We start from the raw sequence: 120,931 nt of genomic DNA on the forward strand, positions 1-120,931 counted from the left end.
TTACAAACCAATAATGTAGATGGCTCAGCGAAATACCTAGTACCAAAACCAATTGCTATACATATAGTCTATATAATCCAGACTAGTAAATTACTGCATCATATTGCTTTACTCCCAAACAATAACAAATTCCTTCTCATCTTTTCTACAGAAAAAAACAAATATTAGCACATTAACAAATCCTTATTGTGCAGGAACAGAACAGATCTCTCTTCCTGCAAGGATATCTCTGCTTCTGGCAGTTTCTCTAACTTATTAACAGGACTATGCACTTTTGCAGTGAGAGATTTAACTTTTACCACTGCAGTCTGACTTTTTCTCAAGCAAATCTGAAGAACACCACAATGATAAACCCTCAGCACGTACGTGAGATTTGCTATCTCATCTCTGATGAAAGACATTTTAATCTGTCAGGCTCACCTACCAGTCTCCTTCTTCTACATTCTATTCTGTAATTTTAAAAAATTGGCAACCTCTGTAGCCTTTTACAAAAAAACATTTTAACCATCCTTCTATATGTCTACTCTCTGAATACACAACTAATCATGCAATTCCCCAAAGAAATCAGAATCAGCGAGAGCTTGTGTATGACTTAGTGCAATACTCATTTCTCCTGGTTCAAACCTTGCTTTATACACATGTAAAAACGTAATGCATTCATGCCCAAAAACTAAAAGCAAACTAGTAGTCCCTAGTCAAGCAAAAACCAATGACCAGAAAATGAAAGGCTGCTAGAATCATGTTTAAGGTTCAGCATACAAAGTAAACATGACTGTGACTGGTACCTCTATATGAGAGTAGCATGAGATACTGCCCAGTCACAGTCAAGTTGCGCCGGCTGAACTTCAGGTCTCGCTAAACTGCAGGTACTGTATACGCTACTGAGATGTCCTAACAAAACTGTGAAGGAAAGAATTTGTAGTCTTCTGCACACTGTGACTGGCTTTATATCCCCCTAATAACTCCTTCTTTTCATGTGGCATTTCAATAAGGCATTATCTTTAAAGGATTTCACAGGAGCATCTGATGCTTTTGGTTTCCTTCTGCCTCTTTTGAAACCGCATTTTGAAATTTTTGTCTTGGTAAAAGACTGAGCTTTTGTTTCCTCCTACAGAAGCATTTAGCACGTCTGCCAGAACTCACTCTTGCAAACTATACTCTAGAAGATGCTGCAAACAAACTGCTTTCCACAGAACTTCAGCTAAATTAGGGGTAAATAGATTCAATGTATGTACTCATACTATTTTTCTCCGACAACAATATTTAGCTGCTTCTGTAGTTTCCAAGAAAGTCCCAAGTCTACAGGCCAATTCTGAATGTTTGACAAGCGCAATTTGAGAAATCCTCCTGGGGAAGCAGTGATTAGAAAAGGCAACTGGCAGCTAGGAGGCCCACACTGTATTCCCTGTTTCATTACTGATTTTTCTGGATGACCTTGTCAAGTCATTTAATGCCTTTCTGCCTGTGTTTCCCTATCCGCAAAACATTCAGATAAACACCTTCCTTTTGAAAGCACTGTAAAATTGTTTATTATGGAGATAGCTCCTCAGATGTTAATCTGGCTCTCGGGGTGTAACATCAGATGAAAAACACAACAGCTACATGACATAAATGTCAATCTAATATTTTCTAACAGATTAAACCATCACAGTTTAAGCAATAGGTTAACCTTGTACCTGAAGGTTTTATTTCTGGTGAGGCAGTAGTTACTCATTCCATTAAAATGGAATAAGGTTAAAACCTTATTCCTATCAGCCAAGCCAGCAACGTAAGTGCAAACCATAACAATAACAAAAAGCACAAAGTTGGCATAAACTTCTTTGTCCTGCTTATTTTAAGACGTGTGACTATTTAGCCAAGCTTCGTATCGATCAAGTATGTGCTGCTGGTGGTAGGCAATGCTCAAAACTGGGATTAAAGCTACTGGCATACTACCCTCAAGCACATAGATGGTTTAACAGTGACTAGTGGTCACTGGCACCCTTAAGCCCATCCAGGTCAGTGGACTCTCAAGCACTGAACGGTACTTCCTGATCGGTACCTGGCTCTTCCATGCCCCGTCAGTGACCTTGGCTGGCTAATGCACATTTTTATTGTTAATGGACCAAGACACATACTATAAATGGAATGCCTAAGTGCAGTCTTATTATGAGTCATTTCACCATCACTCTATTTCTAGAGAAAGTGTAGTATTACATAATTCTAGGAGCAACCAATTAACAGAGAGGAAGCAAAATGGAGAGTAGTGCAATTTCAATATATTAATCTAGCTGTACAAACCTGGGCTGGCTAACAGCACGCAACACTCACTGAAAAGAGAACTGCTTTTTGACATTTAACACAGATCCCACTTCAGGTACCGTAAAAGCACTGCTGGGAGTTCTGTGAAGAGAGCACAGCACCTTGCACCAAGAAATGAAAAGGCAACTTCAAGAGTTTAGGGCAGCTTTTCTACAGGGACTTAGACATATTTCACCTGAGGAAAGATGCATGCTGACATCGTGGCCGGCTTCCACAGGCATTTCACTGAACGCAGCAACAGACCGCAGACGGCCACACCGCTACCTCCTTCGTGCCGCGGAGCGCTCACGACACTCCCTCACACCCCACAAAATGGCGACCGCGCGTGCTCCGGGCTCACGCCTCTCTCCCCGCCACAGCGGCACACCCAGAGGTTGCCCTCTGATTGGTGAACAAGTCCCCCCCACGCGCTCTCTCTTCCCTCCTATTGGCTCCTGCTTCCCGCCCAACTCCTGTTGGCCCGCCGCCGCCAGCGCCACGCTTCTCCCCTCAGTGCAGCGATGGCGATGGTGGGCGGCCGTCGCAGCTCCGAGCCGGGGCAGACCTCTGCGCCGGGTGGCGCCGGCGACACCTCCCTCCTCGGCAGCGCCACGACGTGGCCCTTGAAGCGCTACGGCCGCTTCTTACCCCCGACGGACAGCGACGATGAAGGGCAAAACACCTCCTCTTGGAAGGTGACGGGGGGGGGGGGGGGGGGGGGGGGGCGCGGAGCTGGCTGCTGGGTTTGGCTGTAACTGAGGTCGAGGAGGCGGCTGTGTAGCAAACAGTAATAACTGAGGCCTTTGCAGGTATCTTTTTGCAAGTTGAGAGCTAATGCAGGAATCGGGAGAGATTTTGCTTCATGAATTAATGTAAACACATCAACGATCTGATAGTTAGCGATACTTTTTTTTTATTATTTCTTCATCAGCAGTGACCTGTGGTATTAAAAACTACAGATCAGGTTGGAAGAGTCTAGATGGTTGTTTAAAGTAGTTAAATCTGTATATGGAGTTATAATTAGTAAAAAATTCTTAAGCGTGCCTCCTGTCTTGTGGGAGCGGAGGGCAAGTTGCATTACTGAGAGGTCAATTATACACCTGAAATCTAACACCCACCTTTGAAACCTCTTATTTTGCACTAGAAATGAAAAAATGTAGATTCTGTGCTTACAGGGCTAGATTTTTTTGTCTGTCTTTTTAAAGGTTTTTGAATCAAATGAAGAATCAGGCCATCTTATCCTTACCATTGTTGTATCTGGCCATTTCTTTATTTCCCAAGGGCGAACAGTACTGGTAAGTTTCTCACATATAAAGAATGCTTCTCCTTTCATGTTAGCATCATTATTAACTTTGTTTCCCTTCTCAACTTTGTGTTCTCTCCTATGGAAAGGAAACTGCCAATTTTCTTTTGCTCATGGAAATTCTCATGTCCTGCTTTCTTTCTGTGTTTATCAGAATAATACTAAATGGATTATTTCATACTGGGGAACAATATTTCCTTTGTGGCTCTAAAAATCTAGACTAAGTGTAATACTAAGTGTTGCTGATGTTGAAAGATATGTGGGTATTTTCACAACTCTTCTGCCTAAGAAAACAGACAAAATACACTGTTAAGAAACAGATAAAAATATAATTTCCTATAAGATTTGCTATATGATCTAGCTATTTTCTTGCCAATGACCTGTTAGTATTTTGGTTTTGATAATTTGTTTTATCGAAGGGTATGGTTTTTTTCTATGTTGGGTAATGTGATCTAACATACAACTTAAATTCATGGAGACAAAATAGCAACTTCAGAGTTGTATCAACTGATTTTCCTGTAGCCTGTAGTTAAGCATGACCAGCTACTAAACTGTAAAGACATCACAGTGAAACCAAAAGAGGTTAATGGAAACACTTAATCTAGAAGGAGTTGGTTTGATGCTCATGACAAGAAGGCCTGTGCTGGAAAGTGGAGTCAAGTGTGTTCAGTGGATATTGCTGATACTCAGTGATGATAACCAGTAGGAATTGGCTGATAAATATATTAGAAAGGTATTACAAGCCACTGGAAGATGCTGCAGTATTAAGATAACAAAGACTTTTTTTTTTTAAATACAGAATATATAAGAAAGTATGTTGTAGGTTTAAATATGTATAAGCTATAAGCTTATAAATTAGTTCTTGCTGTGCCTCTTAACAGGTCTTAAACTTACAGAAATTATAGGATGAAAACCAATTGAATTTTTTGGCCTGTGAGCGTGTTAGGAATATTGAATAGATAAAGAATGAGTTAGCAGAGAGCTGTCAGTCTGGATATCCCTCGTACAAACCGTGGTATTTGGCTCGCATATTTTGTGAGGACAAGTTGAATGTTCTTGGACAAGGTAAAAATGGAACATGGAAAGTATTTCAGCAGTTGCGCTGAATAAGAAAAAGGAATGGAGTAATTGAAAGTCCAGATAGGCAAAAGAAATGCAACTGAAATGAGACTTGCTGCCATCTCTGGCCAAATTCTGCTGGGGATGAATCAGTGCAGAATGCACCTCTCCTGGGGCTGGTCCTGTTTTCAGTACCCTGATGAGATGGCTGTAAGTGTTTAGTAGACTCATATTACTTTATACAATGTTCTTCAAGTAACCATATAAAGGCTAACTGAAAGTAAGTTTTAATGACTAAAAAGAGAAAAAAAACCAAGTCACAGACAAACTGTAGCCCTTCAAAGACTGTCTGGCAAAGACTGAATCTGGCAAGTAACAATGGGCAGATAAAGTGTGCTGTCATAAGGGATGAGTGCGGGAAGTATGAGAAAAGCTTTATAAAGACTTGGCTGAGAAAAGCACTTTCTTGCAGCTCTTGGGTTTAGTGGCTAGTGAAGCTTTCAGGCAGCTGCCTTGCTTGAAGTGCCAGATGAGGAATTTCTGAGGTCTGTCAGGTCTGATTCAGCTTTTAAGAGACACTAAGATACTGCAGTAACAATCACAGCCTAATAGTGCAGAATAGAGGTCGAAGAGACATGCTTGGTAAACATGACTGATATCTAATACTGAGAATTTAAAAGGAAAAAAAAAAGTTGCTGTTTTTTTAAAAAACAAAATACATTTATTTTGGCAATGCTTCTATACCAGCCTTAAGGCCAATACCAACATTTTATTAAGTTTTAGAGAAAAGACATACAAAGCTGGTGTCGTGCATTTTAAAACCCGATTGTCAGTTCTTTTGGGTAGACTTCTTTGAGTTCATGTAATTGGGATCATGCTGCAGGTGTGCTCTGTGCATACAGAACTAACCTAGTGTGAAATGTATTGGTACAACGTGCCTTATTATTTATATTTCTCAGAGATTGGAATGGTTGCAGTCCTTCCTCTGTTCCTCTTGAGCATACTTGACTTGCTAAAAAACCTAGCAAATACCCAATCTGCTAGTCCTGAACATGGGCAGGCATCTTCAGAACTACGTTAGATTTCCTGTTTACAAGGGATTTGGTCCAGCGCTTCTGGCTTAGCTTTACTGCATAGGCTTATTCCTTAAGCACACGCCCTCCCAGAAATGCATCCTTTTTCCCAACACTATGCAAGACTGATATGCAGTGATAAAATTCTTCTTCCTGGAACAATCCCAATCTACAGGTATCTTTTCAGTCTTTGGAGAATGGTCTGTGGAATCTGTGTAGTAAAGCAGCCAGTATCATCAAACAGAAAGGTGATGCAGAGAGATTGTGCTGAAAAAGGCAGTGCAGGCAGTGATGCTGTTGGCCAGTAGCTGATAACAGCATTGATATCAAATTAAGTATGACTGTTACTGGATCTCTGAATGGCTTTCTTCAAGTAGCAGCCAGGGATGCTACAAACTCAGTATCATTGTCTAAAGACAGTTTGCACCACCATCTTTGGACAGAAGTCTTCCAAGGCCTGTCGACAACAGGATCTGGACAGCGGGAGCAGCTTACAATGGAGTAGGCTCAAAGCTAGCCAGAACTGCACAGGCCACTGGTGAAATTTTGCAAACTCTTTATCAAGGTGCCATATAACAAAAAAGTTGCAATAGTCTGCAGTCTTACATTATTGCTATAGAAATAATCAGACTGTAGAAGTGGTTAATCTCACTGGTTCTATCTCCCTCTAGTCTCCAGCTCTCAGGAGTTGTCAGAAACCTGTCACAATATTTAAACAGGCTTTGCACCACTAAGTACATATAGTTCTTTCGAATCTGTCACAGACCAAATCCTCTCATTGGGGTTCCATTATAATGGACATTTTGTCACAGAGGATAATGGACAGTTTCTGCTCCAGAGGGAATGCATCAAGTTTGATAAAATGCTGCAATTGTTGGAATAATTCAGTTTGTGTTTTTACTATGTACGGTGATTTCTACTTGCTGGCCTGGGCTACTGAGTATTTCTTTTTTATCGCCAAGGCGTTCAACATGTACATGGCTGCCTTACTTGCATTGAAAATCCCTCTGATGTACTTACAGAACTGTTTGTTGCTACATAGTTGCATCCTTTGAGTTGCTGATGTCTAGTCTTTTGATCTATCTTCTAATCCCTACTTTTCAGACGTTTTGATGTACTACAGGCTCCTGGTTTTGAGGGAACAAGGTAACAATTATCGTAGCTTTGTACCTTGTACCTCTGCATAAGAACATAGTGAGGCATGAGATCTGTGTCGCAGGGACACCATTTCCTTCTCAACTTGAATAACTATATTGTATTTTTATAACATTTCTGTGGATGAATAATAAAGGTATTTTTTTCTACTCTAACAGTAATCCAAGAACAAACTGAACTGCTAACTAAATTCAAGAATTCATTCAGTGGTGAATGTTTTAACTTTTTTTTTTTTTTACTACAGCAGCAATGATAGAGCAGAAATCCTCTGTATTATGCAGATATTACTGTGGGTGGATGCTTTTTTAAACAGTCCACCAAAAAATCAAAGTCACATACTGAAAAGTGTGAACTTCCAGACTTTGTCTGCTTTCTATTTCATGTAGAACTTTTTCTTTGTTCGTTCTTCAGCAGTGAATGGTGGTGTGAACTGAACTAACGCTTGCCTGAACTCAGTGCTGATCAGCTTTATAGTTTTCTGCTAAACTTACCTTGGTTGGCCAATGTGGTAGTGGTAGCTCCCAATGTTTGCTCGCTTAGTGAGCATGGGTCCAACAAATACCTTTTTTGGGATGAAGGCATATTCTGTTGCATTGCTTAGTGATTCTTTCATCAAACTTTTTTTCACGTCAAGTGATGATTTATGAAATACTAAAATACATAAACTATTTTCTGTAACACTCTCCTGTCAGTGAGAAAACAAGAGGAGATAGCTTTTGTGCGAGTTATTTACTTGGTGAATCCTGTTCTTTGGTGTCTACCTTTCATCTATGTATAACATTCACTGCAGCTCCATTTACACAGAACTGAGGTGAAAAGAGCTGTATAGAAATGGAAATCATAATTTCATCGATGGTTGGATTAACGTGATCCACTCTAGGAAGAATATTCAAGTGTTCCTGACTTGATATAAAAATATTTTCTCTCTATGATGGACGTATTTATGTATTCTCTTATTCTTTTTTTATTTTCTTAAAGCAGGAGTGTTAAGAAACCTTTTATTTTCCTTAAAGAATGCTAGCTATTTAGAGCCAAGTGAGACTATGACTCTTCTGTGGTCTGTTTCTAAGAACAACATTTATATAAATAGCAGTAAAATATTTACATATCCTAACAACTAATATTTTTTAATACATACAAAAGACTACAGAACTACTTTTATGAGCAATAAAATAGTAGACTATTTAATGAATTCCCTTCTAGCGGTCTTTTCACTAATGGAAGTTGAAATACCATTTTCTTCCCCAAAAGGAATGCTACAATTGATGCACCGAGCTAAACCATGTAAACCTTCACACCTCAGCACACCTAAACTTTCTAAAAGGCAAATTAGTGAATAACTTGTGCTTTGGAGACTGCTATGTGGTGAGGTGCGATAGGTTTGGAACAATTGCTTACAGTATCTGAGAATGCTCCAGAACCAGTCATTAAAGTACTTCCATGCTACTACAACAAATCATTGTTGACTTGTTCAGTGTTTCCATCCATTGCTCAAAGAAAACAAATTCTTTATTTTAATGGGTAAACTTTTGGGGAATGGGTAGGTGTTCAAGATCACTTTAAACATTCTTTAATGACACTGCCAGATACATACTTGAAACTATCTTAAGAAGGAGCCAACTGCTTTCCTTTTAAAATACAATCTCCTTCTTGTGATCAGCCAAATGGAATGGAGAGGAGGTAAATGGAACTTCAGAGCATGGAACGTAAAAATCCCTAATGTGTAATGCAAATCAAAGGGTGTTTTGGTTTGGTTTTTTTTTGTTTTAAACAAAGTTCGTCATTTGGAATTGAATTACATATTTTTAGGACCTGTTTTTGTGCAGTGTTGCCTAACAGACTGCATATTTTACAGTAGAAAAATCTCATTATTGTATACTGTAGATAATGGAATTTTAACAGGAACATCTCAACAGCATCTCTGTCAATTTCTGGCCATACTCTCAAGATACACCATGTTCTGTTTACCACAACTCTTATTTCCTCTGCCTCCTTCAAATCAGCACATCATGAAAATTACATTTTGGTGTTTTATTCAGTGCGATTAATTCCAGTAGTAGAATTCTTAATATCCTACAAATTAAACAAATTGAAATTGTGAAGAGGACTTATTTAATAGGATAAAATTAATCCAGAGTAATTGATTTGTGACCTGATCTTTCAAAGTGTAGACTAAATGTCCTTAGTGCCCTCCTGGTCCCCTCATGACTTCTAATAAGCTAACAGTGCTTAGGATACAGTAGATTCTAACTCATTAATTAGGCGAGCATTCAGCAGACGTTCTGATGTTCTTGATGCTCTCTTTGCAGTGCCTGAAACTTATGCACCAAATTGTTGAGATGATATTCACAACAGTGCCTTGGGTAGACCAAGGTCCCTGTGCAATAAATGAGGACATTTGACAGAAACCTAGGGAAGTGAGCAGGTTGCTAATGCTGCTTCGTGGTAGTACATTGCAAAGCTAGGGGAAGGGTGGCTTTTTTATCAAAGGTTCTACAATTGCTATTTGAAAGAGTAGAAGGAATCTCAGTTTTATTGACATATTCAGCACCACAACTGTAGTTCAAAAATGTCAATTTTAGTTTGTTTATTTCAATATCTGCAGTTGACATGATAGTTTTGGACAAGCTGAATACCTTTCTGCATTAGCTTCCCCATTTATGTTTGATATAATGATACGTTCCTGTTGTATAATGATTATGTATTGGTGATTGGCAGCAGTAAAGAGTTTTAAGGGGTTCTGTTCTTTACTTTTCTCTTGCCTCAATTCTTCTAAACCCAACTATTAGAAAAGTTTTTAAAGAGCAGTGATTAATGAAATGTATTTACCCTAAAGTCAGAGTTTAATGTATGGTATTGATCTAGGGAAGTACGTATTTTGTATCAGGAATTAAAGACTAAATTACTTAACTTGACTTATTAATGGGATGCCCTGAAGAGCTTTAGCCAGCTAAACTCATGAGGATCCAGCTCACCTCTCTAGGTCCCTGGTCAAGTGTCGCTGTTTTAAAATGTAGGTTAGGAAAAAAAAATAAATTTCAGGTTCTCACTGTGAGATATCAAGGTTTGTCCAGAGTTAGGGGCTTATCTTTGCTATTCACTCCTGCAAGGGGCAGCAATTTGTACCCATCTGGGGGAACTCGTTCTAGAGAGCTGATACCTGGTAGCACGGGCTCCTGCACCCAATACTTTGCAGTTTGGCAGAAGATACTCATCGGTTGCTGAGTCCTTTGGGTATGGTGGCTGCGCATGTCCTGTATTTGCTACTTCATTTAGCTTTCCTGCCTCTGTAGAGACAGAGCACTCTGTTTAATGAGTTCAGCCCTGATGTGTTCTTTTCCACAAACAAACAAGCTTAATAGCAAGATTTAAGATCTGGCTTCTAAGAGATTGGGGGTTAAAAAAATTGCATGCAAAAAGATAATGTGGAGCTTAACATCCTTTTATTCCTTATTCCAGTTAGCTTGCTGTCTGTCTGCCTTGGATATTTTTTTTTTTTTTTTGGCCTTTCACCTCTTTCCACTTCCTATTGTATATTCTGCAGATCTGTTTGTGATGGGTAATGCTTACACTAAGATCTAGTTATATACAGCACATGGTTTCTGCTGTGCTCTTATCTTCCCAATGATGCTATACATGACATGTTCGGATACTGGCACGTAGGTTGGGAATTTTTGCAGGGACAACTTTCTGCTTTCCCCACTCTACAAGTTGTCATGCTTGGGGATTATAATTTTTTGTCACAGTGACACTCCTACTCTCGACTCAGTTTTCAAGACAGCTCATATTGCAGGAATAAAAACTAATGTATTTAGCCTTATTAAGATCTTGAAGAAAGATACAAGTAAGGAAAATTTCTACTTCTAGGTGCGTTTCAAGGTAATAATGAAGACTTGATTTGAATTATATTCAAAGTTTAATTTTCATAGCTTCTAACTTTAAGCTGGAATTACATTTTTATTCTACAGCAGTTAATGAAGACTTTCAATTTTTTATAGAATCAGCAGTTTTCTAATTTAAAAAGTAAATTCTCTTTTGGAAAGGCAATTAATTAAAAATTGGTATTTTTCAGATATACGCAAGCATTTATTTATAATCTATATGTCAAGTTTCAAGCAAATGCTTGTGAACATGTTTTCAGATTTTACTTAGCATCTCAGTTTTGCCTCTGCTTTAGTGTTCAGTGTAATACTTGAATATAATTTACAAGCTTTTTCAGACTGCTCTCACATCCTTATTTTCACTGTCTCTTGAGATAATGCTTAATAACAGTCTTCTCAACTACAGTGTTTTTATTCTGTTGCAGACTTTTACTGAAGGTATTAACCGTGTTGTGTAGATACGTGGAAATAATACTACCACTTCTTTGTTGCCAAATTAGTCACTTTTAAGAATAAGCAAGCTGTTACTCGGTATAAATCTTAAGTAATAATAGTGCCTAGTATATTAGATGTCAAAACCCTTGGTATTTGTAACTTAACAAATCACACTTAAAATTTAAATAGTGAATATTATTTCTGAAAAGATTTCTTACTGTACCTTACGTCCTCATTGTGATGCGTAGACCCCTGGAGTGGAGTTCTGGATAGGATGACACAGTAACAGGACAGTGCCTCTCTCCATCTGGGGAAAACAGCAGGATGTTGAAGCCATCCCTGCTGGTTTTGTGCAGTGTTGCACGAGCTTGCAGGTGGGGTGCTCAGAGCAGTGGAGCATCTTACTGTTCCCCAGAAGAGTGCTTTCCCAAATCTCTTCTTTTGCCCTCCAAAGGCATCATGTGCTTGTTTTGCTCCCCAATTGTGTCTTGGTAGTTTACTTTGGGAAATGATTGGATTAAGGAACTGTCACAGGTGCCTCCCTGGGAACTGAGCATGGCCTTTGCAAGTAGAAGATGGCTCTGTGCTGCACAGCCTGAATCAGAACGGAGCAAGTGGGACGTTGTCTGAGGCCTTTAGCTTTTCTCTTCTGCCATCTTGCTTCAGTTATCAGACAGGACCACTCTGGCAGCTATGCACTGGGATATTAATTAATACAATAAGATTCCTTTGATCTCATGCTGAACTCATAATTTCTTGCAAATGCACATTCCCAGTCTGTGGGATACCCAGCTGACTCCTTAATCCATTACATTACGCAATGCATACATTCATTCTGAACTATGAACTCTGAGCACAAACTGTTTTATTTGCATTTCATGAGTATTTGCATAAGTGGCAGCCAAAACTGGAGAATGTGTGTCTTTGTGTGTGGCATTCTGGGTTTTTGTTTTGTTTTGTTTTTTAATATTGGTTGTAATTTAAGGGCAGAGTATATATTGTTTGTTGCAAAAAGAAAGTTTTTCTTCCTAAGCTATTGCTTATACATAGTTCGGTTTCATTTGAAAACATCTGTCCCATGAATGAGTGAATCCAAACTAATTGATGCAAGCCAGCATAGCAGAACTGTTACACAAATAACACTTCTTAAATATATACTAATTTTTAGTTAAGATAGGGTTGCCTAAAGGCCTTGCAATCTAACATTAAATGAATAATCTGTTCCTGTGTTCCTATGTTGCTTAGCACCACGGAGTTTCTAGACAAAACAATAATAAATATACTCATAAATAACATGCAATACCTTCCAACATAGATCACATGCCTCATTATCCAGCAGCTTTTTGAATGCTGAAATGTAAAATCAGAACAAAAGTATTTCCAATTAATGACAGACTAGATGGCTGTAAGGCTGGACCAGCATTGGCCTTGTGGCCTTATATAAGGTATGGTTGCATCTTGCCTGCTTCCAAAATATTTGGGAAATGTCTTGCTTTTCCTCCTTCAGCTTAATTCCTTTCAAGGTCCTCCCTCTGAGAAACTTAGATTTTTTTCAGAGGTGTATGAAACTGTTTTCCTTTAATACAGTGTTCTTATAAGTATGATCCTGGAGAATAACATAAGGAGTATATGCATGATTGAACGTTAACAATCAAACTTAAAAAAGCGCTGCCATTTATCTCTTCAGATTGTAAACATTTGAGGCCTTATGTTCCTGCCCAGTTCTAGGTTGCCTTTTTGTCTATATTCCTGATAGTATTCTACTGCCATCTGTCTCTGCTCATGCCTGATATTACTCTGCAGCGCCCAACTCTGAACGTAAAGCACCTATGGATGGTGCCTGCTCAAGGGGAACACTGACCACAGCTGCTTTGTTCTCTGTATTTCTGTCAGCATGGTGGCAGCAGTAATCTGCAGGGACTACTATTTTCTTTGTCAGTGCATAGGTTCAGAGCAGATTTTGAGTCAATTCATTATGTCTAGAAAGGCACAAATAGATTACAATCTCAATACAGGATCTACCCCACGCATAGCTCCTGGATGTTGGCAGAGATCCTCTTGGCTTGAAGCAATGGAACAAGGGATAGATTTATTGCGGTCTTCCTTCTTGTTGCTCTGAATTCATTTACCTATCTTCATATGCAGATTCATAACTATTTCATTGTTGAACTTAATAGAGAATTGTTACTGTTAAGAAGAATCTTTTTTTTGTCTTATCAGCCTGTGCTGACTGACGTAACATAAAAAAAGCCACGAGGAACAGAGTAGAGCTCAACATGGTGCAAAATCGGGCTTATTTACTGCTTAGAACTGAGGAAAATGTAGAGGATCCTGACTGTAATGATAATTATGGATGTAAACCATTTAACGATGGAGTTCTGCAGACCTGAGTTTGTCTAAAACTTTCCCTTTCCTTTTTCAGGTAGCTTGCTTGTGCCAAATCAGGTCTATTTTGTACTGCTCAAATTCTGCACTGAGTTTTTCTGTTTGGTTTAGCTATTCTTAGTTATTTGTTTCTGCTTGGCAATATACAATCAACCAAAGGTGCAAGAGGAAAGGAAATACTTTCTGCGTTGTTCTTCAGCTAATTAAACTTGAAATAAATTACATTTCATTTAATCAGATTTTGGGGTTGGAATTGAATAATTAGGAGTACATAAATAAAAATTCTAAATGCTGTTCTTTTCCACCTTGCTTTACCTCAGAACTAGGACATATAAAAGGATGACAACCTGGGAAATGTCAATAAAATAGTTGGTAGGAAAGTTAAATATTGGCTGCCTTTTATGATTTCTTTGAAACTAGCTATTATTTTAAGGAGACAACATTTGTTCAACTTACATCTTACAGTGAAAGGAAAACCACTATAAAAATAGACTTAATATGGGAACATCTAGATTTAAATAAACACAGTTGGTGTGTATTAAAAACAGTAACTGTTTGGAATTAACAGAGTAAGCAGAGGTGGCCACAAGTTAAAGTGGCCTCATGAAAGCAGGAGATGCTAGATTTGCTTCACTAACAGCATTTTGGTAGTGGAATCAGAGGAACACTAAATAGCAGTGGAGAAATTCCCTCTGGGAGGAAGCACTATGCATGTAAGCATAGGCAGCTGTCATATTACAACACAAATTATGTCCTGGTTGTCCAGGACTGACCCTGGCTGCTTATCCAGAATGAGCATTCTGAACTGGCCTGTGTGTTTTGAGAAGGTATGGATATTCCCCTCAATGTAAGTTCATTAAAAGTTGTTCATCTTTAAATAAGAGAAATAAGTCTTTGTGCTGAGATGAAATCCACCTTAAGTTTGTGGTTATTTCACAAAAATAAATATAAATGCACTTGGTGTACTGCATTCCAAACAGTGAGAACATTTACTTTCAGATTATTTGTAGGAACATCAAGAATATACCCTTTCTGGAAGGGACAGTTTAAAATACTTTTTTCTGCTTTATATATTCCAGTTCTACATACCCCATCTTTCTCTCTGTTCTGACTTGAGAGCCTGTCCCCTGCCCCATTCAAACTCTTCTGCACTATGTATGTTTTCTGCAACCAGCTGTTTCCCTTCTTGAATGCAGTTGGCAGTGCCTTACTCCTCTAACTTCAGTTCTGTTTTCTTTGCTTACTTCCTCAGTGGATCCCTTCTAGCAACTGTGGCAGCACAAACTGAAAAGCATCATGGATGGATGTCACTCCATGTCTCCTCTAAAGTACTCCTTGTGTATACAAAACAAATCTGCATTTGTGTATTTTGTACAGCCATGTACTAAGACCTCTTTGCAACGCGCATACACAATTAATGCTGATTTTTTTGCTGTTGCAGATGCTGCTCGCCATTTCCACGACATTGACATGACGGAAATTTCTTGGTTTCTGACATAACTTCCTGCTGCACACAGTCACTAGCTTAATTTGCTGATGCTTTTTCATTTTCAGCATTAAACAGTATTTTGGGGCCAAAATCTGCACAGCTATGGATGTCTGTAGCCAAATTTCAAAGTAATATATTCTACCATGCAATTGAAAATATGGCATGTGAAGTGCTATTCATTATTCTAGAAACTTCCCAACAGTGCTCGTTCTCGTTCTTTTCTTCACAGTATCACAGTATGCTAGGGATTGGAAGGGACCTCAAAAGATCATCTAGTCCAATCCCCCTGTCGGAGCAGGAACACCTAGACGAGGTTGCACAGGAAGGTGTCCAGGCGAGTTTTGAATGTCTCCAGAGAAGGAGACTCCACAACCTCCCTGGGCAGCCTGTTCCAGTGCTCTGTCACCCTCACTGAGAAGAAGTTTCTTCTCAAATTTAAGTGGAACCTCTTGTGTTCCAGCTTGAATCCATTACCCCTTGTCCTATCACTGGTCGCCACTGAGAAGAGCCTGGCTCCATCCTCATGACATTCCCCCTTTATATATTTATAAACGCTAATAAGATCACCCCTCAGTCTCCTCTTCTCCAAACTCAAGAGACCCAGCTCCCTCAGTCTTTCCTCATAAGGGAGATGCTCCACTCCCTTAATCATCTTAGTTGCCCTAAGTCTTCACCTTAGGGCAACCTTAAGTTGCCCCTTAGTCTTCACCTACTAATCTCATCTCATTCCTCAAGCATTCTGCTTAGTATCTTCTCTCCCCGACCTTTATCCCCCCCTCCCCCCCACTTTAATGTCCACATACCAAACTTTTAGCCTCTTTTGATACACAAGACAAAACTGCACCCCCCAAAGCCAGGGGTGCCAAAATGCCAGGTGTAGAGGAGTAAAGGGTATTTCACAGGCTTCCTTTACTGTGTGAGTCGTGAATTCAGACTACGTGACAAACTGACCTTCTTCAGAGACTTCCTGCTATGTGACATCCAAGAGCAGTTTGTCTGGATGTGTGCTGGACACAGCCTCCTGCTCCGCTGCTTCAGCAGGCTAATTGCATTGTGTTGTATGGCTGGAGCACGCTGACTTGCCAAGAAAGATACTGTTTTCTGTTGCAAGGTCTATCATTTGCAGTTTGTCCCTTTTAGGATGTAGATTCCTGTGGGAGTAGAGGATAGCTTGGTACTTCCCATCAGGCACAAAGTGAGGACTTCCTATTCTCGAGGCCTTTCACACCCTAGCAAGTCCTACCTTGAGACATTTTGAGCGCAGACAGACGTGCTGCAAGTGACTGGCCTGTCTTACCTGTTGTCAGCACCTATTTCTACAGTGCAGAGGGAAATTATTTTCTCCCTCTGACCCCAGACCTTTTGGGAATGATACTTGCATGCCATCTTACACTCTGGAGTCTGTCATAGCAGGCGTCTGATCAGCTGTGTGTGTGTGACCCAGTTTGCCTTTGGTTCAACCCTTCAATGCTTCCGAGACATTCCCTCTCGTGAAAGTTCAGTTAAAAATCTACATGCAATTGCTGTATGAGACTATAAAGCCAGTGCCAGCACACTAAGAGGGCAGTGTCTTACCGACGTGGCTTCTTGTATCAAAATAGAATGGCAGATGGTTTCCCAGCCTGGACCTGCGTAAGATGGATAGTAACTGGCAAAAAAAACACTGCTGGTGGTCCAGGATGGACATGACTTGTGGTTCTTGGCCCTTTGGAGGCCTATAAAAAGCAGCCTATGCAAAAAGCCATGGTCATTAAAAGCATTATGAGTTAAGATAAAACAGGTTGGTAATTTCTTTCCTGCCCTTAAATTTGTGTTCCCCCCTACCCCTGACTTGGTCATTAGACTAAATAATGACTATGTAGCAGTCTGTGGGAGGTACCTCGGGAGAAACAGTCCACTGCCTTGTAATTTTTGTATGATGTTTTCAGTTTTCAGGGGCATTTTCACAGAATTCTGAGCAGTCTGTCTTGTTTGAAGAGACTGACAGTTAACAGAACTGGAGTATAAAAACATCTTTATCAAGTTATTGAAGCGGCTGCTTGTTTACCTCAATTCCATCTGGAGAAAATGCCTCTCTGGGCCTTCAATAAACCAACTGCTGTCCCATTCTTCAGGTTTGCCTGCCCTCTGCTGCCCTCTCGGGCAACTTCATGGGATGCGGAAGAATTTAAAGTGCTCTGATGCAGCTGGTTTGTTATGCATTTCATGGAGACTTTCCTAACGTGCGCCAATATAGATGGAAAACATATATGGAAGTTAGACTGTACTTTGCCATAGTGTTGTTACTGGAGCTACAGATTCACATTTAATTCCTAGTGTGGTAAAAATTACATATAAGCAATTGTTCGACAGATACAGAAGTTGCACATATGCAGATAACAAATCTTCATTGGGGATTAAAATATATAACTTAAGTGTGCACTTCTGAGTGTTGCGTATTTGCTGTGCAAGTGTTTTGTGTTCTGCTTTATTTCAGGAAGGCTTTTCATTAATTGATTCCCAGAAGTGGTTAAAGATAGTAAGAAGAGCAGACTGCCTGCTGCTTCGTGCACAGTCAAAGGTAAGTTGAGTTGCTTTTAATATTTCTAATAGCTAACACACTTCTGTATAAGATTTCTTAATATTGGATAAATTAAATCAGAAGTTCTGAGATACTGTAAATTGCCTACATAAATTAAAAGGGGTTGTTTTTCACTCTGCATATTAAACAATGGATTGAATCACCTCAGTGTCTTTTGTAATATTCAAGTCTAATATTCAAGTCTTTTAGACTGCTATCTGAGCGTTAGCTACTAAAACAGCTAGACTGATGTTTATTTTCAAATCCATCTGCCATGGCTAACAATTAAAAAGATGAAGCGATTCTCTTACATGTACAGAAGCATGCTACCTATGAGTCATACTTCACTTTGGCAAGCAAATATCTAAGCAAACAATTATTTGGCCATTTTGTGGCCCCTGACACCTGGCAGAGTAGTGGCAGGCTGGTGATTCAGGCATTTGGTATTCAAGACAATGAAAGGGACCCAGGTTTCTCATCTTCTCCTCAGATCTCATGAAAAATGGTTGGTTAGCCTTTAAATAATTAAATGGCACTTGCTTGTTACCAACTTAAGTATAAATCTCAGGGTTTTGGTTCTTAGATGAACCCCGAAAAGTTTCTTGCTCATCTATGCTGAGCACTCACCTGTTTTTTCAGGAACAAAGCCTGTTTTGAAATAAGACCTCTCCCTTCTCCCCTGATACTTTCTAGGCTTTGTTGTTTCAGCAGAAACAGCTGCCTCTAGTTTAACTATCTCTGCTTGACAAGAGAATTCATCTCTAAAGTAGAAACAGAAATTCTGGAAAAAGAGGATGAGCCCCTTGTTTTAACTCTTGGTGCAGTTCACAAAACTAGTAAGGCATAAAAACATCTCAAGTATCCTGAGATGTTCTGGCGTTCTCCCCTGACAGGAACTCTGGTACAGACTGGGTTATTATGATTGCAGATAATAGTAATTAATATCCAGAGTAGCTGAAAACTGTAAAAAATCCTCTTTAGTTGTATTTTGGTCTTTCATCTGATTTCTTTTATGAAAGACGACGCATAGATATTTCTTTACAGGATGTTACAAACCAAAGAATATGGTTTGCAGAGGAGAGAATGCCTTGCTAATTCCAGGATGAAAGCAGATGTGAGGCATAATAAGCATTGTTTAAGTAGAAGGACTCATCTTGTTTCAGAATAAGCCTAGTCTAATGGTGGCACTAGGAACCGTGTAAGCAAGTATCTTGAACTGTTTTAAATTCATGGGTTATGCTTGCCTGAAACCAAAACACCTTTGCTCTCTGATTTTTGTCAGATTCTTACAAAACGTGGCATATCACTGAAGCAGGCTATCGAGCTGTTGCAGTAATTAGTTCTGATGAATCAGTAGATCATCAGTTTCCTTTACAGTTAACAGAACCTGTTGCCCAGCACAGCACTATGCGATTCTGCTGCATCTCACAAGAAACAATAAAATCAACATCACAATCGCTTTGAGGCTTGAATAAAAGCTCTGAGGGACAGTTCAGAAGAATAGGAATATTAACGTAGTCTTAAATGAATTTGGTGCATCTAAATGTTTACTTACCATAAATTACTTAAACTGGATTTAGTGGCACTGCAGTGGTCCTATCATACAGTTTCTCCACTTTATATGCTAAATTGTAGCTGAAGTGATCCTTTAAATGCTGTCAGTGTATATAGCTTCCGTGCTAATCTTCAAAAATATTTTAAAACATTCAGAAAGCCAGCCACACCGTGTAAGGGGTTATGTCTCAACCCTGGTAGACCTAAGTAAGAAAAGAGTCAAGGAGAAGCCATTTAAGCAGAGGAAAGTGAGCTAGGTTTTCAAAACCCAGTTCCTATGTCTGAGTGCACAGGGCAACTAAGGGGCACGCACAATTAAATATTATGCTATCGTTTCTGATTTACCTTGTGCTCTTATTTCGTTTCCTTGCTTTACTGATTTCAGTTATTTTATTTCTTTCCTATGCTTGCTCTTTTTGCTGGATGTTACCTTCTTTGCAACTATAGAATAATCCATGTTAAAGAAACATGGAAGTTAATCACTGGGATCATGTACTTCAGAAGAAACTGACTGAATGTTAACTGATGTCATTAATATTGCATTTATAGCAAAACTTACTAATTTACTTATAAATATTACTTTAACAGGGCATTGCGGATTTTCAGCTAGCAGAATGAGTTTCTAAACTATATTTTGAGAAGCTTAGTGTTAATATACTTAAAGGAAAAAGGTACCTGTCACAGATCACTATTGAAACTCAGCTGTACTAGTGGCAATTTTATTCAGTGAAGTACACGAGTGTCTAATTCTGAAGCCATACCTGTCCGATGCATGCTTGTGTCTTACACTTCTCTGAAAGAACCAGCTGCTTTGCTGTCACTGCCCTTTATACGGCTCCATCTCTAGTAATCACTTATCTCACATTAGTCTTTGATGTGCCTCTGTGTATAAAAACTTTGTTATATGAAACAATCTGTAAGCAGTAGCAAGACAAACGTTCTTAATATTCTTGTAGTATGTGATTTCCCTTCATACTGTTTTCATTGAGCCCAGCCCCGGCACGGGAAGAGGTGCAAATCTGATGATCCAAGTGACCTCAAGGTTCTTTGATATTTCAGCTTTGTATGGTTCGGGTGCTACTGCCCAGTACTCAGTTTATGCTAAAACTCGACATCTTAGCTGAATTTGAGTGCCCTCTCTCTTTCCATACAGGACAAATGTTTAATTTACAAAGTCTATTGTTGCTTATAAACTGCAGTCCTAATTATTTAACATTCCTTATGAAAAAGCAGAGGGCAATACAGATAGCTCAGACTGAAAATGGATAGAGGGATTGTAGGGGTAACTAAAACAAGTGTTCTTTGAAAGTCTCCAAAAGGATTTCAAATTAAGATGCGAGTTACCTTTCTGTCATTTTAATGAGAACTCACCTGTCTGGCATATCCACGAATCAGTTCTCAGTTATGTGAAGCTGACCCAGTTAAGTTGACATCTTAGTTAATTAGAGGAAACGTAACTGGGCACTGGTAAAATGAGAGCTACAGTTTGAATTATTTTGACATTACTTCCTTATAAAAGGCACCGAGACAAGCTTTTATGCTTACAATGTCCTAAAAATCATTTTATGCAATAGAAATGTCTTAAAATAAGATGCATGTAAACATACAGGCTGTCATGAAGAGCTGGCTCATCTTTGAGACAAAAATCTTTAAAGTGAAAGATGTCCTTGTATTTGTGTAATCAGCACTCTAGCAGCGTGCCTAGTCATTAAAAAAATGGTTTTGACATTGAAATCTCAGAAAGATGAAGACTCAAATAAGCTACGTCGGTCCAAGGAAAACTTGCTTCTTTTCTAATAATTTAACTGTGCTTTATATTTGAAATTCCAAGTTCAAACTGAAAGTCCCCTTAATTCATTCCCTAAACAAGAGGATTCAGTACGTACCTGCCTTCCATCAACCGAACGTGCTTCGGACAAGCTTATCATGCACAACAGACTCTCCAGCCCTCCATTTTCAGGGCAGTTTGCTGGACCTCATGTACTTAAAAAATACCTATTATGGTACAGCCCAACCTATACTGGGGGTCAGTTCTAGCCAGTTTGGGTTTTTTTTTTGTTTGTTTGTTTTTGTTTGTTTTGTTTTGTTTTTTTAAGTATTATTTCACTGACTTAATGCATTTGAGTTTCTTGCACTCCTAATCAATTGTGTTAGCACCTATTCAAGGAGCAGCAGCATTCAGTTGGAGTGCCAAACTGAATTTGTATATTCAGCTATGCACAGGCAGACCAGGTAGGTACGTAAGGCTGGGTCTGATGCAGACAGTAACATAAATCCTAAACGGAATGTACACTTCCCAGAACTTTTAGTTTAGAGTCCAAAGTTGACTTACGCTTACTTTAGTGTCATTTCATTTTTGGTCACAAATAACTATTCAGAGTTGGCATATCCTTATAGATAAGAACTGAATTTCCCTGCTATACTTGTAAGAAACGCTGCTGTTGGGGCAAGTTTTGTTCACTTGGCTGGACCTTTAATTTGTTCACAAGTGGCCCTGTTCACTTACCATTTCCTTGGGCTTTTTAACTGGATTTCAAACTGGGAATCACACTCCTGTGGTTTAGCTGATGGGATAAATGACGATACAGCAGGGAAAACTTGTTTGGTTGGTGCAGTGATCCAAAAATTAATCACCTTCTTCCTAACTATAACAAATAGGAATTTAATTAAATCAAAATAGTTTGAGGGGATTCACAATTAATTTTGTTTCTCTTTGTTTTCTGAGCAGAATGAATGCCGCATGTTTCGTGTTCAGTTTGGTGGAGATTCAAAAGAACAGATGCTGGAACACTGCTGCAGTTGCGTTCATAAAATTGCGGAGTACATACCGGTTGAAGTAACTGATGAAGAAAGCCAGAAGCTCTACCACAGTCTCGATCAGCTGGCTACCGGTGAACACGAAGTGGAGGACACTGAACAAAATGCATCGGTACTGCATACAGTAAGTAAGCAAGAACATACCACCAGAAAATTAATCAACTATTAGTGTTGTAAATGACAAGTTTTACTTCTGAAGAAAGTTTCTTGCAACTGTGAGACCATCTATACAAAAGAGAATTTGGGAAACCCAAAATTCAGTTTACATAAAGGGAAACCTAGTTATTGAACAGGGCTAGAGTTATTTGGGAAGTCAGCCGCTGAAGCTGCCTGTCATCTTCCCATTCTCTTAGTGTGCCTCAAAAAAAGTTAACAGAACAGAACAATGCTCAAAAATGTGGTTCTGGCTCCTCAACCTTATAGTAACATACCTCAGAGCCATCAGATGCCTTTGTTGAGGCCACTAATAACCAAAATTAATATACACATTTCATGTGATCATATTAGCAGTTGTTTCATGGAATGAGATTTATAGGTGGAGGAAAAAAAAAGCTTTGCTCTGGGGGTTGAACTCTTCCTTAGCTAGGGAGCCTGGAAATGACGAGAACAATTGATGCAGGGCTCAGGCAAACGTAGGCAGTCACTGACTGTTAAAAGAAACGGCTGCGAATGCTACAGCCAAGGGTCGTTTACCAGTTCCCAATCAGACAGTGGTATGGTTTGCTGGAAGACTTGGATGCTTTCTGCTGAGGTTAATAAACAAGAGCAGTGGCAGAAGATGAGAGCTCAATAGTTTTCAAAAAAAACATGTCTACAATTTCATCGGTGTGGATTTCAGCTAAGACTGCTGGGAACCACCTGGCAGACTTTCAAATAAATTACACAGGGTAAGAAAAATGATAGAATGTCTTTTAAATAACCAGGAATTGTATTCTCCTTTTTGCGTTTACTACCTACTTGTTTTGCAGTGTTAGTAATTGTAAATATGCAATTGTATCTATTTGAGCTTAACCTGACACATGTAAAAGCAATTTTGGGGGGTGGCACAGAATGTTTCCCCTCTCCAAGACAAAGACCTAAGGTAAATGGAGAAGGTGCAAAGGCAGATAGTGTTTCTGAGGGTGACTAATTAAATATACGCTCTCTTGGTTATCCAGAGGATCACATTTACCACCTCTAAAAAACACCCTCGCAGCTAGTTTAGCCAGGATAGCTCTTGGGTAATGTGATAAAAGTATCGGGACCAAGACTGAGGCCTGAAAAAGGAACGTCAAAGTTTTCAGCTGCATCATTTCCATGATAGGACTAGGAAAGTCCTACTCTGCTGGACAGTGGAATCACGTTTGGTAGAGAAAGTGCAGGGGGGAAATAAAATATCACTAATTGGACTTACACCATTTCCATGAAGGCATATAGGAGTCCTTCAACAGCTGATACTCAAGATTTGTTTGTTCTTTTAAGCAGATTACCTATACTTTGGGCTTTGCTCATTTCCCGATAATGTTGGTGTTAATAATGGTCTTGCTCCAAAAGTTAAGACTGAAAACCTTGCTCAGAAAATAGAATTGACAATTTTAAGCCATCTTTCCAGTGATGTGACCCACGGGAAGGAAAACCGAGTGCTCCTGGTGAGCGTTCACACACAGCATTTTTTAAAGTTACTTTTAAACTACTTACTGGAAGTCATCTTAGTTTAGACGTGACAGTTTAACTACAGGCCCGTTATTTCATGACTTTCATTTTTAAAGACTTGCGCAGATGTGCATTCAGGTTCCATAAAAAGATGCCTTTTTACCGCATAAGGTAGCTAAGCACATTCCCTTCCCCATATCTCTAAAAACGGAACAACTTCCCTTCTTGCACATTACCCACACTCTGCTTGGTAACAAGCCCTTATTTGCATTTGATATTTTCTAGCCAGATGAGCCTCTCCCAGATTCCCGCACAAGCCTTGGAGAAAGAAGATCTGTAACCCAGCTAGCACAGGTACAAAAAAAAAAAAAGAAAAAATCTAATATTTAGATCCTGTAACTGAATCTGTCACGCATGGAGAGAGAGCAAGCTATCTCCTATGCTGTAAACGCCTGGTTAACGTCTTCTCTGAACATCAGGATGCCATCATCTCTACCAACAAAACCACAGGATCTTGTGTAATGATCTGGAGCTAGGAAGTAAGCTCAAAACCAGGTATTTAATTACTCCATTTGCATAAGAATGAAGCACAAACCGCCAGCTAACAAATACCCGGAGGTCTCATCCAAATAAACGGTGTTGGCACTCTGCAGAAATGACTCCTGCAGTCATTGCTTAAGTCTGAAAATACCAATCACCTTTGACCCACAGCAAAAGATCCCATCATTCAATTGACAGTTTTAACTCCGAAGTCCAGGGGAAAGCTGTGTTTAAAAGTAACTGGTAGTTTGTTGCTGGTTTACTGTGAGTTTGGGACTGTACAGAACCAGATGATGGGGGAGAAAACTCTCCTCTTTCCAACCTCTTGGGTTTGTGCAGTTGCTTCTCTGGGTTCCCAGTGGGTCTGTCTTACCCATCTCTCTAGTGACAGGATGATGAAGGTGGTGTTTCTTCCCATCAGTGGTACAGGGGACAATTCCTACGCTCCCAATTACAGATCTGTCATCCAAAAGCCCGTTAAACACCTCTGTTTTCAGAAAGCAGAGTTCCCTGTACCCTCCTCTCAGGGGGGAGCGCTGTGTTACACTCCCTGCTGTTTCCTTCCCAGCGCTTTTGTTACTGTCCTTGTACAACACAGCCAGAGTGCATCAACAAGCAGAAGTGATCAAACAAGGCAGTTTGCCTTCAGCAGCTGTATTTTTCGTGACCAGTCTCTGCTTTATGAGGCAATACTAGGAAATGTAAATTAATAGCAACACGATAAGAGAACTTAGCTTCTAAAACCTGCTATTTTTTTGGTCCCTGTATAAGGCAAGGGCATGGTACCTGCTTCTGAACAAAGCCTCCTGCTGGCGAGGCCTGTATTTGGTCTACCCATTGATCCATCTCTCACTTGAATTACAAACCAGCTCCCTGGCAGAGACACTCCTTGGTGTTGCAGTTTCCTACCTCCTCCTCTACTTCTTCCTCAGCTTAAACCCAACTGCTCTGAGCTGGGGTCTCCGGTGCCCTGGCCCTGAGGCTTGCTGTACAAAGGTGGCTCAGGCCTGAACTTCCTTTTCCCCACTTGTGCTTCAGAAACAAACCCTTTGCAGCTGCTGCTCTGCGATTCTCCATTTCCAGCCCTTCAGGAAGCTAGCAGAAGCACTGGTTGCAAGCATTTTCTTGCAGGTTTTTGTTTTGTTTGGGGTTTTTTTTGTTGGTTTTTTTTTTTTTTTTTTTAAAGATATTCCACAGTCTTCAGTTTGTATTTAAAGATATTTTTCTCCAGTCAAGACTGCGGCATGACCCAGGAAAAGAGCAACACTGCCATGTGAACCAACAGTAAGATTAGCAAAAATATTAAGGGTGGGTTTGTTTTCTTCTCTCTCCTCACAAGTGAAGCACAGCTGTGCCCCAGCTTTCAGCAAGTCCAGTCCATCTGCCAGTTGTCTTACACCCTTTCAGGTTCAAGCAGAAGCTCAGGCCTGACGGAGCTCAACAACAATCCTGCCTTGCCCAGATGGAGGGGCCTTCTTTAACCTGTGCCTTTCACATCAGTGCATCAAAAAAAAGAGGCCAAACCAGGCATTTGAAGGTTTTTTCTAAAGCCAGATCCAGCCTAACTAGCAATGACACCATTCACCTTGGATCGCCTCTGGACATCATACCTACCTCACTCATCACGAAAGCGGTGCTGCAGTGATCTTCTTTGCTTCTGCTCTCCCCCTGCAAAGTATCCAAAAAGCATCCGTAACACATGCTGCTTTAATGACAGACGGGTAAAGAAAGTTAAAGGCTGAGCGGGCAGTGAGGTCTATAGAACATTTGCAGCCCAAACAATGGGAAAAAAAATGGTACAAATACTCAAGTAATTAACACATAGCATCATAACGGGGTTCACAGTGAGCAGCAGCCCTGGCTGCAGCAGGGCCTCTGAACTGTGAAGTTCCCATTTCTTTTAATGCAGCCGACGTCCAGCAGGAAAGTGGGCAGACCGCCACTATAGTTTTAATCGAGCCACTACAGCGTGTTGTCACAGGAAGAGCAGCACGGAAAGCATTTGGGAGCTGCCCAGTAACCTACCAGTCTGCGAAACCCCTGCGTTTCTCCAGGACACCTAATGGATGAGAGCGGCATTGCCTACGGGTGCTGGGGAGGGGAGAGGGGTCAGGGCTGTCATAGGACCTCGCACATCTTCCATTCTGCTGCCACACTGAAAAGGGATGTGATGCACATAGTTTGCCCACCACCAAGGGAACAAGCTGGGGGAAGGGGTTAAATGGGCATGAAAAGGCTGTTTTAACTCTTAAAAAGCCCCATAATTTACTTCTAAAAGACCTCCTGCTAAATTAAGAGCTTCAAACTGCATTCTTGGCTATCCTTACACAGTTCAGGTGGCAGTATGGAGGCTTCATACAGGATCCTTTCTCCTAGGCAGAATGGACCTTCACCAGAAAGCCATGTTAGCCAGGAAACAGGCATTTCTGCTTGAGAGAACTGCAGAGGAATTCACAGTTGCATGAAAGCTGTATTGCCAGTGAAGGTAGCCATCAGACAAAAAATTACATACTGAAATCATATGTGGTAGAAAGCATTCAATCAGCATTAGTAACACCACAGATGTGTCTTTATTAAATGCTGAAAGCTCCAACGTAGCTGTGTGGTTACAAAACCCAACCCGTGGAACGTTACCTTTTATGTCCAAGATTGATGCAACACCTTGATTTTTTTCTTTTTTACTTTGGCAGTCTGTGCTGAAAAAGACGTTTGAGCTCCCCCTTGCGTACCGGCATTCAGCGTGGCGCGCGCAGGAGCTGGGGCCCTTCATTCGCTTGTGCCTTATGGATCAGAATTTCCCAGCTTTTGTGGAAGATGTGGAGAAGGAATTGAAAAAACTCACAGACGGCTGAGAAATAGCAGCGAATTCCCACTGCAATGCATGCTCCGGGACACCCAGCATGCGGGATGCACAGGCTTAAGTGTGATTAAAGGTTTGAGAAAACTCTTCACACGTTTGTGGGTTTGGTTTTTTTTTTGTCAGTGTTTTATTTTTAAAAACAGGTGAATCCACTTTTTTTTTTTTTATACATCATTGCACTTCAACAAATACACAGAACACAAGTTCATGCATCTACAGTTACGCACATCATGAGAACCCTGTTAGGTCTATTTCTACAATCTTTAAATCATGAGAAATTACAGTGTCAAACTAAAGAGTATAACTAGTTGCATAGAATATCACCATGCTGTAACATTTCATTATTTAAACAAAAAAAAGAAACTTATAAAAGTTTGCCTGAATCGAATGTACAAGAATATGTTGAACACATCAGTGCAAAAGGATCTGAGAATTTACATGAGTTAACAAAAAAAAACCAAAACAAAAAAATCACTTAAAAAGCAATCATATATATATATTTATAAACTGAAGTTTTGTTTCTGTTTTCAACTGCATTCCACCACCATGTCGAACCATTCCAGCTTTTGAAGTCTGATTATAGGACACCCGAGTCTCTCTCTATAGGTTAAGCCCTTAAGATAATTTCAATTTATATTACTTCTCTTAAGTACCAGAACAGTATAATTCTCTCATCTTTCAGACATACAGTAAGGAATGAACATCAGCAGCTTCAAAATGAAACACAATTACTGTATTTTGGTTTTCCCCCTCCCCCAAAATATAAATATATACTGTATATATTTTTTAAGTTTTGCTGTACTTTACAAAAAGTATCACTAGATGGCAGCGGTGCGTTTTAGAGCTTTGCCAAATTTTTAACAGCTACAGGAAGTAAAAAATGGCGCATGCGTGAACAGACTTACTACTTCTAATGTTTTAAATAGATTAAGGAAAATTTAAAAAATAAAATAAAAGAAAAGCAACATTCACAGCACATCAAGCCCAAAATAGTTTACACCTTCTACACTGAAGCATTATTAAAATTTATCTGGCTAGGTCATCCTTACAGGAGAGGCTAAATAAGGCATGCTTTAGACAGTCATATTGTTGCTCACTTGAAAAGGAAGAGAAAAAAAAAAAAAAAAGAAAAAGAAAAAGAAATCAGACAGAACTGGAGTTCTAGAACCAAGAGTTCCAACCCTTAAATTTAGCAGGTCATATTGCCATCAGTCTCTCAGAAACTTAAAGCTCTAAAAAAGAAACGAGAAAAGGTGCTAGTCAATGCCCGGCAGCGTTTCCAACATCCCGTGCCGTTAACAGCGTGCAATCAAAGCGCTTAACGTCCCTTTCCGTCTAAAACGAAGAGGGAGGCTCCCCAACCAAGGTTAGCTTCTGGATTTTACCATTGAATAAGGAAGGGTTTGGGGTTTCTTGTTGTTTTGTTTGGTTTTTTTTTTTTTTTTAATTAGCAATAGTAGTGATTACGTAGAGTTCAACAGATCGTTAAACTATCATTAAACTACCTGCATATTTTACGAAAGAAATCTTTTGCTACCCCCAGCGCTCCCTGCGGTGGGGCAGGATGGCTCACGCCATCCCCCATGGAACGGGTTATGTGTTTCTGCACCCCAACCACTACAGAAACAGGAGGACTTCACCCTGACAAGCGAGTCATACTTACATGATCAGCATTTTTAATTTGTGTTTCTCTGGCGTAAGTTTTTATCTTTATGATTGTTTGTAGAATTGGTTTTCCTGTAGAAAGTAAAAAAAAAAAAAAAAAAAAAAGCATCAAAATAATTGCAAGCATAGGAAAAAAGCCTTTATACCTAATAAGTTAAACAGCATTTCATTCTTCCTCAAGTGGCTGAAGACAACACAACTTCTCAACTACGTATCTTCATAGAATGACAGAATGGTTTCGGTTGGAAGGGACCTTGAAGATCATCTCATTCCACCCCATGCCCTGGGCAGGGACACTTCCCACCAGCCCAGGTTGCTCCAAGCCCCGTCCAACCTGGCCTCAAACACCTCCAGGGATGGGGCAGCCACAGCTTCTCTGGGCAACTTGCGCCAGGGGCTCACCACCCTCAAAGTGAAAAATTTCATCCCAATATCTAATCTCAATCCCCTCTTTCAGTTTAAAGCCATCACCCCTCATCCTATCACTACACGCCCTTGTAAAAAGTCCTTCCCCAGCTCTCCTGTAGCCCCGTTAGGTACTGGAGAGACCTTACAGAGCCTTCTCTTCTCCAGGCTGAACAGCCCCAAGTCTCTCAGCCTGTCCCCATAGCAGAGGAGCTCCAGCCCTCCCAGCATCTTTGTGGCCCTCACCTTGCCACTGTCTTGCCCAGTGCAATTCCCCTCCTATACCCATCATTCTGCTTACTAGTTTTCCTGCTTCCTTTTTACAACTGCAGCAGCTTTTTGTTTGTTTGTTTGTTTGTTTTCTGGTATTTGTAAAAAGTCTATCAAGTGGGCTGCACCAGGCAGTCAGGGAGACCACCTATGGCTTCAGCACAAACGTTTCTTTTATCTCCTATAGCAATATTTATTTTTCTAGCCAGATATACCTTCCCCATATCACTTTCCTTTACTCCAGTGCTAACCGACAACCACAGGGCCCCTCACCATCACTGATGTCACGCAGAACATCAATCCTACCTACCGTAAACTCCCACAAACTCTCAGATTAAGCCAAATACTGCTTTTTTCTTTTTGTTTTTGTTTTCTTGAAAGGCACTTACATTGGCCCAGCTGGTTCATCATCTGCAGCAAGAATTCCGATGCAGTCCAGGGAAAGCCAAGGAAAGGAAAGAAAAAGAGAGTCAGTGTTTGCACCGGAGCCCAGCTGAACTGCAAACAGCAAACCGATCTATCTACAGCATTAAAGGCCATTCCGCTTGGTAGTGCAAAGATTCATGGAGTTATTTTTCTGGATTCGGGTTTTAATGGCAGGTATGTTGCTTCGATGGTTTTTAGTTAACACTTGGAATGCTTGTCATGAAGGACTGCAACTGGAGCGGACAGATTGTTGCAATATGGTCAGATTCATCTTGTCCCCAAGTTCCAGTGGTTCAATCTCATAAAAAATAGATGAGAAGACAAACCAACGTTTCAGTTGTAAAATCCTGCTGGTTGTTTTCTTGCATTGATTTTTTTTTTTTTTTAATTTTTTTAAAGCCATTCTTTGACTACTGATGGGCAATTACTGGTATATACATAGCAGCATATACACCATATGCTCATCTTCCCCCCTGGACAATACAAGCTCTACATATTCCATTTTTCTCTGCGTTTGATTAGAACGGACCAGTTAGGAAGAGGCTGAAGGTGCAATACTCAATTCAAGTATCCAAACGTAGTCCTTGGATAGCAGCAGGCATTGTGCGTGCGTCCGATGGAGCACAGGGCTCAACACACCAGGAGAAATGAGGGGGGTTGTTAACGTCTCCGGACACAGACTTCAGCTACAGAAGACTGACAGCATTGTTCTGCCTGTGTCTCTGGGCCAAAATATTCTCATTTAAGAATTGGAAAGCGATCTGCCAATGAGGAATGTTTCACATTAGCTCTTTCATGACCAATTGAACAATTTTTTGAATTAAAAAACACCTTAATTTGCTCCCGAGCTGCACTACAGAAGGCAGAAGTGCATTTAAACAGCAGTACAAAAATAAATCCAGAAAGTTAATGCTCCTGTAGAAGTATTTTTTGGGGGGTAGGGGGTGCGTGCGTGTGTGACACCAATTCAGGACCTGCTGGTTTTGGCACTCAACAGTTGCCAGAGGGGTTTTTCCCTGAAGCCTTTAAGAAACTCTCAGCAGGATTCCACAAGGGTGCTTAGTGCACATGAAGCAGTTATGGAAATTACAGTCTTAACAGTGTAGGCATCCGCATGAGCACACGCTAGGAGTAATGTCAGTCAAAGGGGACATTACTCCACCTGTACCTTCAAGGCAACGGATAGGCAAAGCCACCGCTAGCACAGACAGTGACCGGAACAAAAAGAAATATTTCAAAAAAATAAAGAACTAACCACAAACCAAGAGCTTTACAGCCAAAATAACAGACTAGCGACACACCAGTGTCCACAGTAAGTCCATTCCCAGCAACAGTACACTATTGGACACGATACAGAGAGAACTAGGACTAGTCAGGACAACCAGACATCAATGTGCTGTTGTATATACAGTGGAGATATACAGAGACACATCAGGTACTGAGACACAAAGCACGGTAAGTCTAGAACTTCCCTCTGCAAACATCTTTTGATTCACAAAAGATCGTTAAAGCAGGCTGCGCTAACGCGCGCCGGCTGGGAAGAGCCCGCAGCCCCCCGCCCCCAGCCCAGCCCTGCTACCGGTGATCTCGGCTTTCTAACAAGCATCATCAACATCTTTGAGAGTTTGTTTGGCTGGACTTCAGAAATACCAAACTGCACCATTAAGATAACCCTACTAACCCTAACCGTTTTTCCTTCTCTGTTAAAATATTTAGATGCCTATTTCAGATAAACAGTTCTGTGCTTTTTTTAAATAATAAAAAAAAAAGCTTCACATTTATAAAGGCTGCCATCGAGCATTTTCCTAACAGATCCAACAAAAATGCCTATTATAATACTTAAGATTATATGGTGGATTCCCACCACTCATCCCTTTCCCATTGATAACCTAAAATAAGACCGAGGAGAATTTCTCTGGGTGTTACTATCCTGGTAGCCACTGAACTACTGGAAAAGCATCCCCAGTACGGTACAGACAAAGACCGAAACCTTAGCGAAATCAGGGGGTAACAGAACAACAGAAAAAGAAGTACAAAATTAGACTAAATAAAGATTAAAAACAGCAAACTGAAATCCAAATTAGTCGTGAACGTGAATGAAGAAGTTTTAAGAAAAAGTGTTAACATTATGACTTGTGCATTGTATAGACTGAAGCGGAGATTAAACAAACTCCAAAGCATGCAGATCTCTCACTTACCACCATTTTTTTAAGGGTATGATGCAATTGAAGGGGGGGAAAAAAAAAAAAAAAAAAGAAGTCATAGTAACCGACAAATATCAATATTAACTCCAAACCTTTATGCCAGAAGCCCTGCTCTAGTAACTGATTGGCTCTAACAGCACGTCAAACCGGTGGCCATAGAGAACATCCTCCCAGTACGCTGCTTCGTTCCATTCTGCTCCCGAAAAGCTGCCAGGTGAGCTGTAATTTCATAATGGACCACACTAAACCCCTCCTTTTGCAGGAATTTGGTTTTGAATTTGCAGGGGATCTGCAGACTCCCGGAACCCCCTTGTTTTATATAAATACAAGATTTTTTTAAAAAAAAAAACCCAACCAGCCAAGCCTTTCTTGCCGGCATCGTTATTTTCTGCTTAGTGTCGCCCTGAAATGGGACAATTGTGAACCGAAAGGTTAGAATCGCCGCTGCCTGCAACGCATTGTGTAACACGTGTAATCAATCCTTCCAAGCAAAAATATCTGGACATTAAAATTGTAAGATGATGACAAATAATTTGCTCTCCTCCACTTGTATTAATGGTCTGGGAGTGCAATTCACTCTTGGGCAGTCTGAGAAGGGGGCTGTGTTTTATGCCCCCACCTTTACTTTTAGCCTTAATTTAGAAGGCATTGTAGATGTTACTCTGCTGCTTTTACCTCCTTTGGAAAGCTACACTATTTATTTTTAATATCAAATTAATCTCGTGTAGCCTGTTACGAGTGGTGGAAGTTAAAAATGAAACACTAACGGGTACTTCCAGCACTAAAGTTCACATTTTTGCATCCAAAGGGACTCCACGCTTCTGCTCGTGCTTTAAAACTTGCAAAGAAACATGCAGAGCGAAGAGCGGAGAGCAGCAGCTTCAGCGATGGTTCTTACACCGGCACGTGGCAGCCCTCAGACCTGCCTCTGCAGACCAGTAGTGAACTGGAGCGTTAAAAGTGAAATTTGTCTTCAGGTTCTGTTCAAATGCTCAAGAGGAAAAACCGGCGTCGGTGGCAGCTTCAGGGTTTTGTGTTACAACGCAGCTTCTACGGGCTGCAAAGGAATTTGTTACAACTGTTACAGAGACCGCTGAGGGGTCTTTAGAATTAAAAACTCACTTGAGGTTTTGCTTTGGGGGGGGGGGGGGGGGGGGGGGGGGCAGGGATGACAAAAATTGACTTGAAAACTTTGGAGAAGAACACTTAGAAGAATTTAGATGTGTTTGCCCAAGTTGGAAAAATTAAAATTCTTTTTATACATTTTTCAGTTGTTAACTCGTAAAACATTGGGAAGGCTCCACGTCGAGCACTCAAAGCAGTCCCCAGCCACACAGGACCGTGATGCTTTCACACCAGGTGGCTGTTCGCAGGGACATTTCGGGCTTTGGTTGCCCGCAAAGATTCCAAGGCAGCATTTACCACGACGACGCATGTGGGGTTGGGAGCAATGCTGTGCTCTTCAGCTTCATTACCAGGAATATTTTGGAGGGAGGGAGAAAGGATGGGTGAGTGGAGACGCTCATCTTGGCTCCACAAAGCAAACCAATAAAAAGGAAGCAGTTGCTCTGAAATGGAATGAAGGCACAAAGCGTATCGGCAACGGAGACTCTCTGGCCAAGATTACTTATATTAGACTGGAGGAATTCTGATCCTGTAATAGCATCTAACAAATTAGTATATAAAAGCCCAGAAGAGCCTGGCTATTCGATTACCACTGCGATATAACGACGCTTGCTGTTGGGTGTAGTTGATAGCTACAGCCTCGCATATGCCTGTCTGATAATTTTCTCCCCTTGTTGAATTTTAAGCGTGGGAGAGAAAGGTGCGGGTTGTAGGGAAAAAAAAAAAAAAAAAAAAATATCCAACCACGAAAATTAACTCGTTACAAGATAAACCGTTTCAGTTGAAAACATTTTGTTCTTTAAATTACTTACAGTAATAGCAGGAACAGGGAAAGTCAAGAAAAAAAAAAATAAATGAGTATTAGAAAGAATGTGGGGATACGGATGGAGCTTCTGCAGAGCCGGAGCAGAAAAACATTTATGTAAGTCTTTGTATTAAGCTGAGAAATGAGAAGGGAAGAATGAAAAAGGACATGTTATAACCCAGTGACCTCATGGCTTTGAGCTAAAGAGCATGTAGAATATGGATTTTAAAGTAAAAACTGTTTACATTCCTATGGGGGAATGTATCCAAGAAGTTTTTACTTTCTACTTACCCCAGAACACACCCTTTAAAACAGCGTCTTTGCTAATTTTAGGCTATGTGATCCAACAACAACAGAGAAAAACACTTTCTTTAGGAATCTTTGATGTACTACATTCAGGTCACAATGGCTGATCGCTACGTCTATCACAAATAAGCAGCTTAAGCTATACCACAGAGGAATAAAGAGCTATTTGCTTCCTTTTATTATCAAGGGAAGCCCAAGCAGCAATTGCATCCGCAGTCCCCTGCTGAAACCCTTTCCCATCGTACATGCAGTGACGTGCCAGCGTCCCTGGCCTCGACATGCCCCATTCATGCAGCTTTCATCACCAAAAGCCACTGGAAGCTGCACGTTGTTCACCCAACCTCGATTTTACAGAACCTAGCCGCAATCTGGAGAAGGTATGTGATCCATGTATTGTTTTACCACGCGTAAAGCAAGTCAAAACTCTCATTTGGAAAGGATGCAGAACTTCCAAGCGCAATCTGCCCTCCCTTCCTCCTTCCAACACATAATTGGGATGCAAGGGGGCTCACGCACCTGCAGGCAGGTTACCGGAGGGACTCGCTGCCATCACCTCCCTGCCCAGGAGGATGAGAATGCCCCTAATCCACAGGCACAACAGCAAGAACCTGCACTGGGCACCCGCAAATGCACCATTGCTGGTGGAAATACAGGTTTCACGAATGCGAAGTTCCTTTTTCTGCTATAGAGAAGCAGGAGGCGGGGGAAAAAAAGCCCCAAAACCTCACAAATCTGAATTATGTGAAGGAGGAAATAGTAACAAAGGAGCTATGGAGCAGCCCTGTTCTGTGGCATAAAAAGCAAATAAACTAAAAACAAAAAGCAACTTCCATGCAAAAAAAAAAAAAACGCCATCAGGAAATGCCAAAGTTAAAGGAGTGTCCTCGCCCTTGCAGCACGGCAGCGCTTCTAGACGGAGGTAACACCTTCCGTAAGGCCAGCGGATACACTGGGAAAGCGTCTTGTAACACACAGCCCTTTATCCCCCAAACTCTGGAACTGGAATGGCCTCACTCCGCGGCTAAACAGTAAATTGAGGAGAACTACGCCAAATTTAACCAGGTTATCTGTCACTCTACCCATCCGCCAAGAGATGAGGTAGTTGGCATGCTGAGACAGGGAATTTTTAGCCTGCAGAACATGGAGATGAGAGAAAGGGAATTAATTCGGTTGGCTTTATTTTGGCTGGCCAGGTAGAGTTCCCAAGCGCTCTGGAAAGCATCCCAGACACCTTCCAGGATAGAGAGAATGTTTCTCTCCAAACACTCACGTTCCCCACTAGCAATTGGGTGCTCCTGTTCAGCAGCAGTTATCAAAAGTTTTTTTTGGCACTTCTTTATTTAGACTCGCCAAAAAGGTAGAACCCCTCAAACCTTGCTTATTAATTTTTTTTTTTTCCAGGCTGACGCAGCTGTAAGACCACTTGCTTTTCTATGAAGTTCTTATAAATATCCTCTTGTGCGTATGTAAGTGCACTGCGAATGCACACACTGAAATTACTGTTCTGGTTTGTCAAAGGGTTATATACTTCTGAGGTTTGCCTGAGAAACACCATATTCCTCTAAAAACAGAAAACGGGTCTTTGTTAGTCAGGGTGGACCGGGAGGACCCTCAGGATTTGCTGTCTCCCTACCTTACGCCACACTGAATTGGAGGATTCTTTGAAGATGTGGCAATGCTAAATAATTCAATGCAGTTCTCAAGAGGGGGAAAAAAAAAAAAAAAAAAAAAAAAAAAAAAAGGCAAGAGGAGCAGTTTCTGGAAGGTGGCACCTCAGTGAAGGCAGGCTAGAAAGCTGAGAAAGGTAAAAAGGACTGGGGTTAAGCATGTCTGTTATTAGTGGAGTCTGGAGCAATCCTGCTCCAGCTTTCGGCTTGGGTTGGTTTTGTCCGAGGGGTTGAACACAGCTGACCCCAAAGAGGTGCCTGTAACTTCTACAGGTGTTATGGAGCCAGCCCTAGAAACAACGTCACCTGGGTACCGCAGGAGGGGAGAGCTCTGAGTGGGCACCAGCATCTCCCAGCCAGACCCCAGACAAATGCAGCTCAACTGCATTTCATCCTACGGGCTGTAGGCATACTTCTAAACTGTTGATTTAACAGTTCCTTCAGCTTCAGAAAGGCTTTGGTTTTCTGTACGCAGGGAAAGTTACCAAGTTTAGCATCACTGTTTTTCTCTAAAACTTTGTAAGGAATCCTTAAAGCGTCCTGAATAAGTCATCTTTGCGCTAGGTCTGTGCAGAAATCCTCACTGCCGAGACACCCTCACAAGGACAGAGGTCAAGGGGAAGAAAAAACCTCAGTGAACATGGGAGATACCTCACCCTAAAGTGGGATCTACAGCACCCCACGTGCCACCCCGAAGCACTGCAGAGGGGAGAAGCAACAGGTACAAGGCTTGCACCTCAACATTTGGGCAGTTTACTGGTAGCAGCCACCTTATCTACAGGAGCAGCCAGCCTGCAGCAGAAGGACATGCCAAGCCGAATGATAATGATCCATGGGCAGCCGTCCAAAGAAAGATGCAAAATGGCCATCCATCCTCAAACGTGGCTGCGTTTTCTTTTTGGCTGCTTCTACCTGCTGTTCCAGAGCAAAGGGAGAACAGCAGAAGTCTAGTGACTAAGGAAGGTCCAGAGTTATTCTGCCATGGGAAGAAGGGGACAGGTGTGACAGTGAGGACTAGGAACGAATCCCAGTCTAAGGAAAAATTTGGAGTGGTCCAAGGACAAAATTCACATCCCAGCAAGAAGGGCCAGCAGTGAGGTTACTCCGCTGATGAGGTGTCCTGGTTTGAGGCTACCGTTTTTTTTCCCCTGTTAGCAAAGAGGAACAGCTTTATCTCTTTCTGGGAATAGGTATACATTCCCTATGCATTCCCTTGCTTTTTCCAAGTAGGAACAGCCATAGGAAGAGCAATTGCTTCAAATTCCCGAAAAAATAACACATACTCAAACTTACTTCTCCCCTTTTGAGAACATCCCTCGGGCTGTGTTGGAATTAGTCACTATTGCACGGTGATGGAATTTTTGTACTACCTATTGCTGCAGCAGCTTCATATGAAGATCTGGCACAACCGCAACCCTCGTCCTTAAAGCTTAACACATCAAAACCAATATTAAAAAAAATAAAAAAATAAAATTGGAAAGCTAGGTGATAGTTGGAAGAGATTACAGCTGTTGCCAAATAATATTTATATTAAGTAATGTGGTGTTTAGACTAACGTCTGCATGGTTCAGCTATAGGCTCAGTGATGTTACCCGCTACAGCTCACTGCAGCGTGCGGAGGCGGATGTATGATTTTGGGAGCAGAGAGTTTAAATTCCAAATGATAAGCACGCCATTGCATTAAAACATTAACTTTGGCATTTCGTAACTGCATTTAAAATAATAAAATTAAGAATAACCTTAAGTAAAACATCCAAGTGTGGAAATCAGCAGACTATCCACGATTTCTCACATATGCATTTGTAAAATGCCCCTGCATATAGGGTGTTTCCCACCCCGGTATCACAGAAAGCTTTAAACGCCATTACAGAAAATGCAAGAGTATCCAAGGGAATGTAGGACTCAAGTCGGCCTTTAGTTGAGAAGATGTTATGCCGATTGTGTCTCTTCATCCAGGCAAACCTAATACGCCGCTATTGACTGCGATATGGATTTTGTCCTCCAAGAAAGCAGATGGAGAAAACATTTGTCCACCACAGAGGTGCACAGCTCTCCAGGACTCAAGCTTAGCTGCCTTTAAAATAATAGCAGACCGAGCAAGCAAACTTAGTAACCTCAGTTACTTGGCTCATCATCTTGGACACCTCCATCGGAGATGATGAGCCCGGATCCCTCAGGCATCTGAAGAGCGGCCAGACCAGCCAAGAAAACTTCAGCCTCCGAAACAAACAGGTAGCGAACTCTTCACCTCTAATGTGCGCTTAATCGCACTAACACGGTTGGTGGCACTGCCATCTGGTCAAGTCAAACCCCATTTCTTTTGGATTTAATCCATTTGAGGCTGCTCGCCATGAAGATTTACATATCAAATTACAACCTGATATCTTGTTTGGGTCCTCGTGAAATTTCATCGAAATACAGTCTGAAATGCAGGGAACTACGAACAGCCATCAACATAGAGGTGAGGTTCTCTCCGGCCATCCCAACATCAAAGTTAGGCCAACGTGGCGCAGCAATATGGGAGAAGCACAACAGAACATTCAAATTGTCTTTTTAAAAGTTTTCTGGGCTGGTTGAGAGCCACTTTGAGTACAAACTGCTGGCAGTATAAACCCTTAGCAACAGTGAAGCTGTTAGTTATGCAGAGGAACATGCACTACTCGGTCCAAATGTTGTTGGACACGCACCTAGACCGGTCTCAATGCATGCTCTATAAGCAGTTAGTAAATGTTACTCAAGTGGTTAACATCAAAAGCTAGTTTCCTCTAGGTATGCACGACTTAAGACAGTTTTCATCTACTAGGGAAGTGATCCAAACCTCAGCCATTCTCAAAGTATGAACATTTATTATCTGTTTTGCAAGATTAATTTTTTTTTTTTTTTTCATTCTCTGAAACATAGCTCAGGAACCGTGAAGTTGTTTTTGCCCAAACTTCATAAGCAGATTGGCACCTATACTTTCATCCCAAAAGGCAAACGTCTTGCTGCATTGTTATCGATCTCTTGTGCAGCTGAACAACTAGTCGTTGCTGCACAAGCTGCAACACAGCTGCCTCAGGAAGTTATCTACCACGCTAGAGGGCTCGTCCAACCCGGAGAGACACCAACGATTCAGGGCTTCCCGGACTGATTCAGCATGTTTCCCTCCACATGCTCTAGAGCACCTGCTCCATTACTTGGGCGCATCATGTTCCTAGAGCACGATGGCACACCAGCCGCTTCTCACAAGGACTCTTTGGAGAGGTTTTCTTGCTAAACACTGTAGGAAGCGACTAGGTGTCATGTTAAAGCCTGTTTCTCGATGTGATTTTTTTCAAATACTCATTTTAGCCCCCAAATTGCCTTTTCCCCCATCTTTAAAAGAGGAAGGTATGCAGAAGCAGCTCCAAGATGAAACAGTTACTACTTTTTTGTGTACCAAACACAGGTTAACTAGTTAGCACTACCATCAAATCTGATAATAAATACCTAATCTTTAGAAAAATATGTAACTCAGTGGCTATTGCAATTAGATTATCATTTCCAGAGCATTCCTTAAATACAAATTCAGTTACATCCAAAATAAGAGTCCTTTTAACACTGAAAACATGATTTGTTTCTGAAGCATCTGTGGTCCCAATCCCTTTAAGTGTAACGTTTCCTTACAGAACCTGCCAGGTGTCCATTCCAGATGCCACATGGAAGAGGGAGTGCCATCAGGGACGAGAGTGTCTCCAGCTCTCCCCCTGTGCGGCCCCTACGCTCCTCAGGGCTGATGTGCGGGATTTCTCGGGGTTACTACAGCAGGAAAGAGACGGGAACGCTAGACCCACCTCATGTAACAAAAAGCTTTAAAGATATTGCAATAACGGCCCTCCCACCCCACAGTCTGAGATCGGGGAATTCAGCATTAGCACTTCACACAGCACTTGGACCCTCTGTGCTTGCTGGGCTTAATGTTTGGAGAGTGAACAGATGAGAGAGCAGAGAGCTCAGAGCTGAACGAACTGTGCTGTTGATCCTTCCTGACACAAAGCCCCACTCCGTTCTGCTTCCACAAGTTTGCTTTGCCTTATTTATTTTTTTTTATTTCTTTTTCTCTCTCCTTACAGGCGGCTTTGAGCACACTTACCGTCTGGGACTTCATCCGGCCGCTTCCTTTTCTCATAAACAACTATGATGACAACGAGGATAACAATTTCTGCCAAGATCCCCAAAAAGGGCCAGAGGGGAGCCAAGTGACTGCGGACACGCAGGATGGTTGTGACCGAGACAGAGCCGACCTGGTTGGTTGCATTGCACTGGTACTCGCCAGGATCCTCGTTTATCTGTAGGTTTGTGATGCTGAGCTCAGTGTAGTTGTCTTTATTTGAAATAAAGAATCTTCCGGAGGAGTTGTTGATGTCCTGATAAAAGGAGAAAGGTGGAAGAGGAAAAGAGCAAGAGCTTTAGTAAGAAGCGACAAGGCACGAGGACTATGTCGTGGAAACGAGAAAAGATTTGAGGGATTCTTACAAAGAGGCTGGTTCCAGAACACAACAGCAAAGCCCACTACTACTGTTTATTCTGTATCTCTCACCAAGTGAGATTTTGAGCACTAAAAAGTGCTTCAAAACAACACCAAAAAATTACCAGCGTAACCGACAAACTGTATTTTCATCCTACTTTAACAGTATCAGCCACAAAATGCCAGTGGTTGCGATCATGCTTGAAGAGAAACTGTTACACTCCACTCACCAGTTTACAGCAGTTAAGATGAAACAGATGAGACAAGTAACAGGGGAGAGCATACAGTCCCTAGCAGGGGACAAAACAATTTCAATGTATAGGGGCAAAAAAAAGAAAAACTAGCACTAGTTAAGATTATTCTACACTGCATTAGATAGCATTTTCTAACTATTTAAGGTATGAGTGCCCCAAGAAAATTTTGCCTTTGCTATGTTTTTAAAAGAAATGTGCACGGCTCACAGATTTGTGGTCAGGGCCGCCTAAGCCACTGACTTCAGGCACCGTATTCTTTCTATGTTTGAAAAAGAGAATTCCACAGGTGCTTACGTTTAAAGAATTAAAAAGGGGCAAAACTTTCACAAAGTATGGATGTTTGGTCTTCCTGAAAGTTAATCTTGGATGAATTTATCAAATCCCATCACGCTGTCTTTCCGGTGAAGTTAAATCTGCGCACCACCACACAGGACTCTGGTGACTGCCAGCACCTGGTAAGTCACTCATATAGCACTGTCCCATAAAAATTTAAGCTCACATTAACAGTGAACAATGACCCCATACTGTTATTTGCTTAACGTTTTTTTTTCTTCATCTAGCAATTAAATTGCTCCATCCCTGGCAAATCAGGCAGCAATGTAAAAATAGGTGTGCTGAGGATTTAGCAACCTCCAGCTTCTCTTCTGTGACTCCAATTGCTGGTGAAATTGTTTTGCTCACTAGATCAGTTGCCACACAGAAAAAATATGATCACTTAAACACTAATAGATATCACTGCTACATCCTCATATTAAGCCTCATGAGCTCAACTAGTAAAACTGGAAGAGTTTGAGAAATTTATAACCAATTGCATTTCATAACTTGCATCTTGCAATTTATGGCAGATAGGATATTCAAGGTATCTTCCTGTACAGCTCATAACTTTGCCCAGCAGTAACGCCATGAGCAACTCTGTTCACACAGCAACAACATAAGCATCCATTTAATACTCACTGCTGCTGAACTGAACTTTACTCCATTACTTCTCAGCTTTACTCACTAATGTATCAGACTTTTGAGGAACTGCACTTCGAGAAGGTTTAAGGCACCCTAAAATAATACATCCCTAAAGCCAAGGTGCTCCTTTCCTTCCTTACTGGGGGTTTTGGCAGGTTAATACGTGCCTGACACCCCAAGTTTTCTTACCTCAAATACTCCATTGACCTTCTTGCGCCACACCCACTCGGGATGTGGGAAGCCCACAGACTTGCAGTACATGAGTGCCTCCTGCCCCTCGTTTTTATTTTCACTTCGCTTGTGGCCAGTGATGTCGGGAGTAGCTATGAAACAAAACAAAAATACACCTCTGTTTATAAGTTGCTCATTATAGTGAGAGTTCTTTCAAGCTCTGAGAATCTGAACAGAAAGTAAGTGGCAAGCTCCCTGGAAGCTGTTCCTTTCCCACACTGAGCCCATCTCACAGAAGAAAAATTGCGATTCCCATGTCTCTCCAAACAGCACCTCAACTGAAGATCTGCAAGAACGTCCTTCAGGCTTGGTTTGCCAGACAAATTGAGGGACAAGGCAGAAATCTCAACAGCAAACTCGAGTTATCTACCACAAACCTACAAAACTACAACGGCCCAGCCGTTCCCCAGTGTAGGAAGCTGCAAAACATCCACGTCTCTCTTCCCACCGCTCAGGAGGTCCCTATGGCTCTGCAGTACCTTCAGCTTTGGAAGAGAGCTGTCTGAGCGCCTGGTTACAACTTGCCTATCGCGTCAGCACTCTGAACTGATACTGTCCTAACATGAATTTCTGAAAGCTGAATCAAGGTATTCTTCCTTACAGCAAGATTTTTAGATTTGGTCCACAAACATGCTGTGACTTGTTACACTTAACGCTCGTTATACCTTACAGCGACGCTACTCCCGGGTACCGCTGGGTATCTGTAACGCAGCAGAAGTCAAAATCCCTCCAATAAAAACTGTTTTGTTCAGCCTACCCACAAACACATATATTCTATGGAGGGTTGCACGTGAAGCTGAGCGACAGCAAGAAAAAACACAGCCCTGAATATCAACAGAGGGTCTTCTGAATTAATTTATCTATAAATAACGTCACTGCCGTTTGTCACAGCAGCCCCTTGCAGCCTAATACCTCACGAGAGATTACGATGGATCAATGGACTGCCTGAGCTGAACCTTCGCTTAAGCAGATGGCTTTGGTGCTGTAGTGACCACCTTTAAAGCCCATTCGCTTTCTAGCTTGCTAATTATGTCACACGTGGCCTGCTGTGTGATCGCAGCACACTGATCTGTTAATCCAGTCAAAGTCCAGTCTGAGTGCTCCAGGAAAAGACCCCCGGGCACTGGAATTTATTAGCAGGGTCTATTCAAGGAGAGTTCCCTTTACCACTAGCAACTCCTACAGAGAGGTACAGAGAGGGAACAGAGATTTGTGACAGCTAATCTGCAGCTGCAAGCTAAAAGAATTAAGCAAATTTCACAGTTGTCATCAGTCGCAGCAAACAAAAATAAGCAAAACATCTCGTGCAAGAGGACAACATCAGCTGAACCTGCTCTTCCCCGAAATTACATCAAGACTCTTTGGGAAAATGTTCGGCAAGTTTAAGTGCTAAAGGAATTATCATATTTCAAAGGCAAGGGCTTTTCAAATGCAGAATGCATCCCACGCCTTACTCCTGCAAGATTCTTTTCAGACAGTAATGCAGCTGATGGATAATGTCATTAGAGGCAGAATTAATATAAGCTTCTGAACAACAGAAAAATCATGGTTGTAAGAACACATAAGCTACAAGTGTTCCTTAGTACATGTGTATTCGCCTGAAAAGACGCCACCAGGAAAGTCTGATCAACCCAGGCTTTTCTCAAAATGCCTGTGTAAATTCAAACAGGATTTCCAACACACGCCTGAGTTTTGCAGAAGTTCTGACCGTTTGCCATGTAAAGAAACACGCCCCTGCTGCTTACGGAGTTATTAACTCTTAGCTGTATTTTCTAACCCATTATTTGCCCCAACTCAGCAATAGCCAGAGCTGTCAATATGGACTGACAAGCCGAACAGATCCTCTGCACTGGATGCCGCTGCAGAGGATGCAGAAATGTTGGCCACCAGAAAGCAAAACTAACTCCGTGTAGAACCCCTTAAGAAAGTAATGCCATTTAAAAATAATTTAATATGTTAAGCATGTTCTTTTAAAAAAAAAAAAAAAAATTAAGTGAACATTTTTTCATCAGGGAGCTGAAAAAGAGCTCATTATGTAAGAAAAATACTATGATTGTGTCATCCCATAAGGAAGAAGGTGAAGAAAGTACTTGGTTAAAGCCTGGAAATACCCACACAGGCAAATAATGGCTTTGCTAACAATATTCATGACCGTATAGCAAGACCAATGCATGAAGCTTAGACAAATGCTGACTAATTGCAAGATGATGCTAACCATAACCACGATACATACGAACAAGGCGCTAGGGGTTTTATTTAAGAAAACCAACACCTAAAACGTATCTTTACACATCAACTGTGAAATTGAGAGACAAAAACCACAAACTGAATGAAGACACCAGATCATAAGAATTCTCTGGTCTCATGCAAAAAGAAGCTGCCAGGTATAGAAATGAAGCAAGCTGGAAAGGAAAGAACATCACATACTACCTGTGCCTATAAGGGGCAATAATACTTGGACGAAATCAAGTTTTCAAGCTGAAGGTCTCCAAGCAGAAAATAAATCAGCATTAAGGTAGAATGCGGACTGCATTACATCTTCAAGATACTAAGCACAAACATGCACCTGCAATGTCCTTTCAAACCACTCTCCACAGCCTCAATGAGGAATATAACATTTATTCCAAAAGGTGGTGGTTCAACAAGAAGTGAGTTTCATCTCGTGATCTACTGAAAGGTGTCATCTCTTCCTTGCTAGGCTTGGCAAGTTCTCTGTTAGGCAGCAGCTAGGTAAGCCCAGCGACTTCCCTGTGACTTTTGCTTACTTGAGGACGATAGGCAGAGATCGCATCCAACCTAAGGAAAATGAAAGGCCAGCAGAAGCAGAGCACAAGGGACAGACTTTTAAGGTGGCAATGCAACGGTCCCAAACCTGGCCCTGACGGGCTCTCAAAAGCGATCGCAAATTACCCCCATTAGGGAAAGAAGAAATAGGATTCATCAGCTTCAAGCTGAAGCCCCGCACAGTCTCCATCTGTCAGCGCTTCATTTTTTCACTGCCATCTACCAGCAGCCAGGGAGCAAAAGCTGAACTTTGCAGGGGAAGAGGGCACAGCCAGTCGGCACGCTGCAGCTGGCCCACTTTTTCTGTAAGGTTGCTGACAGACAGGGAGAGAAAGAAAGAAATAAAGAGGGAAAGCTTTCTAGGACACCTTAACTTCTACTGCAGGGTGACCTAGTGTTCTCCCACAGCCAAGAGATAATTATATTTCTTTAAGAAGAGGACATCTTTGCCAGGTCATCCCAATGAGAGCAGAAGTGACAAGAATACATTCTGCTCTTTCCTTGCTGGGCACGGTTATGCAGCAGCCATTTCCAGCTCTACTAGGACAGGGACTATTTTTGTACGCAGTCTGAGGGGACCGCTACATGGAGTATTAATATTTTAGGGCATCTGATGCTAGCCAGTTTCAAGCTACGGCTGAGATACTAATCCAGTACTTATTCTACCAAACTTTTTGGCTAATTGTGTTCTGCTGTATAAGCTACAATTAAAATATTGTTGCAACTGACCTCAGTCGCAGATTTAGCAACAGAGCAGCATTTTCCTGTGAAGCTTTTCAAGTCAAGGATTTTTCTTACAGCATTCTGCTCCAGTGCCAGTAACTGATAAAGCACAGAACGAAGCAGGTTTTGTTCAGAAAGGATTTCTACTTCACTTCAGCTTTTAAGCAGCAGAAGCCACATCTCTGTTCAGACACAGTTGGCTGTAGAGACGTGGGCACAACGTGCTATGTCAGCTCCTACATCAACGAAACCAAGATAATGCTCCGGATAAAAGCAAGCAACGTTTTTATCCTTATATTGTGCAGCAGGAAAACGAAATACTGAAAGTTCGTTTGAAACAGCATATGAAAGAGCAAAAAGAAACAAGGTTAGTCTAAATTAATTGCTATTAAAAAAATAATGTAAATACAGGTTTATTCATACACAAGAGTAAACTGCTGATAAGCATCATGCTTTTGATATTTTTAAACTGAATCGCAACAGAAAGGGGGTTTGTGCCAGAGTAAGCATTGTGCCTTTATGCTTGGAGTACCCAACAGGCACAAGATGCACTGCGCAGCAAGTGCTTTGTGAAGGGTATGCTGTGAATACAGCCCTGAAAAGAGGGGGGGGGTTTCCTTGTTACAGGGCACGCAATGCCATTTCTTGATATATAGGAGGTATTCAGCCTTTAATATCCAGGTATTTTCAAGACGTTTTACTAGCGTTACTAAAAAGGAGAGAACTAATACGCATAAACACCTCCAAACCACGTCCCAGTTCGCAAAACCTCAAGCTTTCCCATTAAAAGACAAAATTAAAGCAAGGGCAGAAGGACCTAAAAATATTCTTGCATGTAAAAACTACTATGTCTTACGGGTGACCTAGTAAAAGGGCTCAAAGATTTATTTTTCTGCATTATAATTCTAATCCATGTCTACCTTTATAGCCTGGGTGGAGAGCTAGGACACCAAAGGTACTGCAAGAAGGGAGAACGTGACATGCATTTTCGGTGTAATGCTTAAGACCGCTCTAAGATGCAGTTGGGCTAAGAGAATGCTTGATTGCTTAATTAATTTCTGGTACAGCGTTGTGAAATTGCAGCCAGGAGTCAAGAAACCAAGGTCTTCCAAAGCTGCTGAAATAACCACTTGTTTTCCAGCACACTGCTTGGGCTGGAGCCAGAGCGAAAGTGGAAGAGTAACATTCTGAGTGCAGGTATCGCATGTGAAACAGGAGCCTCTGGCTCAGCTGAAGTTCAGGGGTGTAATAAGCATTTTTCAGAAGTGCTAAGTTTTATGTCTCTCAGAAGCAGCGAACGGGACTGGTCTGAGCACTTGCTATAGGGAAATCAACAGCAACTGGGGAAGACAGAAGAGAAAGGTGCAAAATGAGTGAGGGACGAGGAGGGAAGTCAGAAGAATCACAGAATGGTCAGGGTTGGAAGGGACCTCTGGAGATCTTTTAGTCCAACCCCCCTGCCAAAACAGGTTCACCTACAGCAGGTTGGACAGGAACGCAGCCAGGCAGGTTTTGAGTATCTCCAGAGTAGGAGACCACCACCTCTCTGGGCAGCCTGTGGCAGTGCCCTGGCATGCTAAAACCCCCTTGAATCCCCTCAATGAGATAACGGCAGAAAAACCTTATAGGAAGGGGCAGAAAAAGCTCTACCCATCCAGGTGCACAGAAATAAGGAAGCCTTTGATGGGAACAGATACCCTCCATCAGTCATGCTACATACATCAACATCTTTCTCCATGCTTGCGCTACTTTGGGGCAGCCAGAGGGAACCCAAAGCATGTTCTTTCCCATCTGGATCTCACTGCTCCTGCTCTGCACCGGACAATGGTTAGTGGACTATCAGAAGACAAAAAGAAATTGGTTTCTTCCTCCTCCTCCCGAGATCTTGATAGGAGCAGAAAGATTGCACAAGCAAAGTTCTTCAGGGTTGCATTTTCTTTTTCTTATAATCTTCAAGTTTTCAGAGCTCCAGCATCACAGCACCACAGCAAAAGCACTGCAGGTATTTCCACCGCGTGGCAAAGGAGCAATTAAAAAAGCCTACTTCCAGATGGGGAGTAGACGGGCACACTGCATCTTGGCTAGTGCCCGGCAGGATCATCATCACTGTTCTTGCTGAAAATAACCACATCATACACCACGGCCTGGTTACCTGCAATGCTCTCAGCCGGCCGACTTCACTGCGCAAGCAAAGGGTGGGAGAAGATCCCTATGTCAAGGTGGAATCTTCCTAATATCAGTGTTTGCTCAGCCGGTTGTTTCAGGCCTAAAGCTGCACTCAACACGATGCCCCTAACAGCTCTGAGAATTGGAGAAAAAACAGTCAAAGCCTCCACCAGACACTTTATCCAAAAGCCAACTGTATGAGGGAAGCCAGACTTATGCCATGCCTGGGAATTCCGAGAGACTGACATTAAAACCCAGTATTCACAACTGCTTTTATACTAGTGCTGCCCTAGTAATTTTTTTACCAAGAAAATCTGTTTTAAATCTGCAAGCACACCTAGCGATTCTAAAAGCGATGCTCGCGTTTCTGCATTTTTATCTTCTTACATAGCACACGCAGAGATTCAGGAAGAAAATAGGCAACATTACATAAAAAGCAAATGGCACTGGTATATCCTGCATTACATCTGCTGCAAAGCATTTGTTAAAGTTGTTCACAAGTTGTCAGAAAGTCACTATTTTGGTCCACAAGCACTTTCGTATTCAGAACCATCTTTTCTATGTGCATCAGCAGTTAAAAATTGCAATGTAATTACAATTAGCAATTAAGCAATTAAATTTGTATACAGTTGCTTAACCACAAATACTGTGACAGACCATACATGCAGGTAAGCATTAAATGATGGCATCCGCATGGTCAAACAAGATTCGTGCATCACTGATCCACCACGTATGCCTTGATTAACAACTAAGTAACATCTCCGCACATGAAGTAGTATCAAAAATCTGTTTGCTTTGAGAACCAGGACTGCTTTGGCAGAACATGTAGAATATTTACACCAAACTAAAGGAATTGCAGAGAATGCCTTCCTTTGCAAAGTCAAAAATAATAATAATAAAAAAAAAGTCTGTGCATTCTTTGCACCTAGCATGGATATTATTTACATTTACATCCAAGAAGGTATGTGCGATACCATACAAGTTTAGCTGTATGGCTCTTCCAGGAGCAGTAACGCAAAGGAGTACTCTCTGATCAGAATGAATTTATGTACAGCACTAAGACTGCAAGGAGACCGCAAAGTTCTCTAACTTGTGCTTTAAATGCAGTCCGAATTTATTACCGCAGAAGTTTCCAAGTAACAGGAGTTAGATAGGAAAGCGTCTTTTCAGTTTAAAAGTATTTGCACGTTCCTATTTGCAATTCACTTTGCAGAAGACTTGTCAAGGTACTTCTTACTCTAGACGACCCCTGGTACTTCTGCCTGCTAAGGAGGAATTCGAGGCCCACCAGCCACTCTTGGGATGCTGTCAGGAGGAGCTGGAGAACTGGAGCTGGGTTATCAATCCTGGAATTGAGACTGCTGAGCAAGCTGCAGGTGCGATAGCTCCCAAGAGTTGCACTGGAGTCATTAACTTTTAACTGATGACTAATCATTTGTATTTATGTATAAATTAACCATGAAAATTTGTTAGTAGAATTAGTTATTCTTCTCCCTGTGCCCTTTGTGCCAGTACTTCAATCAGACATATTGGCTTTTCTTTCTACGATGTTAAATCCTATGTCCCTGTAAAGCTCTCTGCCAAGTTCTCTCTGTGTCCCCACCTGCCACTGAACAGCAGAGAAGCCCTAAGCCAAACGGTTCTAAAAAGTCTTCTGAAAGATTATACAAAGCTGAAAAAGGTCTTAATCTATTACCAAAATTAAATTTCCTGTCTCCGGGAGTGGACTGTCACCCAAAGCAGCCTAGAGAAGGCAGAAAGGACTTGAGATCTTAAGATAATATTCGAAGATTTAGCAATTAGAACGTAAGAGTAGAACGCAAAAAAAAAAAATCCCCCAAAAGAAAGAGGAAAAAAAACAACCTACACCTACATACCTTGAACACCCAGAAGACAAGAAGTACAACGCAAGTTTGAATTCAATTTGCTGTAAGCAAGGCAAAAATTATTTTTAGAGGTGCAGTCAGATTTTTCTTAATCCTAGGCCAACAGGAACTTGTGGTGCATTCACATGAGCATGTACTTTAGATTTCCTTTTGCCTTGCGGAGATAGCTTCTGCACCAGATTTGGTTCAACACTGAGTATATTTTGATAGGTCGTTTTATGCAAGATCATTGCAAAAAAACCTTTTAAAATCGACACAGGAAATCGTCAAGCTTTTCTTGGTACAGTATCAGTCAGAATGCTTATTTATACGGCAATATTTCTCTTCCCCAGGAAACTGTTTGTATGGTTCAGAAGATGCTGTCCTCTAGAGAGGAAAGACAGCACTGAGAATGATACTGCGCATCTGTCATTTCACCCAGACTGCTGAATTACTCCCGCTTCCTCGCTTCAGATTTGGGAACCTGACCACACAGTATCTAGTGAGGCACCAGAAATTCCCAGGAAAGAGGTCAGCTTTCAGCTTTTGCTACAGATCTGTGGTACCTAATTTAAACAGCAATGATCACAATATAAATCAGGATAGGCTGCGTCACTGGTGCAGGGATGCTAAGAAATAGTGTGAAGCATCCTCCTTCCCATTTGCTATTTTCAAACAGCAGCAGAGGAAGCTCTACGTTTAAGCTGGGGATGTAAGGAAGACGGTAAGTAATACTAACTTAAATTTCAAACAAGTTTACTGTACACCTTCGTAAAACAAGCATCAGTATAGTCCCAGACCCACATAGGCTGGCTGCAAGACATTTTTAACACGTTTTTGCCTGATCTCATCTGTCTTTGACTAACAAAGCTGCCACAGTGCATTGATTCCATCTTACTGCAGCACAGAAGAGGCAAACCACGGCTACTGCAGAGCAGTGGGTCAGTTAATTTCCACAGTTATTCAACAAACAACTGTATTGTGGCAGCAGTTTAATACTGCATAAACACTGTCAGCTCTGTGTATGTCTAAACAACGTTCTTTTGTTCAGTAACTACAGGAAAACAGTGCAAACAGCACTTCTCTTTCAGGCTACTTTCACATTTTGCATTCTCTGCCTATGATTTTCGGGTCCCAAAAGTGTTAGAAGAGCACCAACATGCACAAGAGGGGAAGGAAAAAAAAAAAAAAAAAACCACAACAAACCCAAAAAAGCATGAAAGTAGAAAACCCCGATCTGGCACAGGGCATCTGTGCACACCAGAACCTAGCCACTGAAATAGTCTCTGCAGACAAAAACCTACAAGTACACCAGTTCAGAGCTGCCACACGAGATGCTGGTTTTTAGTTTTTTCATATTCAGAACTGACAAATTCAAAGTACATCGAATACATTCAGATGGCCTCATTTACTGTGAAACCAGGAGGAAACCACAGCTGTCTTTGCATGAGCACAGACATATTCTACAGCAATCTTTATCCTGCTAGACAGCCAGATTTACCAAAAGAATGCAGAAGCTTGTGCTAGAAGGTATTTTCATACCCTCTGTGCAGACCACAAGTGCAATGGTCGTATTCCCATATCGGCAAGATCTTTCCCCTAGGACTGTGTGCAAGAATTCCCCTGAAGTTATAACCAAGGACTGGACACAGGTTTGATTTCACGCAGAAAGACCGCTTGAGTTAGCTCTCTTGTACAGACAGTGAGCGAGATGGCAGAGGCAGTGAAAGCACTTCACTTGCAAGGAGAGGAAATAAAACAAAACAAAACAGAGTACCTCTCACTTCTATAGTGGCGTTGGCTATAGGAGAGTTTGAAAACACAAACACGCACAAGTATTCCCCTGACTCTTCTGCTCTGGGCTTCAAAATCCTGCAGACAGGGAGAGAACACATGAGCCGTGTTAAGTACTGTGTTAGCAACCAAAAATGAGCAGGCTAGGAATTTATTTTCCCCCCCAATACTTTAGTCTTTTAACTGAATTTCACAGCTATTACTTGTTAATTCAAGGTTATGTTGTGCAGAGGTACCTACTTGAAAGAAAGGATGTTGTTTGCCTAGAAAAGGGGTGAGCTCTAGTCAGGAAAGTCAGTACCAATTTAGCTGGAGAAGCTGCATTTAGTTTAAAAGCAAAAGAGCCTGACACCTTTTAATTATGCACTACAGGCAGTTTGATGCAAGTCATCCTGAAGTCACTAGCCTATTAGTCAGATACCACCGCCCATTGAGGGAGAAACACAATTTGTATGTACTTTCTGCATTGAAAAAAAATCATATGTGGCCAATTGGAAAGCGACAGGCTACAAATACAATCGAGGCTGATGCTGTCATCTCATAAGCTGTTTTCTTTTTTTCCATAGCAGACACGAGACCGGTCCATTAATAGTTTTCTCTGATTCAAACTGCATGTGGAAAAACTGCAAAAGCTGGTCAACTTGTGAAGGAAGACACCACACAGGAATCTGCTGCCACTTAAAATTAGAAAGACTAATGCAATAACAACTGGTAGAGGGAAAAACAGATGCAAGTCAGCTAGAAAAAAAAAAAAAAAAAAAAATCAGAGCTGCAACAGATGGAAAAAAAACCACACCCAACCCAAAACACCACCAAAAAACCCCTCAAGATGAATCTACGCTCGAGATGGTGCTAACTTCAAGTCCACCAGCTTTTGCCGTCCTTCGAAAAGCTTTTGGATACAAATGACTTAAACTCTACATGTACATTCTTCAGATATTTACCTATAAAAGACATCTTAGGCTAGAGCAACATAATGACGATGTGGGGCAGAGTTTACCTTTCCGCGCAGCACAGAACAGCATTCTCCCCATCCCTCCCCTCCCTTTACTGAAAGGCTTCTTGGCTTTCTTTTCTTTATTATTAATTTTTTTAAAAAACACAAGTAAATAGCATGCAGCGGAACAGAAACCCTGCAGAAGAGCACTGTAATAAAATAATTTAATTACACATGGAAACTGCTTAGACACATAGAAAAAGCTGCTCAGTTTAACACAATACTTTTGCTCAATCCTTCACAGTGTTTACAGCACTTACTTTCCAGAGTCACCGGTGAAAGTCTAAAGTTAATACGTCTTTCAGATAAGCAATAACATACCCACTTTTCACAGAGTTAAAATTAAAGAGTATCTTAATGACAGAAAGAACGATCATTTAGTATCATCAAACATCAAAGCATTAATTGTCGTTTAAAGTGTAGGCAGGTAAAGTATCCTTAGGAATTGCGCAGCAGCCCTGGACGTTAGCGCCTGACGTTAGATGCAGCTGGCAAAGACGCACACCTCGCCTACCTGACACGGGACAACCCCACCCAACTCTTTCCATGACTAAACCAGCCTGAGACTCTGCAACAGCGAGGGAAGGCTTTCCCTAATTGTGTTTAGGACCTTAATAGTTAAATAATCATACTCTGACCACTGCTTTTTAGCCACTATTGTCAATGCTTAAGAGAAGGGAGGGGGAAGACACTGTATTCTTTCAGTTCTACATAAGCTTATTTTTAAAGTGTGAAACTACAGTAGCCTCCACTAGGGTATTATTACCATAAATCATTAAAGCAAGTGTAAGTTGATACGGCTGCAAAGTTTTACAGACAAACAAGCACCTGTAACAAGTTTGCTTAGCCGACAACTTCCCTCAATCCTGAGGTTTTAGGAAGAGTCCGGCTTTTCGTAGATGTGGACTTTTCCGCAGATGCAAAAACACTGTCCTGGTTTCAGCTGGTTGGGGTTAAACCATGACAAAACACCCAAAAAATCATTTTCTTTGCTTTAGCTCAGTAACCTGCTACCGAACTCTGAATTAATTGATGAGGAATTCTGAAAGAAATCACTACTTTTCTCCTCCAAACTATGAATTGCAGACTAGGGGACAGGTCTCCAGAACAAAAAGCACAGGATGGCCAGAACCACTTCCAGGCACTTCCTGCCTGTAAAGGAACATGCTACAAATAATTCTTGCCCATTCTTAATTAAAAATGGTGAACTAAAAAGCTATACTTAACTCTGAGCTTTGTCAGTATAGCTGCCTTCCAGCTTTCCAAACTTTATTCAAGTTTGAATAAAGAATTAGGAACGATGTGCTCAATTTCTAATGTTGTATGAAGCAGGATTTTTAAAGTACATAGTTTAACTTGCAAATTCTGAAGCTTTCTGAATGGTAAACAACACTGAACTTCAATGAACTAACTACATTTCATAGCAAAACAACACAACTTAATGGCTGAAACACCAAGAACGCGAAACATTTTTTTTATTTATTTTTTAAGGAAAAAAAAAAAGTAGAACGTAAAAAAAAAATGTTGAAGTTGATTAACCTCTTTTAACTACAACTACGTTGACATTGCTTGCATGAATTTGGTGTTTCTGGATCTAAACAAACACCAAGTAACCAAATCAAACTAGAAGTTATGAACAGATCAAATGCAGTGTGACCACATGCAATGAAGAAATGCCACAGAGTGTCTGAAACCACAATATACAGCAAAGCAGCTTATAAGTGAGCAGGAATTTGAGGTTTACATTGCAAATGCAGATTTTCCCGAATTCTCAAGCTCTCCTGTGATTGGAGCATGCTCTACCAATCCTTCATTCACTGGGGGGAAAAAAAGCGACTGTCTTACAGTCTGCCCACCTTACTTCTTTCTTCTCCAGGAAGTTAAAAGTGAAGCCAAGTAGAATTCTTCTTTTACTGAGGAATTTGGAAGGAAAAATTCTCCCTAGCTTGGAACAGATTATAGAGCAGTCAGCCTTGATACTTAGTTTCCTGAATAATAATGTGTGATTTTTAGTAACCTTGATGCAACATGCCTTTTGTACCACTCAAGCTAGTGCTTTTGGACAAGACTGCTCATCAAGTTAATTCCTAGATAAGAAAGCAGAGCCTTTAAAACTCAGAACCAGTGTTAAACGTTGTACTGAGAAAATAACAGGATGTAATTACAGAACTACACAAGACTATTTTTTTTTATAACTGCAAAACTGAACAGATAATGCAAAGTGAGCTATAGTGGAAAACAAGGAAAAACCTGAACGCATCTTTATTGGAATCAAACACAGCTTCCATCATCCAGTGGATGAAAGGATGCTTTGCTAATGCAATGAAAACCTTGAGTGTTTCTTAATCGTGTGCAACATTAGTGTTATAAAGAGCCCACAGTACTCTGCTGGAGACAGAGAAAAGCCAGTTGAGCGTGCAGGCATGTTTCCTTGCTTTAGTGCACAGACAAGGTACAGTAAACCAGATGTGCTATAGTATCGCGGGCCTTGGCCAGACATAAGCTCCTCTTTCTGGCGTTAACAGCTGAATAGAAGGTCAAAAGTGGTCTAATGTCTCCAACGAGTAAGTTACCACCAGTGGTTAAGACATGCCTTAAGTGCTCTTCATCTTAGCTTAACACTGAACAGAAAGTTGTATTTGCTATCCAGGCTGGCATCAAGTGAAGAAAATGGAATGGCAAACAAAAAAAAAGGCAAGAAAATCACACATACAAAAGATCTCTGATGGCATCACTGAGCAAGCTTCATATGCTCTCATCAACTCCATGGCAAGAGAGCCCCATTTCAGGAATACAGAAGCCCTTAAAGGATTTCTCCTCAATGCAAGCTATGGTGAAATGAAAGAGGTGGCTGTACACGTTCTGTTCTCCTTCACACCCTTAGATAGAAGGTAGAAACAAAGCCAGAGCATGCGCACGTGGAACAGGTTAATGCTGCAAATGTGGATGTGCTGACAAATAAGAAGCACAAGTGATACAGCTGTACTGGTTTAATCAAGATTTGGTATCATTTCATAGTAGTGGTCTGATGACTCATCAGTTACAACTCAGACAACGCCATCTTTCATCTCCCAAGGCCAGAAAATGACTAAACCAGCTGATTTCAGCAGTGATTTATGTGCTGCATTTCCCTGCACGATCAAAATGCACAGCTGCAGATCCACCTTTACGTAGGCATAAGCAAGACAGAGACTGCACAATACAATCAGAGGAAAAGAAAACTAGGCTGTGTGTCCGTGCCTACGTCCACGCATCACGTATACTCTACGTGAGAGAAGAATTAAATGAGTTCAGATTGAAAAGAGAAGCTTACAGTATGTTTTTGGTGACATTATGTTTACATGAGCTGGTTAGGACAGCTATAGGCAGGAATCTTTCCAGAATCGTTCTCCTAATGCTATTCGCAGACGTACATTTTGTGGACCCTCGAATGCAGATCAACTCAATTTGTCTGACCACTAAGAAGGTAAATCAGGGACTCTGGAGTCCCAACATCCCATCGTCTATTCCAAAGCCATATGTCTACCAGGTTTGTCATTCTCCAGTGTTACATGAAGATTACTCCAAAGAGACTTACTTGTATTCTGTAGTGTTTGAAGATTTTCTAGTGCCAGGGATCTCCTCTCCGTTCTTCACCCAGTAACTGGCAGAAAGGGGGCTGGGACTTGTGGTGAGGTTACACTGCAATGTGACAGCCGGACCATACGGATGAATGATTACATCCTCGCTGGCATTGATCCTGGGTTCTGAAACAAAGGACACATGAAATAGCAACAAATCTTCACTTTCAATTGTGCCACACTAGTCTAAAATTCAAAAGGGGAATCGGGAAGGGAAAAAGACTACACAAGGAATGTCACTGCACTAGTTCGGGAGACATAAAGAAAGTCACAATAGAATAGCTGATCACTAGTGAAGGCGACAACTTACAGCACCCCTATATGGAAAAAAGAGAATTCTTTATTTTAGATTATTTTAAACATTTAACATCACTACGGATTTCTATGTAACACCATTAATTATATATATATATATATATATTTTTTTTTTTTTAAACACACTACTGACCATAGCATGAGGAAACCCACGTCCTGTGACTATACGCCTGCCCTTCAGAAGCAACTTCTTTCTGGCTATTACTTGGTCCTCTACTTACTGTGAGGTTTAAAACAAACCCATTTTCTCCACAGAATAGTTCTCAAAGTTAATCAGTCTTCTGAATATTTCTGGACTTGCCCCTGCAAAAAGGGCTAACACCTACCTACAGAAAAGATCCTGTGCACACAAGATATTTCAAATAGCACAACTCTTCTGATGTCTGAAATTCGAGCAAATACCCAGTGTGAATAAGGCACAAGTCCAATGAAGAATGGCTGCAAGCAGCCCTTAATGCTTAACAATAAAAAGTAAAAATACACACCACGTTAAATTTAGAGTCAGGAACTATGTGGTTTCTAAAGTAACCTTAAACACAAACATTTCTGAAGAAAAAAAAAAAAAAAAATGTGAACCTCATTGCATAAACAGTCCATAAGAGTTACATACTTTGCTGGTTGCATTAGGAACCGAACCCAGGATGTTTCACATTACAATCTTACCTGGTAACACCAAATTCACATTTTTTTAGGTGAAAGTCTTTTAGAAGTGCTAGGATTAGTATGAGGGCACTGTCCTTACATTTGATAACCATGTTTTCTTAAGATCATGCAGATCGTTATTATTCTCCACTAAGGATGATGAATTTTTAGAATAGACAAAGACAAGTTTCTTCCCAAACTTGGAAAAAAAGACCTTTCTATTGATGGCTCACAGCTGGTTTCAAGTATTCAGTAACAAAACTTGAACACAGGATGACAGAGCTTAAAGGGAATTGAGGGATTCTTGCTGTTAGTCTTCCAAAAATACCTAGATTTAGCATTGGCTATAGTTTCAGCTTAAACTAAAGGCCACTGCCGTAGCAGTCTCCGCCATGTAAATGCTGTGGTATCCTCTGCCTTTGATGTATTTCCTCACTTTAAAGGGTGAAATGAATTCCAAAGAGGTAGCTGTTGCCAGCTGCTCATTTCACAACCCCGCTCCTGCGGCACCCACCTCTCACAGTACCTCCTTTGCATTCTGGTCGGCAGCAAAGTGCAAGAGGGTGAGGAAGCCGGTCAGTAATGAGTATCTTCATGATTTTTGCAAGTCAGGAAAGGATTTTTAATCCTGTAAATTATTACACCTTGTGGTGACATATTTGGAATACAAATTGAGTCATACTCATGCAGTCTTTTGGTTATTCATCTGCAAAGCACTTGGAATACAAATTATTAAATAGAATGAGGGGAAGTGGAAAATAGCAGTACCGTCAGAAACATTGCATTTTTCATCACATAAAACATTCATCTATCCAATAGTACAGTACTTAAGATTATTGCCCAGAGAGGCGGAGAGAAAAAACACATCTACCTACTAATAACCCAGCAAAGCCATTTGAGTCCTGTATATCCTTTCCCCTTTTCTTCAGCAGGGCACCTACATAGCTTCTTTTCACAGCTATTTAAAACTAGGACTATCACTTCACTGCAGAAAAACTGGTGGGTACTGTAGTAACGGAGGTTTTTTGACACTTCTCATCAATACTTTGCTAATGTCACACATTTTCAACTGTGTTTCTACCTTGTTGATACCATGCTGGGAATTCGATCCATGCAAGGATCTGTTTGGGTCCTACGGGGTACAGTAATGGTATGGCTATAATAAAACAATTTTGGACTGCCCTGTAAGCTTTTCCATTCCCCACAAAACTTGTGTGCATTCTCAGAAAAATACTAAGAGAGATCTGGAAATGATTTTAGTAATGTGTTTTAATTTGGTGTCAGAACACTTTTTTAGAGAAACAACTTTTGCTAGAATTCACTGATCATACTAAGTTTCGTTTTAAACATTTTTCTTTGATGATGAAAGCAGTGTCGTCAAGTCTGCTGCCTGCAAAATAAATGCAGTGTTTTTCTTTTAGGAGGACGCTGGCAAGACAGGCTTAAAGGCCACTGTGACAGAGCCGACGACACATCTAGCGAGCGCCGCGAGCGCCGTTATGACAGATGCTGATGCTGTCTGTGCTGTGCTGAGACACAGCCTAAAGTGGCAATCAGCCTGCAGCCATCCTGGAAATGGAAAGCACACATGCTGCCATCAGAAAGCATTACACAAATGCCAGCAACAGGAGAAAGCCACCAAAAAAAATCATAATATATCTGAACCTAGTCCCTACAGAAACCGGAAAGTTAAAGACTTAATCCAGAAGGGTTTTGGCAGTGGTAATCTTCTGGCTTTCATGTTCTGTTGATAATGGACTCTTCAGCTTCTAACACTGATGAAGCAGAACACAAAGATAAAACCTGCCTGGAGCGCCAATGACAACTACTGCAAATTCGCACCTACTCTTACTGACGTCTCTGCTAAGCTGCAGTGTCCAGAAAATATTTACAGCTGTCTCAAGCTTGCTTTGCTGGGGCCTTTTGTGTCCGACTTGCAACTTCTTATGTTTTAGGTTAAAAAAAAAAAATTAAAGGCGAGTGCAGTCTCATTTACATCTTTTACCCACATTTATGTTACTTTGTTTATTTAAAAAACAAAAAAGCTATCAGGCAGTACTAGCCTGATTTAATTCTAGAAGATAAACTGCAAATTGAATACTGCTGGGACAGCAACATCCAAAGAAGGATGCCCACTTTAAAGAGCAAGATGCTGAAGAGTCTCTTTCTATACATCACTTAAAACTGCCCATTTTATGTAGGAGCAGTTTTTTAAATAAAAAAAATACATCCATAATTGAAGTTTTTTATCCAAACTAGGAATGAGATAGAAGCTAGACGCTAGTTCTTGGCTGCTAACTTAAAAATCAAGTCGCACCTGACCTCTTCGCGTTCAAGTTTTGGTATTTGAGACAAGCTGTGATTTACAGGACAGTGAAAAGAGGTTGTGCTCTTTTGATACATTTGATGTTCCGTTTCAGTGATGCTGATGCCAAATACACCATCAGTTGTAAACTCTTAACACTGTTTGGTCAGAAAACTCCCATTTCAAAGACAAATTGTGTTTGCACACACAATACAGCAGCTGAAACATTTTGGGCAGATTCAGGTAAGATGGTCTCCACCTTCCAGGGATGGCTTGGAAACCTCCTTCCCCCCCTTTATCTCCATTTCCAGCATGGCCACACAGCAGTTTGATGTCCAAGTGGTCTGTTTCCCAAGCAGCAGCTGGTCATATCTCTTAACATACATAATGTTACAGAGTAAAAGCATTAAAAGTATTCTGTTTACCCCCCCCATGAATAAAACACAACAGCAGAAAAATTGTCCCAGGCAGAAGGCACTTAGCAATGAAGTCACGATACACACTCCAGAATTAGTAGCACCAGATGCAACAAGACTGTGTTAACTGAGGAGGAAGACAAAAGGTTAAACTTGAATGCCCGGAGCAGATTAGTATTAGTATCAATGGCCTGAGAGAGGAAAAACCCGCTTTCCATATGTGGACATCTTCATAGTAATTCATTCCCAAACGGTGACTTTTCATATGAAAAGGATTTTCTCCCTCAGTAGGTTACTAAAACTGACTAGACATGAAGAGAGGAGCACAGGACCACCACAGACTTGCCACACTCAAGAAAAACTAGAGGTCTTAACAGGAGCAGTGGGGATTTCCAGGAGACGTTACTTCTTACAAGACAAATATTTTAGCTTTGTCATAAGGTAGTATTACTTCCTGAAGTTACATGGCTCTTGCTGTTGTAGGTCATGCAAGCAATCTACCCATCCGAGTCCTTTGGGACCTCAAAGGACAATGGAGGGATTGGGCATTAGGACTGAAAGCTGAGCAGGTCTGAGCCGAACAACCCAATGCCACTTAAAATTTTCAAGTCAATCCATGTCATTGGGTTCACTGTCTATTTTTCCACATATATCAGTGTTGTTTCCATTTTCCAGAGGCAAGGTTTCTGATCCAGCAGTGCCGACTGCACCACACTTCAGGGAAACTTTTGGTTGGTTGGTTTGGGTTTGTTTGTGTTTGGGTTTTTTGTTTGTTTATTTTTAAGGTATCCAAAAACACAATGGAGACATAATTACAGAGTTTAACCTTTCTGTACCCAGACAAAACTCAGAGTGGTACATAAAAGGTTTATTTATGCACAGAGCACAATAGCAAGATGACACCTATGCTCTCTACTCCTTGCCACCTTAGGACATTGAGAAATTGCCGAGAAAGCAAGTTCTCCTGTACCTCCATGCAGCAGGCTCACAGTGCAGATTTAATTTGCTCTACCTATAACTCATTAGCCATTTCCTTCATCTTGTTAGCAAACGCAAGAGCTTTGCATCTTACACAAAACAAAATGAGGTTCTTCTCTACTGACTCTTATGATATAAATTTCCAACCTCTTCTGGGACTGCTTTAAAAGTGAGCTGAACACAGAAAAGTCTTGTAACAATAGAGAACAAAAAGCAATTCTAGGTCAACCATATTGTCTGCTTTTGAAAGTATTTCCGCTGCCAAAAGTTGCATTCTCAGATGAAATTCATTTGGCTAAAGTTATTAGTTCAACACTGGGGGAAGATATCCCCCCCTGCCCTTCATAGGCTGGATTACGAATAGCTGCATCAGTTCAGTGCTGCTGCATCAGAGAACTCATTAGGAACACACTGCTGTCCAGAAAGGAAGAGAAACACCACGACTTCATGGAAAAATCTAAACATTAAAGGTCACATGTAACTGAAAGGGAAGGATTTGTGCAGAAGCATATATGCAACCAAAACCAAGTGAGAAAGCATTCAGAGAAGTTCCAAGAAAACACAAGAAATGAAAATAAAACAGTTAAACCTGGGAAGAACACAGAAATCAAATATAAAGGCACTCACGGAGAAGCCAGCATTAGCATGGCTGGAAACCTACTACAAAACTAAAGGGGGTAGGGGAGAAACACAAATTCAACACCGGGCCTGTTTTCACACAGAAGCTATAATGCATCCACAGATTTTCCCAAGTCCTTTGATCCTGAGGAGAGACAGAGATGGCAGACAACATCAGCACTACAGGCGGAGGAACAGTCTCGGGTTCAAAACACCAGGACAAGGTAGCAGAGGGTTTTTTCGGGGTAACGGGAGGGTAAGGGTCACTAGACTGCCTCTAGATACTACAGTACTACTACTGTAGGGTGCCGGACTCACTCTGAAGGACGCTTATAGTAGCCTGGGCTCGAATCCACGTTATGGAGGGATTTTGCCTCAAGTCATTCCTCCTGGGATCGTTGCTGGCCCTGCACTCGTAAGTCCCAGAGTCTTCCAAGGTAAGGCGGGTTATTCTCAGCACACTCACCCCATTCGCCCCGTAGGCAGTGTTAATGGTGACACGGCGCTTCCGAGCGCCATCCCACAGCTGTTTGAAAGACTCAGCCCGGTTGACTTCAGCATACCACCACTGGATCTCTGGAGTGGGGTTCCCAACCACATCACAGTACAGTTCAAAGGCGTCCCCCGTGAGTTTAGTTTCTGACATGGGCGACTTGACAAACCCAGCTAGAGGGAGGGGCAGCAGAAACGCAGTGACAGAGTGGCAGAAAACAAAAGATCTTATAAAGAACATAGCAATGAGGTGCAGAAAACAGAGAGATAAGACATTAGCATCTACAATAACACAACTTTCATAGAAAAAGCACAACATGGAGCACTTGCAGACAGAGGTCGATAGTTTGAGAGCAGCGTGCTCCCACTCGGAGTATCCACGGGAGGCATGGCTTCACAGCACCAAGTGCTTATCCTGGCCACTCTGGGGGATCCATCCATGGCAGCTCTGCTTGGGAAGCCACAGGCTGCAACACACACCAGCTAGGAGGTACCTCCAAGCCATAGAGCAGACTGATGGGTTTTCAAGCCTTTTACAAGGCCTATGCAACTGGAATCGGCAAGTGTTAAGTGTTCATGGCCACGTGTCTTTTCTCTGAAGAGTCTTCTTGCTTTTTATGACCTATCTACAAGGGCAAAAAGGGTAAAACCCGAACCTTCTGCCCTATGCAGTTCACCATTATCAGCTCTGCTTTGACCTTTTCTTCCATCTATTTTGGACTTCTGAGGCAGGGAATTCCCCAAGATACAAGTGACCTACTTGCCTGAAGTAGCTGGATCACCAGAGCTCCAGGAATCTCACAACCTTCTAAGGTAAAGGGAATTTCAGTGGTATATACACACACAGGCCAAAAGACTGTGTCGTTAGTTAGGAAACAGACAGCATCAAAGGTGCTTCAACAGATCACACGATGAGATGCCGTGCTGACATTTGTGACCAGGCCAAAATATCCTTATTACGGCTTGAAATCCTTCAATACTTACCAGCTTCAGAGCTGTGTTAAGAGCACAGACATAATAAGTTGTCCTTCAATCCTATTTTCAAAGGTATCTATTGAAAAAAGCGTTGCCTTAAAGCTAGTCTCTTCCCCCGACAGTCGCCCCCCCCCCCCCCCCAAAAAAAAACTAAGAGATTAGAATACAGCTGGCCAGACAGATTATGCAGCAAAACCCGCTATATTGCTGTGTTCCCTGGGCAGCAGGACTTCTCATCAGCAGGCAGAGTGCCACACAGCTGATAAAACTCAAGACTTTTTCATCCCTCTCCTCAAATTCACAGCTTATTTTCAGGAAGAGGACTGAAAGACAATTCAACCGATTTTAGAAAACAGAAAGGTGGACTTAAAGCCCTGGTAAAATTTCTGATGCACACTCATTAAATAGCGTCCCCTTCCACATCATTTGACCGCACTCACGAATCGGTGAAACACATAGTTATACATTGACAGACAATAACATGGGAAGCTTGCGCTACACATGCATCTCTAAAGAATCATTTGGGTGAGAAAGCAAGACCAAGAGTCTCTAGAGCACAAGCTGGAACTGCCCTTTGCTGGCACAGTCCTTGCGCAGGAGCTGCAACTAACAGCTACAAGAACAAACACTGAAAACCAAAAACATATTAACCCCAGAAATCATTTCAATTACCAACTAATTTGACAAAGCCTTGTGCTCCAGCACTAAAGGAGGTGAGCTCTATGCTTAGTAGAAATACCACAGCAAATAATCCATTGCTGCAGGGAGAGAGAGGAAAAGCTACCGCACTAGAAGTGCCCCAATTACTAGCAGTTACTGTTTCTTGAGGTTAAAAAGGATCACACTGTTTTCACACCACTGCTTGAGGTAGCACAGGAGACGGGGTTATGATCTTGCTCTGCTGGATGGTCCACATTTCAAGGGATGCTGAATGAGGAAGACTTTGTATTTCCAGAGGCATAAATCAAACAGCGAGACCGGCACCTATCTCAACATGGTTCACGAGGTGCAAGAGGCTAAAGCTGTAGCATATGGCATAGGCTTGCTTCTTTCCAAATCTTAGTGGTTCTCTCCTATACTATAGCCTTTTTTTTGTACCTTCCACCATAATATTGGGATGTCACTCACAGCTGAAGAAATGATGGTAGCTCAGAACGCGATCCCCCTTCTACAGGTTCCCGGTTTCCACTAAACGCTGATGCACAAAGACAGTGAACTCCCCCAGCAGGAAATGCAGCCCTGAAGTCAAAGGCCAAGAGACCCAAAACCCTACGCAATTCAATCCCAGTTCTCCAGCTGTTCCAGCTACTAAGCAACCATTTCTGCAAGAAAGGCTTCTTAACTACCCTTTGTGTCAGGGATGAAGGGGTGTAATTGTATATTTTAAAACAACTGTTAGCTGCACTGCTGCTAAGGCTACAAAATAGACATACATGGTATGAAAGAGTACTGTAAATCCTCTTAAAAGTAGTATCAATAATTTGACTAAAACAAGCTGTCAAAAGCTTTCGGTTTTCAATCTGGTTCTGCATTCGCTAAGCTGTTAAAAGTATTATAACTTTTGCACACAGCCTAAAAATAATTTAAAAAGATTAAACTGCACAACTGCATCAAAGGCCTCTTTGGTAAATATTCTCTGGGTTTAAGTTTTAAACCCTAAGTTTCCATCAGTTTCAAATCCTCTTGAAAAACAATGTCTCAGATTATGATAAATTTCGATGCAACACTACCTTCATCTCAGTAACCACATCATCAGCACAGATAACTTCATAATGGTGGCAAACAAAAAAACCCCACAAACTAGATTTGGTGGCCCTCCACCAAAAGAAAAACAACCCTAAAAAAAAAAAAAAAAACTCTTAAAAAAGGTATAGAATAAAATCCTGGAAGGACAAATGGGAATGAAGGAGGTAGAAGCCTCCATATGCAAATTAATAAAAACTTAGCATTACAAAGGACTAGCAGTGCTATTAAAAACTCTACACAAGAGTCTTGGGTTAATTTTGCATTTTCAGTCATTCAGAAACAGCAAAGGCAAGACATCAAACAGCATCAGTAAGTTGCGGCGATGCTTCCAGCTACGGTACATCTGCCAGAGGGCCATTTCCAATTAAGATATCTAGCCAGAAGCTGCAAAAAGAGCTGAAATCTGCCAGTACTAAGCAGACATGTTAAAAAAAAAAAAAAAGAAACGAAACGAAACGCTAAATATTACGGAGAACGCCCCCTGTACTGCAACAGGAGTCTGGAAACCAAAGTACTCCTGTTTTTTGGCAACTGGCAGCGATTTCCATAATTGTTTAAAACCAAACAGAAAATGACACTATACAGATTTCGTTGCTTACATAAGAGGCTTTTGGAGCCCAACAGTTTCCTTACTTGGTCTTCTCCAAGCACAGTACTCCCTGCTTTATTACCACGTTCTGCACAATTCTAGAGACAGGAGCACCCAAAAGAACAAAGACATATCAAAATACAAACAGATCACACCAAGAGGTCAAGGTCTTCTTAAAGTGACTATACCATATCTGTTTAAAACTGAAAACCCGCCCTTAAGTTGTAATTTATAGCTGTCTTATTCCCACAGTGTAAACTGTAGGAAGCACTGGTTGCAAGAACGATTTTCAGCTTCAGCTTGCAAGTGTCAGCCCCGTACGGAATAGCAGAGCAAAACTGCGGCCAACATTCAAAAGCTTGCAAAGGTCAGGGCTCTTGGGAAGGTGGAGGAAGGAGGCAATAATCCATAGATCATACCTTAAGATCATATAGACCCACGGGAAGTAGCAGAATAGCCCAAATCTTAAGTGAATCCTTAATGTCAAATACAGCAGGAATAAGCACCTTCGAGTGCTTACAAGAAAATACTCTTATGAAGTTTTGATACTGTAAATTTTAATTATATTGACAGCTGTATTTCATTATAGTCATAAATGAATTATTCTCTTACACAGCAAGTTTTCCACATTAAAAGAAAAAGGTGTTTGAGGGGGAGGGCTGTTCGGTTTTTGGCTATTTTTAAAGCTAATTGCTATCGTGCATAAAAGAACAAGGGGGGGGGGGGGGAATCTATTGTTAAATATCCCTCACAAGGTATTTGAAAATCTTCATGATACACCAGAATGCAAGAAAAATAACGCACGATGGTCCAGAAGGTGTAGCTCTTCAAGTATGCTATTATGTTTCCAACCAATTTCTTTTTTTTTGTTATTCATTTATGGTTATCCGCCTGAAGGAGAGAATGAAGGACAAATGGCAATAACATTAAATCACTTCTGAAGCGATGCTTGTTTATTGAAGATTTGATCTCATCCACCAATTGTGAAGATAAAGGTGAGGAAAGCAATGGACTAACCCTCTAAATCTAGAGAAACAAATTAGTCTCCACATACAATTCTGCCACAGACGAATGAAATCCACCGTGCAGCAGAGCTCTTTGCACCTGCAAACTCTTTATATTAAAATTTGTATTGTAGTGAAGAAGCACTAAATCCAAATTAACAAAAAAAATATGCATTTTGAAAGACAGGTGCACTTGAACTCAGAGTGGGGGAGAAGCTAAGAGCTACTCAAAAGGGCAGCCAAAAATTTCCATATGCAGCAAGAGAAACTCGTACAGCAGACTCCCTGAGCCAGAAAGCTGGAAAAGCTCCATCTTAAACAAATCTGGAGTTCAAAAGAGGAGAGTGGACAAGAAGCCTAAAGACGGCGAGTTTAAATGACTGTAGAAGCTTAGCTTTACCGCTCGGGAGCAAACTGGTTTTATTAATGAGGTGTTATCAATGAAAGACACCTTTTCAGATTAATTTTTCGTCTGCCAATATTTATGAGCTACCTGTTGGCCAAAAGCAAGCGAGGCCAAGCCAAGCTACATTCCAGCTTTGGCATATAAATGAATCGCAGCTTTACATACTAGCAATATTCCAACTTCGCCCGGCAGCAGTACCGTTTCCAACGGCAGCTATTCCCCTCACTGACAGAAGCCAGAGAAGAGTCAGTAACAGAGTACCTTTGGAAAAGGTGCGGGTGGGAGAAGGAACAAGGCTTATCCTCTTGCTGACGTGATCATGGAACTGTCAGATTAAATATAGCGTACAGCTAGAAAATTATACATACTGGAAACGCATGGAAATATTTAACTGTAATTTTGACCAGCTTCTGAAGCCTGTAGAGCAGCTTGTGTCCTGCCTTGGCTGGAGCCCAAAGGAAAAAGCGACACAAAAGCCGATTCTCAAATAGCTTAAAACCAGTGTCACAATGACCAAACAGCGTCCAACCTTCCTCACCTGCTGGAACGAACATGCAAAAATGGATCTTTGTACAGATAACAATTAGCATAAAATATCCTAGCAGCTAGCTACCAGTCTAAGATTATACAGAAAGCAGTACCTGACAAAAAACATCCTTGTGTTGCAGAAATGATCGCGCTATTGATTTAAATATCCTTTTGTTACTGAAACTTACCACAAGATGCACTAGGTTGCAAAAGAATCAATGCCAAAGGCACTGGAGAAGCAAAGCAGAGGGAATAATGATCTTCCCAAGTTAAAGTCTGGTCTAACGAAAGAAAAGAGAAAAAGGAAAAAGAAAGCTAGGTTTTGCTTTAAGAAAACGTAGATAAGTGCTAGCTGAGGAAATGTTAAACCAGTCCCAGCAGAAAGACGGAAAGAAGCCCTAACGCCACTGAAAAGAGTAATTTCTTTAGGTTTTCTGTCTATCAAGCATGAAGATTAAAGCTGAAAACAAGTGCAAGCCCATCAACATCAAATAGCAAGAGGAGCCCATCTTGAAAACGGAATCCACCAAGATCGAGAAACAAGAAACTACAAAGCCCACAAGCACAAGGGGCTGTTCGGAGAGGTTCAAAGCAGGACACGCGCACAGGAACATACAAAGGTGACCCAAATGAAGGAAGTGCAATGTCTTTCCAAGGACGTTTTCAATCACAAGGAATATAGCTGTAACAAAGCAATTTTACAGTCCGGGCAAAGTAGTGCGTATCTCTGTGAAGCCAGATAAAGCTCCTGTCCTGCCCTGATCTCATCTTTATCTTGTGGTGAATTCCACTTACACAAAGAAAGAAAACACAGTTCAAAGCTCAAAAAAGAGAGTTTGCAAAGCCAGTGCAAAAATAAACCTGATTTTCAGTATGAACCCACAATGCACACATAAAATGCAGACTGCTTAGGGATTGAATGCTTTAGAGGTTGTCTATATTTACAATAAAACCCATCATGTAAACAGCAAGAGGCTGATGTTTCCTATTTGTCCCATCGGCCCACCATATGTCTGTATTTCCCTGCTTCTCCACTGCTCTCGGGCCTTTAGCACAGTTCTGGAGATTTTACTTCTGTGTCTTGGTTGAGAGCTTTGCCTGCAATACCACTTATTTATGGACTGAATAAAGTAGAGCTAAGCTAGCGCTTTTGTTTGTTTGTTTGTTTCCCTTTGCTTCTTAAAACCCATTAAAAAACTTCCTTTTTAACGTACTGCAATTCATTTTTGTAAATACAGACCTTCTGGAATGCCTTTCCTGAATGGAATAGCAAAAAGCCACATACCTTTGCCAAAGTGAAGTTTTGTATGTTCTATAGACCAGTGTTATCCAAAATGCTCCAGATGAGATGTTGATATGGTAGCATAGCAAATGCCATCACCCTTGGTATGAAAGTTCTGCCACCAAAACTAGGCATTAGGGTTGAAGCTTCATTAAACTGTTTTCAGACCTTTTTTCCTAATTGGTATTCTGCAGTCTGATTTTTTTATTTATTTATTTTAATTCTTCCAGCTTTTCCAAGACCCCCAATCCCTGCACAGGTAAAACGAAGCAAAGCTTTACCCCCACTGGTACATGCTTCAGCACGACTACACAAATCACTTGATCTTTTCTAGTGCAATTAAGAAAGAACTGCAGTTATGAGGATTCAAAAGGGAAGAATATGATATAACCAGATGCAAACACTTCATGTGCACGTTGAAATGCTGCATTTGCACTGTCTCAGAGACCACCACCTTCTTCCCAAGGACGACTGGTGGTGACACCAGGACTCGGGGGTACGAGGTGTGGCTGGAGCTCCAGGGAATGATCAGGCAGATTGAAGTTTCAGGAAAGGGGATGAAACTAAGTGCTAGCTGTAAAGACTATAACATAAAGTATGAATGAACAGATGATCCCGGGCAGTTCACAAAGCACTTCTCAGCCTGCTTTGCTCTGCCCTCTCTTTATTTCCACCAGTATTACATGGCAACAGTCTCTCTCATAACTTGCATCAGAATATCAAAGAGAACTACAATAAGAAGCTGCCCTCCTCCTCTCCATTTTCCCACTGCACCCATCATCCGGGCTTTGAAAACCTGAGCACCAAGTGTCTGCTATTTAAACTGGTACTCTGTCTAATTAACACCTTTTTCTTCACTGAAGGGTGTTAATTAAGTGATAAAATTTTTGAGGGTGGAAAAAACCCACCATCACTTTGACAGAGTATTGCATTTTCACTTCATATAGATAGAAAAAATGCAGCCTAATTAATGTTTAGTTTCCTTCCAAGGCTAACCTTTACTAAACCAAAGTATTTGAAATTAGTCAAATCTACAAAAAAGTGACAGTCAGCACACCAGCTGGAGGAGAAGGGTGAAGACACCTCAATCCTACGGAAAGCACTAAAGCATCCTGCCTGTTTTCACCCCGTTCTTTTATCACTAGAGAGCATGGGTTTTAATCATATCACTGATAAGAAATGGGTTTGGTTTTAATCACTTCACTGATAAGCGATGGGTTTAAGTTTTACAAGTGCACTCCGTGTCCTCTTTGCTGAGCTGACTCACCAGTTTCCCTAGCACCTGTAACCAACCCTTTGACTATTGTCTCCGAATTGCACCACACCAGTTCCATAAATTAAAAAAAAAAAAAAGGCATTAATTTTCTTGCTCTGCTTTGCCCTAGCCAACTACAGAAGCAGCTTTAAAAACAGCACTGACATTCGTATCAGATACCCAGATGAGCCTATACTGCCTATAAGCATACTGAGAACTGGAGCAATACATGAAATTAATTCCTGCAATCTCATCTTGCAGCTTTATATAGCTGAAGGTAGGTTATGACTTGCTACAGAGGAAAACATTACCCAGAGAGCATCATATAAAATGCATGAGCCCATGATGTAGCATTAGATTCATTTCACAGAGAGGGAAACCTGAGGATTACTTTCTCCAGGTCCAGAGACATGAGGATTAACATTTTCTGGATTCAGACCAACATTCCTCATTTCTCTATGCATTAGAAAACCTTGCTTAGTTTGACATGCAAAAAGATTTATGGACAAACTAATTTCATTTGTTTGCTGAAGCAAAACTCAGAGAGTCCTTAAGTAAATGGTTTCAGAGCCTTCGCTGTTGCAAGACCATCCTGGGAATATGCCCCGAGTAGCCAAGAGATGCTTCTCTGCACAGATGGATGGAGAAGGGGCACAGTGATCAGCTTCTGGGTTATAAATCTGAGCACTCTGACTGGAAAGGATTTCTGAAGGTCCTCTGGTCCAATTGCCTTCCCCAAACATAAAATAAAACCCTTAGATTAGGCTGAGGCCATCGAGCTGCCCATTTATCTTCTCCCACATACATTCGCACTGTAGATGCTTTTATTCTAGAATTTCCTCAGAATAAAAAAGCAATGCTTAACTTCACACCACAATGACTTTCAAGTGCCACTACTATTTTATGGTCACTTTTATTGTGCAAAAACTCACCTCGGTAACCATAACTCACTGAAAAAACACATCAAAGCACAGTTCATAGAAACACAACTGGGTAGAAAAGAAACTGGTGTGTCCTGGCAATTACAGCTACGCACTTCCAATTTCAGGAAATTACTTTCACCCTAAATACAGTCTCATATATAAACTGCTTGGGTTCAGAAAGCTTCTCTGGACATCCCTCATATTCACACACAATTCCATGAGTTGCGGACAGCATTTAAAATTCTTCTGCTTTTCAACAACCCCATACCTGTATGCTTGATACCATAAGGTAGAAGACGTGAAAATAGATTCAAGCCTGGAATATCCATCAAGAGAAGAATAGTCAGAACAGGAAATTAATATCTACTCCCTCATTCTAGCTCCATGTTGATGTCAGCCTGCTGGCTATAGTCACATTTTGAAGTGTAGGAGTTCGCAGATCTTTTTACCTAGTTCTTTAGCTGGAAAGAACAAAGTTCTTCTAGTTGGCTGGCATTATAAAAAAAGCATAGTCTGAAGAAGACCCAGGTCTTTTACAAACAACTGGGAAACTTGGTATTTCACTTAGTTACTGGAAAAACAATGGAACAAAACTGAAATAAGTTCCACTTCAAAACACTAAGTGAAGCTTGTCAACATTTAATTGCTCTCTTTGGTGAGTTAGAGATCCTTAACAATTCCTGTATTTTTCTGCAAAGTACTTAAAAGCAATGATAACTAAAGCAGTGCTTTACATGTATTAACTATTCAGATGACACATGAGGAGCCAACATGGGGTAAAAAGATGCTATTTTTGCACAAGCTTGTCCTTAAAGTGTGTTCTGCAATCCCTATCATAGCTCATTTTCCACTAAGTACAAGCTTTATTTTCAATTTATAGCTTCTTCCTTACCAAAGTCTGCTTTTTGTTTTACACCCATCTGCTTAGAGGCGTTGAAGGAGTATAAACTAGAAAGCTCCAAGCCCCTCTGCCCTGGGAGTTTATGTATTAAAGTGACTCTCTGCTCCAGACATCCTGATTGGACAGAATTTTTAAATATCACTGCAGACACGATACTAAAATTCACTTCTATGGGAAGTACAAAAAAATCTCTCATTTTCTTATAACGCTCCAACCATTGCTCTCCAAATAAACAATAGATTGACAGAGACATTATGAAGCCAGCTCTGATCAATCTGAAGCACGCGTTAACTTGCCTGAGAAACAGTTAATGGTATCTGGATCAACTGCAAGTCCATGCATTTGTTCCCTGCCTTAAAAAGCACATTTCTTCATATTGCAAAGAAAATATTAAAGGACATCAGTCAAGACTTACTCTTAGCCATCTCTGAAGCAGCTCACATACACTGCAAGTAGCACAGAAGACAACATCCTAAACAGAATTATATTTAGCTCTGTGGCATTTCAATCACGTGCTTTAAAAAACGCAAGCCTGGGTAACTTCATTTGGCAGTGCATGGAGACCAATAACTTACATAACACCAATTAAACAAACGTGGATGACTGAGCCATTTGAGCGATTCTAGGAAAGTTGTTCCTCACAGAGGACACACAATTCAGGGTAACACCAGTAGAACACAAGCCAGTCTTCATATTAAAATATCTTTGAATCCCAGAGAGGCTTGTCATCATCACCTTCCCAAATGCTCCATGCATGACAAGAAAACGTTCCCCTGGGCTGACTACAGACTGAAGGGCTCAGCGTTGGAGGACTGACGCAATAGTCAAGTGACTTCAGACAGTTTTGGTTCTCTAGTCAACTGATGAGGTATTCAAAGCAGACATAAAAGCGGTAATCGGGTTCACTAAGCATCCACACTCTCCCTCTAGGAAGACCTTGAGCTATAAACTATTCTAATGTGAAGGCAAAAAAATCCCCTGATCTACAGACACTACAGAACAAACATTTAAACTGGCTGTTGGAATCAGGCACCCAACCTAATCACCTGAAGGAGCTGGGAGTGTGGCTTGCCTGATGCTGGCAGAGCACGGGGATGCTACGCCAAGCCTTTTTTAAAACTATTTAATTGTGTAGCAAATGCTGCTTTTGCATGCCTGGCTGTTCAAAAGAGCACACGCTGTCAGGAAGCTGGTTTGAACACATCAAGAAGCATTTATCGCAAGAGATTTTCTTCCATAGAGAATTTGTAGACTCGTTTCTCAAAGGTTTTTCTAAAGATTAAGCTTGCATCATCCTCAGAAAAGGCAGGCATTTTTCTCCTGTTCTTTCCGTTTATGCTTCTCCCTGGCACAACTTAGGGACAAAAAGACTTACAATCATCCATGCGGGGCAAAAAAAAATTAAATAAGCCAGCATTTATTAGTTTTAATTCCCTTTTTTAAGTCGCTACAGATATATTATTGTTGCAGCTAAGGAATACACAAGAATCTCTCTAAAACAGAAAGATGTAGGAGCAGAAAAGCTCCTGTATGCTGCCAAAAAATAATAATTAACAAGTAGGAACCCACTCCTTGGAAATAAGCAGGAAGAAATTCAGCTTCACAACACAGAAAAGCTGACTTACAGTAGACAGCAATTTAAATTTGTCCAGTGATCACAGCAACAGAAGCCTGCATGCTAAAGATCTCAAAAAAAAAAAAAATTTAAGACTACTACATCTGCACCATAGAGATATCGAAAACACTATAAAATGCTGGTGAGGATAACAAAAAATATCTTGTGTTCAGACTAGTTATTTAAAATCCTCAGACTACGCCATTAGAGGGCTAAAGGTTTTGCTTTGACCTTTCCAGATCCAACAAACCTGTGTTTGAAAAGAGACTGATTACATTTCTCTTGAGCTTGAAGGAATCACATACTGAATGGCAAACGTCTTTTTTCCCTTTTATGCATTCTGCGGAAGTACAAGCTGCTCCATGTCATCTGTGATGAAGAAGCTGGACATTTTAATACACCGACCTTTTAAAAGAAATGCCCTTTACAGAATTGTTGGATTATGTAAGAGGTCACACAATCCCAGGCAGGGCTGAGAACAAGTCATTCAGAAAAAAAAAAAAAATCCCTCTATATGCACAAGAAATGCTATTAGCAGAAAGTACAAGACATTTTAGGTACAATACATTTTTAAATCAGAGTTCAACTTTTAACAGAGCAAGATCTGCCTAATAACATGTAAAATACCAGCCCCGCTGCAGGAGATGGAGCTAGAGGAGGGATGCTTATGTACTTCACCAGTTTGTGCGCTCTTATGGAGAGAATTACCGCCTACTAATTGCTGACTTCAGAGTAAACACATCTCTAGCAGGTCAGGTCTTCATCTCCCCAGTCAGACAAGCTATGCGGTGTATACAAGCGGCAGGAGACAGCCCACAGACAGGCTATTCTCCAGGCGAACACCATATTATATTCCAGTTAGAGGGAAGAGGAAGGCAGGAAGGAAATGTGGCATCTCTGCTACTTTCTAATACAATTTGTTTGCCAGATATACGCTCCTTTGCAATTGAGATGCTCATTCCAAGTTGCATTTCTGAATAATATTTCTACAGCGCAGTTCAGCGTCTCCCTGACACGTCTATTACTCTAAAAACCTGCCTTTGACCACAGGAAGGCTTTGCTAACTCAAACATCCACATCAAGCTGTCCACCAACACTTATCGCTCGTATATAGGACATGCCAATAGAAATGGCCTTGCCCTTTCCCACCGCTTTGTGCCAGTACACACAGCTGCATCAGGGTTACGTCATAAATCGGATCCTTCTTTGGACTAAGGGTTTGATCTCACATGGCCTACTGACACCACTCAGATTATTAGGACAAAAATAAACTTCTGAGGACAGCTCCTCTACAGCATCAAATATTGCTATTTATGAGATGAAATTCAAGTTCAGTATCAGCCAAGACTAATGCAAGCCTAACTGGTGACTACCCACGCAGCGCATCCTAATCCACACGCAGAAACCACCTCCTCGCGGCCAAAGGCTCCTCCTCATCACCTGGAGCTGAGCCACTGAGATCTCCTGACTTGGTTCTCATACAAATTACGTGCTGAAGGACCACAAATGCCCCCCCCCCCCTCGAAATAGCAGTCATGGCTAAAGAGGTCCATTTTTGAGCTTCTGGGTTTTCTAGCACAGAAAGTCAGTCTTACCGCTTTAAATGCAACTTGGAGCCCTCTGTTGATTGCCCAAAGGCTCCCCTACTTTTATTTCTTCTGCAGCAAAAGCAGCAATCCAATTAAGGGCCAAGCACATTTGGACTCTTCAAGGAGGCAGCATAAAAGGGAGATGACATAGAATACTGACAAAAACCTGTCCCTTTGTTCAATATAAAGAAGAAAATCTACAAAACACCACCACCCTGTTACCGATATTAATTATAGAGGGCAGGAACCCAAAAGCTCTATCTGCTATAAGGTTTCTGCAAGAATGAAAGTGAAACAGCAAACTTTAAACAATAATTCGCAAATTCTTCTGAATTTTTGAACTGGACAACAGTACGCATCACCAATATATTACACAGCTAGCTTGATGGGAGTAAAAACTACAAGGTTGAAAAGCAAAGGTTTGAGATGACTTCACATTAAAACCGGTACCATTAGAACTCAAGTCCAGCCTATTTAAGACACACAGGGATCCAGTCCCCCAGCTGAGACATATTTAAATGACTACTTAACTACATTTTAGAGGTTTTTTTGGTGTTTGAGAAAAATATAACCGGTGACCCAAACAATTTGGTTAAAAATCTAATTTGAATCGTCTCCCTAAACTCTCGTAAAAAAAGGTAATATCTACTTTATATCACAGCACTGTTAAAGAGCTGTCATACTTACCACCATGATGACACAAACAAGTCTTTCACATGCTCTTGAACCAAAGACCACATGCAATTGTGCAGTCACTTTACAAAACCATTAAAAGGTGTCTTTTAAATACTTTACCAGAGACCAGGCGAAAGCACTGAAAATAATTTATCTTTAACAGTGGTGGTCACGGCAAGAATGTAAGAACAGGGCAAACGTAGTGATCTGCCAACCTTCAAGAGTTTGCTGCCAAGGGTTTTCCTAAACCAGAGGTGATGTTTTCATTGCCATCTCAGAGCAAGTTTATATTTCCACAAAGAAACTGAAAAGCTTTATTTAGTAATTTTCCATCTTTGAGAAGCAACAGTTCTGGTTCAGTTTGCAAAAAGAGGACAACAGTGTAATATTTGGAAAACCCTTTGGGAACTATAAATCCACTGCTTTTTGTCACACTGAGGCTCCAAAGCAGGAGAGCAACAATGCAGGACAAGACATGCTCTTACTGGTACTAACTGGGCAGCCAATGCCAGGCTAACATTTGGTAGGTGCTGTTAAAAGGATAAATCATCTCTGCAGTTAATTTGCTGCCTAGAAGAGGCATAAATAAAGGGATGACAAAAAGAATGTGACAATGCTTTGCTGAAAAATCTGAATTAGGCCACTGACAAACTATAACCTGGACACTTACTAAAAAGCCACATACCTTATTGTATTTACTTACAGCAAGACTTGAGAAACTGCAGATGGAGGTGTACAGGAAAAGAGAATACTCTAAGCAGTACCTTATTCATCCATGGCCTTTTACAGTTCCAGCCTTGGCCATTATTTATAGCTCCCTTAAAGATATTTCTCTTTGCCCTGTCATTTTTGCTCCATTCTCCCAACTAGTTCCCCTCCCAGAAACAAAAAATCAACTTTTTTTTTTTTCCTTACTCCATATGGCTTAAGATTGAGGTCACTAAATTGATCCTTGTCTTGCTAAAAATAGGAGCTTCGAGAGTCTGAGACCCAAAACGCACAGCTTTGCCTAAATCTATCTTGTACCCTTAAGTGAGACCATACGTTGCTACTGAGCACTACAGAACTTGCAGCGAAGTGCTGAAAAACCTGTCAGTTAAAAATTTAACAAATTAAATCTGAAAGCAAACAATCGATACTGTGTATCTTAGTCTCATATTAGATTCAGTACCCTCAAAATTGGGAAGATATGTGAACTGCCCCATCTACTCCAAGAAACTTGTTCCTGGAAGGAAACAGCCAGGAAGGGAACGCTGCATTACCCCATGCTGCCCTCTCTGTCAAAGTTACAGAGGAAAAAAAGGGAAGAGCTGCACCGTAACCAATCTAAACACGAATAATACAATAGAAGGAAAGGAAAAAACACCCCAAACAGTTATACTACCATCCCATTTGACAACAAGCAGAAAAACAGTACCAAATGGTTACAGGCAGGTACTCACATGTCATTCCCCACCATTTTGCCTAAAGAATTGCCACAAATAGGATAAAGCTCAAATACTTTAAAAATACAAGGGTTGGGGTGATAGCACTTACAATGGAAGAGGAAATCCAAAGGTGAATATGATCTAAAGCATTATACGATGGCTGCCAGTGATCAGCAGAAAGACAAGCTCAAATACAGCAGAAGCGAAAGACGACAGTTTTGTGAACTGCAACTTTTTTTTTTTTGCAAATTATGAAAACTCTGGTGTCAGACCAGAGACTGATGGTCATCCCTGGGCCTGCGCAAAGCGCGGAAGCTTGTAAGAGCAAAAGGGCAAGTACCCTGAATGAAATAAGGTAGACAGAAAAGACAGAAATAACTGGCAGTGTTAGTTTCTAGATTATGGGGACCAAACAGGGACCAAATATACCACTTCTTAAAGCAAAATTAAGCACAATAGGAGCAGCAATCTGAATGTATTTCCCTCTTAGTGCAGATTCAGAGCAATTGTACAAAAGAAAAGCTCATCAAGTATAACCAAAACATCTATTTGTTCAAACAGCTGTCAAAGACAACCCTTGCACCTGCAGTTTGGAAGTATCTGCACCGAGTCCTCCAGTCAGCCTGAGACACGCAGATTTTACCATTAGGTTAAATAAAACCCACTTGTTTCTAATGGGATAGGTCATACACAGCGTAGCACCAATAACAGCTCTGCTCGCTTTGTCAGACTTTTTTCTTCCTCAGCATGAAAAAGCAGTGGGGGGGGGGAAGCCAGAGCAGCCAACATACGTAAATACAGAAGAGGAATCTAGAGCAGGCTTCCAAAGACCAGGTGCAGACTGGCTCTGAGTCACAAAACCTCGATGTTCAGCTGCTTCAGGATTCTGAAAACACTTCCTCAAGGCAAGTCTCTTCCAGTGAAGTGGTAAGCCTCAACAGCAACTAACTGCTGAACTCGCTGTTTATGTAGCCTGGCAGTCATAGCAAGAGGCAGAAGTTCGCTGCAGAACTTGTTTTACCATATGCAAACACAGAGTAAAGTGGTATCTCCAAATTCTGAGCTTCCTATTTATTTCCTAGAGTCATTAAGGTGATCTATCACAAGTGTAAACTATGCTGCCTGATAGAGCCTACACTGCAAGCCTTCAGCTACAAACTCGAGAGACAGGATAATGCTTCACACAGAATAAAAGTTCGCTTATCTGGAGACTACCTGGCTTAAAATGGCAATTTGTACATCCCACATTTCTTACTATACTAAATCCAGCAAAGTTGCTTTATATATATAATTTTTTTTTCTTTCCTCCACATCATTTATTCTTGGCTTTGTTTGATCTCAACCTCTTAACTCTCTCCTCAAACCTCACTGGAATAGTTTTCAATCTTTTTCTGCTATACCCTCCCCTTTCTAAATAAAGATTACACAGGACTGCACAGAGTAAGAATCCGTGCAGAACTAAGAAACATTTCAAGTTACATGTTGCAATATAAGTTTTTCCCATTTCAAACTAGACCCCAAGATGTGAATTAATGTCATCACACCGCTATAAAAATCAAAGAGATATGTAATGGTATACAACGCAAGAGTGGGAGTCAGCTGCTTGCAACCTTGGATGCTTAAAGCAAAGGAGAGGGGACAAAATGGTATTAAGTTCGCTGCAAAAGGCTGATTTAGGTAAATTATGCCTACGTAAAAGTTAGAAGAGCTCAAGCAAAAATTAACAACCCAAATAGAGCAAACAGAAATTTGCTGCCCTTGCTTGAAGATATATAGAAGACAAGATCAACAATATACTGCAAAACAGTATGCTACAGGTCTTCTAACCTTTGCTCCGTCAGCCTGCATCACCTCCTGGTAACAATGATTTTAACCTGCTCAAACAGGGAATTAAAACCAGTACCACTATGGATTTTTACCACCAGGCTACCCTCACGAATAATTCCAGGGAAAAGATAGTTCTTGCATGCAGAGTAACCAATCTTGCATCCAAGACAAGAGACCAGCTTTTGTGGTGCCATGGAAAGCTACACACCACAGATCAAAGTAATCCCCACTTAGTGTTTATTTTGCCCTTCTCAACTACAGTTCTATTAATTATCCTTCACTGTACTGAGAATTAAAAAACAAAACCTCCCAAAAATCCCAAACCGGAAAACAAACCTACCCATACCCAATTCTCATGACGTCTTTCACAATCTCAGATCCTGCATCAAGGCACTCTCCTTCCCTTTCCGAGCCAAGCAACTCTAACTCACACAAACATCTCTGGAGCGACCATCATTCTCTTTTAAGTTCTGGACTGTAATATTAATTGCAGATTTTCCTCAAGCAAGAAGGTATCATGTATTATTTTGAACAGTTATGTCAGTCATTACATATGATGTTTAGCACCACAGAAAGACAAGAGCTCCTTAACGTTAACGTTACAATACTTGCATGAATTTAACAAGACTAACAGAAACAGTGCAGCTGAACTCCAACTTATAACTGCATTTAAATCAGTTTAGCATCACTTCATTATTAGGAGTTTCGAATGAAAATGATAGGAATTAAAATACTTCAGCATTTACAACTCGAACCTGCTTAGGCAGATTATCCTAGTTAACTATCACAAAGCTTTTCTAACAAACTAGGCAATAAACCCCAACCAAACTCAAACCAAGAGTGATCAGTCAATATGTTATCTACTTGGTTTTTGAAAATGCACTGAAGCATCTGTTTTTTTCAAACTCCTGCTGTACGCCTTCACTGAATTATTTCGGTCTGCCTCTGGTCTGCCATGATGTCTGTTGGGAGCCTACAGCCTTGCCAAAATCCTTGTCAAGCTCTTTTCTAGGCTTTTAAGTTCCATTTTCTTTCTTTTTCCTTTTTTTTTTTTTTTTTTTTAATTTAAAATATATTCTTTGTCAGTTTTATCAACTTCCCAGAACTAAATCCCTTTTCCACCCATTTTTACTGCGGAAGTTTTGGACTGATTGCATCTTTTCACACCTTCCCTTTTCTAGTCCATTATATTCCCCTTCCTCTTGTTTGCTCACGTCTTCAACATGCCTGCTAGAAAATGCATTTAGTTCAGGTTTCCAAACAAACACACACGCTCTAGGGAGAGCCACTGTGATCCCGATCTGCACTCAAAGCTACCAATAATTCACAAAACGTGGGAAGTAGTAAGTAGCTACACTACTTAGCTACACTAAGTACCACTTTGGCTCAATAGATTCATTAACGTGGCATTTTAAAACATGTAATGTAAAACAAGCCTATATGAATTAGAGCAATCCAAGACTTTTTTTTTTTCCTTTATTCAAACCAGAACAGGACATTGTGATCTAATTTTCCTCTACAAAAAGGTCTCACAATGCAAATCCATTTAGCTAGTCACCTACTGTCTTGGGCACTTTCCTCCTCCTCCTCATCTGGAAAATTTGTTCTTTCAGAATGTCCCTGCCCCTGCTTTTTCTTTGATATATCAAAAGGCTTCCAACCTGATATCAGAAACTAACACAGTTGAAATAAACATTGTCTCCCTGAGGCTCCATCTTACATACTGAAGTTCCAACTACACCTCCGAAGAGCGGAAGACGGACACGATGCCTCTTCCTCCTGCCTTCAAAAGCAGCTGCCAAGCAGAGATCTCTGCCATCCTACCCCATTTCAACATCAAAGCCATTAAGAAAAGGATAAAGGCTCTCCTATCCTACAGCTCCTTCAATAGTGTGCCATTTGGGGTCATATTTATTTAACATCTGCTTCCCAGGATCAGAGCCCGCTGTTCACACTTCCCCCTACGCATACACACCTTTCAGCCGCCAAAATACTACGCTGACACGATGGTGCTGTTTTCCACTGCATTCTGAACAGGAATAAAAAAAACAAACCCATTTTGCTCTCAAAAACTTTCCCATTCTAAATTATAGCAGAGATCTACAGCTTCTGACGCCACATGACGAAGAAGCCTCCACAGCTTCAAAAGTTATTGTCTTTTTTTCTTGAATGAGTTTGCGTCAGTGCGTAAGAGGTGACTTCAACCACACAGATGACCCAATTAAGCTTCAAGCTTATCAACAGGGCATGAATTTTTAAAAGTCTACAGTAGTTATCTTACTAGGGGATAAATACTTTCAAGTTTTGACACAGATACAGACATTCAATCCCAGTTAGAAATTATATTTAGTTTAGACTCAATCTCCTTCAACACCAAAAAGACTACCATGCGGTACAAGACATAAAAAAAGTGTTTAACTTGCAGAGCAAAAATAAATTGAACATATAAAGTAAGATTTTTAAAGGCACGCAAATAATGTTTCAGATAATTATCATGATTTGAACAACTGGATATTATATTTGACATGGAACTTTAATAACTCCTGAGTTACGTTTTCACAGCCATTCTCCCTCCTCCAACTTTTATATAAGCGCCAGATTTCATATTCTAGAATTAACTGGCAAAACCAAGCCACTACAATCATGAAATACTGATAAGCAGCTTGTTTTTAAGAACAGAACACATAAAGGCTGTCCTCAAGCACCTTAATGGACTGTGCACAGGATCAGATACTAAATCTGCACATTCAGCCCCTGGCTTGGGTAGCAGGAGCAGCACCTTAACCACTGGTGGGTTTCTGTAAACAACCTCAGCACAATTCCGACATGGGCAGAAAGCTGAAGCGCACAGAGAGACTGGAAGGATATCCTGCCATCACATACGCCACTCAGAAAGTATGATCACAGCAATAAACAGTCTCAGGGAAGAGCTCTAAAACTGGATTACAGGCTGCTTTGGAAAGTTTGGGGGTGTCAAGCTGCTGGGTTTAATTCAACTCTTTCTGCAGTACTTGTGGAAGACGGGTGAACAGAAAAGGGCAGACAGTACCCACCTTTAAAATATTAAAATGGAAAAACCATGGAACTGCAGACCAGTCAATCTAATTTCAGTCTCCAGACAGAACAGTAAAAATCTGCTTGACAGTGCCCAAAAACAGGGAAGGGCTTGGGGGAGGGAAATCCCAGCTGTATGGCCTACCTGTGGTTTGATACAGCTTGCCCATGACAATCTGACCTCCCACTATAAAGTTAATAAAAACCAAAGGTGACCCTAGAGGAGAAAGAACAGACGCAGTTTTCCTAAATTTAGTAAAGCTTTTAATACTGCCCTATACAAGAGCCTCATAACCAAAAATAAAATCTCATTAATGTAGCTTGGTGTACCATGTGTGTTTTTGTTTGGTTTTTTTGGGGGTTTTTTTTTGGGTTTTTTTTTTTTTTTTTTTTGTGAGATACAGCACAAGTAGATGGAAAACAGAATGAAAGAAGCCCAGATGATGGGCTAGAGGGTCTCTTAAGCTGATAAAACCAAAGCAAGCTAAAGCGGGGGTTCATGCCCATAAAATAGAACTTTTGACAACTGGGGGAAGACATCAGAAGTAGGTGGGATGCCACTCAAGAACATCTAAGAACTACTTGGTTTAGGCAGTAAAGGAATGCTAAGTAGCAGTCCTGCAATGTACGATCTGGCCACCATTTAAAGGAACCCACTGGACACGAGTCAAAAAATGTTTTACTGTAAGAAACCATTTGTCTTGTGATGCAAATGGGAATGCCATATGCAAGACACATTGAGTGATCCTTCCACTTCGCTGAATCTTGGTCTGGTCCCAACTGGAAGTGTGTCCAGTTTTACCCATCACACTCCATAAAACGTGACTGAAGAAAATCCACAGAAAAGCACCAGGAACAGTCAGGAAAATACAACTTACCGAGAACGACCACGACAATTAACCTGGAGAAGTACAGAAAGCAATTGCTGATGAGAAGGTAACACCCTTCTCCCACTCTAAATTGCATGGATAAAAAGAATTAAAAGCCTAAAACGACAGGAAAACAGGTTTAGGTTAGATTTACAGAAGAACTTTCCAGCTAATAGATAAGCAGAAAAAGTTTATCGAACTTTCAATCTTAACAGCGGGAGCTGCAGCACCTCCAGCACTTGAAGGTAAGAAGAGTTTTAATGCTCTGGCTTTACAACCCAAGGATGAATCACAGGCTAGCATTGTCCTTTACAATGCAAGTTTTTACAATTGCCTCCTCTAAAGTAGTACTTAGAGCAAAAGAAACGGTTCATTGTGAAGGAGATAATGCACCTCATTCATGAATTTAACAAGAAGTAGTCTTGATACAGTAGTATGTTGTAAGGACAGTAAACACTCCCAGTGTATTTCATCATTGAAAAGTAGTTCTACTGAGTCCCTCGCTTGGAACTGTTTCTCTGACAGAATTAAAACCATTGTTTGAAATGTCAGTACTAGCAGTTATCACATCTCTTTACCTGTTAACTGAGATCTGTCAGAATACGGTGCAATTTTCCAGTGTATACACGTTAGTCATATTGCTTGTATTTAAGATTCCCATGCGGGAGTTGTAGGAGGACGGAGAATAGCAATGGTGGGAAAGAGAACAGAACTTTGAACATTTTCCTTGATGCTCAGCCCACACTCACGCTCCATAAATGCTGTATGGAACTGTTTCTTAGTTTTATCTGGGGACCATTAAAATCATGTCAGAATACAATCAGTGCAAAATGGATGAGAATCAGCAGTCAGAAACAGCAAGGTTTTTCACTTGCTCTTTTAAGAAGAAACTAATTTTAAGAAGTGCCTCTTTCCCGATTTTATGGTCATTTCTATACTGGTCTCTGCCAACAGAAAAACCACGTTCTATATTTAGCCAGCTAGTTAGTTCCTCCTCATTCGTCCAAGAAGATGGAGAGAGCAGAGCTGAACAAGTACCACCAATTTTAATTTGCTTTTATCTCCACTTATATCTAGCTTTGAATAACCCAAGCAATTAATATTATTAAGTCAGCTTTCAGTTTTCAAAATGTGATGATGATTAAGAATTCCCTCCTCTACACAACACATGATAAAGTCCGGTTTTAAGCGTACTTTGCCAGACCAAAGGTCTGAAAAGAGAAGAGCTTGAAAAACTGCTAACAATTCAACTCACATGCTGGCGTGCTGAAGAAACACTGCGGGTTTCATTGGGGCTGTCCAAGCATCTATTTTAGACAACAGTAAAAATACAGCCATGCTCCTTTAAATGCAAACACTCTAAGGTGAAAGTATTAGTACCCTGAAGTCTTCATTTTTAAACAAGCAGCTGGAGAAACAGAGATACTGCAAAGGTTAAAACACAGCAACTGGAAAAGGCATGCTATTAATCACCAAGCAGCAAGTCAAGCACCATTCCATAAGGAAGTTGCTGTCTGTTTTGAAGCACTAAAGTGATTTTCCAACAAATACCAGTTGGAAACTGCAGGTTTACCACAGATCTTAACAGACTGGCTTTTTCCAGCTGTTCCTCCTCATGCTTCCTCGTCTCTCTTCTAACCCTCCTTTCCATCACTTCATCTAATCTATGCTCTGGATACAACTGACGAGCTAGTGTGCATCAGAAACACAGCCTCGAAGAACCTGACAAGTTTCTCAGAAGAATATTCAGGAAAAGTTAAATTTCCGACATGCAATTTTATTTCTGTGATCTTTAGGTGTTTATGCAAGATCTTTAAAAATAATCCATGCGAGTGTCAAAAACCTACTTCCGTTTTAGTAAGCTTAAATCTATAGGCGAGTGATTAAAAATATTCTGAATTACATTAATTCTGGAGAAATCACTGGCAATTCAACAGTGATCTCCTGTCAGAAGCAGAAAAAAGGCTGCTTCCCACAGACACTCAGGATTCCAATGGGCATTTGCTGTGCCAGGCGAGCGGTGACCTGCCCTGCAGTTTCAACAAGTACATTACCATTCCTCTGTCATCCCAAACTCACGTGGTGTTACTGTACATTCAACAGCACTTGGACTATCACCTTTCGCTACACTGATGGTTTCGCATCAATAATAGATAATGCCATTCTTGCATTGGGATCCTTCCACCTACCTTCAAAGCACACACCTGCGTGTTGCATGTGGGGTTTTTTTTAAAGGACTTGTCACTGACATACTTGCACATACCTGTTTAAACCACAACATCATTTTTCTAATGACTTACAAGGAGTATGCACAATTCAGGAAACAGCTGTACCTATTCTTCATGCCAAAGCAAAAGAGGAATTGTTCTGTTTCATGAAGCATCTCATTGGCCATTATTTGCTGAAAGAAAACAGTTCCTCTGCAGCAAGGTCTACAAGCTTCAAATTTATTTCCCTCCATTACAACAGCATTCAAATTGGGAGTAAAAAAAAAAATATAACAGCAGCAATGAACCTTATTCAGAAGGATCTCCACCTTTCACTTGGCTTGAAAGTGAAATAAAAATTAATGAGCTTTCAGGCTACATGTGGGGTCTGCAGTCTTACCTCATGCCAAGATCTGCTACTTCTTGGTTAGCTTCATGTCAGGAATGGAAGTCATGATTAAGACACAGAGAGGCTGAAGCCTTCCATCTATCCCAAAAATTTATTTCATTGTTGACCTCTGGACATATAACTACTGTCAAACACCAAACATTTGCACTGCCTACCAGCTATTTGGAATTGTTATACCAGCTGCCAGCATTTGACACCTTGCCTGCTAACTCTGCCCAGGAACAGCTTCAGGCACACGACCCATTTAACTTGCATGTCAGAAGACCTGGCTTCACCCAAACAGGAGGGGAAACAGCAGGGGCAGATTAACCCTGCCATGGTGATGCTCAGGTGGCGCAGCTATCACAGGAAGCAGTGGGCATCTCTGCAACACAGAACCAGACTTTATCCACAACTCAGCCCAACTACCACGTTCCTGGGAGCGCACAAAAGTCAGGTCCCTAATTCCCACTGAACTCCAGTGGAATTTGCCCAGACTTTTTCAGGCTCCACAAGAAGTCCCTCACATTGCAGAAGGCCTACAGTTTTCATACTTCTAGTGTGGATGCCAAAGCTCCTCCTGTTTGGTTAACAGACATGAGGCTCAGTTCTGGTTTCAGACTGCAAAATGTGCACATACTAAAGCAAAAATTCTGATCTGGGATCTTCGAGACAGTATCTCTTTCACCTACATCTCTCCTATCATAGTCAAATACGCTGAAAGCCTCGACGTTTCTCCTAGAGCAAACAGCCAACGAAGCTGAAGCAAGGCAAAATTCACCTCAACGGAAGGAAAATGCTAGGATTGAGCAATATCTGCAGAGCAGAAAGGATGAAACGACGAAACCATGCGTGGGATTGCTGTGTCAGTAAGGTATCCCTTCCTTTCAGGTAAATCGTCCCAAGGCACATAGACCGGGGTCTTCTTCTGAGCCAAGATCCCTGCCCTTCACACCACTTACAGGCCACAGCATCCCTGACACTCGCTTCACCGCGATGCTCCGTTAAGAAGCCCTTCCTCAAAGACTGTGCCAGGGTGGACAAAACCTGCCTCGGCGGCTCGCTCCGGCCCTTCGGGCTGCCACCACAGGACGGGCATTTTGATGAGCGCTGCAGGACCTTCCTTCAAGCCGGAGGCCCCGCGTCGTGCTGCCACTAATTGCCACGCACTTGGCTGCAAACTCATCGGGGAGGAGGCAAGCTAGATTTAGCTCATGCTATCCTACAAGGAAGAGAAGAAGGGGTTTGGGTTTTTGGTGTGGGGTTTGCTTTTGTGGTTTTTTTTGGGGTGGTTTTTTTTTTTTTTCCCCCTTCTTCTTCTTCTTTTCCGCTCCTATCAGAGGACCTCTTTAGTTGCTAAGGAACTACGGGGTTTTATTGCATTATAAATGATTTAAGGCAGATGCAGGTTTAGTAGGCGGGAGGCGATGTTCCATTTTACCGGCAGCACGAGACGCCTCAGGAGAAGGGGGGGGGGGGGCGCACAGAAACCGCCGCGGCGCGGCCCTGGCCCCCCCCCCCTTTTCCTGAGGGATCCGAAAACACGGGGGGGGGGGGTGTCCCCCAAACCCCCCTCACCGGGCTCAGGGGGCGGCCGCGGAGCCCCCTCGGTTTGACCCTCGTCCCCCGCCGTAGCCGCCCCCCTACCCCCACCCCCCCATAGCAACCAACCGCCCCCTTAGCAACGCGCCCCCCCCGCCGCCGCCCTCACCGTTCTGCGCCGCGGCGGGTCCCGGCAGGAGCGCGGCCGTCGCCAGCAGCAGCGAGAGGGCGGCGGGGAGCGGCCCGGAGCGCGGCATCCTCCTCTCCGCGGCCGGGGAAGGAGCAGGAGGAGGAGGAGGTGGAAAGGGGGCGGCGGGGAGGGGAAGGGAGGGGGGTGAGGCGGGCGGGCGGCGGCGGGAGCGAGGCGGCTCCGGCTCCGTCCTTCTCCGCCGACCTCCTACCGCAGCGCAGCGCACACTCTCGCGACGCCGCTGCCAGCTCTCGCGAGATTTCACGGGGGCGGAGGGAGGGAGGGAGGGAGCGAGCAGGGCGGGGGGCGACGCGCGCGCGGCGCCGGGTGTTAGGGGGGGTGTCACGTGTCACGCCCCCCCCGTCCGTCCCCCCCTCATCTTTCAGCCGCCATGTTGTCGCTGTTGTTTCCCCACCACCACCGCCGCGGCCGGCGCTCCTGAAGCGCCGAGCTCCCGGGCCGGCGGCGGGTTGCCCCGGCGCTGAGGGCCCTGCCTAGGACCCTGGTCATCGCAGGGATACTGTGGGCGGGATGGGGGTCCCACCTGAGGACCTGGTCCCCTCAGGGACCCTGTGGGCAGGATGGGGGTCCCTCCTGAGGCCCTGGTCCCCTCAGGGACTGCGGGTGGGGTGGTATCCCCGCCTGAGGCCGTGGTCCCCTCAAAGACCCTGCAGGCCGGATGGGGAACCCACTTGAGGCCCCAGTCCCCTCAGGGACCCTGTGAGAGTCCCTCCTGCTGTCTAGAGAGCTGCAGTGTGAGGAACAGCCACGCGCCTCCTCACTTTTGTTCCCCGTGGGTTTAAAATACCATTACATGGAGGGAAAGGCAGGCCAAGAGCTGGTAGTTTTGCTACTGTCTTACAAGGGTAATTCAGGATGTGCCATTCTGCAGGAGCTGGGGGGTGTAGAACGAACACAAAATCCATCCCAAAGTGCTCAGCTTTAGGTCCGTGTGCCATGAAAGATCAAAATGATTATAAACACCATTTTACCAATCACCACTACTCCCTTACATAAAAAAAAATAAAATGGCTAATGTGTTGTTTTTCAAGGGCTCTGTCCTTTTTGCGCGAGTAGGAAACCAAGGCCGCAAGAAGCAAAGGTGTTTGCCCCGCGTTAGTGCTGGAGTTGGGGGCAGAAAGCACAAAAGCTCACTCCCGGTTCGCCTGAGCTGCCAAACCTCCTGAAAAATGGCCAGTGATGAACTTTGGGCAGCTTTTCTCTTTATTTCCCTGTCTGTAAAACACAGATGTCGGGTCAGGCGTACCCTTTAAACTCTGGTTGATGGTGCATTACTGTGGTGGTTACTGTGCTGGTGACCCTGGCTGATGGTAAGCCTCATATAGATATTTAAGCCAGATTTCCGACTGCTCTCCCTCGTAGGATGACACAAACGGCTGGAGCCCGTTGCTGAGTATGTGTAAGGTTGTCGTTCTAACACACGCCCAAAGTGTGGAGATACAAGAGCTGCAGGAGACCGTGGGACAGCCCAGCAGAGGAGGATGCTGGAAGAAAAAAAAAAGAAAAGGCAGAAAATCTCTCAAAGCCAGATGTTCTGCTTTCTGCCAAGTCTTCTGCAGGCATCGGTGAACCCACAACGCAATGGACTGGGGGAGTGGGTGCAGCGCCTGCTCACCTCATGGTGGTCACTTCCAAACTAGTCGTGATTCCTCGCACCGCTCTACCGTGGCAGCGGGAGCTTTTTTGACCAGGGCGCAGCTTGCAGCAGCTGCACAGATTGCACCCTCGCTCCCCCTCTTCCCTCAAAGCAGCCGCTTGACTTCGCATCCCTCATCCTCTACCCTGGCCTGGTTATTCTCAGCTGATCATGAGCAAACAGAGTCAGAGTGCTCTTATTGTTGGTGTGACTCAAAAGACTGAAAAGGAGGATCGGCCACACCTTTTTCATTAAAAACCTGCTGCTCGCTTGAAGCCAGTGAAATCACTGCTGGAGCACCTCAAGACTTTGACGATGATCATCATGGGCTTCATCAATGATCAACTGGAGCTTCACAGGGCTGAGGTCACAGGTGAGAAACATTTGGGCATGTGCTAGTGCTGTACGTAATCCTGGCTGCCCCTGGCTCTCCGAGGATGCCATGGTACTGGATTTGATGTGCATCAGATATTCCACCATGCCTTGCATCCTGCGCTGGAGAATTTCCATGGTGCATTTCCATGACTCACTATTCATGCCAGCTGAATCATCCGTGACACTACTATTTGTTTTCTCGCCATGGTGCAGAAACATCCTCTTTTCCCCCATCTCTGTGGAACAATTCTGACAGTAGCACTTGCAGACCACAAGGAACAGGCGAAAAGATCCAGAAATCAAGGTTTCACGCGGCGGTCTCCTCCTTTCTGCTGTTTGCATGCTGTTTCGCCTGCTGAATATCAGCTCCAGAGGATTTTGCTGTAACTCTCCTTTTTGCAAACACCCACTCGGTATTAGGCCTTACCTACACTCAACTGTTTTCCAAGTTTGGAACTAGTTAGTGATGTACTTGCCTCTGAGCATGGTTTGTATCTGCACAGGAATACTTGTTTCGTAACCATGGCAGCTCACAGTGACTCATGCTGCCAGAGGCCTGGGCCGAAGTTAGCAGAAGGCTTTTCTTTTTCATCTTTTTTTTTTTTTTTTTCCTATTCCTATGTAACCAGCTCAGCACACTGTTGTTTTGCTGGATCTTTTCCCTACAATTGCATAACTCGCCCGTCACGTTTGCATTCCTCTGGCTCTGTCCTGGGGACAATCCCGGGACACGCTGCCCTGCTCACCGCTGGTTCCACCCCGATGCGCCAGCTCGCCCGGGAGCTTTGCTCCGCCGGAGCACGGAGCTGTGGCTGCTGAGGTTTCCCTCGAAGGCTCTTATCGGAGATGGTTACGCAGAGCGGTTAATGAAGGCGCCACGCAGACCGAACTGGCCTGTGGGTTTGTGCTTGATGCAGAGGTGCTATGAACTTAGAACATAAGAAAAGCAGAAGATCGCCATGGCCAGTGCTGGTCCTGTGCTGACGGACCTGATCTGAAGCTTGCTATTGCCTTCAAGAGTCTTTTGGGGGACATAAACAGGGTTCCTACAGATGCCTAATATATATATAGCAGGATCTATTCTTGCCATACTCATGTATCCAGCCATGACTAGTATAGGGTAAAAACCTGCTCTACCATGCAGGAGTATAACCTCTTACAACTGCTCTTACAGTGGAGTTGTGGAGAAAAATAGGATTCATCAGCACCAGATTCAACACGGTGGCTTGATAGTGAGGAAAGAGGTTTCTTACAAAGGCAGATTGAGTCTTTTGTAGGGTGCTTGTGGGGGTCTGGTAATTCCTGACCTCGTAAGTGGCGGCAGGAACTCAGTCATAGCAAAGTTTCCAAATACAGTAACTCAAATGCCCTGCATTTTCCCTTCAATCAAGACCTGACTTCTTTTCACCTGGGGTGTCTCAATTTTGATTATTCTCTGATTATTCACTGGGACTTCAGCAAAAGCAGGACAGAAAACCTTGGATTTGAAACCAGAAAAGGGAAATTAAAAAAAAAAACTGGCAGCAGGAGCAGCAAATTCAGGAAAGAATTTCATTTTTTCTCACATCACAGAACAGCAGAGGCATCATCCGTTCTTTTTTTTTTTTTCTGTCTAAGCTTTGAGCCGGTCTTCTTGCAACTGGAAGTATTTAAGAGTTCCTGTTATTTCGATGTATTTATTGATACACTTTGGCACTTGAAGAAGGCTTTGCCTCTAGAAGCCTTCGTTGCAGTTGCCTTCTCTTGAATCTATTATTGGCAAGTTGAAAATGTAGGGTAGAGCATGAAGCGCTCGCTGACGTCTAGCAGTGAAACTTGGCTATTGCAGCAGTTCTCAGGGCTGAGAAACGCTGAATAACATCGGTTAATACTTCTAGGGCGACATGCGAGGGAAAACACAGATCTGTATCCAACAGGCTCAAATCAGCTTGTAGACAGACACACGCACACGGTGTACTTGCAAACCAGAATACCTTGGCGCTCTCCGACTGCATTGTTGAGGGCACAATCAAGATAACGCTCTGTGTTTTGTTTGTGCATGTGTGTGTGTGTGTGGGGGGGAGCTGAATGAGCAAACACAATGCAATACATGCGTACATGTAATGTATACATTATATAAGGCCCGCCAGACTCAAACTCTGGCTGCTGGCCCTCGGCGGTCGTTGCCTGCCTTGCAGTGGTACTGCTGGAGGTAAAGCATCCCAAGAGGCAGCTCTGGCCTTTGGGTTATACATATGATTAATGTCTATTAATCTCCCCAGAGGCACAATGGCAGGTGGGGAACACCATTAACCTAATGAGATAACAGAAGGGAGCCACCAGAGGGAGGTGACACCCATCCCAGTGAGTCACCAGAAAGGCTCTTTGGCTCTTCTCGCAGACAGGGGTGTGCTGCACAGGCAACTCCTTACAAGCTTTCATCCTAAATAGTCAGGGGAAGATTGACCTGAAAAAGTAGTGCTCTGAGAAGCAAAAGAAAAGCTTCTAAAATCACAGAGAAATGGGCTTTCTGGAAGGAAAAAAAAAAAAAAAAAAGAGGAAAGACCCCGGGGTGGTAATGAGAAGAGAATATAGATGTGCTTTCTTATTTTGCAGAAAGCTGGCTTTCCACAGCTCAACCCCACTGGGTAATGGCAGTTTGGATATTTCGAGCAATCTCCCATCCTCCTACGTGTTCAAATGTTCCTGTCAGAACTGGTCAAAATGTTTTAACTGATTTTTTTTTTTTCTTCTGAGAAAAAATGTCTTTTCACGCAAAACAAACATTGTGACAGCAAGGGTAATTTTGGTCAGAGTGATTTGCAATGTAAACAAAGAGTCCAACGAGAAATATCAGCATATTTGATTTCATCTTTGTTATGACAAAAATCTGAAATTTGTCTAACCTTATTTTCTGCAGACAAGGAGCAAGAAGGACAAAAAGAAAGTGGTTTTTTCCCCCTCCCTCTCTGACCCAACCCCAAAGTTATTTCTCTCAATGGCAGATTTTTTCATCCAGCTCAGCCATGCAGTAATGTTTTTCTCCACCCAATTTTTTTAGGGGACCGGGTCCAATAGCTTAGTTTCCAGTTGCAGATACACAAGAGCTACTCCCTGACCTCATTATCCTGAGGAAAGGGATCACGTTATCCTGCTGTTGTCATTGGGAGCAGCTCCAACCAGCCACAGGCAGGATGCACGGGACAGCCACGCTGTCACCCCAGCTTGCTCTTGCAGGCTGTGGGTCCCAGCGAGAGCCCTCCGAGAAGGCACAGGGGGAGGAAAAGCAGAACATCTGGAGCAATTTGCATGATGCAAAGGTGAAGTAGTGGATGATGCCATCAGAAGTAGACGGCAGGTGGCACCCATGGATTAGCACAGGGTTTGCTCCGGGTGAGCACAAGCCAGGCTGGGCGATGCCTGCAGCAAGGGTTTAGCTTCATCTCTGTGAAGAGGTGGAAGAGCAGGGAAACAGGCTCTTCTGATTGTGTGCAGGGACATCTCTGTGTCCTGAGCGGGGTGGCCTGGGGCACTTTACCACTCAGGCTATTCCCATCACATTTTGTTAGCCTGAGGAGCAGGCTTGGCTTTGGTCAAAGGGTGCTCACAGTGAGTAGGGGCGTTGTACCAGAGAGCAGCAAGAGCACCACTCCCTAAGGGAGGGGGAAGCAAGGGAGACACCATGGCTGGCAGGGAAAGACCAAGCCCCAAGGTACCTGAGTGAAGAAAGCAGGAGGCAGCCAGGGTCAGCCAAGAGTCCCAGTCATCAAGCACATTCACAGCAATAAGGTAGACTTGAGATCAAGCTGAAAACAGTCCACAGGCCAGGATCAATCCTGGTGAGGGCAACCAGGGTCAGACACAGGCAGGCGATCCCTAGGCAGGTCCAAGGTGACAAAATAGACCTGAGTTCAAGGTAGAACATCAGTCTGGATCAGGATTCAGATCAACAGAGCCCATAATTAGGTACAAGTATAGCTAGGGCTAAGCTAGAGACCAGCATCCCAGGGACACAACTCAACCAAGGACTGAGGGCCCTGGGCTGAGCTTAAATGGGCTCCCAAGCCCATGGGCAGGTGTGGGTGGGAGTCCCAGGTGGGGTTGCTCAGGGCTGTTAGTGCTCCCAGGATTTGTCACCCAGCCTACAGGCTCCAGAAGTAGAAGAGGTTGTGCCATACCTTATGTGTTGCATGCTGGTTTTTGCATCAAAGGACACCTCAGTGACCTCCTCGTAAGGCTGTATTTTGCTGTGCTACCCTGGCTCTCTGCTCTTCTCTCCTAGGCTGATGGTTCTCGGTCCCAGCTCCCCCATGACACGCGTCTCTTCCGAAAGTAGCATCCACATACAGGTGTCACTGTGGGGATGCTCAAGCCTTCTTTCGGGGGGCTGGAGGCAGCCCAGTGACCCAAGCGTCAATGACAGCTGTGCTATCATGGCTTCGCATCGACCGCAGTCCTCTCGCTGCCTCCCCCTGGGTCCTGGCCACACGCAGCCAACCAGGCAGAAACGCCAATACATTTGACTAAACGCCGATGATTAAAATGAAACGAAGACAATCAGGCTTGGATCACTGGGGGGATGACAGAGGGAACAGCCCAGCAAGAAGTTCATTACAGAGCGGACAAACAACAGCCTGTGGCAGCACGGATTGCTCATGATGGTGGGCAGTGGGAGACCACACGTGTTGCGTGTGCTTGTTATCATATCGTACACGATGTTTATTTTCAGCATCCCCTACAGGTCAGCCTTTACCAGCTAAATCAAAATGCAAGGTATTAGATAGCCTTTACAGTATGGTAAATGATACAATTAGCTCAGCTCAACCTATTTTCCTAATCCCGTATGATGCAGGTCAGATTAGACGCGTGGGTTTTTCTGGCCTTAATGGCTTTGTCCGGTCAGGCTTCCTGAGATGGGGCTGTCTGTGTTGGCCTGGGGCACATTTATTTTAGCCAATGATGTAATAGCTTAATAAAAGTGATTTGATGAAACCTGAGGCTCTCTTCTCCCTTGAGAGTATGACACCTAAAATAAATGCCAGTCACGAGAAAGAATTTGGTCCAGTCATGTGGGCACTAATAGGCTTTAATGGCCTTGAGCAGCTTCACCTGGGACCCCCACCCACACACCCTCTGCCCCTTGCTCCATATAAGCTCAGAGCCAGGTAGTTGCTCTTGGTCTGAGTTGGAGTGTGGATGAGTCTGTCCTAGCTGGGGCTCCTAGGCTGGTCCTTCTGGGGTGGGCTCTTGATGCTGTTTTCTGTCTTGTTGGTCCTGGATGGACCCCTAACTTAGACATCTTCCCTGGGGTAGCTTGGGTCCTGCAGGATGCTCTCTGTTGGTGAGGCCCCTACTTGTGCTGTGGTCACCTTTGTCTCTTGGTTCATTCCTGTTCCTAACTGGCACTTGAGAAAGGCAGTGCATCTGTCGTCATTCAAAGGCCAACTCTTCTGTAGGGGCTGCTTCTTGGTGTGGGGGTCTTGGGGGCTGTCAGTAACTTCCACCCTTATGAAACAGAAGCTATTCCTTGAACTTAACTCTTTGCTGGGGGAACGTGCTGGTAGCTGAAATAGGGGTTTACATGTCCTCTCCTAGTAGGTGGGGCCTGCTTAGCATCATACCTTGGGGCAGTGCCAGGTCTGTCTCTTGGTCTACAAGCTGTGCCCCCCAACACAGCTGCAAGGGGCCCGTTGGGTGCCTTCCCCTGGAGGTGGGAGCTCAGGCTCCCCATCACAGCAAGCATGGGTTCACCCAGTGAGCCTCCAAGGCATTCTCAGGGCAATGATAAAGGCTTCTTTCATCATGCATTTGGCTGCCCCTCATTAGGAGCTGGAAGAGGAGTGATGGAGCATGGGGCAGCTGAAAACCTTCCAGAAACTCGGGTATGATCATAGAATGGTTAAAGTTGGAAGGGACCTTGAAGATCATCTCATTCCAACCCCCCTTCCATGGGCAGGGACACCTCCCATTAGACCAGGTTGCTCCAAGCCCTGTCCAGCCTGGCCTTGAACACCTCCAGGGATGGGGTAGCCACAGCTTCCCTGTTGCTGTGTCTCACCACCCTCAGAGTGAAGAGTTTCTTGATATCTAATCTAAATTGCCCCTCTTTCAGTTTAAAATTGTTATCCCTTGTCCTATCTCTCCCCTCCCTGATCAAGAGTCCCTCATCTATCCTGTAGCCCCTTTTAGGTCCTGGAAGGGGCTCTAGGGTCTCCCTGAAGCTTTTTCTTCTCCAGACTGAACAACCCCAATTCTCTCAGCCTGTCCTTCCAGCAGAGGGGCTCCAGCCCTTGGAGCATCTTTGTGGCTTCCTCTGGACCTGCTCCAACAGGTCCATGTCCTCCTTATGTTGGGATCCCCCGAGCTGGAGGCAGCACTGCAGGGGGGTCTCCCCAGAGTGGAGTAGAGAGGCAGAATGCCCTTCCTCGCCCTGCTGGCCACACTGCTTTTGATGCACTATCCAGATCCAGGAACCTTCTCCCAGGTGACTGGGGGTAGCCAAAGTCCCTGAATCACCTAGAGTAGCCAAAAAGTACTTTTATAAGCCCCAAGAACTGAATTTAGGGCTGGGACTGTGTTGGTCAGTGCCATGTGTTGCTAATGCCTAGAAATGAGCTAAATTTGGAGAATTAGGGGTTTCTCATGGAGGCTTTAGGCTGTGTGTGTGTTGGGGGTAATGTTCGGGCTTCAGACTCTTTTGCCCCTTTGAGAGAAAAACACTACTGAGGAAGCTGCAGTGGAGAGGTCTTGGGGAAAGCTGCTGGATGCAAATGCAGAAAAGAAAAGCAATTTCTGAGCAGAAGAACTTTTTATCAATAGGAGAAAATGAACAATGGGTGATTGCAGTGAGTGACCACCGGCTCAGCTGAGTATCTTCAGGATCTCACCTACAGAAGCTCTGAGGAGTGTCAATAGGGGAGGTTTAATTGATGGTAACGTTATGGCTGGTACAGGATTAGAGACGCTCCAGACTGAGCAGGGAGGACTTTTATAGCAGTGAACAGATGAGCATTGTGAAAGATGACTATGATTCTTTGGGCATTTCTGGGTTAGATGGCAGTAAAATTGCAGCAAAAAGCAATTTTGCTTTAATCAACTATATAACAAAGCCCCAACATAGTAAAGAGCAGAAGGCATCAGAAGATAGGAAATTGTCAGCATTGCTGGAGCTGAAAGATAAGATTGTACTCCCTACAGCTACACTAAAAGAAGATAAATTATCCTTAGGGGCAATTCAGAAAGAAAATAATGTACAATTAAAGTTGTTTGAATTACAGTTCTAGGGAAGCACGGGTGGTGGAAAAAGCCAGTTTCAGTGGAAAGTCTGAAACCTCCTTCCCACATGCTTTTAGAAAGCAGAACTAGTTTTGGAAAAAAAGATGATAAACTGGGCAGGGCAACCCCTAAAGAAGAGCAAAGGATGTGTGAAAAGGGACCCTATAGAGAGGCGCTGAGCCTGAGGGATGTATGCATGGAAAGGGAACCAGCTCTGAGCTTGCCAGGACCAAGTGGTGAGTCTGAGGAAGGCTGGAAATCTCCTCTTCGGAGCTCCTTGCCAGCAATCCTGCCTGGTTTGCCTCTCAAAACTTGTGGTTGGGTGGGTGGTGGAGGATGGCTGTGCTCCAGCAAGGCTGGGGTGCGAGGAGCAGAGGTGGGTGCTTGTGCAGCTGCGATCAGGAGCATCTCTTCACCCTCCGTCCCCTCCCCAGGGTCACCAGGCTCCAGCACGTGGCACTGTACCCCATGATGCTGGTGGGCTTTGGGAATGGTTTCCAAACTTCAGAGAAACCTCAGTTCTGAGGCCACGTGGCCTCCAGAAAAAGCAGATGAGTAGGGTGCAGAGGTATGTGGTTATTCCAGGTTTCTGCTGACATCTGCCCTTCTTCGGGCTCCATTTGAGCACAGCGCAAACAAACTGCAGGCTAAAGGTTAAAAAAACAAAAAGCTGCTAGAGGAGTGCGTTTGCATGAGCTCCAACAACTGTCCTGAAGCTGCCTGTATTCCCAATGGGGCTTTGCTTGGATTGAGCAGGCCAGGTAGGACCTGTGGCTTCACCCCCCAGGTGGGTCCTGCTGCGGGGCAAGGTGGTCCATGCTGCAAACCTCCCCCAAGGCTCATCGAGCTGCTGTGAAAACGTGGGGGAACGAACAGCTGATCTTCAGTTTGTCGTGACAACATCTTTGCCTGGCTTCGTGAGTGGGAATCTCCTTGTGGGACTGTTCCTGAGCAGGCGGTAGGATATTTGGGAGAAAGTCGGTGTATCCCGTGCTGCAAGATCCCCTAAAAAGCTGACGGTTCCTCTTGCCGTCCCACCAACCACCTGTCGAGGGGGCCCAGTTCCAAACAGATGGCGATGGGGAGGACTGTGATGGGGATAATGGTGCGAACATGGCATCTTGTGCGTGACACATTTGATACCTTGCCATGGGACAGCTGCAATTTATAAGTCTAAAGCATCAGCCGCCGACAAGCTTCATGGTGACTTCTGCAGTTGCCGTATTCCCTTCCTTGCTGGCAGCTGCCTCGGAGGAAGAGGAGAATGAGGAGGAGGAGGAGGATGCTGGTGCTGAGATGGAGGAGCTGCTTTGGGAAGGGCTTTTCTTGGAAAAAAAGCTCTGCTCTGTGCAGCACAGGGTGGGCTCCAAAAATGTGTGGGTGAGTTTGGAAATGTGGTGCACTCGCGCTCGGCTTCTTGCAATCAGCTGCTCCAGGAGCAGCAGCGTGGGGGTTATGCCCTCTCAAGGCTTCATTTTCCTTTGACTCGTCCCTTTCCCACCACTGTAGTCGGTCCTTCTCCCCCGTGACCTCTCGGGGACAGCTATGGCACAAATTATGGTTAGGATGGAGCAGCTGATGGACAGCCGGGACATGTGCTGCAATACCAGCTGGCTGCCACCCTGGGCTGCATGTGTTGCTCTGACTCCTTCTGCTGAACTTCTACCTAAGCTGGTAGGAACCAAACCAGCCCTTAGGCTTCGACCTCGGTTCAGGCTTAAGTAAAGTTTGCTACCGCTTTCCTGGGGAGAAGAGGGACAGCCAGCAGTGTGCTCAGCACTTAGTTTCCCTAGGAAACGGGCTTAAAAGGGATATTTGGTGTGTCGAACAGCGGGGACACTAATGGCATGGTGGTCCCTTTACTTTAGAGATGCTGCTGTGCTGGGGAGGTTTTTGCTGGCGCGGTGGGGGTGCCGCACAGGAGAGGTCGGGGCTGCGTGTCCGTCTGCAGGCTGACAGCAGGCTCTGCCTTAGGAGCTCACACAGCAGATGGTGAGCGATGACCAGGTGGTGGAGGCTGCCAAGCGAGACCTGCTGCCCACCGCACAGTCTCTGGTGGGCATCTCCCAGACAGGAGCCGAGGTCCAAAAAGTATTAGGATGTAACGCAGACCTCAGACTCCCCACATTTTTCACATCGAGTCAGCCACGTGGCTGATTAAGGTTATATTTGGTGGGGAAATAGCATAAAGCTTTGCATTAGCTCAGTCGCACCCTGCTATAAGATTTGGCCAACTTTACATACCTTTGAAATTGTAAAGTGTTGAGTCAACCCTTAGGAGTTTGCCTTAAGAGTCTGCGCAGCTTTTGGACAAACCCGGTATTTGTGTGCGCACAAATTGCGAGCGGCACCTATCCCTTGCAGCTTATCTCCCGTGTAAACAGGTTGAGTAGCTAATGGCCCGGGCATGGTTTGTTCTTCACTGGTGCAAGATCTTTTGAAGTTCTGCACGGCTGAACGGTGGTGTCACTGCTTTCCTTAGGACGCGCCGATCCCATCCCGCGGTGCTGTGGCTCCACTTCGGCGCTGCCCAGGTGTTTATTCCGCTTGATTTCCCTCGTGTGTGCGCTTGAGGCTGGCTGTGCTGGTGCTGCTGCGCTGCCTACGTGGGGTTTGCTTATTGTTGCAATGTTGGGCTTTGAGTTTATTGAAGAAAACACCTTAAGGAAAGGCTTTAGAGATAAAGCTTTTTTTTTTTTTTTTTTTGAAATCATGAATTGATGAAAGCCATAGTGAAAGTAATCTTGCAGAGGTGTTACCAGGGAAAAGAAAAGCCCTGTGACTTCTCTCTGATAAGAAAATACCTTACTAATATTTACAGATAGCTAGGCTGCTCTGAACTGAATTAATTTTCCTGGGAGATCAAAATGCAGCACCTGCTTTGTAACTGAACCAGAAAACCCCGTGCTCCTGCCTGTGTTTCTCTCAACGGGCAATTTGGCTGGTGCGGTTGGGAGACCGAGCCCACGACGCAGTGATGACAGGTAGGGGGACACCAGTTAAATGTGCTTGCTAGGGATGATGGCAGGCAGGTGGGAGGTGGCCACGTGGCAGTGTTTGGAAAGCTGCATCTGGTTGCTGTCATCGGAAAGCAATGAAGGCTGTAGGGGTTAATGGGAGTATCCATCAGGGAAGAGGAAAATGTGTGGATGTGACCTTTGAGACATCCCTGCTGTGAAATTCCTCCTGCCTCTGACATGTGAAATTCGGGAGGGAGCTGCCAGCGCTGTGGGACCTTCACCCCATGTCAGGGCAGACTCTGCAGCCCCCATTTCTGCCCCCACCTCCGGCTCAGTCTACATTAAAGAGCACATGTGGCGGGACCAGAGCTGGGGGTCTGGTAGTCCCAGTCATGTGCAGGACAGGGAGATGTGTTTAGCAAAGCTGTCGGTGCTGCACTTGGGGCACTTCTTTGACCCCATGTTTTGCAGGTGCAGTGCTCCTGCTTGGTCCCTTCCAGGCTGGCACTCAAAGTCCGGCTGGAGGGTGATGATGGGGGGACAGGCCTTGGCTGTCCCACCATAAGGATGGCTCTGGGACAGCAGAGGATGCTGCGGGGACAGATGAAGGCTCTGGCGGTGCGTGGAGCTGAGCACAGAGGGATGATGGCTTTGGAGGAGCAGTTCATATATTTCTCAGATTTGAAGAAACAGACTTTTTTCCCCTCCTTCATGCTGTCCTTACTGGCTGTTTGGTGACGATGAGTCCCAGCATCCCTTTGCACTCACAGTCCAGTGGGGTTACTGGAGAGCAGAGGTGGTGGCTGCAGGCTTCATGCTGTAGAAGCTGATGGCAGCAAGGCTGGGTGCTGCCTGGGAGGGATGCAGAAACCAAGGGGGAGGAAAAGAGGAGGGGAAAAAAAGCCTCATTTTCCATGTCTGGGGAGGGGAAGTCCTCTCCTGGTGCACAGCTCAGCCTAAGAACTTGCTCCTTTGAGCCTCAAAGGCAATACAGCGGAAACAAAAAGGGTCCTTGTCATCCTGCAGCATCTGGTCTGAGGCAGGCAGCAGAAAAGCCTCTGCGATCAGGAGAACTTCACCCCCCCTGCTACTGAGAGCCCCTGGGTGAACATAGTTGCCCTCGGCACACATGTGTCGGCAGGGCTCTGCTGACATGGGCTTTTATAAGCTTTTTCCAAGGGGTGGCAGACCCCCATGTGACGGGGTAACCCTCTGCTCGCCCTCCCTCATTACCCCTTGCAGACCCCTCAGGGCTATTTCACAAGAGTTTGGGGAAAACTAAGTGGAGGTTGTGGCAGTGCTGGCCCTTGCCCACCCTCCCAGTGTGTGTTCCCACCCCTGCCCTTGCAATGGGGCTCCTCAGGGTGAATCTGGGGTGTCGGTCCCACTAAATCCTTAACTTTTCCAATAAAAGTCAGCAAGGTTTGTTCATCTGCAGTTGTGGGAGCACCAGGACTGGCAAGCCAGACCTCTAGCACCTTTGGCTATTGCCATCCTGAGTCCCATCTGGAGTTTAGGATGGATAAAGCCCTACTGAATTTAGGGGGGAACCATTTGCGGGAGCTGGTCTGAACTGCAGGACAGACCTAGGCTCAAAGGCTTGGGGCAGAGTGGCTGGAAAGCTGCCTGGTGGAGAAGGACCTGGGAGTGTTGGTCAACAGCGGCTGAATATGAGCCAGCAGTGGGCCCAGGTGGCCAAGAAGGCCAACAGCATCCTGGCCTGTATCAGGAATAGTGTGGTAAGCAGGACTAGGGAAGCGATGGTCCCACTGTACTCGGCACTGGTGAGACCCCACCTTGAATACCATGTTCAGTTTTGGGCCCCTCATGACAAGAAAAACGTTGAGGTGTTGGAGTGTGTCCAGAGAAGGGCAACGGAGCTGGTGAGGGGTCTGGAGAACTTATGAGCAGCAGCTGAGGTTGTTCAGCCTGGAGAAAAGGAGGCTGAGGGGAGACCTTATAGCTCTCTACAACCCGAAAGGAGAGTGTAGAGAGGTGGGGGTCAGTCTCTACTCCCAAGTAACAAGTGATAGGACGAGAGGAAATGGCCTCAAGTTGTGCCAGGGGAAGTTTAGGATGGATATTCGGAAAAATTTCTTCACTGAAAGGGTTATCAACCATTGGAACAGCCTGCCCATGGAAATGGTGGAGTTGCCATCCCTGGAGGTGTTTAAAATATGGGTAGATGTGGTGCTGAGGGACGTGATTTAGTGGTGGTTTTGGCAGTGCTGGGTTAACGGTTGGACTCGACGATCTTAAAGGTACCTTCCAACCTAGACAATTCTAATTTGAGCATCTCCTGGTGGTGGGGACCTGCTTGGGAAGGAGAGGGCGAAGGGCTGGTGCGTACCTGGGTGCCACCCAGGTGCAGGATCAGAGCTTGGTCAGGCATGCACCCACAGCTGGGAACTCATCCCAGTTTCACTAGCATCCCACTGGGGTGGTTCTGCATCTGGAGTCCATTGCTGGGCACTCTGCTTATGAATGACCCTTGTGTGCTGCAAAAATGCTGAGCTCTCTCCAAAGCAGCCTCCTGCCACACGCACAGACCGAAAACATCTGCGCTCGGCTGGTGGCGAGTGACTCACCATCCCCAGCCCTGACCCTGTGTCTCAGGATGGCCACATCCAAAGTGTTTCAGCTGTCCTCCTCCTGAGCAAGCAGGATTGAGGTTATCCAGACGCAGCCTCATCAAAAAAAAAAAGGCTCTGGAGCTCCATGTTAACATCGTGGTGCGTGTCTGCTCCTGTGACTGGCTCGCTCGTGGTTCAAATCAGCCTCAAAACCTCACTCCTGCTCCTCCACATCCTTTGCGTTTTCCCACCGTGATGTTCCTTGGTTGAGGCTGCAGCGAGAGGAACCAGAGCCATTTCCCATATGTCCAAGGATCCTGCAGTGGAGTAGCTGCGGCTGTTCGCCCATAGAGATAACGCAGTTACTGCCGTGTGGATCCAGCTGATGTTTGCTTCCTTGGGGCTCCGAAACGGATTATCTGGACAGCTTTTGGGGGCTGGAAATCTGCACGTAGCCAAGGTGGGATTTACCCTCCGTTCCCCTGCCTTGTACTGAATAGATGATGAAGATGATGTGTGCCAGATGCCCCGTGCTGGAAGGAAATACAGGAGATCCTCCTGGGCATCACATATTTGATTTCTACCTCACTAGCAGCTGGGAACTCCTGGTGCTGTGCGGTATTCCTGTGCTGTTGATGGGAAGGAGAAACAGCCATGCAAGTTCCCCTGGGATGCACGGAGCTGACCCGCATGCTGCTGTGGACACCCTGTTGAGAGGCTCCGGATTTGCCCCGGCACCTCCATCCATCCTCTCTGGCTATCCCTCCTCCCCTTGATCAAATTCTGGCTGAGCATGAAATTAAACTTGCAAATCACAGCCCTTTTCTTTCCCTTTCTGTATTTTTTTTTTTTTTTGGTCAGCTTCATTACTATGCACATTTCTTATACACATATCTTGGGTACTGCAGGTTTTGAGGAAGGAAAATTATCCAAAATAATAATTTGGGATGGAGAACATCTACTATTTAAATTCCTCCCTGGAAGCCCTTTCATTGTTAATTATGAGCAGACTTGCAAGCAGCAGGGATTTTAATTTTTAGCTAGTTTTGATGTTGAAAAGTCTGCCTTTGTTTCCAAGCTTCTTAGTTTTTACTTTTTTGTGTGTGTGTCTGTGTTTGTGTTTAGCACTAAGAAAGCTCCTGGTGCTCAGATGCTCACTTTGTATCTTCAAAGTCTATCAGGAGCGGAGTTGCGCTGGCAGTTAAGATATCAAAGCCGTGATGCTGCTTTTATCATGTGAACTGTTGGGAGAAGGGACGAAGTGATGAAGCTATGATGGTATGAAGCCCTGCCCTGGGCAGTGGAGGGAGTTTGTGTCGTCTTTGGGGGGAGGGGGGAGTCTTTGCAAAAACCTTGGGCTCCACCTGTGTTTTTTGGGCGTTGCTGAGCTTTGATGCTGGAGATGCCCATGGACTCATCGGTGATGTGGCTTGGGAGGGGGAATCAGCTCATGCAGATGGTCATAGAATGCTTTAGGTTGGAAGGGACCTTGAAGATCATCTAGTTCCAACCTGCTGCCCTGGGCAGGGCCACCTCCCACCAGCCCAGGTTGCTCCAAGCCCCATCCAACCTGGCCTTGAACACCTCCAGGGATGGGGCAGCCACAGCTTCTCTGGGCAACCCGCGCCAGGGGCTCACCACCCTCAAAGTGAAAAATTTCTTCCTGGTATCTCATCTAAATCTTCCCCTCTTCCAGTTTGAAGCCATTCCTCCTCGTCCTATCACTCCATGCCCTTGTAAAAAGTCCCTCCCCAGCGCTCCTGGAGCCCCTTTAGGGACTGGAAGGCCTCAATAAGGTCTCCCTGGAGCCTTCTCTTCTCCAGGCTGAACAACCCCAACTCTCTCAGCCTGTCCTCATAGGAGAGGTGCTCCAGCCCTGGGATCATCTTTGTGGCCCTCCTCTGGACCTGCTCCAACAGGTCCATGTCTTTCCTATGGTGGGGGCTCCAGAGCTGGACACAGTACTCCAGGTGGGGTCTCACCAGAGCAGAGGGGCACAATCCCATCCCTTGACCTGTTGGCCACACTTCTGATGCAGCCCAGGATACGGTTGGCCTTCTGGGCTGCAGTCACAGTCCTTGTTCCCTCCTGCAGCATCGGGAGCTGATGGTTGGGTCTTCCCCACCAGCCTCCAAAATAGGATGGGGACAATGTACCAATAGGGTTGACATGGCTCATGTTGGGTCTACAGGAACTCATCATCTGGAGCCAGAGTGAACTGGGATGGCACAGCTGCTGTGCTCATCCAGCACGACCCACACCAGGCTGGGCAGGGAGAGAGGTGTCCTCTTGATTTGCAGGACACATCTGCAGATTGAGCGCAGGGCTCCCGATTTAGTCGCAGGCTTTTGAAGTATATTGCCTTCATCCTTTCTCGTTCTGGCTGCTGTCACCTGTGGTGCCTGGGTCAAGACACGTGGCTTTATTACCAGGTCTACTCGCTGCAAAATCCTTCCTTGTCTGCAAGGGAAAAGAAAAAAAAAAAAAAGCTTTTAAATATAGTGGTTTTGGGGTTATTTTTATTTGTCTTTTAATTTTAAGCTGTCCTGGTTTGGTTGTTTCAGCTTTCCTCTGTAATCAAAAGGGTGAGGAGCTTCCTTTGCTCTGGAGCAGTGAGAGACCCAAACCTCCCACACGGGCCAGATCCGGGGCACCGACCGCAGCCACCGGAGCCTCGGGGACACGGCAGGAGCTGCTGATATCGAGGGGCCCTCTGCGGAAAAACAGGTTAAAAACAAGAAGCTGCTTCCTTTGGGGAAACATCTGTTGTGTGCGCGGCTGAAAAATCGCCCTTGCAAAAAGCCCGGCTCCCTCCCCATGCCTTGTTCTTCTTCCTCCTCCTCTTCCTCCTTTCCTGCCATGTTCCCTTTCCCAGTCTCAATTCCGATGTATCGGGGAGCAGCACTGGGTGCCGGCCTGCCCGAGGCTGTGTAAAAGGAGACATTGTGTGTGGGAGCGTGGGAGGAAGCACAGCGTCATGGCCCTGCCCTGGCCAAAAGCAACCCCCATGGGCTGTGGGGGCAATGGTGGTGTTCCCCCCAGATCCCAACCAGCCTGCACCCCCAGAAAAGCAAACTCCAAACGGCAGCGATGTGGGTTTTCCAAGGGGAAAAAAGCCATCCCTTTGGGTGGGTGATGCAGGAGAAATGCTGCCCCGATGCGTCGTGTGTCTGAGGTCTTGCTCTTCTAAGTGGGGGACCCTCATAGGGGTCCCCTTCCAGCACTGCGGCTCCCAACTATTTGGGGGTCATCCCCCTCTAGCCCCCAGCAGCATCTCCCACCGAGCATGGCATGGTGCCTCCAGGCAGCTGGTGCGGGTAAATTATTAGCCAGAAGCCGCCTGCGTCCGCAAGGGAAACTCCAGCCGCCTTTTGTTCTCGCTGGAGGAGACGGCTCTGCCCTCCTGCCTCACCACAGCCCCGCTCTGTGCACCCCAGTCCCCCCAACTTTGAGGGCTCCAAAGCCCCGGCTCTGTGCACTCCAAGGCCCCCCAGGTATGAGTGCTCCAATCCCCTGGCTCTGCGCACCCCGCTCTGTGTGTCTGTGCCTCCCAGCTTTGAGGGCTTCACACCCTGCCTTTGTATGCCTGAGCCCCCCTCCCCCCCCGGCTCCGTGCACCCCAGCATCCCCTGGCTGGGTGCACCCTGGTCCCCTAGCTCCGTGTACCCCAATGCCCTGGGTCAGTGTGTACCCCAGTTCCATGTGCCCCAATGCCCAGGCTGTGTGCACCCCAATCCCCTGGCTCCATATGTTCTGGTTCCCCAGCTCTCTGCATCCCAATGCCCAGGTCCGGTGTGTAACCCCAATCCCCCGGCTCCATGCACCCCAGTCCCCTGGCTCCATGAATGCTGATCCCAGGCTCAGCGTGTACCCCAATCCCCCCGCCTCGGTGCTCCCCAACCCCTTACTCTGTGCACTCTAATCCTCTGGTTCCATGCACCCCAGTTCCTGGCTCCATTCACCCTAATTCCTCAGCTCCATGCACCCCAACTCCCCAGCCCCATCGACCCCAGTCCCCCAGCTCTGTGCTCCCCAGTCCTGTCTCGGTGCTCCCTAACTCCCCAGTTCCCTGCACCCCAATCCCAAGACCCTGAGCTCCCCATTCCCTCAGCTCCCCGCACCCCAATACCTTTGGCTCGTTGTACCCCAACATCCCTGGCTTGGTGCTCTTCCCTCCCCCCCACCCTCCCCAGCTCTGTGCACCCCAATCCCCCTGGCTCAGTGCTCCCCAACTCCCCAGCCTGGTGCACCCCAATGCCCTAGCTCCGTGCACCCTAAGCCACTGTTTCAGTGCCTCTGTGCACCCCAATGCCCCAGCCTCATGCACCCCAACTCCCCAGGCTCTGTGCTCCCCAGTCCCCTGGCTCCGTGCACCCCAATTCCCCCATCCCTATGTACCCCAACACCCCTGTCTTGGTGCTTCCCAATCCCCCAGCCCCATACACCCCAGTCCCCCAGCCCGGCGCTCCCCTGGCTCCGTGCTCCCCACTTCCCTGGCTCTGTGCACCCCAACATCCCCAGCCTGGTGCTCCCCAAACCCATCCCCATGCACCCCAATATCCCTGGCTCAGTGCTCTCCAGCCCCCCCATCCCTATGCACCCTAGGCCTGATGCTCCCCAGCCCCTCCATCCATGTGCACCCCAATATGCCTGGCCCAGTGCTCCCCAGCCCTGTGCACCCCAATATTCCCCATCCCGGTGCTCCCCAGTCCCAGTGCGCCCCATCCCCATGCACCTCAGTATTCCCCATCCCGGTGCTCCCCAGTCCCCCAATCCCCGTGCACCCCAGTATTCCCCATCCCGGTGCTCTTCATCCCTGTGCACCCCAATAGTCCCCATCCCAGTGCTCCACAGTCCCCCTGTTCCAGTTCTCCCCATCCCCGTGCACCCCAATATTCCCCATCCCGGTGCTCCCCAGTCCCCCATCCCAGTACTCCCATCCTCGTGCACCCCAATGTTCCCCATCCTGGTGCTCCCCAGTCCCCCATCCCTGTGCACCCCAATATTCCCCATTCCGGTGCTCCCCAGTCCCCCTGTCCCAGTTCTCCCCAGTCCCCCAATCCCTGTGCACCCCAATACTCCCCATCCCAGTGCTCCACAGTCCCCCGGTCCCGGTGCTCCCCAACCCCCCCCATCCCCGGACACCCCATTATCCCCAGCCCGTTGCTCCCCGTCCGGGCCGCCCCCTCCGTGGCCCCTCCTTCCCCCCCCGCCCTCCCCTCCCCGCCGGCGGGACCCCGACCGGAAGCGGCCTCAGCCAATCAGAACCGGCGCCGCCGCCCCGGCCCCGGCCCGCCCCGCCCGCGGCGGAGCGCGCGCTCCCGCCCGTCCCCCCGCCGCCTGCCCGGTAAGTGCCCGGCCCGGCCGGGGGGCGGCAATGGGGACGTGGCGGGGACCCGGTGGGGGGGTGGGGGGTGTCGGGTGAAGCGCTCTGTTACCCGTTACCGTTTCCCCCCCGGCGGGACCGGGGCGTTGTTGCGGGTGGGCGAAATGAATGAGGGTACGGGGGAGCCCCGGTGGGTGTTTTGCGGGGGTGAGGGGGTGTCCGGGGGTACGCGGTGTCACCGCCGTTTCTCGTGGGAAGGCGCCCCCCCCCCCCCCCCCCCCCCGCCCCGGACGCTCCCGCGTGGGCTTCCCCGAGGGGAAGGGATCGTGCCCCGTTTTTCCCCGGGGGTGAAGCAAAAGGAGAAGCCGTTCCTCCCTCTCTACATCCCCCCCCTTGGGATTTTGGGGGGTGAACCCCCATCTTCCCCCCCCCCCCCCTTTGCCGGGTCCTCCCACGTCCCCGCAGGGTCCCACATTTGCGAGTGGGGACCTTCTGCTGCGCCCCGAGGAGTTAAGAGGGGACTAAAGATAATCTTAGAGTAGAACTGGGACGAACGCTGGGCAGGAGAGGGGCAAATTGGGGAGGGTGCTCAGCCCAGACACCCCAAAAAGCCGGGACTGACCCGCAGCGGTGGGTGAGGACTTCTCCTCCCTGGACCAGCAGATGTTTTCTTTACATCTCTGCCCTTCTCGGGGTGGGGATGGGATGGGATGGGATGGGATGGGATGGGATGGGATGGGATGATTTATGGCAGTTGAGAATCTGATTGTTATTAAAAAAAAAAAAAAAAGCAGCATTTTGGCTGCGTGATAGTAAATATTGAGTGGGAAACGGGTGATGGGTGGTTCCAGGGGTCCTGCTGCAACGGATGAGGGTGTCCCCCTTCAAGGGACACGTTCTTGGGGTTTGTTATGTCCCAACTTGCGATGAAAGCTCAGGTGTGGGGTTGAGGCCATCCTTTGGCTCACCGCAGGTGGGGAAACTGAGTCACGGAAAGGCGAGAGACCCACCGAAAGACTGCAGGGGACTGTTGGGGACACAGGTGTCCCTGTGACACCTCTGGGATGGCCCCGCAGGGCTTGTAGGGCACAAAACCTATAAAAAAATAGATCTTTTTTTTTAGCATCACCAGGAAAAGGAAAGAGCTCCAAGGGTGAGCGTGAGGGAGATGAGTCACGGTTTCCCTTCCCCCCGCCTGGGGCAGCTGAGCGATGTCCCCGTCACCCCTCTCCCACCACTGCTCCCTCCCTTCCCGGCTGCCTGGGGTTTGAAACGGGGTTGGCTCTGGGCTCATCCGCTTGGGAAAAGGCAAGACTCGGGGATACAGTGAAAGAAAAAAAAAAAGCTGGATAATTTTTTTTCCCTAAAAGGAGCCTCGTGCCTGGGAGGGAAGGAGAGGAGATGCTCTCACAGAGCTCTTGGGGCAGAGCCGTGCCTCGGTTTCCCCCTCCCTGTGCCTCAGTTTCCCCCTCCCCGTGCCTCAGTGTCCCCCATAGATGCTGAGCTAAGCAGAGCTTTGGGGCTGCCATCTTCCCGATTGAAGGGGGTTTTAAGGAGGAAGGTGCCGACGGCTGAAGTTGTTCCCGCTGCACCCCCGGAAATGGGCTCCGCGACACTGATTTCTTGCAAATACGGCTATTGCTCCAAAAAAATGTCGGTGCTAAAGGCTCCGGGCGGAGCAGCGGGGCTCTGGGATGTGCTGGGACGCGGCCGCGGCGCCGCTGGCTGTGATATCTGGGGCTCGTTTATGCTGCGAGGGAGGAACGTGGGTCACGAGGGGCCTGGCGAGCTCTTGGCAGGGCCGAGGAGGGATGCTCGGGAAGTGAGCCACGGTAGCCAGCGGTGCTGGGCAGCTTGCCCTCGCCTCTCCCCGTATCCAGCTCCGAGATGTTCTGGTTTTATTCCCTAATTTTTGGGGCGACCTCATGCTGGAGACTTTCCTGCTGCGAGCAGGGGTGAACCTTGCAGCCCTCGAGCCACCGGCGGAGCCAGGAAGCTGCAAACCTCTTATATTTGGTTTTTAGCCATTTTGGATGCTGGGAGCGAGTTGACTCTTCTTGGAGGACAGGGATGTAAGAGCCCAGCGCTGCGGGGAAAAAGCTGGGAAAGAGAGAAACAAAAGGGGAGGAGAAGCAGCGAGGAGGGGAAGAGGCTCACGTGGTTTCCCGGGGCACCGGCCAAGCGCCTCCGGCACGAGAACAGCCTCCGGGTCCGTCACGTCCCCCCACGCAGGCGATACACCGGTCCCTCGGCCGGTGCCAGGCAGGAATCAAACCCCCTTCCTGCCTTTTCCGACAGAGTGGGCGCTCCGGTTGCCGCGTGGCAGCCGGAGAGACCGGCCAGAATGGGATCCCTTGCCCGATGCCGGTCTCCTCCCCTCCCCTGCTCTCTTGCCTCTGGTCGCCAGCACCATCTTAGCGTTTTCTTCTCTTTTCCTCCAGCTCAGGGTGTTCGTCGCGAGAGAGAAGATTCCCCGTGAGGAGGACACCTGGGGGCTGTGCTCGCTTCTGCTCTCATACCCGGGTTTTTCTCGCTCCGAGGATGCTCTGCCCGCTGCTCGCCCTGGGAGCGCTGGTTCTCAGCCTGGCAGGTGAGCGGAGCTGGGAGGGGGTTTGGGGTCGGCATGGTCTGCGTGTCACCACCCCAAAGGGGATGTCCTGAGTGCCACCTTCATCCCGACAAAGCTGCCTTTGAGCTGTGGTTCCCGGAGGGAGCGCCCACAAGGTGTTTCTCCTGGTTTCGTGGTCCTCCAGCACGCTGGGCGTGATGGCTTCTGGCTCACGTGGGCCACCACCTCCCGCGTGCAAAGCCAAGGGAGGACCAAAATCCTGAAGGTTTCTGACTTACCTGGGTCTGTCCCCATGCGCTGCGGCTCCTGATCCCCTCCCCCCCCCCCGAAATTGCAGCACCTCAACCTGGGAGAGATGTCGGGAGTGAATCCTTACGGGATACTCAGCAGCCATTCCGGCCAGGCTGGGTCACGTTCCTAAATCCCGCTGGCATTTATTATTAGCCGGAGGGAGACGTGACGCTCTGGAGTCTGCCAAGAGCCAGGCAGGCTGCCCGAGCGCCCTTCTCCTGCCTGTCTGCCCGTCTGCGGCCGCTGGCAGGTCTCCTCCAGCCTGGCTCCTTCCCGCAGCTCCTCATCCTCCCCAGTCGGGCTCTTGCTTCAAATTTAAGGTCTCGTTGCTGCCCTCGTCCCCAGGGAGGGATCTGCTGCGGGTCACGGCTTTGCTGCGTTCTGCAGTGGTGCTGAGGTTGGAATATAACGCAAATCCGTGGTCCAAGACGAGACTTTTTCCCCTTTTCCTCCACGTTTTGAGGTTGGGAGGAATCTGCTTTGGGGGATGGCGCTGCTCTCTGCCAATGGGCACTCCAGGACTAGTGCCGAGCGGTGGCGGCTCCGGCAGCCCCGGCACGGTTGGCGTTGCTCCCTGACGCAGTGGCAGGGTTGGCGGTGTGCCGTGGCTTGGGGACGTGGTTGGCATCTTGCCATGGACGCTGGGGCAGGGTTGGCATCGCACCGCGGCGTGCCGGTTGGCATCGTGCTGGAGCACTGGTGCCATCTAGTGCTTGCCAGCCTGGCCACCCAGCGCTGCCCCGGAGCTGGTTTGTCCTGGGGACATGGGACTGTGGCCCCGCTGCTGTCACCCACGCCCCGTGGGGAGAAACCGGGCTGTGTGTCCCCAGGGGGGTGCAGGTTTGGGTGCCCGTAGCCACAGCTAAAGGCAGCGATGTCCCAGGTTTGGTGCTGGATGTGGGGCTGTCTTCTTGCTGGCTGGGCCGGGGGAAAGTGATGGGGACAGTCCTGAGATGGCACCTGCCCACACGTCCTTCCCATGGACATCCCTTGATTTGCTTAGATGTTACCCGGATAGAGAATTAAGGAGACCCTTCTGCAGGGTCTCACCGCCGCATGCTTTTGTCCTCGCCACCCTCCCACAGGTGCCATGGAGATCCAGGTTCCAGATGAGCCTGTGGTGGCTCTTTTTGGCCGAGACGCCACCCTGCACTGCTCCTTCTCCCCGGAGGCCAACTTCAGCCTCGATGACCTGAGCCTCATCTGGCAGCTGACGGACACCAAGCGCTTGGTCCACAGATTCTCCGGTGGCCAGGACCAGCTGGCGGACCAGGTTGGGAGCTACGCCAACCGTACAGCCCTCTTCTACGACCAGCTGGCCCAGGGCAATGTCTCACTGCTCCTCCGCCGCGTGGAGATCTCGGATGAGGGCAGCTTCACCTGCTTCGTCCGGGTCCGAGACTACAGCAGGGCAGCTGTGACATTGCAGGTGGCAGGTGAGAGATGGGGAGTTGGGGTGTCCCTACATGTTGCCCCAAAGAGAAGGGTTTTCCATTGTGCTTTGTTCCTCTGTGGAGCCTCTTTCTCTCTCCACCCTTGCCATGATCTCCCCATGAAATCAGGTCTCTGTTAGAGACCAACCAGCTGCATCTCCCCAAAATAGTGCTGGTGGGGTGCGCAGTCCCTTTCCTGCCATGATGGAGAGGCTCTCAGTTGAGAGGCCACCTGGAAGCATGGCCATATATGAACCAAAGCTGGGGAGGCTTCAGCTGGTTGGTCTTCTCAGCTGGAAGAATCTGTCCTGGGGCTTGCCCAACCTCATTGGGTTGCTTCAGATCCTCATCCTTTGGTCTTCTCCATCGCCTCATGCCAACTGTCCTCTCCCTTGCAGCTCCGTACTCCAAGCCCAATATGAACCTGGAGCCCAACAAGGACTTGAAGCCAGGAGATCTGGCGGCCGTCAGTTGCCACGCTTCCCGTGGTTACCCCGAGGCCAGCGTCCTCTGGCAGGACAGTCGGGGCAGCAACATCACGGAAAACGTTACCACGTCCCAGGTGGCCAATGAGGAAGGTCTCTTTGACGTGCACAGTGTCCTCCAGGTGCTGGTGGAACCCAGCATCACCTACTCCTGCCTGGTGCGGAACCCGGTGCTGCAGCAGGAGACCCAAGCCTCTGTCACGATCACAGGTGAGCCAGCAAGGGCCAAAACTGGGCAAAGGAAGGCATGGGCTCTGTTTGAAGAAGGTCACCATGGTGGCACTGGGATCCCTACTGTGGCCCAGAGCCACCCTGGTGGTTGCTACCCCATATTCTCACTCTACCTCTCTCCCCATGGACCTACAAGGGTGACTTGAGGCTGTGCTGTCCTCCCCGTCACCTCATACCAGTGTCTCTAGTTCTTAGTCTCCAGCTTTGCTAGTTGCCCCGTCCCAGTTGAAACCACACCAGAAAGCCAGCACGGGGCATGGTAGTTGTCTTCTTCTTAGCACGTGGCTGTGGGATGCTCTCAATTTGGGGTTCTCCATCCCAGCTGCGACAATCCTACTTCCAAAATACAGGTTGGAGGAGTTCATGGAGCGCGTTAAGCCTCTCTGCTTCCCTCCAAGCTCTTCCTGCTACCCTCCTGGAGCTCTTTATAACGTTTTGTGCTCCCCGGTAGCATTAATTAGCATTTAATTACCCTTGGTATGGCACTTAATGGGTTGGGAAGGTGGGTCCTTGGTGGAGCGTAACCTTTTTGGCTGGATGCACCAAAAAGTCGTGTGGGTACTGCTGGTTGGGAGAAGAGGGTTGGCTTTCGTGTGGGCTTCCGAGTGTGCGAGCAAGTGGTCAGCCTTGGGGTGATGTCAGATCAAGGTTTGGGATAAGACTTTATTTGAAGAAAGAGCAATATTACGGGGAAAAAAATCAGATTTCCAGTGCTCCAGGAGATATCTCCCAAACCCCAGTGGTCCCTGCCAGGTCATCCCGGCCCCTGGGGAAGATGTCCCCGTGCTTCCCAGCCCCATGGCGTGAGATGAGAAGGGAAAGGGAGTGGGCGCAGCGTCATCATCTGCTTCTCTTGAGCTTCTTAGCAAGTGAAGGGTCCGCCTGCCATTTGAATTCATTACTGCAATTATTTAAAAACTAACGAAGTATTTTAAGGAGGGACTCAACCTGCTGCTTCCCCGGCCTGATCCCCTGCTGGAGGAGACCAAAATTAGAGGCACCGATGGTTTTATTTCCAAAGTCCCACCTTGTGCCACCGACTCCTTCCGTGGGGATATGCCCTTGCCACCATGGGGTCCCGAATGCCGGGCACGCGTCCCCCTGGTCGGGCTGCGCTGCTTACCATGGTGGTATTTCTCTTCTCCTCCCTGTGCAAGGCCAACACCTCGCCTTCCCTGCCGTGGCTCTCTGGGTGACGGTGGCACTGGCTGTCTGCGTCGTGGGGCTACTTGCCGTCCTGGTGTACGTGTGCCAGAAGAAAATCCGCCAGAGCTTCGAGGAAGAGGAGGAAAACGCAGGCAACGTGGCGGGTAACCCCCTCAAAAGGGATGGGGTTTGCAGGGAGCGATGGGTGGATGGAGGGCGATGGATGGGGAAGAACTGGAGCAAATTTTAACCGGCGCAGATTTGCCTTGGTGGTGGCATCTTTTAAAGGATGAAGGGATGCTTGGAGCTACTGGGGTTGGTGGGCACCAGCAGATCCATGCTGGAGAGCCCGTGGAGAGTTGTGTGCATCACTCCATGCAGCTCTTTCAAACATACGTCTGGTTTTCTTCCCACCCAGTGTATGTCCTCCTTTCACCTTCCTGCTCTGAGCATCCTCTGCCTGTCTGGTACCCACACCTGGACGTGTATGGTGCTGTGGTGCATCTCCTCCGATAAAGTGCCTCTTGCACTTGCCACTGTGGAAATGCCTAGCGCTTTGCTACGTGGAAATAGCATGAGAGATGCCCCACGCTCTTTTTTTCTGCATCTTCTGTTTGCTTTTTCTTTTTTTTTTTTTTTTTTTTTCTATTATGGAGAGATGTTGGCACAAAAAAGGGGGGCTTTGTTGCTTTAAAAAAGCCGCCCTGCTCTGAAAATGGCTGCAGAAGCACCTCTGCTGGTGTTCCCTCTTTGTTTTTTCTCCCCGAATCCCGAGGCACTGGCTCTGCCAAAGCCTTTCCCCTGCCATCATCGTACCGCGGGGCCGGGACCTGCAGCCTCCCTCCCCCGGGGCTCCCACTCCTCTCCTCCTCCTCGCTCTGCCCGGGAGGAGGATGCCACCGGGATGCCTGGCTGCCGGGTGTCCCCAGCGGTGGGGGCAGAGATTTTTTTTTTTCCCCCCTCAAATCGCAGGGAATCATCCGCAGGAGGCATAAATAAATATATATATAGGTTTGGGGTTTTTTAAACCTCTGTTAGTATTTTCTCCTCGGCCGAGGGATTTGCAGTGCGGCGGTGCTCAACCGTCACCCCAGGCCAGCTGACCGCAGTCCTTTAGCATCAAGACGCCGCTCCCAGCCTGCGATATTTTGCCCCGACGGCTGCACGTCCTTAGCAGTGACCTTTTGCTGCGGCTCTTGGTCAAGGCAGAAACCGGGCAGGCACGCTGGCCGTGGCCGTGGCAGCGGCGGGAGGCAGAAGCAGCGATTTTTGCTGGTCTTTCTGGCCGGCAAACAGCATCGTGGCATGTCATACCCATGGGATGCAAAGCTCCAGGGCTCCCAGACGGGGTGACAGCCTGGCGGCCCGCTGGGTGCTGCGGGATGGGGAAGGGGATGCTCATCCCTCGGTGCCGATGGGGTTTCCCGGAGGCGTGTGGGGGGGGGTGGATCCGTGGTCTCCCCGCTAAGCCCCTCGCCGAGCGCCGCTCCAGATGGCCGCTGTGCTATAAATAGGGAGGCGAGCGGCTGCGCTGCGTGGCCCCGGGAGCTGTGGCTTTTTCTGTTTTGCTTGTTAAGGGGATGTGCCACCCCGGCACAGCCTTGTCTGGGGGAAATTCCCCCCCGCCACAGGGTGCTGGGTGCAGGTGGGTACCAGTCACCTCCTCCCTGAGCATCCCCAGTGGCTTGGCAGCGGTTGGTCCTGGAGATACGCGGTGATGGTGGGTGGCTCGGAGTAGCCGGGGACGGTGGCCATCCGAGGAACAGCCACCGAATGCGGCTGCCCGGGAAAGTGGGGTTGGGGGTGGGTGCTGGGGATGCTTCACACGCTCCAGCTTGCTCTTTTGCAGGGACAGAGGAGCAGGACGAGGAGGGGGAAGAATCCAAGACAGGTGGGTGCATGATGCTCATGTCCTATATACCTTTGTACCTTATAGCGTGTGCTCGTCCCACTGTCCCCTACGCAGGGAAACACCCCAACGTGCTTCGCGCCCTCCATCGATGCTCAGCACCCCCGTGCTGTTCCCCGCTCTTCGATGCACCCCTCATTCTGGCAGCTCCTTGATAAGCCACGCTATCTTTTAATTAAAAAAAACCAAACAAACACTTAACGGTGCTGTGCTGTCATCAAACGGGTTAATTATATGCCCAGTGATTGCCTTCATCTGCTGGCGCACCCGCTTGGGCTGCCACCTCCTTCGCTGCTGGGCAGATTTAGGGACCGGGGGGTTGGTTGGCGATGGAAATGGGGGGGGGTCTGACCATGCGCTGTTTTGCTTTTTGCAGCTCTGCAGCTGCTGAAGAGCACGGAGAGCAAAGACGGTGAGTGGATTTGCACAGGACCGCAGGCTGCCTTGACGTGAAGGTTTCTTTTCTCAGCACTTTGGAGATGATGCTCAGGTCTAAGCGTAAAGCATCTATCGCATCTCCGTCATTGCGTCTTGGGGTTTGTTTTTCTTTTCATTTTTTCCATTTTTTTTTTCATTTTTTTTTCATTTTTTCCATTTTTTTTCATTATTTTTTCCATTTTTTTTCATTTTTTCATTTTTTCCCCCTTATTTTTCGTTTGTTTCCCCCCCGGTGTTCAATCAAATTTCCCCAGATCAATTCTTTTCCGCTCCGCCTCGGGTGGCGCTTGCTCCAACCGCTCGTATCTCGCCAGCAGCGACGGAGGAGCGCAACCGACAGCTCTGACGCAGCGTTTCTTCTCTTCTCGGTGCCGAGAAAAGCCTTGTGCCACCAACCTGGGTCTTTGTGAAGAATTTGGGTCTTTTTTTTGAGTTGCTGGGGGTTTGCGAAGAGGAGAGGAACTGCTGGCGTCGGTTCTCGCCTTGCGGAGAGGGAGGCGTGACCTTCATCCCTCCCCACGCAGAATTCCCCAGCAGCAGCTCGGTGCTGAATTTCTGGTGGAAATTCGTGAAAATTGGAGTCCCGGCTCCTGTTTCTGCCTTTCAGTATCTTCTCCCGACCTCCCGGCTCGACGCTGCCCACATCCCGTCACCCAACCCAGCCCGGTGATGGGCTCCAGCACTTTCCATGCTGGGTCAGCCCCGCTCTTCCCCGACTCATCCTCCTCCCAAGATCTCAATCTTTTTTCATTTATTTCCTTTTTTATTAAAGGCAGAGGCTTGGCCTCTGCTGCTGGTGAATCGCTGCTAATTTAACCCTTTTTTTCTCTAATGCCATTCCCCCCACACCCCAATAGGTTCATAAAAGCCTTTTTTCTCCCCTTCCCCTTCACACCTTTAGTGAAGCATCAACCTGCTCTGCTCTTCCTCTTCTTTTTTTCCCTCCTCCCTGCCCTTATCTCCCCCTCGCAAGCCACCGCGGGCTGTGCTCGCCTTCCCACCCCCTCGGCTTTTCATCCCCGATGCAGTCCCTTCGCTTAACCCCACGCGCGAGACATCTCCCGCTCGCTCCTTGACCGCTTTTGCAGCGGAAATGAAGCTGGAATAATAACATCTCCCAGGGTTTGCTGGCTGCGGCAGGGTTTCTAGCCAGGAAGATGGATGGAGGGATAAAAACACACCTACGTGTGCCTGGTCGTATTCGCCCGGGGCTGGTATCAGCCCTGGGATTGGGGAGGATTGCAGGGGTGATCCCAGTTTTCCAGAGCCGGGAGCTGCCGGCAACCAAATTAACTCATTAATTTGGACCTGTGGATTGGGGTCCATCCAAGTTCATCTAGGCCAACCGTTGGGGTTGGACTAGATGATCTCCAGAGGTCCCTTCCAACCCTGACCATTCTGTGGTTCTGATCATTCTGTGATTATTATTCTTTTTTAATGTCTTTGCCAATTTTTATTTCTTCTATTTTGCCCTCCCCAGATAACGAGCAAGAAATTGATTGACGGAAGCTTCGACACCCCCAGGCAGCACCCTGTGCCCTGGACCAGCCAAGATGTCTCCTGCAAGGATGAACTCCGGGTCCCCTGGGGAGGGCACGGACCTGCTGCCACCCTTCGTCCCGAACTCTGTCACCCTCCTCCTTCCCCGGCTGTGTCTTCAGGGCGCCCTGGGGCTGGAGAGAGGCTGTGTCTCTTTATCCCTGGTGAGCCCTGAAGACTGGTGCATCCTTCCCGGGGACGGTGTGCACGGGGAGGAGACTCCGGCTATCCGTCCCCACGCTGGGCTGAGAGCAACCCGGATGGACCGTTCCCTCCAGAACCCTCTGTGCCTGCTCCTGCGTCACCGCAGCCGAGCCAGCCACCTTCCAGGGCAAATTTTGGGTGCCCTTCCCAAGCCCAGAGGCCTCGAGAGGGTTGATGGGCTCAGTGAGGTCCCTGGGAGTGACCGATGGAGCCCTGGAGGCTCCAGAAAGATGGATGGGACCTGCAGGACCCCTAGGCACAGGGGTACAGAGCTGGTGCTCTTAGCCCTGATGGATGCACCGATCTGAGAACGTATGGGGACAATTAGTTTTTCACATTGCACCACTGTGGTTCATAGAATCATAGAACGGTTTGGGTTGGAAGGGACCGTTAAAGGCCATCTCGTCCAACCCCTCTGCCATAAGCAGGGACATCTTGAGCTACATCAGGTTGCTCCAAGCTTCATCCAGCCTGACCTGGAATGTTCCCAGGGATGGGGCATCTCCCACCTCTCTGGGCAACCTGGGCCAGGGTTTCACCAACCTCATAGTGAAAATTTTCTTCCTTCTATCTAGTCTAAATCTTCCCGCTTTTAGTTTAAAGCCATTACCCCATGTCCTATTGCAACAGGTCCTGCTAAAAAGTTTGTCCCCATCTTCCTTATAAGCCCCCTTTAAGTACTGGAAGGCCACTGTAAGGTCTCCCCGGAGCCTTCTCTTCTCCAGGCTGAACAACCCCAACTCTCCCAGCCTGTCCTCCCAGCAGAGGGGCTCCAGCCCTTGGAGCATCTTTGTGGCCTCTGCTGGCCCCGCTCCAACAGGTCCATGTCCTCCTTATGTTGGGACCCCCCGAGCTGGAGGCAGCACTGCAGGGGGATCTCCCCAGAGCGGAGCAGAGGGGCACGATCCCCTCCCTCGCCCTGCTGGCCACGCTGCTGGGGATGCAGCCCAGGATACGGTTGGTCTTCTGGGCTGCCAGCGCCCATTGCCGGCTCATAGTCAGCGTTTCATCCACCAGTACCCCAAGTCCTTCTCCTCAAGGCTGCTCTCAATCCCTTCATCCCTGAGCCTGCGGTGATACCAGAGGTTGCCCCGACTCAGGTGCAGGACCTTCCACTTGGCCTTGTTGAACCTCATGAGGTTCACATGAGTCCACTTCTCAAGCTTGTCCAGGTCCCTTCTGGATGGCATCCTGTCCCTCAGGCACGTCAACCACATCGCTCAGCTTGGTGTCATCTGCAAACTTGCTGAGGGTGCACTTGATCCCACTGTCTGTCATTGATGAAGATATTGAACGGTACTGGTCCCAATATGGACCCCTGAGGGATGCCACTTGTCACTGATCTCCACCTGGACATTGAGCTGTTGACCACCACTCTCTGGATGAGACCATGCAATCAGGTCCTCATCCACCAAACAGTCCACCCATCAAATCCATACCTCTCCAACTTACAGAAGGATGCTGTGGGACACCATGTCAAAGGCCTTACAGAACTCCAGATAGATGACATCTGTAGCTCTTCCCTTGTCCACTGGTGCAGTCACTCCATTGTAGAAGGCCACCAGGTTGGTCAGGCAGGACTTACCCTTGGTGAAGCCGTGCTGGCTCTCTCGAGTCACCTCCCTGTCCTCCACGTGCCTTGGCATAGCTTTTTGGAGGATCTCTTCCATGATCTTCCCAGACACAGAGGTGGGGCTGATGGGTCGGTTCCTACTGGACTTTTATTTTTGCCTTAAATGCAAAATCCCATCGGGGCAGTTATCCCCTGCTTCAAATGAACTGGGGGAGGGGGTTGTGAGGGGGTGTGAAAGGAAGGGCTTGGGGGGGTGACCTGCTGGCCAGGTAAAGCCTCCCTGTCCTCCCCGTGGTGACAAAACTGGTGCTTTGGGGGCTAAAGCCTGGTTGATGCATGGGGTCAAGCCTACGTGGTTCCCATGCGGTCAGGGGTCTTTGCCCCCGTGCGTGTCCTGGGGGTCTTCCCTCCACTGGTGGGTACCGGCAGGGTGTGTGGGGCCACCCAAGCTGCCTGGGTGAAGAGAGTGATGTGTCCCTGTGATCCCGCGCCGGTGGGTGGAGAAGTCCTCACTGTGCCCCTCGATGGCTCTTCTGCTGGTTTTTGTCGTTATTTAAAATCCAGAATCTGAAGGTTTTGGGTTTTTTTTTTTTGTGCCTTGACAAATAAATTCAGGGGTTGTTTTGGAGAGCGCTTGCCGGGCTCTGTGTGGTCTCCACGATGCAGCTTTGTCCATAATTAGTTTAAATATTGAAATTCCCGGAGCAAAACCTTTATGTCCCCCTCTCAGCCCAGTGTGTCCCTCGGTCCCTTGCTGCCACCGCAGCACTTTGCACCGCGCAACCCTCCTCCATCACAGGCAGAAAACCACTCCAGCGATGGAGAGGTGCCTCCCCTTATCCCTCCTCTTTATTTTACTACTTCGAGCAGTGGAAGGAAAAGCAAAATCCTGAAGGGACATCATCATCTGGCTGAGATAACTCCAAGATTTGCGCTGGTTGATCCCAACGATGGGATGTGAGCGTGGTCTGATCGAGGCCGGTGGGGAAGGGACCTTCCTAAATCACCCGCAGAGGATTATTTTTAGCTGTCCTTCCCCGAGCGTGAAGGCAGGCTCTGCGTTTCAATAGAAAAAAATATTTCTAAAAGCGAGACAAGGGAAAGCGTACTGGTACCAAACTGGGATTAGGGCGGGGTTGGATGGTGGTTTCATTTAGGGGCTTTGATCTACAGCCTGAATGAAGTGATTTTTAACGAGGTGCCGGGAGGTACCATTAATATTATTTAGCACCCAGAGGCTGGGCTGGGGGAATGAAGCCATTAACCACCCCCAGCTCCTTGGTGGGTGGCAGGATGAGTTCTCCCCACATCCAGAACAGCTTTAAAGGTCTTGAGATGGTGCCAGCATTCCTGGGGATGTCTCCTCCAGCTCAGGGCTTTCTGAGGCATTTCTTAAGACAGTTTTGAGTTGGTTTTTTTTTTGTTTGTTTGGGTTTTTGTTTTTTTTTTTTTTTTTTCAAAATATAGTCTGGGCCATGCAGAGAAGGGAGATCTTGAGGGTGGCAAGGGAGAAAATGATAATAAAGCTGTGGCAGCCCAGAGGAAATATTGCTTAGGTGGCTCAGGCTGATGAGCCATCCCAAACTGTGAGCTTCTGCTCGGGGCTGAGCCCCTCACCGCTGTCCCTGGGAGGATGCGCTGGGCTTTGGTATGGGATAAAGCACCCCAGGAGGAGCTTAGTTGTCCCCTTCGTCCCCAGGTGCCATCCTGCTTGTGGGGCTGTTCAGGTGATGGGTCTTTTGGGGGAAAGATACCACCCATCCTCTTCTTCAAGGTCTCCTTAATCCAACACGCTGGTTTATGGGTGCTGTGGATGAGACACAGGTAGGGATGAGGCTGGTTGGCCACGATGCTGTTGCTCTGCGGCGTTGTTTTTTCCATTCCCCAAAAGCCCCAACACCCTTCTCCGCCCGCTCCCAGAAATTAGTGAATCTGGCAGCTGGGAAAAGTGGGATTTAACAGGGATGCAGAGCGTGAAGGACCCAGCCCTGAGAGCTGGCAGCAGCTTGGCTGCTGGAGCTCGTTCGTGTTTGCTCTCATCCCTCCCGGGAGCAGGCGAGGCTGCGAGGTCATCCAAACACCTCCGATGGATAAAAACACACCAAAAAGTCGCATTTGGCAGATTATTTCAGAAAGCGCCGGGATGAGTTTCTCCCCAGCCCCGATCGATGGCCGCTTGATTCTTCCCATCAATAATAAATGAAGGGCTCCTGCTTCTCCTGTTGACCTCATTACGGAGGGAGGGGAGGATGGAGATGCTGAGCCTTGATGCTGCCTCCCCCCAAGGACTGCATGGGATGGGATGGGAGGGATGGGATGGGATGGGATGGGATGGGATGGGATGGGATGGGATGGGATGGGATGGGATGGGATGGTGCCCCCGTGGTGCTCTGAGGAGCGGCATTGCTCTCTGTGCCTGTTGTCCCCTTGTCCTGCT

The 120,931-nt window shown here is 45.1% G+C and overlaps 3 protein-coding genes across 3 annotated transcripts; 2 read left to right on the forward strand and 1 right to left on the reverse strand.

Annotated features, from left to right (window-relative positions):
* Nucleotides 1-2,801: 2,801 nt before the first annotated feature.
* REC114 (REC114 meiotic recombination protein) lies at nucleotides 2,802-27,015 on the forward strand (the record flags this gene model as incomplete). Its single annotated transcript, XM_082488785.1, has 6 exons — nucleotides 2,802-2,975; nucleotides 3,486-3,575; nucleotides 17,537-17,620; nucleotides 21,903-22,076; nucleotides 23,909-23,977; nucleotides 26,854-27,015. The coding sequence occupies 6 exons, from the start codon at nucleotides 2,802-2,804 to the stop codon at nucleotides 27,013-27,015; spliced, it is 753 nt and encodes a 250-aa protein (XP_082344911.1).
* A 111-nt stretch (nucleotides 27,016-27,126) lies between these two features.
* NPTN (neuroplastin) lies at nucleotides 27,127-86,773 on the reverse strand. The gene is made up of 9 exons (XM_082489052.1): nucleotides 86,511-86,773; nucleotides 61,366-61,713; nucleotides 55,731-55,899; nucleotides 51,140-51,234; nucleotides 41,783-41,916; nucleotides 40,008-40,281; nucleotides 29,753-29,774; nucleotides 28,687-28,760; nucleotides 27,127-28,255 (listed from the first exon to the last, which is right to left on the reverse strand). The coding sequence occupies exons 1-8, from the start codon at nucleotides 86,596-86,598 to the stop codon at nucleotides 28,700-28,702; spliced, it is 1,191 nt and encodes a 396-aa protein (XP_082345178.1). The 5' UTR covers nucleotides 86,599-86,773; the 3' UTR covers nucleotides 27,127-28,255; nucleotides 28,687-28,699.
* A 22,444-nt stretch (nucleotides 86,774-109,217) lies between these two features.
* CD276 (CD276 molecule) lies at nucleotides 109,218-116,681 on the forward strand (the record flags this gene model as incomplete). The annotated part of the gene is made up of 7 exons (XM_082488929.1): nucleotides 109,218-109,266; nucleotides 110,622-110,972; nucleotides 111,368-111,664; nucleotides 112,843-112,995; nucleotides 114,681-114,722; nucleotides 115,117-115,152; nucleotides 116,659-116,681. 7 exons carry the CDS (start codon nucleotides 109,218-109,220, stop codon nucleotides 116,679-116,681), a joined length of 951 nt encoding a protein of 316 aa, XP_082345055.1.
* Nucleotides 116,682-120,931: the final 4,250 nt, after the last annotated feature.

Source organism: Vanellus vanellus (assembly GCF_965231255.1).
Source record: "Vanellus vanellus genome assembly, chromosome: 11".
Lineage (NCBI taxonomy): Eukaryota > Metazoa > Chordata > Aves > Charadriiformes > Charadriidae > Vanellus > Vanellus vanellus.

Bases quoted from the DNA above. Each gene is read 5' to 3' on its own strand.
- NPTN (XM_082489052.1), bottom strand. From the start codon at position 86,598: ATGCCGCGCTCCGGGCCGCTCCCCGCCGCCCTCTCGCTGCTGCTGGCG. The intron at 55,900-61,365 runs GTGAGTCCGGCA...CCTTTGTTTCAG, and splicing joins TACTATAAGCGTCCTTCAGA to AACCCAGGATCAATGCCAGC. The intron at 40,282-41,782 runs GTAAGAAAACTT...TCCTTTTATCAG, and splicing joins AGGTCAATGGAGTATTTGAG to GACATCAACAACTCCTCCGG.